At 46.8% G+C, this 138,380-nt stretch overlaps 15 protein-coding genes across 31 annotated transcripts in view; 9 read left to right on the forward strand and 6 right to left on the reverse strand.

Moving 5' to 3' along the window:
- Positions 1–231: 231 nt before the first annotated feature.
- On the forward strand, positions 232–1,384 carry LOC117187046. The gene is made up of 2 exons (XM_033388758.1): positions 232–936; positions 996–1,384. Exons 1-2 carry the CDS (start codon positions 864–866, stop codon positions 1,382–1,384), a joined length of 462 nt encoding a protein of 153 aa, XP_033244649.1. The 5' UTR covers positions 232–863.
- Positions 1,385–2,952: 1,568 nt separating this feature from the next.
- On the reverse strand, positions 2,953–4,205 carry LOC117187047 (intrastrand cross-link recognition protein-like). Its single transcript, XM_033388762.1, has 3 exons — positions 4,133–4,205; positions 3,689–3,999; positions 2,953–3,568 (listed from the first exon to the last, which is right to left on the reverse strand). The coding sequence occupies exons 1-3, from the start codon at positions 4,203–4,205 to the stop codon at positions 2,963–2,965; spliced, it is 990 nt and encodes a 329-aa protein (XP_033244653.1). The 3' UTR covers positions 2,953–2,962.
- Positions 4,206–26,715: 22,510 nt separating this feature from the next.
- LOC117187446 (RCC1 domain-containing protein 1-like) lies at positions 26,716–31,295 on the reverse strand. 4 transcript variants are annotated; one of them, XM_033390145.1, is made up of 4 exons: positions 31,080–31,295; positions 27,221–27,293; positions 26,896–27,161; positions 26,716–26,835 (listed from the first exon to the last, which is right to left on the reverse strand). In XM_033390145.1, the coding sequence occupies exons 2-4, from the start codon at positions 27,291–27,293 to the stop codon at positions 26,764–26,766; spliced, it is 411 nt and encodes a 136-aa protein (XP_033246036.1). In that variant the 5' UTR covers positions 31,080–31,295; the 3' UTR covers positions 26,716–26,763. The 4 variants fall into 4 exon arrangements, with proteins under 4 accessions (XP_033246036.1, XP_033246032.1, XP_033246045.1 ...); XM_033390141.1 differs by lacking the exon at positions 31,080–31,295 and having other exon boundaries at positions 27,221–27,985; XM_033390154.1 differs by lacking the exons at positions 26,896–27,161; positions 27,221–27,293; positions 31,080–31,295 and adding an exon at positions 28,445–28,989 and having other exon boundaries at positions 26,752–26,835.
- LOC117187428 (homeotic protein female sterile-like) lies at positions 29,092–30,469 on the reverse strand. Its single transcript, XM_033390087.1, has 3 exons — positions 30,288–30,469; positions 29,843–30,228; positions 29,092–29,722 (listed from the first exon to the last, which is right to left on the reverse strand). Exons 2-3 carry the CDS (start codon positions 30,110–30,112, stop codon positions 29,102–29,104), a joined length of 891 nt encoding a protein of 296 aa, XP_033245978.1. The 5' UTR covers positions 30,113–30,228; positions 30,288–30,469; the 3' UTR covers positions 29,092–29,101.
- Positions 31,296–31,322: 27 nt separating the features above from the next.
- LOC117187675 (RCC1 domain-containing protein 1-like) lies at positions 31,323–32,187 on the reverse strand. The gene is made up of 2 exons (XM_033390345.1): positions 31,511–32,187; positions 31,323–31,450 (listed from the first exon to the last, which is right to left on the reverse strand). The coding sequence occupies exons 1-2, from the start codon at positions 31,726–31,728 to the stop codon at positions 31,438–31,440; spliced, it is 231 nt and encodes a 76-aa protein (XP_033246236.1). The 5' UTR covers positions 31,729–32,187; the 3' UTR covers positions 31,323–31,437.
- A 384-nt stretch (positions 32,188–32,571) lies between these two features.
- LOC117187049 lies at positions 32,572–36,092 on the forward strand. Its single transcript, XM_033388775.1, has 6 exons — positions 32,572–32,622; positions 34,852–35,037; positions 35,101–35,335; positions 35,409–35,529; positions 35,597–35,713; positions 35,778–36,092. The coding sequence occupies exons 1-6, from the start codon at positions 32,572–32,574 to the stop codon at positions 36,070–36,072; spliced, it is 1,005 nt and encodes a 334-aa protein (XP_033244666.1). The 3' UTR covers positions 36,073–36,092.
- Positions 36,093–36,514: 422 nt separating this feature from the next.
- Positions 36,515–37,423, reverse strand: LOC117187454. 3 transcript variants are annotated; one of them, XM_033390164.1, is made up of 3 exons: positions 37,367–37,423; positions 37,148–37,291; positions 36,515–37,092 (listed from the first exon to the last, which is right to left on the reverse strand). In XM_033390164.1, exon 3 carries the CDS (start codon positions 37,089–37,091, stop codon positions 36,690–36,692), a length of 402 nt encoding a protein of 133 aa, XP_033246055.1. In that variant the 5' UTR covers position 37,092; positions 37,148–37,291; positions 37,367–37,423; the 3' UTR covers positions 36,515–36,689. The 3 variants fall into 3 exon arrangements, with proteins under 3 accessions (XP_033246055.1, XP_033246057.1, XP_033246053.1); XM_033390166.1 differs by having other exon boundaries at positions 37,148–37,288; positions 37,367–37,382; XM_033390162.1 differs by lacking the exon at positions 37,367–37,423 and having other exon boundaries at positions 37,148–37,348.
- Positions 37,424–38,608: 1,185 nt separating this feature from the next.
- On the forward strand, positions 38,609–55,864 carry LOC117187660 (RCC1 domain-containing protein 1-like). 4 transcript variants are annotated; one of them, XM_033390315.1, is made up of 3 exons: positions 38,609–39,354; positions 39,415–39,454; positions 54,642–54,682. In XM_033390315.1, exons 1-2 carry the CDS (start codon positions 39,137–39,139, stop codon positions 39,425–39,427), a joined length of 231 nt encoding a protein of 76 aa, XP_033246206.1. In that variant the 5' UTR covers positions 38,609–39,136; the 3' UTR covers positions 39,428–39,454; positions 54,642–54,682. The 4 variants fall into 4 exon arrangements, 3 of the variants coding, with proteins under 3 accessions (XP_033246206.1, XP_033246202.1, XP_033246196.1); XM_033390311.1 differs by lacking the exon at positions 54,642–54,682 and adding an exon at positions 47,773–47,807; XR_004472304.1 differs by lacking the exon at positions 54,642–54,682 and adding an exon at positions 55,820–55,864 and having other exon boundaries at positions 38,610–39,354; positions 39,415–39,497.
- On the reverse strand, positions 48,891–49,367 carry LOC117187479. The gene is made up of 2 exons (XM_033390257.1): positions 49,202–49,367; positions 48,891–49,114 (listed from the first exon to the last, which is right to left on the reverse strand). The coding sequence occupies exons 1-2, from the start codon at positions 49,343–49,345 to the stop codon at positions 48,914–48,916; spliced, it is 345 nt and encodes a 114-aa protein (XP_033246148.1). The 5' UTR covers positions 49,346–49,367; the 3' UTR covers positions 48,891–48,913.
- Positions 55,865–55,902: 38 nt separating the features above from the next.
- LOC117187415 (myb-like protein Q) lies at positions 55,903–80,943 on the forward strand. Of its 6 annotated transcripts, none has more exons than XM_033390058.1 (7): positions 55,903–56,108; positions 56,828–56,900; positions 56,960–57,024; positions 60,132–60,167; positions 78,016–78,300; positions 78,421–79,678; positions 79,739–80,106. In XM_033390058.1, exons 2-6 carry the CDS (start codon positions 56,828–56,830, stop codon positions 79,027–79,029), a joined length of 1,068 nt encoding a protein of 355 aa, XP_033245949.1. In that variant the 5' UTR covers positions 55,903–56,108; the 3' UTR covers positions 79,030–79,678; positions 79,739–80,106. The 6 variants fall into 6 exon arrangements, with proteins under 6 accessions (XP_033245949.1, XP_033245952.1, XP_033245946.1 ...); XM_033390061.1 differs by lacking the exons at positions 55,903–56,108; positions 78,016–78,300 and adding exons at positions 60,573–61,175; positions 80,829–80,943 and having other exon boundaries at positions 56,134–56,900; positions 60,132–60,452; positions 79,027–79,678; positions 79,739–80,110; XM_033390055.1 differs by lacking the exon at positions 55,903–56,108 and having other exon boundaries at positions 56,134–56,900.
- Positions 57,925–58,973, forward strand: LOC117187656 (RCC1 domain-containing protein 1-like). The gene is made up of 2 exons (XM_033390295.1): positions 57,925–58,785; positions 58,846–58,973. Exons 1-2 carry the CDS (start codon positions 58,568–58,570, stop codon positions 58,856–58,858), a joined length of 231 nt encoding a protein of 76 aa, XP_033246186.1. The 5' UTR covers positions 57,925–58,567; the 3' UTR covers positions 58,859–58,973.
- LOC117187050 lies at positions 80,829–81,443 on the forward strand. The gene is made up of 3 exons (XM_033388778.1): positions 80,829–80,901; positions 80,961–81,352; positions 81,435–81,443. Exons 1-3 carry the CDS (start codon positions 80,829–80,831, stop codon positions 81,441–81,443), a joined length of 474 nt encoding a protein of 157 aa, XP_033244669.1.
- Positions 81,444–97,587: 16,144 nt separating this feature from the next.
- Positions 97,588–99,712, forward strand: LOC117187670 (RCC1 domain-containing protein 1-like). The gene is made up of 3 exons (XM_033390321.1): positions 97,588–98,448; positions 98,509–98,880; positions 99,598–99,712. Exons 1-2 carry the CDS (start codon positions 98,231–98,233, stop codon positions 98,519–98,521), a joined length of 231 nt encoding a protein of 76 aa, XP_033246212.1. The 5' UTR covers positions 97,588–98,230; the 3' UTR covers positions 98,522–98,880; positions 99,598–99,712.
- A 926-nt stretch (positions 99,713–100,638) lies between these two features.
- LOC117187476 (ultraviolet-B receptor UVR8-like) lies at positions 100,639–102,748 on the forward strand. The gene is made up of 3 exons (XM_033390252.1): positions 100,639–101,483; positions 101,544–101,915; positions 102,634–102,748. The coding sequence occupies exons 1-2, from the start codon at positions 101,134–101,136 to the stop codon at positions 101,554–101,556; spliced, it is 363 nt and encodes a 120-aa protein (XP_033246143.1). The 5' UTR covers positions 100,639–101,133; the 3' UTR covers positions 101,557–101,915; positions 102,634–102,748.
- Positions 102,749–111,157: 8,409 nt separating this feature from the next.
- Positions 111,158–138,380, forward strand: part of LOC108157354 (partitioning defective 3 homolog) — a 42,360-nt gene continuing 15,137 nt past the window's right edge. For 2 of the 4 annotated variants that reach the window (XM_017289379.2, XM_033389943.1), the window contains exon 1: positions 132,282–132,381. Coding sequence is in view for 2 of the 4 variants with exons in the window: in XM_033389940.1 (XP_033245831.1) it covers positions 112,374–112,493 (120 nt within the window). In the remaining 2 variants the exon portion in view is untranslated. Of the gene's footprint in view, positions 112,494–132,281; positions 132,382–138,380 lie in introns of those variants that run through there. The other 2 variants (XM_033389940.1, XM_033389944.1) reach the window with 2 other exon arrangements.

A 138,380-nucleotide genomic window follows, 5' to 3' on the forward strand; every position in this document is an offset into this window, starting at 1 on the left:
ATAGTAACAATGAAGTTTTTCAACCTTCAGCAGCTTTACTTGAACTCCGCGGAATTTTCGTTGCAAATACTATTTGCCATTTTTACAGTGAAAATAAAGTGCTTTGTTTTTCAAAAACTTAATCTTTTCCACAGAAAAAAGAAGGTAAATATGGTAAATGGTAGATTTTTATATATTTTATTCGAAATGTGCGGCTTGCCAGGCAATTAGTGGAGGAATTTGAGGGCGCTTATGGTTTTTGAAGCCAACAAGTGCAAATGGCGATGGAGAATCATCAAAGTGCAATGAAATATTCGAAATATTTGCGGCACCGGCCTCTACACACTCGTGTTCCATGATAGATGCCTCAGAGCAGAGAACTATCTCCCTTAAATATTTGGCAGCACAGAAAAAGTCGCCCAAAGTGAGACATCGCTTCTTCTGCGCAAAATGCAATGGATTGGATTGATATTTCTTCGATCCGCAGAAGTCTCACTTTAAGACTTCTGTGGGCATGTGTATGCCGGCATTTTTCGTTCACCAATACACAAAAAGATTAACCAGTGCTGCCAATAGTTCATCCACTGATACACACACGCACACACAGCACTCAAGCCTCCACGACCTCTGACTGGGCAGCACTGTCGTGGTAGGCGTCTGTGTCGGGCAGTAATTCCGAGAAACTTCAGCGTGTATTAGTAGACCACTCCGCATAAATAAAATAAATTTCCCATAAATCAATTTTTTTTGTGCAACCGATCGCCATAAACAAACGAAAAGACGACTGGGAGCCGATTACTTCCATTTCGCTCGAAGCAGTGAAGGTTCTCGTTCAGCGGTGTTTCTTTCCAATAAACATTTTCATTTCTTTCTCGCACAAAAAGATGTCGGAGAATAGCTTCAACTCAAAGTATTTGGACGATGACGATGAGGACGATGCGATTGCTGCCTCTGAGGGTGTGTACCAATGAATCCTCTAAACTAAATATAATCCACGCGTTTGTCTCGCGCTTTAGGCAAAGTTTCGAGCCAGGTGGCCAAGCGCATCTGGCAGCCAACCATCGATGATACTACCCCTGGGGTCTGGGAGCCGCCCGAGAAGCCCCTGCCCCACGTGGAGGAGGATGCTCCGATGAGTGCCGAGGCCCTGGCGGAGGCTCTAGCGGTGAGCGAGACCGCCTCGGACTTTATACACGAAGTGGAGCGCTCTCTCTACGGCGACAACAGCAAGGAGAACGGCTCCGCCCAGTACTTCAAGGCGGCCGAGAATTATTCGCTGTTTGGCGCCAACTACATGGGCTTGGAGGAGGACAAGAACAAAAAACCGCCGCCGGGCTTCGACCAAAGCTCCAGTCAGATTGCGGCTGGATCGGCCGGAGTATCCGGCCAAAGCTACTCGGGGTAAGTGGTGCTCTAGGCTTTCAATGAATTAGGAATCGATGATTCGTTGGCTAGAATATGCCCAATATGCCCTCCTTCTTAGCTGTTCTGAGGAAAACCCCAACTCTATCCGTATTTCAGGGACCCTCTTCATCCGGAATGGGCGGCATGGCAATGTCCCAGCAGCCGCAGCACAAGGCCGCGAATCAGCCAGGACCTGCAGCGCTGCTTCCACAGCAGCAGCAGCATCCGCGTCATCCTTCGCCAGCGACAGTGCCCAGGGTCATAGCCGAGGCAGCAGCTCTGGCTGGAGCTGGGGCTGGCATCGACATTGGCCTGCACGCCCATGGACATCTGCCCAGTGCCACGGAAATGACCATCGGACACATTTACCAGGAGCTCATGGGCATGAATTTCAATCAGGCCAATATACAGCAGCAGCAGCAGCAACACCACCACCACCAGCAGCAGCAGCACCACCACCAGCAGCAGCAGCAGCAGCACCACCACCAGCAGCAGCAGCAGGCGGCTCTGAAGCAGCAGCAGCAGGCGGCTCTGAAGCAGCAGGCGGCTCTCCTCTCCTACGGCCAAAAGGCCGTAACAGCAACTGGCATAGTCCCTGACCCACGCGACGTATGTTCTCAAAGCGGTGTTTCTTGCGTATCGTGCCCGTTTGCGTCGCCAGGTCCACTTCTGGGACAACTAGAGTACGGCCAGGACATTACACTCCACACCCACAGATTAGATGACTAGTTTTAAAATATTTTGTTTGTTTGTTTTGTCGAGTTTGTTGTCGTCTCCTCTGGGCTGATGACCGACAGCATAGCAAGGCGTACTCTTAAACAGTCTTCAAAGTTATTTAGTTCTACGACACACACATTGCGGTCCGCCACAGCAGATGGATCCCTGTGCCTGTGCCCAGAATGTCGCGGCTCCGCGCGTACTGGAGTCCGATTCCACACGAGGGCGAGGCATGAGTTCAATATCTTCTTGTTGCTGCAGAGCGCCTCCCGGCTGCTGCGTTTTTGCAATGATTAAAATGACCTTCATTCCCTGATGACAGACAGTCACTGGAAAACGGTCAAACTGGTCAAAAGACCAGTCCAACGCCTTCCTCTTCGAGGAGGACGTGCCCAGCTGTCCGTAGCACTTGCGGCCCCACATGAGGATCTCGTTGTTGCGGAGCAGCGCCGCATTGTGGGTCCAGCCGACGGCCAGCTGCCGTACGTCCTCCTCGAAGAGGAAGGCGTTGGACTGGTCTTTTGACCAGTTTGACCGTTTTCCAGTGACTGTCTGTCATCAGGGAATGAAGGTCATTTTAATCATTGCAAAAACCCAGCAGCCGGGAGGCGCTCTGCAGCAACAAGAAGATATTGAACTCATGCCTCGCCCTCCTGTGGAATCGGACTCCAGTACGCGCGGAGCCGCGACATTCTGGGCACAGGCACAGGGATCCATCTGCTGAGGCGGACCGCAATGTGTGTGTCGTAGAACTAAATAACTTTGAAGACTGTTTAAGAGTACGCCTTGCTATGCTGTCGGTCATCAGCCCAGAGGAGACGACAACAAACTCGACAAAACAAACAAACAAAATATTTTAAAACTAGTCATCTAATCTGTGGGTGTGGAGTGTAATGTCCTGGCCGTACTCTAGTTGTCCCAGAAGTGGACCTGGCGACGCAAACGGGCACGATACGCAAGAAACACCGCTTTGAGAACATACGTCGCGTGGGTCAGGGACTATGCCAGTTGCTGTTACGGCCTTTTGGCCGTAGGAGAGGAGAGCCGCCTGCTGCTTCAGAGCCGCCTGCTGCTGCTGCTTCAGAGCCGCCTGCTGCTGCTGCTGGTGGTGGTGGTGCTGCTGCTGCTGGTGGTGCTGCTGCTGCTGCTGGTTGTGGTGTTGCTGCTGCTGCTGCTGTATATTGGCCTGATTGAAATTCATGCCCATGAGCTCCTGGTAAATGTGTCCGATGGTCATTTCCGTGGCACTGGGCAGATGTCCATGGGCGTGCAGGCCAATGTCGATGCCAGCCCCAGCTCCAGCCAGAGCTGCTGCCTCGGCTATGACCCTGGGCACTGTCGCTGGCGAAGGATGACGCGGATGCTGCTGCTGCTGTGGAAGCAGCGCTGCAGGTCCTGGCTGATTCGCGGCCTTGTGCTGCGGCTGCTGGGACATTGCCATGCCGCCCATTCCGGATGAAGAGGGTCCCTGAATTACGGATAGAGTTGGGGTTTTCCTCAGAACAGCTAAGAAGGAGGGCATATTGGGCATATTCTAGCCAACGAATCATCGATTCCTAATTCATTGAAAGCCTAGAGCACCACTTACCCCCGAGTAGCTTTGGCCGGATACTCCGGCCGATCCAGCCGCAATCTGACTGGAGCTTTGGTCGAAGCCCGGCGGCGGTTTTTTGTTCTTGTCCTCCTCCAAGCCCATGTAGTTGGCGCCAAACAGCGAATAATTCTCGGCCGCCTTGAAGTACTGGGCGGAGCCGTACTCCTTGCTGTTGTCGCCGTAGAGAGAGCGCTCCACTTCGTGTATAAAGTCCGAGGCGGTCTCGCTCACCGCTAGAGCCTCCGCCAGGGCCTCGGCACTCATCGGAGCATCCTCCTCCACGTGGGGCAGGGGCTTCTCGGCGGCTCCCAGACCCCAGGGGTAGTATCATCGATGGTTGGCTGCCAGATGCGCTTGGCCACCTGGCTCGAAACTTTGCCTAAAGCGCGAGACAAACGCGTGGATTATATTTAGTTTAGAGGATTCATTGGTACACACCCTCAGAGGCAGCAATCGCATCGTCCTCATCGTCATCGTCCAAATACTTTGAGTTGAAGCTATTCTCCGACATCTTTTTGTGCGAGAAAGAAATGAAAATGTTTATTGGAAAGAAACACCGCTGAACGAGAACCTTCACTGCTTCGAGCGAAATGGAAGTAATCGGCTCCCAGTCGTCTGTTCGTTTGTTTATGGCGATCGGTTGCACAAAAAAAATTGATTTATGGGAAATTTATTTTATTTATGCGGAGTGGTCTACTAATACACGCTGAAGTTTCTCGGAATTACTGCCCGACACAGACGCCTACCACGACAGTGCTGCCCAGTCAGAGGTCGTGGAGGCTTGAGTGCTGTGTGTGCGTGTGTGTATCAGTGGATGAACTATTGACAGCACTGGTTAATCTTTTTGTGTATTGGTGAACGAAAAATGCCGGCATACACATGCCCACAGAAGTCTTAAAGTGAGACTTCTGCGGATCGAAGAAATATCAATCCAATCCATTGCATTTTGCGCAGAAGAAGCGATGTCTCACTTTGGGCGACTTTTTCTGTGCTGCCAAATATTTAAGGGAGATAGTTCTCTGCTCTGAGGCATCTATCATGGAACACGAGTGTGTAGAGGCCGGTGCCGCAAATATTTCGAATATTTCATTGCACTTTGATGATTCTCCATCGCCATTTGCACTTGTTGGCTTCAAAAACCATAAGCGCCCTCAAATTCATCCACTAATTGCCTGGCAAGCCGCACATTTCGAATAAAATATATAAAAATCTACCATTTACCATATTTACCTTCTTTTTTCTGTGGAAAAGATTAAGTTTTTGAAAAACAAAGCACTTTATTTTCACTGTAAAAATGGCAAATAGTATTTGCAACGAAAATTCCGCGGAGTTCAAGTAAAGCTGCTGAAGGTTGAAAAACTTCATTGTTACTATCGATACATCGATGTTTCTTCAACTATCGATGGAAGAAAGAGCGCCAACTGCTTGGGTTTGATTATTCGTACAATTTTGCTCATGATCCGACATCAAATACCTTAATTTCGATATTCCGTTTAGTATTTTTAAGCATTTTTAACATTTATTATAAAATTAATTAACAGACGACTCGGAAATGGCGTAACAGATGTTATGATCCGCCTCTTTGCCACCCTGGCCTATCGTTCCCAGCTAGCTCACGGGGAAGTCAGGGGTGTTTCCGACCCGATAAGCCAGGGGACGGATTGAACAAAACAAAAAAACATACAAAAAAACAAATCTAATTTATAGGACAGACTTGTCCTCGTTGGCACTTTCGTCAGCGGGGATAGTTGGTTTCGTTATCCCTAGCAGGGTCCCACCCTTCCATGAGCGCCACCTTTTGAATTCGCTCCCTTTTCATATTCAGGGTCCCGCTCTTCTTCTCGCTCTCGTCCCACCCAACTACCGTTTTCTATTCACTCATGACTCTTTTCAAATATTCCTTTTATATCCATTATATTTTCTTATTTATCTTGTACATTATTAATTAATAATAATTAATAATCTAGGTTTATATAAAGGAAACAAATACTAACACAAAAATACTAACAACAAAAAATAAACCCTATTTCGGCCGAGTTGGCAGCCCCCTTTGATAGAGGTTGTTGCTTCCTGATGCTTGCTGATGTTTACGTTTAATCGAGGTGTTTTTTGTATGATCGTGATATTTTGTTTAATTGTGGGTCGGACGGGTGTAGATGTGTGAAATGTGGTGATGTTATGTGATGTGTTATGAATGAGGGTATACATGCGTGGGTTGTGTGTGATGTGGGTGGATGAAGGTGGGTGTGTGTGAATCGTGTGTGTGTATTGCTGCTTTGAAGTCCGGATTCTTTCTCCGGGGGGGCTGGTGTGTGGGGACAGAAACGTGTCTCCAGTCGGTGCTCCGCTGACGGTCCCTTGGTGCCGGTGCTCCGCTGACGGTTCTCGCATCAGTTTCCCGGCCTGGCCAGTACCGGGATGCTGCTGCCGATGTCCGCCGCTTCTGCTGATGTTGATGCCTGCCGCTGATGTCTTGGTGGGATCGTCGTCTCCACGATCACCAATTTTGTTTCCTTTTTTTCTTTTAGGGCACGTGCGGCCTCCACTATTCTCCACCGGAAACTCTCCCTTTTCTTCCTCCTCGCCCCGTTTCCTTTTCTCCTACGCAACTCTGCCACTGCTTCCCAGGATCCACTATAGATGCCGCTGTCTCTTTCTTCTCCAGCCCTGATACCTATCGGCTCTGTCCAAAACCGCCCATAACACCACACTACCGTTTCCAGGATTACTCCGCCGAAACGGGAGTGCCAAGCTGGCGGGCTTTTTCAATTAAGGGGCCCCAAACGTAGGCCATCGCCCACACCCTGAGATTGAGAGTCTCTGGCTCCATCGACTGAGATGCCTGGGCTACTGCTTCAGATCCTTTGCGTGAAACACCCCAATACGTGAGCCTTGCAACGTCTCCAGCTCGTACAGACTGTTGCCCATACTCCGGATCACTCGGCACTTGACGTATTTTGGGCTGAACTTCGCGTTGATGTTGTTTTTAAATTTGCTCAACACGAAATTCCGCTTATATATCTCCTGACCCGGTGAGTACCTAATTTCTCGAGCTTTTCGATTATACCTGTTCTTCGCTCTGTTGTAGGCTTCATGAGAGTTTCCTCGGACCTCATCTCGGACTATCTCCATCTTGTCACTCCTCGCCAAGGGTGACATTTGTGCATCATTTAGGGCGCCCAGTCTGCGTGCCAATTTATAATCTCGGCCGCTAGTAAACATGTGCTGCCCAAACAACACAAAGTATGGCGACGTCCCGATACCCGTGTGTATAGCGCTCCTAGCCACACACTGGATCTCCGTCAGCTTCTCGTCCCAGCGCGTGTGATCCTCACTAGCGTATGTCCTTATTGCTGCCAGTACAGTCTGGTTCACTCGTTCGGCCGCGTTCGCCTGCGGTGCATAGTTCCCCGACTTCAGGTGCGTTATGCTTCTCCTATCCAGGAATTGAGAGAATTCAGCTGACACAAATTGCTTTCCATTATCGGTATGCACTATTTCAGGCACGCCAAACTGCGCGAAGACCTCGGCGTGCAAGAATCGGATCACGGCCGAAGACGTCGCCTTAGGCAAAGCCTTCAACCAGACATATCTGGACATGTGATCGAGGACTATTAGTATGACCACATTGCCACTTCGAGTCCTCGGATATGGACCCAGGAAATCCAGGTACAGTTTTTGAATCGGCCTCTCGGTTCTGGTTTCGGCCCCCATGAGTGGACGGTGAACCTGTGTTGAATGTTTTGTTTCTTTGCAGGTGTTACAATCAGCCACATATGCCTTCACCTGCACGGTCATCCGGGGCCAATAATAGAACTGTCGCAGCCGTCCCAGTGTCCTCGCGATCCCAGACGACTGGGAGCCGATTACTTCCATTTCGCTCGAAGCAGTGAAGGTTCTCGTTCAGCGGTGTTTCTTTCCAATAAACATTTTCATTTCTTTCTCGCACAAAAAGATGTCGGAGAATAGCTTCAACTCAAAGTATTTGGACGATGACGATGAGGACGATGCGATTGCTGCCTCTGAGGGTGTGTACCAATGAATCCTCTAAACTAAATATAATCCACGCGTTTGTCTCGCGCTTTAGGCAAAGTTTCGAGCCAGGTGGCCAAGCGCATCTGGCAGCCAACCATCGATGATACTACCCCTGGGGTCTGGGAGCCGCCCGAGAAGCCCCTGCCCCACGTGGAGGAGGATGCTCCGATGAGTGCCGAGGCCCTGGCGGAGGCTCTAGCGGTGAGCGAGACCGCCTCGGACTTTATACACGAAGTGGAGCACTCTCTCTACGGCGACAACAGCAAGGAGAACGGCTCCGCCCAGTACTTCAAGGCGGCCGAGAATTATTCGCTGTTTGGCGCCAACTACATGGGCTTGGAGGAGGACAAGAACAAAAAACCGCCGCCGGGCTTCGACCAAAGCTCCAGTCAGATTGCGGCTGGATCGGCCGGAGTATCCGGCCAAAGCTACTCGGGGGTAAGTGGTGCTCTAGGCTTTCAATGAATTAGGAATCGATGATTCGTTGGCTAGAATATGCCCAATATGCCCTCCTTCTTAGCTGTTCTGAGGAAAACCCCAACTCTATCCGTATTTCAGGGACCCTCTTCATCCGGAATGGGCGGCATGGCAATGTCCCAGCAGCCGCAGCACAAGGCCGCGAATCAGCCAGGACCTGCAGCGCTGCTTCCACAGCAGCAGCAGCATCCGCGTCATCCTTCGCCAGCGACAGTGCCCAGGGTCATAGCCGAGGCAGCAGCTCTGGCTGGAGCTGGGGCTGGCATCGACATTGGCCTGCACGCCCATGGACATCTGCCCAGTGCCACGGAAATGACCATCGGACACATTTACCAGGAGCTCATGGGCATGAATTTCAATCAGGCCAATATACAGCAGCAGCAGCAGCAACACCACCACCAGCAGCAGCAGCAGCACCACCAGCAGCAGCAGCAGCAGCACCACCACCAGCAGCAGCAGCAGGCGGCTCTGAAGCAGCAGCAGCAGGCGGCTCTGAAGCAGCAGGCGGCTCTGAAGCAGCAGGCGGCTCTGAAGCAGCAGGCGGCTCTCCTCTCCTACGGCCAAAAGGCCGTAACAGCAACTGGCATAGTCCCTGACCCACGCGACGTATGTTCTCAAAGCGGTGTTTCTTGCGTATCGTGCCCGTTTGCGTCGCCAGGTCCACTTCTGGGACAACTAGAGTACGGCCAGGACATTACACTCCACACCCACAGATTAGATGACTAGTTTTAAAATATTTTGTTTGTTTGTTTTGTCGAGTTTGTTGTCGTCTCCTCTGGGCTGATGACCGACAGCATAGCAAGGCGTACTCTTAAACAGTCTTCAAAGTTATTTAGTTCTACGACACACACATTGCGGTCCGCCTCAGCAGATGGATCCCTGTGCCTGTGCCCAGAATGTCGCGGCTCCGCGCGTACTGGAGTCCGATTCCACACGAGGGCGAGGCATGAGTTCAATATCTTCTTGTTGCTGCAGAGCGCCTCCCGGCTGCTGGGTTTTTGCAATGATTAAAATGACCTTCATTCCCTGATGACAGACAGTCACTGGATAACGGTCAAACTGGTCAAAAGACCAGTCCAACGCCTTCCTCTTCGAGGAGGACGTGCCCAGCTGTCCGTAGCAATTGCGGCCCCACATGAGGATCTCGTTGTTGCGGAGCAGCGCCGCATTGTGGGTCCAGCCGACGGCCAGCTGCCGCACGTCCTCCTCGAAGAGGAAGGCGTTGGACTGGTCTTTTGACCAGTTTGACCGTTTTCCAGTGACTGTCTGTCATCAGGGAATGAAGGTCATTTTAATCATTGCAAAAACCCAGCAGCCGGGAGGCGCTCTGCAGCAACAAGAAGATATTGAACTCATGCCTCGCCCTCGTGTGGAATCGGACTCCAGTACGCGCGGAGCCGTGACATTCTGGGTACAGGCACAGGGATCCATCTGCTGAGGCGGACCGCAATGTGTGTGTCGTAGAACTAAATAACTTTGAAGACTGTTTAAGAGTACGCCTTGCTATGCTGTCGGTCATCAGCCCAGAGGAGACGACAACAAACTCGACAAAACAAACAAACAAAATATTTTAAAACTAGTCATCTAATCTGTGGGTGTGGAGTGTAATGTCCTGGCCGTACTCTAGTTGTCCCAGAAGTGGACCTGGCGACGCAAACGGGCACGATACGCAAGAAACACCGCTTTGAGAACATACGTCGCGTGGGTCAGGGACTATGCCAGTTGCTGTTACGGCCTTTTGGCCGTAGGAGAGGAGAGCCGCCTGCTGCTTCAGAGCCGCCTGCTGCTTCAGAGCCGCCTGCTGCTGCTGCTGGTGGTGGTGCTGCTGCTGCTGCTGCTGGTGGTGCTGCTGCTGCTGCTGGTGGTGGTGTTGCTGCTGCTGCTGTATATTGGCCTGATTGAAATTCATGCCCATGAGCTCCTGGTAAATGTGTCCGATGGTCATTTCCGTGGCACTGGGCAGATGTCCATGGGCGTGCAGGCCAATGTCGATGCCAGCCCCAGCTCCAGCCAGAGCTGCTGCCTCGGCTATGACCCTGGGCACTGTCGCTGGCGAAGGATGACGCGGATGCTGCTGCTGCTGTGGAAGCAGCGCTGCAGGTCCTGGCTGATTCGCGGCCTTGTGCTGCGGCTGCTGGGACATTGCCATGCCGCCCATTCCGGATGAAGAGGGTCCCTGAAATACGGATAGAGTTGGGGTTTTCCTCAGAACAGCTAAGAAGGAGGGCATATTGGGCATATTCTAGCCAACGAATCATCGATTCCTAATTCATTGAAAGCCTAGAGCACCACTTACCCCCGAGTAGCTTTGGCCGGATACTCCGGCCGATCCAGCCGCAATCTGACTGGAGCTTTGGTCGAAGCCCGGCGGCGGTTTTTTGTTCTTGTCCTCCTCCAAGCCCATGTAGTTGGCGCCAAACAGCGAATAATTCTCGGCCGCCTTGAAGTACTGGGCGGAGCCGTACTCCTTGCTGTTGTCGCCGTAGAGAGAGTGCTCCACTTCGTGTATAAAGTCCGAGGCGGTCTCGCTCACCGCTAGAGCCTCCGCCAGGGCCTCGGCACTCATCGGAGCATCCTCCTCCACGTGGGGCAGGGGCTTCTCGGGCGGCTCCCAGACCCCAGGGGTAGTATCATCGATGGTTGGCTGCCAGATGCGCTTGGCCACCTGGCTCGAAACTTTGCCTAAAGCGCGAGACAAACGCGTGGATTATATTTAGTTTAGAGGATTCATTGGTACACACCCTCAGAGGCAGCAATCGCATCGTCCTCATCGTCATCGTCCAAATACTTTGAGTTGAAGCTATTCTCCGACATCTTTTTGTGCGAGAAAGAAATGAAAATGTTTATTGGAAAGAAACACCGCTGAACGAGAACCTTCACTGCTTCGAGCGAAATGGAAGTAATCGGCTCCCAGTCGTCTTTTCGTTTGTTTATGGCGATCGGTTGCACAAAAAAAATTGATTTATGGGAAATTTATTTTATTTATGCGGAGTGGTCTACTAATACACGCTGAAGTTTCTCGGAATTACTGCCCGACACAGACGCCTACCACGACAGTGCTGCCCAGTCAGAGGTCGTGGAGGCTTGAGTGCTGTGTGTGCGTGTGTGTATCAGTGGATGAACTATTGGCAGCACTGGTTAATCTTTTTGTGTATTGGTGAACGAAAAATGCCGGCATACACATGCCCACAGAAGTCTTAAAGTGAGACTTCTGCGGATCGAAGAAATATCAATCCAATCCATTGCATTTTGCGCAGAAGAAGCGATGTCTCACTTTGGGCGACTTTTTCTGTGCTGCCAAATATTTAAGGGAGATAGTTCTCTGCTCTGAGGCATCTATCATGGAACACGAGTGTGTAGAGGCCGGTGCCGCAAATATTTCGAATATTTCATTGCACTTTGATGATTCTCCATCGCCATTTGCACTTGTTGGCTTCAAAAACCATAAGCGCCCTCAAATTCATCCACTAATTGCCTGGCAAGCCGCACATTTCGAATAAAATATATAAAAATCTACCATTTACCATATTTACCTTCTTTTTTCTGTGGAAAAGATTAAGTTTTTGAAAAACAAAGCACTTTATTTTCACTGTAAAAATGGCAAATAGTATTTGCAACGAAAATTCCGCGGAGTTCAAGTAAAGCTACTGAAGGTTGAAAAACTTCATTGTTACTATCGATACATCGATGTTTCTTCAACTATCGATGGAAGAAAGAGCGCCAACTGCTTGGGTTTGATTATTCGTACAATTTTGCTCATGATCCGACATCAAATACCTTAATTTCGATATTCCGTTTAGTATTTTTAAGCATTTTTAACATTTATTATAAAATTAATTAACAGACGACTCGGAAATGGCGTAACAGATGTTATGATCCGCCTCTTTGCCACCCTGGCCTATCGTTCCCAGCTAGCTCACGGGGAAGTCAGGGGTGTTTCCGACCCGATAAGCCAGGGGACGGATTGAACAAAACAAAAAAACATACAAAAAAAACAAATCTAATTTATAGGACAGACTTGTCCTCGTTGGCACTTTCGTCAGCGGGGATAGTTGGTTTCGTTATCCCTAGCAGGATCCCACCCTTCCTTGAGCGCCACCTTTTGAATCCGCTCCCTTTTCATATTCAGGGTCCCGCTCTTCTTCTCGCTCTCGTCCCACCCAACTACCGTTTTCTATTCACTCATGACTCTTTTCAAATATTCCTTTTATATCCATTATATTTTCTTATTTATCTTGTACATTATTAATTAATAATCTAGGTTTATATAAAGGAAACAAATACTAACACAAAAATACTAACAAAAAAAAATAAACCCTATTTCGGCCGAGTTGGCAGCCCCCTTTGATAGAGGTTGTTGCTTCCTGATGCTTGCTGATGTTTACGTTTAATCGTGGTGTTTTTTGTATGATCGTGATATTTTGTTTAATTGTGGGTCGGACGGGTGTAGATGTGTGAAATGTGGTGATGTTATGTGATGTGTTATGAATGAGGGTATACATGCGTGGGTTGTGTGTGATGTGGGTGGATGAAGGTGGGTGTGTGTGAATCGTGTGTGTGTATTGCTGCTTTGAAGTCCGGATTCTTTCCCCGGGGGGGCTGGTGTGTGGGGACAGAAACGTGTCTCCAGTCGGTGCTCCGCTGACGGTCCCTTGGTGCCGGTGCTCCGCTGACGGTTCTCGCATCAGTTTCCCGGCCTGGCCAGTACCGGGATGCTGCTGCCGATGTCCGCCGCTTCTGCTGATGTTGATGCCTGCCGCTGATGTCTTGGTGGGATCGTCGTCTCCACGATCACCAATTTTGTTTCCTTTTTTTCTTTTAGGGCACGTGCGGCCTCCACTATTCTCCACCGGAAACTCTCCCTTTTCTTCCTCCTCGCCCCGTTTCCTTTTCTCCTACGCAACTCTGCCACTGCTTCCCAGGATCCACTATAGATGCCGCTGTCTCTTTCTTCTCCAGCCCTGATACCTATCGGCTCTGTCCAAAACCGCCCATAACACCACACTACCGTTTCCAGGATTACTCCGCCGAAACGGGAGTGCCAAGCTGGCGGGCTTTTTCAATTAAGGGGCCCCAAACGTAGGCCATCGCCCACACCCTGAGATTGAGAGTCTCTGAGATGCCTGGGCTACTGCTTCAGATCCTTTGCGTGAAACACCCCAATACGTGAGCCTTGCAACGTCTCCAGCTCGTACAGACTGTTGCCCATACTCCGGATCACTCGGCACTTGACGTATTTTGGGCTGAACTTCGCGTTGATGTTGTTTTTAAATTTGCTCAACACGAAATTCCGCTTATATATCTCCTGACCCGGTGAGTACCTAATTTCTCGAGCTTTTCGATTATACCTGTTCTTCGCTCTGTTGTAGGCTTCATGAGAGTTTCCTCGGACCTCATCTCGGACTATCTCCATCTTGTCACTCCTCGCCAAGGGTGACATTTGTGCATCATTTAGGGCGCCCAGTCTGCGTGCCAATTTATAATCTCGGCCGCTAGTAAACATGTGCTGCCCAAACAACACAAAGTATGGCGACGTCCCGATACCCGTGTGTATAGCGCTCCTAGCCACACACTGGATCTCCGTCAGCTTCTCGTCCCAGCGCGTGTGATCCTCACTAGCGTATGTCCTTATTGCTGCCAGTACAGTCTGGTTCACTCGTTCGGCCGCGTTCGCCTGCGGTGCATAGTTTCCCGACTTCAGGTGCGTTATGCTTCTCCTATCCAGGAATTGAGAAAATTCAGCTGACACAAATTGCTTTCCATTATCGGTATGCACTATTTCAGGCACGCCAAACTGCGCGAAGACCTCGGCGTGCAAGAATCGGATCACGGCCGAAGACGTCTCCTTAGGCAAAGCCTTCAACCAGACATATCTGGACATGTGATCGAGGACTATTAGTATGACCACATTGCCACTTCGAGTCCTCGGATATGGACCCAGGAAATCCAGGTACAGTTTTTGAATCGGCCTCTCGGTTCTGGTTTCGGCCCCCATGAGTGGACGGTGAACCTGTGTTGAATGTTTTGTTTCTTTGCAGGTGTTACAATCAGCCACATATGCCTTCACCTGCACGGTCATCCGGGGCCAATAATAGAACTGTCGCAGCCGTCCCAGTGTCCTCGCGATTCCTCCATGCATTGCCACATCGCTGTCGTGAGCCTGTTGGATCAGTGTGCTCGTCAGGGCTTCCGGGATCCATAGCTTCCACGAAAACTCCTCTAATTCCGGCCGGCCAAATTGTGTGCGCTTAAACAGCAGTCCTTCCTCCACCTTCAGGTCTGGGAATTCATCCTCATCGCTCTGGGCCGACTCAATTTTTCTTCGGTATTCTTCATCCTCGAAGGCTGTGGTGTCGAACTCCAGGAAGTCGATAGCGTCCACGTCAAAGGGACGTGACAGCATATCGGCGACGATATTTTCCTTTCCTTTGCGGTGCTCGATTTCGAAGTCATAAGCCTGGAGAGCCAACGACCGCCTGGCTAGCCTCCCATCCAGTGCTTTGAATCGCATGAGCCACTGCAAACTCGCGTGATCTGTTATCACCGTGAATGGCATCAGTTCTACGTATGCACGGAACTTATCTATGGCTCTTACCGCCGCCAGACACTCCTTCTCTGGCACGCTATAGTTGAGCTGTGCCCCTCTTAGCTTCGCCGAAAAGAATGCGATCGGGTGCTCTGCTCCTTCATCATCCCTCTGGAAGAGAACTGCTCCAATCCCCACGTGGCTCGCATCACACTGGATGAAGAAGTGCTACTTAAAGTCTGGATGATGTAGCACGGGGGCACTGGTAAGTGCTTTTTTGAGCTCCTCGAACGATTTTCCTGCCTCCTCCGTCAGCTTAAATTGCCCTTTTCCTTTCAGACAGTCTGTCAGAGGAGCCGAGAGTGCCGAGAAATTTCGGATAAACCGCCGATACCAGCCAGCTGTCCCCAAAAATCTCCGGATTTGTCTCACGTTCCTTGGCATTGGTATTTGGGTGATCGCCTGTACTTTCTCCGGATCTGTCCTAAGTGCGCCGTCGCCTACGATGTACCCTAAATACTTTAAATATTTATAGCCGAATTTCGATTTTTTTCTTCCAATTGTCAGGTTTGCCTCCTTGAGACACTTGGCCACTTCCTCTAACAGGTGTATATGCTCCTCAAACGTCCGGGAAATAACTAGTAGATCGTCTAAGTATACAAAGACATGGCTTCGGAGTCGTTGTGGAATTACTCGATCCATCAACCGACACAGCCGTTGGGCTGCATTGCACAACCCGAAGGGCATCGATTTAAATTGATAGAGTGGTCTGCCCGGCACCGTGAACGCTGTGTACGTCCGACTTTCAGGCTCCAGCTCTATCTGCCAAAATGCGTGCCTTAAATCGATGCTGCTGATGTACACCGTATCCTCTACGCGGCTCAGAATTGACTCGATGCTCTGCAGCGGGTAAGCATCCTTCACGGTTAATTTGTTTAGTTTCCGCGCATCCAGACACAATCGGTTTTTTCCCGGCTTACGTACCAGCGTCACGCGGTTGCTCCACGGGCTCTCGCTGGTTTCGATGACTCCGAGGCGCAACATTTCGTCCACCTCGGCAAACAACAGCTCTTGCACCGCGGGAGACACCGGGTAGAATCGCTCCTTTACGGGTACGGCTCCCTCGATTAATTGAATTTCGTGCCTTTCGAGCGTCGTTCTTCCCAAACCATGTGTGTCGAATGCCCTGAAGTTCACCTGGTCCAGACGTGTCTACTGCGTGTGCGTCAATTCGTGCGGTTCCGTTGGTCTACTCCTAGTCAGCACCTCAGCATCAATTTCGGCTAATTCCTTGTGTCGTTCTAGGCCTACTATATGCGGAGCCAGACCAAACTTCCGCCAGAAATCGACCCCTAGGTACAGCGGTTGTTTCAGCGAGGGACACAGGAACAACTCCATAGTCTGCTTCTGGCCTCCATACGTCATTACTGTCGACACATGTCCCAGTATTTTATGAGGAGTGCCGCCCGCTGTTTGTACTGAGAATTTCTTTATGCCTTGAAGTTTCAGCTCCAATTCTCCTATCAGTTCCAGGCCACCTTTCCCCAGAAGGCTCACCGATGCCCCTGTATCCAGTAGTCCCATCAGCGTCCTCGGGCCCAACTTCACTCGTGCGAATGGCCTGTCATCCTGACGAATTGCCGAGTGGACTGCAGCACACACCTGGAGCCGCCTTCTCTTTCGCCCCTGAAACCTGTCCCGAGCCCGCTGTGCTCTGACTGCTCCCGTTCGGATACTCTCATCGAGTTCGTCCCCCATTATCCGATTCCTGGCCTGTTCGTACTGCCGCTGTCTTTCCTTTATCGGCTTGCGCTCGGACCATCTAGCTTCGGGTAATACCGCTTGGTTAACCTTATATATGGTAGTGTAAATATTCTTATTGCTACTTCTTTCCTTAGGGGTATCTAATTTAACGTTGGAGGGCCTATCTATTGGCTGCTTCGCGGCGACGTGGAACTCGACTCCTCCAATTGCGTCGTGCTCCTTTTCGCGTTTCCCGGCCGACATTTAGGACATTTAGGGAGAATGACCCCGGCCAGCCCGCACTTGTAGCAGAACAGGTTACGTACGGCCGACTCACACTCAAAATAGGTGTGACCCGGCTGAGCGCAATTCCAGCACTTCAGCTGGGTGCGGTCGCCTCCGGATTCCCTCGTCCTATGGACAGCATCCAATGCCTCGGTTTGTTCCTCCGGGTCGTGAGTGTTCGCATCCAATTCATGTACTTTGTGATCTTCCCTGCGCCTACTACCCCCATGGTCTGGACCGCTCCTTGTCCATCGCGTCGCCAGCAGTTTCTCGGCGTCCGCACACTCTTCTCGCAGCTTCTGGAGATTTGGTATCTGCATTGGATAAATCACCCTCGAAATTGCATCCCTAATATTGATCTTTATGATCTTTATTAGATCATAATCCGAGAACGGATTCAGCAATCTCGTCCTCAACACCAACATCTCCTGGATGTACTGGTCCGCCGACTCCCCGTGGCGTTGTCGGCGTTCCCTGAGCTCTTGCTCTCGCTCGAACTCTGTCCGACGAACTTGAAACTGCTGCTGGAGACCATATCTCAGATTCGGCCAGTCTGGCATTCCTACCGTCCGCACATGCATCCAGTACCAATCCCTTGCGTGGCCACTGACCAATGTGTGAAAGGCTTTCAAAACCTCCGCCCACGGTACCTGGTACGACGTCTGTAGATGCTCCACCCGGAATATGAATTCCGCCACGGGCATCCCCTTTGGATCGCCGTCGAAGCTAAGTCCCCATCTTCGTATCTGCACTTGCTCCTGCCTAGCCTCTCCGAAACTCGGTCGATTCCTGTTAGGGTTTGCTCCTGCGCCCATCCCGTTGAACAGCCACTCCTCCACGGGTCTCTGATCGGCTTGGGTCCTCTGATCGGCCTCCAATGTTCGGTTGTCCACGAACAAGTGCGTTGGATGTGCTTGCTGGTTCCCGGGTGCTTCCTGTTGACCTCCTCCCAGACTGGTTGCATTTGATCCCCGATTCCTTCCATTCGCATCACTCGCCGTTCGCTCCGCTTTTAACGAACCCACCACAGCGTTGATCTCTCGCATGAACTCTAGCATGTCTGCTTGCATTGACGATCTCAGCGCTTCCATTTGCTGCCCGAGCGACGCTCGGTAGGTCTCCTGTGCTTGGGCTAAGGCTGCGTTCACGGCTGAGCTTAACTCGGACGGTAACACCAGGTCCTTACGGGCTCGCTGTTGACCTCCTACCGCTCCGGCCTCTGGGTCCTCCTGGTGCAACCCCGCATGTACGTTTTCCGCCACTTGCGACGGCCCTTCCGGCCTACTGCCGGCTTTACCGTCCTGGGACCGAGTCGTCGGCATGTTGTACGGCTGGTACCTGCGCTGTGCCTCTGGGCTACGCCTTGTCTTTCCCGACCCTTTAAAAATCTCCGGGTCACTCATCAACCAATTTTCCTAACGTACTCCTTTCCTTCGTCTATTCCCTATTTACTTAACTATCTTGGTGATAAATAAATTGGATTGTTTATTATCTGTTTATTATTATTAGTTCCAGGCTAATTAATCCTCAATACCTTCAATCGTAACGAGAAAACAAATAAATAAATAGTGCAATAAATAAATAAGCGAATAATTAATTCAATGTTTAGATAACCAAATAAATAAATTTAAATACATAAATCGGTTAATTTAAATCAATAAATTGATAAATCTAAATATCCAAACTGATTCAATCAAATAAATAAACACCTACATCTACAATTAATCGCCTAATTAAATGCAACACTAAATAACTAAATACTTCCTCTCCCAAACAAAAACTCTTTTTCCGATGACTTGCCTAATGCCTACTTCTAAAATTGCTTCCAAACAATGCTAGCGAGGATCGTCAGTCCTCAAAAAAAAATGATTTCCCTTTGGGTTTTCTTGCTTCGGCTTTCCAATAGTCTGCTAAATCACTAACAAAAAAACATATAATTCCCAAACTGCTTCAGACAAAAATGCACCTTTAATTTGTTTGGTGGGACGAGAGACAACTGCATTAATTGTTTTGCAGGTGAGCGGACCCCCTTCTTTTCCCCTTGCTATTTACCTTCGCTTACTTTTTCTGAGTGCCAACTCCCTTTGCTGTTTCCTCCCTCAGATCACCGTGGATCCCCCAGAATCGGACAACGACGTTAATGCCTCTGGACATAACCCGGACCACGACTCGACAGATCCTCCGGCACCTCTTCCTCTTTTCAGATCCAGACAGCGAGCTCCACGAGTCGGACAACGAGGCTACTACCACCTGGTAATACCTGGACCACAACTCGGGACACACACTTCCTTCCCTTCTACCTCCGATACATAACTACCATGTCCCTTTTCCTCTCTTCTACTCCTCTCAGCGGCTACGACGGCTAGGATTTATTCCCGGCTCGCGGACCGGCTGAGTTTCGTTCTACCAGGGTTACATTTTACACCGGGTCTTTAAGACTCGCGTTTAAAATCGATCCCTTCTATTACCGTTGGGCGCCATTTGTTATGATCCGCCTCTTTGCCACCCTGGCCTATCGTTCCCAGCTAGCTCACGGGGAAGTCAGGGGTGTTTCCGACCCGATAAGCCAGGGGACGGATTGAACAAAACAAAAAAACATACAAAAAAAACAAATCTAATTTATAGGACAGACTTGTCCTCGTTGGCACTTTCGTCAGCGGGGATAGTTGGTTTCGTTATCCCTAGCAGGGTCCCACCCTTCCATGAGCGCCACCTTTTGAATTCGCTCCCTTTTCATATTCAGGGTCCCGCTCTTCTTCTCGCTCTCGTCCCACCCAACTACCGTTTTCTATTCACTCATGACTCTTTTCAAATATTCCTTTTATATCCATTATATTTTCTTATTTATCTTGTACATTATTAATTAATAATAATTAATAATCTAGGTTTATATAAAGGAAACAAATACTAACACAAAAATACTAACAAAAAAAAATAAACCCTATGGGTGTGTGTGAATCGTGTGTGTGTATTGCTGCTTTGAAGTCCGGATTCTTTCCCCGGGGGGGCTGGTGTGTGGGGACAGAAACGTGTCTCCAGTCGGTGCTCCGCTGACGGTCCCTTGGTGCCGGTGCTCCGCTGACGGTTCTCGCATCAGTTTCCCGGCCTGGCCAGTACCGGGATGCTGCTGCCGATGTCCGCCGCTTCTGCTGATGTTGATGCCTGCCGCTGATGTCTTGGTGGGATCGTCGTCTCCACGATCACCAATTTTGTTTCCTTTTTTTCTTTTAGGGCACGTGCGGCCTCCACTATTCTCCACCGGAAACTCTCCCTTTTCTTCCTCCTCGCCCCGTTTCCTTTTCTCCTACGCAACTCTGCCACTGCTTCCCAGGATCCACTATAGATGCCGCTGTCTCTTTCTTCTCCAGCCCTGATACCTATCGGCTCTGTCCAAAACCGCCCATAACACCACACTACCGTTTCCAGGATTACTCCGCCGAAACGGGAGTGCCAAGCAGGCGGGCTTTTTCAATTAAGGGGCCCCAAACGTAGGCCATCGCCCACACCCTGAGATTGAGAGTCTCTGGCTCCATCGACTGAGATGCCTGGGCTACTGCTTCAGATCCTTTGCGTGAAACACCCCAATACGTGAGCCTTGCAACGTCTCCAGCTCGTACAGACTGTTGCCCATACTCCGGATCACTCGGCACTTGACGTATTTTGGGCTGAACTTCGCGTTGATGTTGTTTTTAAATTTGCTCAACACGAAATTCCGCTTATATATCTCCTGACCCGGTGAGTACCTAATTTCTCGAGCTTTTCGATTATACCTGTTCTTCGCTCTGTTGTAGGCTTCATGAGAGTTTCCTCGGACCTCATCTCGGACTATCTCCATCTTGTCACTCCTCGCCAAGGGTGACATTTGTGCATCATTTAGGGCGCCCAGTCTGCGTGCCAATTTATAATCTCGGCCGCTAGTAAACATGTGCTGCCCAAACAACACAAAGTATGGCGACGTCCCGATACCCGTGTGTATAGCGCTCCTAGCCACACACTGGATCTCCGTCAGCTTCTCGTCCCAGCGCGTGTGATCCTCACTAGCGTATGTCCTTATTGCTGCCAGTACAGTCTGGTTCACTCGTTCGGCCGCGTTCGCCTGCGGTGCATAGTTCCCCGACTTCAGGTGCGTTATGCTTCTCCTATCCAGGAATTGAGAAAATTCAGCTGACACAAATTGCTTTCCATTATCGGTATGCACTATTTCAGGCACGCCAAACTGCGCGAAGACCTCGGCGTGCAAGAATCGGATCACGGCCGAAGACGTCGCCTTAGGCAAAGCCTTCAACCAGACATATCTGGACATGTGATCGAGGACTATTAGTATGACCACATTGCCACTTCGAGTCCTCGGATATGGACCCAGGAAATCCAGGTACAGTTTTTGAATCGGCCTCTCGGTTCTGGTTTCGGCCCCCATGAGTGGACGGTGAACCTGTGTTGAATGTTTTGTTTCTTTGCAGGTGTTACAATCAGCCACATATGCCTTCACCTGCACGGTCATCCGGGGCCAATAATAGAACTGTCGCAGCCGTCCCAGTGTCCTCGCGATTCCTCCATGCATTGCCACATCGCTGTCGTGAGCCTGTTGGATCAGTGTGCTCGTCAGGGCTTCCGGGATCCATAGCTTCCACGAAAACTCCTCTAATTCCGGCCGGCCAAATTGTGTGCGCTTAAACAGCAGTCCTTCCTCCACCTTCAGGTCTGGGAATTCATCCTCATCGCTCTGGGCCGACTCAATTTTTCTTCGGTATTCTTCATCCTCGAAGGCTGTGGTGTCGAACTCCAGGAAGTCGATAGCGTCCACGTCAAAGGGACGTGACAGCATATCGGCGACGATATTTTCCTTTCCTTTGCGGTGCTCGATTTCGAAGTCATAAGCCTGGAGAGCCAACGACCGCCTGGCTAGCCTCCCATCCAGTGCTTTGAATCGCATGAGCCACTGCAAACTCGCGTGATCTGTTATCACCGTGAATGGCATCAGTTCTACGTATGCACGGAACTTATCTATGGCTCTTACCGCCGCCAGACACTCCTTCTCTGGCACGCTATAGTTGAGCTGTGCCCCTCTTAGCTTCGCCGAAAAGAATGCGATCGGGTGCTCTGCTCCTTCATCATCCCTCTGGAAGAGAACTGCTCCAATCCCCACGTGGCTCGCATCACACTGGATGAAGAAGTGCTACTTAAAGTCTGGATGATGTAGCACGGGGGCACTGGTAAGTGCTTTTTTGAGCTCCTCGAACGATTTTCCTGCCTCCTCCGTCAGCTTAAATTGCCCTTTTCCTTTCAGACAGTCTGTCAGAGGAGCCGAGAGTGCCGAGAAATTTCGGATAAACCGCCGATACCAGCCAGCTGTCCCCAAAAATCTCCGGATTTGTCTCACGTTCCTTGGCATTGGTATTTGGGTGATCGCCTGTACTTTCTCCGGATCTGTCCTAAGTGCGCCGTCGCCTACGATGTACCCTAAATACTTTAAATATTTATAGCCGAATTTCGATTTTTTTCTTCCAATTGTCAGGTTTGCCTCCTTGAGACACTTGGCCACTTCCTCTAACAGGTGTATATGCTCCTCAAACGTCCGGGAAATAACTAGTAGATCGTCTAAGTATACAAAGACATGGCTTCGGAGTCGTTGTGGAATTACTCGATCCATCAACCGACACAGCCGTTGGGCTGCATTGCACAACCCGAAGGGCATCGATTTAAATTGATAGAGTGGTCTGCCCGGCACCGTGAACGCTGTGTACGTCCGACTTTCAGGCTCCAGCTCTATCTGCCAAAATGCGTGCCTTAAATCGATGCTGCTGATGTACACCGTATCCTCTACGTGGCTCAGAACTGACTCGATGCTCTGCAGCGGGTAAGCATCCTTCACGGTTAATTTGTTTAGTTTCCGCGCATCCAGACACAATCGGTTTTTTCCCGGCTTACGTACCAGCGTCACGCGGTTGCTCCACGGGCTCTCGCTGGTTTCGATGACTCCGAGGCGCAACATTTCGTCCACCTCGGCAAACAACAGCTCTTGCACCGCGGGAGACACCGGGTAGAATCGCTCCTTTACGGGTACGGCTCCCTCGATTAATTGAATTTCGTGCCTTTCGAGCGTCGTTCTTCCCAAACCATGTGTGTCGAATGCCCACCTTTCCCCAGAAGGCTCACCGATGCCCCTGTATCCAGTAGTCCCATCAGCGTCCTCGGGCCCAACTTCACTCGTGCGAATGGCCTGTCATCCTGACGAATTGCCGAGTGGACTGCAGCACACACCTGGAGCCGCCTTCTCTTTCGCCCCTGAAACCTGTCCCGAGCCCGCTGTGCTCTGACTGCTCCCGTTCGGATACTCTCATCGAGTTCGTCCCCCATTATCCGATTCCTGGCCTGTTCGTACTGCCGCTGTCTTTCCTTTATCGGCTTGCGCTCGGACCATCTAGCTTCGGGTAATACCGCTTGGTTAACCTTATATATGGTAGTGTAAATATTCTTATTGCTACTTCTTTCCTTAGGGGTATCTAATTTAACGTTGGAGGGCCTATCTATTGGCTGCTTCGCGGCGACGTGGAACTCGACTCCTCCAATTGCGTCGTGCTCCTTTTCGCGTTTCCCGGCCGACATTTAGGACATTTAGGGAGAATGACCCCGGCCAGCCCGCACTTGTAGCAGAACAGGTTACGTACGGCCGACTCACACTCAAAATAGGTGTGACCCGGCTGAGCGCAATTCCAGCACTTCAGCTGGGTGCGGTCGCCTCCGGATTCCCTCGTCCTATGGACAGCATCCAATGCCTCGGTCTGTTCCTCCGGGTCGTGAGTGTTCGCATCCAATTCATGTACTTTGTGATCTTCCCTGCGCCTACTACCCCCATGGTCTGGACCGCTCCTTGTCCATCGCGTCGCCAGCAGTTTCTCGGCGTCCGCACACTCTTCTCGCAGCTTCTGGAGATTTGGTATCTGCATTGGATAAATCACCCTCGAAATTGCATCCCTAATATTGATCTTTATGATCTTTATTAGATCATAATCCGAGAACGGATTCAGCAATCTCGTCCTCAACACCAACATCTCCTGGATGTACTGGTCCGCCGACTCCCCGTGGCGTTGTCGGCGTTCCCTGAGCTCTTGCTCTCGCTCGAACTCTGTCCGACGAACTTGAAACTGCTGCTGGAGACCATATCTCAGATTCGGCCAGTCCGGCATTCCTACCGTCCGCACATGCATCCAGTACCAATCCCTTGCGTGGCCACTGACCAATGTGTGAAAGGCTTTCAAAACCTCCGCCCACGGTACCTGGTACGACGTCTGTAGATGCTCCACCCGGAATATGAATTCCGCCACGGGCATCCCCTTTGGATCGCCGTCGAAGCTAAGTCCCCATCTTCGTATCTGCACTTGCTCCTGCCTAGCCTCTCCGAAACTCGGTCGATTCCTGTTAGGGTTTGCTCCTGCGCCCATCCCGTTGAACAGCCACTCCTCCACGGGTCTCTGATCGGCTTGGGTCCTCTGATCGGCCTCCAATGTTCGGTTGTCCACGAACAAGTGCGTTGGATGTGCTTGCTGGTTCCCGGGTGCTTCCTGTTGACCTCCTCCCAGACTGGTTGCATTTGATCCCCGATTCCTTCCATTCGCATCACTCGCCGTTCGCTCCGCTTTTAACGAACCCACCACAGCGTTGATCTCTCGCATGAACTCTAGCATGTCTGCTTGCATTGACGATCTCAGCGCTTCCATTTGCTGCCCGAGCGACGCTCGGTAGGTCTCCTGTGCTTGGGCTAAGGCTGCGTTCACGGCTGAGCTTAACTCGGACGGTAACACCAGGTCCTTACGGGCTCGCTGTTGACCTCCTACCGCTCCGGCCTCTGGGTCCTCCTGGTGCAACCCCGCATGTACGTTTTCCGCCACTTGCGACGGCCCTTCCGGCCTACTGCCGGCTTTACCGTCCTGGGACCGAGTCGTCGGCATGTTGTACGGCTGGTACCTGCGCTGTGCCTCTGGGCTACGCCTTGTCTTTCCCGACCCTTTAAAAATCTCCGGGTCACTCATCAACCAATTTTCCTAACGTACTCCTTTCCTTCGTCTATTCCCTATTTACTTAACTATCTTGGTGATAAATAAATTGGATTGTTTATTATCTGTTTATTATTATTAGTTCCAGGCTAATTAATCCTCAATACCTTCAATCGTAACGAGAAAACAAATAAATAAATAGTGCAATAAATAAATAAGCGAATAATTAATTCAATGTTTAGATAACCAAATAAATAAATTTAAATACATAAATCGGTTAATTTAAATCAATAAATTGATAAATCTAAATATCCAAACTGATTCAATCAAATAAATAAACACCTACATCTACAATTAATCGCCTAATTAAATGCAACACTAAATAACTAAATACTTCCTCTCCCAAACAAAAACTCTTTTTCCGATGACTTGCCTAATGCCTACTTCTAAAATTGCTTCCAAACAATGCTAGCGAGGATCGTCAGTCCTCAAAAAAAAATGATTTCCCTTTGGGTTTTCTTGCTTCGGCTTTCCAATAGTCTGCTAAATCACTAACAAAAAAACATATAATTCCCAAACTGCTTCAGACAAAAATGCACCTTTAATTTGTTTGGTGGGACGAGAGACAACTGCATTAATTGTTTTGCAGGTGAGCGGACCCCCTTCTTTTCCCCTTGCTATTTACCTTCGCTTACTTTTTCTGAGTGCCAACTCCCTTTGCTGTTTCCTCCCTCAGATCACCGTGGATCCCCCAGAATCGGACAACGACGTTAATGCCTCTGGACATAACCCGGACCACGACTCGACAGATCCTCCGGCACCTCTTCCTCTTTTCAGATCCAGACAGCGAGCTCCACGAGTCGGACAACGAGGCTACTACCACCTGGTAATACCTGGACCACAACTCGGGACACACACTTCCTTCCCTTCTACCTCCGATACATAACTACCATGTCCCTTTTCCTCTCTTCTACTCCTCTCAGCGGCTACGACGGCTAGGATTTATTCCCGGCTCGCGGACCGGCTGAGTTTCGTTCTACCAGGGTTACATTTTACACCGGGTCTTTAAGACTCGCGTTTAAAATCGATCCCTTCTATTACCGTTGGGCGCCATTTGTTATGATCCGCCTCTTTGCCACCCTGGCCTATCGTTCCCAGCTAGCTCACGGGGAAGTCAGGGGTGTTTCCGACCCGATAAGCCAGGGGACGGATTGAACAAAACAAAAAAACATACAAAAAAAACAAATCTAATTTATAGGACAGACTTGTCCTCGTTGGCACTTTCGTCAGCGGGGATAGTTGGTTTCGTTATCCCTAGCAGGGTCCCACCCTTCCATGAGCGCCACCTTTTGAATTCGCTCCCTTTTCATATTCAGGGTCCCGCTCTTCTTCTCGCTCTCGTCCCACCCAACTACCGTTTTCTATTCACTCATGACTCTTTTCAAATATTCCTTTTATATCCATTATATTTTCTTATTTATCTTGTACATTATTAATTAATAATAATTAATAATCTAGGTTTATATAAAGGAAACAAATACTAACACAAAAATACTAACAAAAAAAAATAAACCCTATGGGTGTGTGTGAATCGTGTGTGTGTATTGCTGCTTTGAAGTCCGGATTCTTTCCCCGGGGGGCTGGTGTGTGGGGACAGAAACGTGTCTCCAGTCGGTGCTCCGCTGACGGTCCCTTGGTGCCGGTGCTCCGCTGACGGTTCTCGCATCAGTTTCCCGGCCTGGCCAGTACAGGGATGCTGCTGCCGATGTCCGCCGCTTCTGCTGATGTTGATGCCTGCCGCTGATGTCTTGGTGGGATCGTCGTCTCCACGATCACCAATTTTGTTTCCTTTTTTTCTTTTAGGGCACGTGCGGCCTCCACTATTCTCCACCGGAAACTCTCCCTTTTCTTCCTCCTCGCCCCGTTTCCTTTTCTCCTACGCAACTCTGCCACTGCTTCCCAGGATCCACTATAGATGCCGCTGTCTCTTTCTTCTCCAGCCCTGATACCTATCGGCTCTGTCCAAAACCGCCCATAACACAGAAGCCCGAGCCAGCTCCGGCCAACTTCACGCGCTGCATCTGGAAATTGATCGAAAATTGAATTTAAAGCCAATCCACTGGCAGAAGGGAGATTCTTACAAACAGCGAATAATTCTCGGCCGCCTTGAAGTACTGGGCGGAGCCGTTCTCCTTGCTGTTGTCGCCGTAGAGAGAGCGCTCCACTTCGTGTATAAAGTCCGAGGCGGTCTCGCTCACCGCTAGAGCCTCCGCCAGGGCCTCGGCACTCATCGGAGCATCCTCCTCCACGTGGGGCAGGGGCTTCTCGGGCGGCTCCCAGACCCCAGGGGTAGTATCATCGATGGTTGGCTGCCAGATGCGCTTGGCCACCTGGCTCGAAACTTTGCCTAAAGCGCGAGACAAACGCGTGGATTATATTTAGTTTAGAGGATTCATTGGTACACACCCTCAGAGGCAGCAATCGCATCGTCCTCATCGTCATCGTCCAAATACTTTGAGTTGAAGCTATTCTCCGACATCTTTTTGTGCGAGAAAGAAATGAAAATGTTTATTGGAAAGAAACACCGCTGAACGAGAACCTTCACTGCTTCGAGCGAAATGGAAGTAATCGGCTCCCAGTCGTCTGTTCGTTTGTTTATGGCGATCGGTTGCACAAAAAAAATTGATTTATGGGAAATTTATTTTATTTATGCGGAGTGGTCTACTAATACACGCTGAAGTTTCTCGGAATTACTGCCCGACACAGACGCCTACCACGACAGTGCTGCCCAGTCAGAGGTCGTGGAGGCTTGAGTGCTGTGTGTGCGTGTGTGTATCAGTGGATGAACCAGTGGCAGCACTGGTTAATCTTTTTGTGTATTGGTGAACGAAAAATGCCGGCATACACATGCCCACAGAAGTCTTAAAGTGAGACTTCTGCGGATCGAAGAAATATCAATCCAATCCATTGCATTTTGCGCAGAAGAAGCGATGTCTCACTTTGGGCGACTTTTTCTGTGCTGCCAATTATTTAAGGGAGATAGTTCTCTGCTCTGAGGCATCTATCATGGAACACGAGTGTGTAGAGGCCGGTGCCGCAAATATTTCGAATATTTCATTGCACTTTGATGATTCTCCATCGCCATTTGCACTTGTTGGCTTCAAAAACCATAAGCGCCCTCAAATTCATCCACTAATTGCCTGGCAAGCCGCACATTTCGAATAAAATATATAAAAATCTACCATTTACCATATTTACCTTCTTTTTTCTGTAGAAAAGATTAAGTTTTTGAAAAACAAAGCACTTTGTTTTCACTGTAAAAATGGCAAATAGTATTTGCAACGAAAATTCCGCGGAGTTCAAGTAAAGCTGCTGAAGGTTGAAAAACTTCATTGTTACTATCGATACATCGATGTTTCTTCAACTATCGATGGAAGAAAGAGCGCCAACTGCTTGGGTTTGATTATTCGTACAATTTTGCTCATGATCCGACATCAAATACCTTAATTTCGATATTCCGTTTAGTATTTTTAAGCATTTTTAACATTTATTATAAAATTAATTAACAGACGACTCGGAAATGGCGTAACAGAAGCCCGAGCCAGCTCCGGCCAACTTCACGCGCTGCATCTGGAAATTGATCGAAAATTTAATTTAAAGCCAATCCACTGGCAGAAGGGAGATTCTTACACATTCTCTGTACTGTTGTTGCCACAGTTTCCGTGCTCGTTCCAGCCCCAGGTGTAGATCTCGCCGGCTGTAGTCCGCAGCAGGCCGTGCTCTGCCCCCATGTGCACGCGAGCAGGCGTCTGGCCGTCGGGCAGTCGGAGGCTCAGTGGCTGGGGCACCGCCTGCTGCTCGCTGATCGAGCCCGTGCCCAGCTGTCCGTAGCACTTGCGGCCCCACATGAGGATCTCGTTGTTGCGGAGCAGCGCCGCATTGTGGGTCCAGCCGACGGCCAGCTGCCGTACGTCCTCCTCGAAGAGGAAGGCGTTGGACTGGTCTTTTGACCAGTTTGACCGTTTTCCAGTGACTGTCTGTCATCAGGGAATGAAGGTCATTTTAATCATTGCAAAAACCCAGCAGCCGGGAGGCGCTCTGCAGCAACAAGAAGATATTGAACTCATGCCTCGCCCTCCTGTGGAATCGGACTCCAGTACGCGCGGAGCCGCGCCATTCTGGGCACAGGCACAGGGATCCATCTGCTGAGGCGGACCGCAATGTGTGTGTCGTAGAACTAAATAACTTTGAAGACTGTTTAAGAGTACGCCTTTCTATGCTGTCGGTCATCAGCCCAGAGGAGACGACAACAAACTCGACAAAACAAACAAACAAAATATTTTAAAACTAGTCATCTAATCTGTGGGTGTGGAGTGTAATGTCCTGGCCGTACTCTAGTTGTCCCAGAAGTGGACCTGGCGACGCAAACGGGCACGATACGCAAGAAACACCGCTTTGAGAACATACGTCGCGTGGGTCAGGGACTATGCCAGTTGCTGTTACGGCCTTTTGGCCGTAGGAGAGGAGAGCGGCCTGCTGCTTCAGAGCCGCCTGCTGCTTCAGAGCCGCCTGCTGCTTCAGAGCCGCCTGCTGCTGCTGCTGGTGGTGGTGCTGCTGCTGCTGCTGCTGGTGGTGCTGCTGCTGCTGCTGGTGGTGGTGTTGCTGCTGCTGCTGCTGTTTATTGGCCTGATTGAAATTCATGCCCATGAGCTCCTGGTAAATGTGTCCGATGGCCATTTCCGTGGCACTGGGCAGATGTCCATGGGCGTGCAGGCCAATGTCGATGCCAGCTCCAGCTCCAGCCAGAGCTGCTGCCTCGGCTATGACCCTGGGCACTGTCGCTGGCGAAGGATGACGCGGATGCTGCTGCTGCTGTGGAAGCAGCGCTGCAGGTCCTGGCTGATTCGCGGCCTTGTGCTGCGGCTGCTGGGACATTGCCATGCCGCCCATTCCGGATGAAGAGGGTCCCTGAAATACGGATAGAGTTGGGGTTTTCCTCAGAACAGCTAAGAAGGAGGGCATATTGGGCATATTCTAGCCAACGAATCATCGATTCCTAATTCATTGAAAGCCTAGAGCACCACTTACCCCCGAGTAGCTTTGGCCGGATACTCCGGCCGATCCAGCCGCAATCTGACTGGAGCTTTGGTCGAAGCCCGGCGGCGGTTTTTTGTTTTTGTCCTCCTCCAAGCCCATGTAGTTGGCGCCAAACAGCGAATAATTCTCGGCCGCCTTGAAGTACTGGGCGGAGCCGTTCTCCTTGCTGTTGTCGCCGTAGAGAGAGCGCTCCACTTCGTGTATAAAGTCCGAGGCGGTCTCGCTCACCGCTAGAGCCTCCGCCAGGGCCTCGGCACTCATCGGAGCATCCTCCTCCACGTGGGGCAGGGGCTTCTCGGGCGGCTCCCAGACCCCAGGGGTAGTATCATCGATGGTTGGCTGCCAGATGCGCTTGGCCACCTGGCTCGAAACTTTGCCTAAAGCGCGAGACAAACGCGTGGATTATATTTAGTTTAGAGGATTCATTGGTACACACCCTCAGAGGCAGCAATCGCATCGTCCTCATCGTCATCGTCCAAATACTTTGAGTTGAAGCTATTCTCCGACACCTTTTTGTGCGAGAAAGAAATGAAAATGTTTATTGGAAAGAAACACCGCTGAACGAGAACCTTCACTGCTTCGAGCGAAATGGAAGTAATCGGCTCCCAGTCGTCTGTTCGTTTGCTTATGGCGATCGGTTGCACAAAAAAAATTGATTTATGGGAAATTTATTTTATTTATGCGGAGTGGTCTACTAATACACGCTGAAGTTTCTCGGAATTACTGCCCGACACAGACGCCTACCACGACAGTGCTGCCCAGTCAGAGGTCGTGGAGGCTTGAGTGCTGTGTGTGCGTGTGTGTATCAGTGGATGAACTATTGGCAGCACTGGTTAATCTTTTTGTGTATTGGTGAACGAAAAATGCCGGCATACACATGCCCACAGAAGTCTTAAAGTGAGACTTCTGCGGATCGAAGAAATATCAATCCAATCCATTGCATTTTGCGCAGAAGAAGCGATGTCTCACTTTGGGCGACTTTTTCTGTGCTGCCAAATATTTAAGGGAGATAGTTCTCTGCTCTGAGGCATCTATCATGGAACACGAGTGTGTAGAGGCCGGTGCCGCAAATATTTCGAATATTTCATTGCACTTTGATGATTCTCCATCGCCATTTGCACTTGTTGGCTTCAAAAACCATAAGCGCCCTCAAATTCATCCACTAATTGCCTGGCAAGCCGCACATTTCGAATAAAATATATAAAAATCTACCATTTACCATATTTACCTTCTTTTTTCTGTGGAAAAGATTAAGTTTTTGAAAACAAAGCACTTTATTTTCACTGTAAAAATGGCAAATAGTATTTGCAACAAAAATTCCGCGGAGTTCAAGTAAAGCTGCTGAAGGTTGAAAAACTTCATTGTTACTATCGATACATCGATGTTTCTTCAACTATCGATGGAAGAAAGAGCGCCAACTGCTTGGGTTTGATTATTCGTACAATTTTGCCCATGATCCGACATCAAATACCTTAATTTCGATATTCCGTTTAGTATTTTTAAGCATTTTTAACATTTATTATAAAATTAATTAACAGACGACTCGGAAATGGCGTAACAGAAGCCCGAGCCAGCTCCGGCCAACTTCACGCGCTGCATCTGGAAATTGATCGAAAATTGAATTTAAAGCCAATCCACTGGCAGAAGGGAGATTCTTACACATTCTCTGTACTGTTGTTGCCACAGTTTCCGTGCTCGTTCCAGCCCCAGGTGTAGATCTCGCCGGCTGTAGTCCGCAGCAGGCCGTGCTCTGCCCCCATGTGCACGCGAGCAGGCGTCTGGCCGTCGGGCAGTCGGAGGCTCAGTGGCTGGGGCACCGCCTGCTGCTCGCTGATCGAGCCCGTGCCCAGCTGTCCGTAGCAGTTGCGGCCCCACATGAGGATCTCGTTGTTGCGGAGCAGCGCCGCATTGTGGGTCCTGCCGACGGCCAGCTGCCGCACGTCCTCCTCGAAGAGGAAGGCGTTGGACTGGTCTTTTGACCAGTTTGACCGTTTTCCAGTGACTGTCTGTCATCAGGGAATGAAGGTCATTTTAATCATTGCAAAAACCCAGCAGCCGGGAGGCGCTCTGCAGCAACAAGAAGATATTGAACTCATGCCTCGCCCTCCTGTGGAATCGGACTCCAGTACGCGCGGAGCCGCGACATTCTGGGCACAGGCACAGGGATCCATCTGCTGAGGCGGACCGCAATGTGTGTGTCGTAGAACTAAATAACTTTGAAGACTGTTTAAGAGTACGCCTTGCTATGCTGTCGGTCATCAGCCCAGAGGAGACGACAACAAACTCGACAAAACAAACAAACAAAATATTTTAAAACTAGTTCAAATACTCGATCGCTCCATGTCATCTAATCTGTGGGTGTGGAGTGTAATGTCCTGGCCGTCCTCTAGTTGTCCCAGAAGTGGACCTGGCGACGCAAACGGGCACGATACGCAAGAAACACCGCTTTGAGAACATACGTCGCGTGGGTCAGGGACTATGCCAGTTGCTGTTACGGCCTTTCGGCCGTAGGAGAGGAGAGCCGCCTGCTGCTTCAGAGCCGCCTGCTGCTGCTGCTGGAGAGCCGCCTGCTGCTGCTGCTGCTGGTGGTGGTGCTGCTGCTGCTGCTGGTGGTGGTGTTGCTGCTGCTGCTGCTGCTGCTGTATATTGGCCTGATTGAAATTCATGCCCATGAGCTCCTGGTAAATGTGTCCGATGGCCATTTCCGTGGCACTGGGCAGATGTCCATGGGCGTGCAGGCCAATGTCGATGCCAGCCCCAGCTCCAGCTACGTAAAAATTATTACGCAACCACTTACGTTTTCTTACGTGTTATGTTGCTGGCAGCATTCAATTTGTATGAGGCAGACTCATGTGCCGTGAAATCAAGCAGCATTGTTCCCCAACATTGCGCGGATTGAGCAACATTTTGCATACCCTGGGAAATGGATTTTATGGAACTGAGAAAATTTTTGTCATCTAATGCACCAATATAGGCCAAAACTATTCAGTCTCTGTTCAAAAGGTATTTCAACGATATTTTGAAGATTTTGGTCTTCTTACAGAAACCAAGAATGGGTATCGGGATCGAGATATATTTACAAGACCCTAATCATTAGCATTAATATGTCTAAAACATAACAATCTGAGATAGTTTTTTAACTAATTACGTTTTAAAACAGTTTCTTCATATATTAACCAAATAGGGTATACCTATGCCCAAACTCCGATTGACGTGACATTCCATACTCACGTTACCATTGTTTTTTGTTGATTTTTTTTGTTTAAACCTTGTTTTCAACACTATACAATAAAAGGGAGTACTTAAAAGTAGTCAATCAGGTAAAAAATGTATTCATTAATGGCCTAAAATTATGTTGGTAGAGCTAAAGGTTTTAGTTAGTCAGAATTATTCCACGGAATAAAGAAATTGAGCAATGGGAACGATTTTTCTCTTACGTTTTATTACGTTTCATTTGTTTGACCATTCTCGCTAAAACCTTTTTTTACGCAAAATCCAACAAAAGCAAGTATTAAAAATAAGCCAGTTAAGTAGAAAATTGATTCATTAATCGTATTAAATTATGTGGGGATAGATAAAGGCCCGGTTGACAACATTTAAATCCTTGTCGCTCACATTCAAAAAAGTTCGATTTGGCGCGCACCACTCGGTATATTTTTCAAATGAGACCATATATTTCGGTGCTGTTCTGAGGGTCATACTGTAGAAATACTGGTTTTCGCCGCGCTCCCATGTGGTGTTTTTTAGTGCTAAATGGTATTTTTGTCATTTATTAATTTCATTTTCAATGCTATATAGAAATCCAATAAATGCAAGTATTTCGAATACGCCAATCATGTATAGAATGGATTCATCAATCGTACAAAATTGAGTGGGCATGGGTAAATGTTCTATATAGATATTATTATTCAACGGAACAAAGAATTGGTCGTTTTTTGAATCGAATTTGAGTTCGCCGCAGTTCGCTTTAGCAACAATGAGTCCCATTCCATACACAATGTTGCGGCATTATTTCCTTGAAAACCGTATTTTAGTCAAAATAAAATACATAAAGGTAATTAAAAAGAGCAATCTTGTAAAAAATGTATTTATCTATGCGATAAAGCTAAGTGGGAAAATCTATATAGCTTGGCAATACCCGATTCGCCGCAGTTTCGCTTTAGCAACAATGAGTCCCATTCCATACACAAACATGTTGCTAATTCCATGCACACATACCCTGGGGGAAATGAATGTTATAGAATTGTGAATACGTTTGTCTTCCAAGGCTCAGTAGGTATCAGGATCGACATAAATATATGCAAGATACTAATAAGGTACTTGAATATGTCTAAAGAATAAATAAATTACGTTTGATCTTCATACAAAATTAGCGAAATAGGGTGTACAAAGGCTATACACGCATCACGTCTTCAAATACCAGCAACATTGCGACTCTTTTTTTTGTTGAACTTTTTCGTTTAACCCTGTTTTTACAATAAATACAATAAAAGCAAGGATTAAAAACTATCCAATCTTGTAGAAAATTTATTCATCAATGGGATAAAACTATGTGGGCATTGCTGAGAGATTTAGTTAGTCAGCATTATTCAATGGAATATCAAAATTGAGCAATTTCCTTTTTCGTTTGTTTTGATTGACCTATTTCGCTACTTGTTTTTTGTTCGACTTATTTCGCTAAAACCTCTTTTTACGCAAAATTCAATAAAAGCAAGTGTTTAAAATAAACCAGTCAAGTTGAGAATAGTTTAATTAATCGGATAAAATGATTCGGGCATAGATAAATGTGCTGTATAGCTAGTAATATTCCACGGAATTTTAAAAACGAGGAATATGTAAAATAGAACATGAATTCGTCAGTACATTTACGGTATATTTTTCAAATGAGACGGTATATTTTGGTATATTTCTGAGGGTCGGACGGTATATTTTATCGAAAAGTCCAGTAAAGAACGGTACTGCTGTTTGAAAAATTTCAGCTGTATATCTTATAAATAAAGAGATTAGCAGACGTACATGGTTATATTTTAATATATATATTTAATTTTGTTTTTAAAACGTTTATCATATTTCAGCTCTTTCTGCTGCACCTTGACGACATCCTGCCGCAGGCGTTGAAGCTACAGCCGCGCAACACTAACCAGCCGACTGGCTGCTACACAATCATTGTCAACCAAAAGAATTGCGTAGGTAAAGCCTAGAGGAGCCCCAGAAGATTGCTTTAATACAGTGCAACGTCTCGTTTATAGCGACTGTTGGGTCACACCGAGGATGCCCTGACGGAATCCCTCAATCATTACTATTTTGTTGACGCGCACATCATCAGCGACAAGCCGCAGGGCAAATACAATGTCAAGGAGGAGCACTTTATGTCCCTGTGCTATGCCGGACACTTGCCCGGCTACACCATGAATCAGAATTATCATGGCCTGGTCTTCAGCATCAATACGATCAGTGCGGAGCTGTTGCGCAGTGGCAAGACACGTGAGTGTACTTCCCATTTCCCTTTCGATGGGATAAGAGACCTTTAATGAGGGTTGGCTTTAATGCTTTTTAGCGAGACACTTCTTGACACGAGCCCTGCTGGCCACCAGCAATGTGGACGATGCTTTTAGGGTGCTCAAGGACGCAGGTGTGGGAGCAGCCGATGCCTGCTCCATTAACTTTACCTTCTTGGCGTGAGTATCAAAGGGACTTTGGTCAACGGTCAACAGTCTGCAGTTTTCTTGTTCCTTGATTTCACAGCGATCCCCGCCAGATGTTCTATAATGTGGAGATGGCGCCTTCGCCAGACCGTAAGAATGAGTCGCTTTTGAACATCAAGGAGATACCCTTGGGCAATCATAACTACCATGTGAATCAGTGAGTACCAGAGATCTACCAGTAGTCATTAGCGCAGCTTGAGTAATTCTCGATTCGATCCTAGATTCGATCGCATACGCCAGGATCAGGCCAACGCTCTGATGGTCGACTCCAGCGTATCGCGAATGCAGGCGTTCGGCACCTACAAGCCGCCATCGAGCGAGCAGGATGTGCGCCATATGCTGGGCGATGTCTCTGGGGGAATGTATTGCGTGTGGCGCGAGAATGGCAGCTGTGATGAGGTGGTCAAAACCATTGCCGTTGGCATTTTCGATCTCACCGCTAGGACCATGTCGCTCTATTCGGACAATCCCAGTCAGACGGAGCCTCACTGCAGGTTGCCTCTGCTCTTCAAGTAGCTTTAATGCACACCCCCGCCTCCCCCTTTGTTGGACGCAGATTTTACTCGTATGTTTAATAAACATAATCAAATGGCAGTTTGAGCTTGATCCAAAATTTTGTTGGGTCGTTAGCCAATCTAAAACCTCTCACTCTTCAAAATAAAACTGTGAAATTTGAGTGAGCCAAGATGTTAGTACAGAGGGGCATGTGCATGTGGATAATTTCCCCACACATCCTTTGTGTGGTGTGATTCCAGGTGCCCATCTACCTGGGGGCCATGGAGCCCCTGGTTAGCTGCAGCGAAGATGACAAAATGGGAATGTGCGGATCGTCGAGCTGGTCGACGCTGAGTTCTTCAAACGGATTGTCGAGTGGGTTGCGGGGCTGGATGGTGGGGAATTTCTGTTGAATAAATAATAATACGAGTAGTACCTAAAACAAATCCTTAAAGTGCACCAATATCGTTGCCTAGATTCTTCGTTTATTTGGCTCGTGTGTTAGGCTCGTGTGTTAATGTCGTGTTATTGAATATGCTATGTTTTGTTTACCGAGAGTTTGATATGTATTACGTATCGTGTCCGAACAGGGGCAGTGCAGTGATCAAACTGCATAGCCAGGGCCCTTCTATGCTATGTCACTTGCATAGCTCGGCGAAGAAGCTCTCCAGGCCGCGCGCCTTCTCCCACTTGCCATCGATGAGTGCCTTCTGGTGGACCACCATCAGGGCGCGGATGCAGTCGACCATCAGGAGATCAAAGTCGTTGCAGAGGAGACTCACAATTTGGGCGTAGCTAGCTGTGGCCGGGCTGGGGGGCCGGGTCACACAGCCTATGAGAATGCGTAGCAGCTGCTCCTTGTGGTCGGGCAGGCAGTCGGTGATCAGCAGTTTCAGTCGACGGATGTGGAAAAAGTCGGCGACGAAATTGACTCCGTCTAGTTTAGCCATCAACTCGGCAATTAACTCACTACGGTCGTCGGGGGTGAGATCCTCACCGCGCCCAGCTTGCCACTTTCTCTTGCGATGATGACCGTTCATTCTGATAGAACATTGGGATTCTCACTGATTCTGATTTTCAGACAATAAATACGTACGTATGTGCACTAATTGAAGAAAGTAATTCGAATTACTGTGCTATTTGTTCACTTTTCACTTCTTTTTGGATTGGTCTTCGGCAGAATCCACGCACGCGTTGCTTTTTTCAGGGAGGCTGCGAACCATGCAGTTCGAAATTACTACTGAAAATACAGGTGAACTTAGGCGTTTTATTGTAACTTATTTCTAGCTTCACAATTTTTACACAGAACACTCACTGAACTGACTATTAATTGCCAGATTTGTTGACAATATCTGAACAAATGTTTGGCCTATTCCGATTGACAAAGCCGGCGAAAACGATACATTTTCTGTCCCCGCATTGGCAGCACTGGCTTTGTAAAGGTAACCTTTGCGGCTTCCTAGCTTCATTTTTTAGCACCAGGAGTTTCGTTACTTTTGTCGCTTCCTGTGTAGTTGGAATCAAACACATGTTCTTCAGGGAAAAAGAAAAGATCGCTGATGATGAACAGTGGTTAAGTTGAGTGGTTACTATTTGAATAAATACAATTTTATGGGCGGCTTGTTATTTTCAAAATAAAGGCATGTAACCGCCGGATTTTATCAGACTATCGCACAAAAGTACCGATGTTCGCAGCTTCCTGTACATCGATAAGTAGAATCAAAAGTCGCGGATATATTTGATCTTACGTCCTGAGCCAACAGAAAAATAGTATCGACTCGGCCAAATCTGAGAAAAATATTCATGTTAATATGTTCGCCCAGCCAAAAAATATCAGACATATAAGTCGATATATATCAAAAAATGTATATATCAATACATATTTAACAACCATCCCTAGAATACTGAACTCTACCTGCGGTGACCGCTCTCAAATCATTTATTCCAATGGATTGGATCTAAATCCTTTTCGCTCATTCACTTTCAAACAATTTCTATTTGGCGCACACCACTTGCATCCATTCGATAGTATTGATGGTCGAATTGCTTTCTTCGAAACGGTTGTTGGCTCTTTTTGCGCTCTCATTAAATCAGTTAAGGTTCTCTTTTTCGCTCTATTTGAATCGAGTATGAATCGGTAGCAACCGGTCCCAACCATTGAAAATTCAAATTCAAGAGCTGAAGCTGCTTTAAAATGAACCAGTCTTGTGGGAAAATGATTCGTCAATCGGATTAAAGTTTCTGGGCAAGGCTGAGGGTTCTAGTTAGCTAGTAACATTACCCGAAATATCAAAAACGAGAAATATTTATGAGGGACCTATCGATAAGTCCACGTTCCGCCATTTTGACGCGTCCATCGCTACTGCGCAGCTGCAGCGCCGACTGCAGGCTGCTTTTCCTATAAAAAGGCCGACAAGAGCTGTTTTCTCATACATATATGTATGTATATATTTTTTTCCTAATACTGGCACTGTTTCTATTGACTAAACTGAATCTTCTTCAGATGTCTTTCAATTAAAAATTTATTAAATTTACATGGGAAAAAAAAAACATGAATTGCAAATGGCATGTTTTTTCGATGAAAAAAAAAAATGTTCTACCGATTTTTCGTTCAACATATTTTCACAAAAAGTTGCGGAGGTGCTGCGGAGGAGTTGCCTCCGTCGCAGATACGGTCGTGGCGGACGTCTATAATCAGGACGTCTTTGTTTTTATATTGAGAAAATGCATGTGTAATCCTTAAGCTAGAAAGTTGTACATTGCGAATCTCGTGGATGAAACAAACGGTTTATTCTTCTGCGTACATATTCATAATTTGTTTGTTTTTCCTGATTTCTGGAGGATTCGACTCATTCAACTTTAACAGTTGAGGCACGTCCACCGCGCCTTCATATAGATTTTAAAAAATGTATTTACGTTTTTTTTTTACTTTAACTTATTCAACTTTGACAGCTCTTTGAGTTTGGTGGGGCAGCATTTCTGGTCAAAAGACCAGTCCAACGCCTTCCTCTTCGAGGAGGACGTGCGGCAGCTGGCCGTCGGCTGGACCCACAATGCGGCGCTGCTCCGCAACAACGAGATCCTCATGTGGGGCCGCAACTGCTACGGACAGCTGGGCACGGGCTCGATCAGCGAGCAGCAGGCGGTGCCCCAGCCACTGAGCCTCCGACTGCCCGACGGCCAGACGCCTGCTCACGTGCACATGGGGGCAGAGCACGGCCTGCTGCGGACTACAGCCGGCGAGATCTACACCTGGGGCTGGAACGAGCACGGAAACTGTGGCAACAACAGTACAGAGAATGTGTAAGAATCTCCCTTCTGCCAGTGGATTGGCTTTAAATTCAATTTTCGATCAATTTCCAGATGCAGCGCGTGAAGTTGGCCGGAGCTGGCTCGGGCTTCTGTTACGCCATTTCCGAGTCGTCTGTTAATTAATTTTATAATAAATGTTAAAAATGCTTAAAAATACTAAACGGAATATCGAAATTAAGGTATTTGATGTCGGATCATGGGCAAAATTGTACGAATAATCAAACCCAAGCAGTTGGCGCTCTTTCTTCCATCGATAGTTGAAGAAACATCGATGTATCGATAGTAACAATGAAGTTTTTCAACCTTCAGCAGCTTTACTTGAACTCCGCGGAATTTTTGTTGCAAATACTATTTGCCATTTTTACAGTGAAAATAAAGTGCTTTGTTTTCAAAAACTTAATCTTTTCCACAGAAAAAAGAAGGTAAATATGGTAAATGGTAGATTTTTATATATTTTATTCGAAATGTGCGGCTTGCCAGGCAATTAGTGGATGAATTTGAGGGCGCTTATGGTTTTTGAAGCCAACAAGTGCAAATGGCGATGGAGAATCATCAAAGTGCAATGAAATATTCGAAATATTTGCGGCACCGGCCTCTACACACTCGTGTTCCATGATAGATGCCTCAGAGCAGAGAACTATCTCCCTTAAATATTTGGCAGCACAGAAAAAGTCGCCCAAAGTGAGACATCGCTTCTTCTGCGCAAAATGCAATGGATTGGATTGATATTTCTTCGATCCGCAGAAGTCTCACTTTAAGACTTCTGTGGGCATGTGTATGCCGGCATTTTTCGTTCACCAATACACAAAAAGATTAACCAGTGCTGCCAATAGTTCATCCACTGATACACACACGCACACACAGCACTCAAGCCTCCACGACCTCTGACTGGGCAGCACTGTCGTGGTAGGCGTCTGTGTCGGGCAGTAATTCCGAGAAACTTCAGCGTGTATTAGTAGACCACTCCGCATAAATAAAATAAATTTCCCATAAATCAATTTTTTTTGTGCAACCGATCGCCATAAACAAACGAACAGACGACTGGGAGCCGATTACTTCCATTTCGCTCGAAGCAGTGAAGGTTCTCGTTCAGCGGTGTTTCTTTCCAATAAACATTTTCATTTCTTTCTCGCACAAAAAGATGTCGGAGAATAGCTTCAACTCAAAGTATTTGGACGATGACGATGAGGACGATGCGACTGCTGCCTCTGAGGGTGTGTACCAATGAATCCTCTAAACTAAATATAATCCACGCGTTTGTCTCGCGCTTTAGGCAAAGTTTCGAGCCAGGTGGCCAAGCGCATCTGGCAGCCAACCATCGATGATACTACCCCTGGGGTCTGGGAGCCGCCCGAGAAGCCCCTGCCCCACGTGGAGGAGGATGCTCCGATGAGTGCCGAGGCCCTGGCGGAGGCTCTAGCGGTGAGCGAGACCGCCTCGGACTTTATACACGAAGTGGAGCGCTCTCTCTACGGCGACAACAGCAAGGAGAACGGCTCCGCCCAGTACTTCAAGGCGGCCGAGAATTATTCGCTGTTTGGCGCCAACTACATGGGCTTGGAGGAGGACAAGAACAAAAAACCGCCGCCGGGCTTCGACCAAAGCTCCAGTCAGATTGCGGCTGGATCGGCCGGAGTATCCGGCCAAAGCTACTCGGGGGTAAGTGGTGCTCTAGGCTTTCAATCAGGCCAATATACAGCAGCAGCAGCAGCAGCAACACCACCACCAGCAGCAGCAGCAGCAGCAACACCACCACCAGCAGCAGCAGCAGCAGCACCACCAGCAGCAGCACCACCACCAGCAGCAGCAGCAGCACCACCACCAGCAGCAGCAGCAGCAGGCGGCTCTCCAGCAGCAGCAGCAGGCGGCTCTCCTCTCCTACGGCCAAAAGGCCGTAACAGCAACTGGCATAGTCCCTGACCCACGCGACGTATGTTCTAGAAGCGGTGTTTCTTGCGTATCGTGCCCGTTTGCGTCGCCAGGTCCACTTCTGGGACAACTAGAGGACGGCCAGGACATTACACTCCACACCCACAGATTAGATGACATGGAGCGATCGAGTATTTGAACTAGTTTTAAAATATTTTGTTTGTTTGTTTTGTCGAGTTTGTTGTCGTCTCCTCTGGGCTGATGACCGACAGCATAGAAAGGCGTACTCTTAAACAGTCTTCAAAGTTATTTAGTTCTACGACACACACATTGCGGTCCGCCTCAGCAGATGGATCCCTGTGCCTGTGCCCAGAATGTCGCGGCTCCGCGCGTACTGGAGTCCGATTCCACACGAGGGCGAGGCATGAGTTCAATATCTTCTTGTTGCTGCAGAGCGCCTCCCGGCTGCTGGGTTTTTGCAATGATTAAAATGACCTTCATTCCCTGATGACAGACAGTCACTGGAAAACGTTTCTCCAGCATCACTGCCGTGGTCTGTTGTACCTCAACCGTCGACATCTTCTGTTGAAGTGTTCTCCGCTTCTGAATTTTAGTGTATAGTTTCTGAAGGGCTGGGCTGGACTGGAACACCTATATCATGTTCGGCCTTGTCAGCCGATCCGTGCCAACGTCTTTGAAATCGTTGAGCGGTGAGAGCGGTGCTGTGTTGCAGATCCGCTTCGGACAGCCCCCCCACATCCACACCACCCACATCATGCTGTGTGGAGTGCCCTGAGGCCTGCGTTTCATTGACAAGAAGCGACCAGAGTGTGGGACACGCCCGCAGATTCTGCAAGTGAAGATCAACTACAAAGGATTACTTACTTTGTCATTGCCATGAGAGGCGGAGGGAACAGCCACCGTTGTGTTGATGTGATGTTCCACCAGTTCCACGGGTTGTTTTATGGGCAACGAGCCCAAGCAGATTGTGCGCTACAAGCGAGGATACCCTTTGGATAAAAAACACAGCCGCAACTGTGGCGGATCAGCTGAAATCGCTGCCAAGCTGCAGCCAATGCGGTGGGATTCGTCAATTCGAGTATGTGGGAACGGGAGTTTAAAGTGTGACGGTGGTACTGTCCACCCGAAGTCGCTCCAGTCGTTTTCCGTACAAGTCCATGTTAAAAAATGTTATGATCCGCCTCTTTGCCACCCTGGCCTATCGTTCCCAGCTAGCTCACGGGGAAGTCAGGGGTGTTTCCGACCCGATAAGCCAGGGGACGGATTGAACAAAACAAAAAAACATACAAAAAAAACAAATCTAATTTATAGGATAGACTTGTCGTCGTTGGCACTTTCGTCAGCGGGGATAGTTGGTTTCGTTATCCCTAGCAGGGTCCCACCCTTCCTTGAGCGCCACCTTTTGAATTCGCTCCCTTTTCATATTCAGGGTCCCGCTCTTCTTCTCGCTCTCGCCCCACCCAACTACCGTTTTCTATTCACTCATGACTCTTTTCAAATATTCCTTTTATATCCATTATATTTTCTTATTTATCTTGTACATTATTAATTAATAATAATTAATAATCTAGGTTTATATAAAGGAAACAAATACTAACACAAAAATACTAACAAAAAAAAATAAACCCTATGGGTGTGTGTGAATCGTGTGTGTGTATTGCTGCTTTGAAGTCCGGATTCTTTCCCCGGGGGGGCTGGTGTGTGGGGACAGAAACGTGTCTCCAGTCGGTGCTCCGCTGACGGTCCCTTGGTGCCGGTGCTCCGCTGACGGTTCTCGCATCAGTTTCCCGGCCTGGCCAGTACCGGGATGCTGCTGCCGATGTCCGCCGCTTCTGCTGATGTTGATGCCTGCCGCTGATGTCTTGGTGGGATCGTCGTCTCAACGATCACCAATTTTGTTTCCTTTTTTTCTTTTAGGGCACGTGCGGCCTCTACTATTCTCCACCGGAAACTCTCTTTTTTTTCTTCCTCGCCCCGTTTCCTTTTCTCCCACGCAACTCTGCCACTGCTTCCCAGGATCCACTATAGATGCCGCTGTCTCTTTCTTCTCCAGCCCTGATACCTATCGGCTCTGTCCAAAACCGCCCATAACACCACCGATCAGAGACCCGTGGAGGAGTGGCTATTCAACGGGATGGGCGCAGGAGCAAACCCTAACAGGAATCGACCGAGTTTCGGAGAGGCTAGGCAGGAGCAAGTGCAGATACGAAGATGGGGACTTAGCTTCGACGGCGATCCAAAGGGGATGCCCGTGGCGGAATTCATATTCCGGGTGGAGCATCTACAGACGTCGTACCAGGTACCGTGGGCGGAGGTGTTGAAAGCCTTTCACACATTGGTCAGTGGCCACGCAAGGGATTGGTACTGGATGCATGTGCGCACGGTAGGAATGCCGGACTGGCCGAATCTGAGATATGGTCTCCAGCAGCAGTTTCAAGTTCGTCGGACAGAGTTCGAGCGAGAGCAAGAGCTCAAGGAACGCCGACAACGCCACGGGGAGTCGGCGGACCAGTACATCCAGGAGATGTTGGTGTTGAGGTCGAGATTGCTGAATCCGTTCTCGGATTATGATCTAATAAAGATCATAAAGATCAATATTAGGGATGCAATTTCGAGGGTGATTTATCCAATGCAGATACCAAATCTCCAGAAGCTGCGAGAAGAGTGTGCGGACGCCGAGAAACTGCTGGCGACGCGATGGACAAGGAGCGGTCCAGACCATGGGGGTAGTAGGCGCAGGGAAGATCACAAAGTACATGAATTGGATGCGAACACTCACGACCCGGAGGAACAGACCGAGGCATTGGATGCTGTCCATAGGACGAGGGAATCCGGAGGCGACCGCACCCAGCTGAAGTGCTGGAATTGCGCTCAGCCGGGTCACACCTATTTTGAGTGTGAGTCGGCCGTACGTAACCTGTTCTGCTACAAGTGCGGGCTGGCCGGGGTCATCCTCCCTAAATGTCCTAAATGTCGGCCGGGAAACGCGAAAAGGAGCACGACGCAATTGGAGGAGTCGAGTTCCACGTCGCCGCGAAGCAGCCAATAGATAGGCCCTCCAACGTTAAATTAGATACCCCTAAGGAAAGAAGTAGCAATAAGAATATTTACACTACCATATATAAGGTTAACCAAGCGGTATTACCCGAAGCTAGATGGTCCGAGCGCAAGCCGATAAAGGAAAGACAGCGGCAGTACGAACAGGCCAGGAATCGGATAATGGGGGACGAACTCGATGAGAGTATCCGAACGGGAGCAGTCAGAGCACAGCGGGCTCGGGACAGGTTTCAGGGGCGAAAGAGAAGGCGGCTCCAGGTGTGTGCTGCAGTCCACTCGGCAATTCGTCAGGATGACAGGCCATTCGCACGAGTGAAGTTGGGCCCGAGGACGCTGATGGGACTACTGGATACAGGGGCATCGGTGAGCCTTCGGGGAAAGGTGGCCTGGAACTGATAGGAGAATTGGAGCTGAAACTTCAAGACATAAAGAAATTCTCAGTACAAACAGCGGGCGGCACTCCTCATAAAATACTGGGACATGTGTCGACAGTAATGACGTATGGAGGCCAGAAGCAGACTATGGAGTTGTTCCTGTTTCCCTCGCTGAAACAACCGCTGTACCTAGGGGTCGATTTCTGGCGGAAGTTTGGTCTGGCTCCGCATATAGTAGGCCTAGAACGACACAAGGAATTAGCCGAAATTGATGCTGAGGTGCTGACTAGGAGTAGACCAACGGAACCGCACGAATTGACGCACACGCAGCAGACACGTCTGGACCAGGTGAAGAACAACTTCAGGGCATTCGACACACATGGTTTGGGAAGAACGACGCTCGAAAGGCACGAAATTCAATTAATCGAGGGAGCCGTACCCGTAAAGGAGCGATTCTACCCGGTGTCTCCCGCGGTGCAAGAGCTGTTGTTTGCCGAGGTGGACGAAATGTTGCGCCTCGGAGTCATCGAAACCAGCGAGAGCCCGTGGAGCAACCGCGTGACGCTGGTACGTAAGCCGGGAAAAAACCGATTGTGTCTGGATGCGCGGAAACTAAACAAATTAACCGTGAAGGATGCTTACCCGCTGCAGAGCATCGAGTCAATTCTGAGCCGCGTAGAGGATACGGTGTACATCAGCAGCATCGATTTAAGGCACGCATTTTGGCAGATAGAGCTGGAGCCTGAAAGTCGGACGTACACAGCGTTCACGGTGCCGGGCAGACCACTCTATCAATTTAAATCGATGCCCTTCGGGTTGTGCAATGCAGCCCAACGGCTGTGTCGGTTGATGGATCGAGTAATTCCACAACGACTCCGAAGCCATGTCTTTGTATACTTAGACGATCTACTAGTTATTTCCCGGACGTTTGAGGAGCATATACACCTGTTAGAGGAAGTGGCCAAGTGTCTCAAGGAGGAAAACCTGACAATTGGAAGAAAAAAATCGAAATTCGGCTATAAATATTTAAAGTATTTAGGGTACATCGTAGGCGACGGCGCACTTAGGACAGATCCGGAGAAAGTACAGGCGATCACCCAAATACCAATGCCAAGGAACGTGAGACAAATCCGGAGATTTTTGGGGACAGCTGGCTGGTATCGGCGGTTTATCCGAAATTTCTCGGCACTCTCGGCTCCTCTGACAGACTGTCTGAAAGGAAAAGGGCAATTTAAGCTGACGGAGGAGGCAGGAAAATCGTTCGAGGAGCTCAAAAAAGCACTTACCAGTGCCCCCGTGCTACATCATCCAGACTTTAAGAAGCACTTCTTCATCCAGTGTGATGCGAGCCACGTGGGGATTGGAGCAGTTCTCTTCCAGAGGGATGATGAAGGAGCAGAGCACCCGATCGCATTCTTTTCGGCGAAGCTAAGAGGGGCACAGCTCAACTATAGCGTGCCAGAGAAGGAGTGTCTGGCGGCGGTAAGAGCCATAGAGAAGTTCCGTGCATACGTAGAACTGATGCCATTCACGGTGATAACAGATCACGCGAGTTTGCAGTGGCTCATGCGATTCAAAGCACTGGATGGGAGGCTAGCCAGGCGGTCGTTGGCTCTCCAGGCTTATGACTTCGAAATCGAGCACCGCAAAGGAAAGGAAAATATCGTCGCCGATATGCTGTCACGTCCCTTTGACGTGGACGCTATCGACTTCCTGGAGTTCGACACCACAGCCTTCGAGGATGAAGAATACCGAAGAAAAATTGAGTCGGTCCAGAGCGATGAGGATGAATTCCCAGACCTGAAGGTGGAGGAAGGACTGCTGTTTAAGCGCACACAATTTGGCCGGCCGGAATTAGAGGAGTTTACGTGGAAGCTATGGATCCCGGAAGCCCTGACGAGCACACTGATCCAACAGGCTCACGACAGCGATGTGGCAATGCATGGAGGAATCGCGAGGACACTGGGACAGCTGCGACAGTTCTATTATTGGCCCCGGATGACCGTGCAGGTGAAGGCATATGTGGCTGATTGTAACACCTGCAAAGAAACAAAACATTCAACACAGGTTCACCGTCCACTCATGGGGGCCGAAACCAGAACCGAGAGGCCGATTCAAAAACTGTACCTGGATTTCCTGGGTCCATATCCGAGGACTCGAAGTGGCAATGTGGTCATACTAATAGTCCTCGATCACATGTCCAGATATGTCTGGTTGAAGGCTTTGCCTAAGGCGACGTCTTCGGCCGTGATCCGATTCTTGCACGCCGAGGTCTTCGCGCAGTTTGGCGTGCCTGAAATAGTGCATACCGATAATGGAAAGCAATTTGTGTCAGCTGAATTTTCTCAATTCCTGGATAGGAGAAGCATAACGCACCTGAAGTCGGGGAACTATGCACCGCAGGCGAACGCGGCCGAACGAGTGAACCAGACTGTACTGGCAGCAATAAGGACATACGCTAGTGAGGATCACACGCGCTGGGACGAGAAGCTGACGGAGATCCAGTGTGTGGCTAGGAGCGCTATACACACGGGTATCGGGACGTCGCCATACTTTGTGTTGTTTGGGCAGCACATGTTTACTAGCGGCCGAGATTATAAATTGGCACGCAGACTGGGCGCCCTAAATGATGCACAAATGTCACCCTTGGCGAGGAGTGACAAGATGGAGATAGTCCGAGATGAGGTCCGAGGAAACTCTCATGAAGCCTACAACAGAGCGAAGAACAGGTATAATCGAAAAGCTCGAGAAATTAGGTACTCACCGGGTCAGGAGATATATAAGCGGAATTTCGTGTTGAGCAAATTTAAAAACAACATCAACGCGAAGTTCAGCTCAAAATACGTCAAGTGCCGAGTGATCCGGAGTATGGGCAACAGTCTGTACGAGCTGGAGACGTTGCAAGGCTCACGTATTGGGGTGTTTCACGCAGCTTCTGAAGCAGTAGCCCAGGCATCTCAGTCGATGGAGCCAGAGACTCTCAATCTCAGGGTGTGGGCGATGGCCTACGTTTGGGGCCCCTTAATTGAAAAAGCCCGCTAGCTTGGCACTCCCGTTTCGGCGGAGTAATCCTGGAAACGGTAGTGTGGTGTTATGGGCGGTTTTGGAGAGAGCCGATAGGTATCAGGGCTGGAGAAGAAAGAGACAGCGGCATCTATAGTGGATCCTGGGAAGCAGTGGCAGAGTTGCGTAGGAGAAAAGGAAACGGGGCGAGGAGGAAGAAAAGGGAGAGTTTCCGGTGGAGAATAGTGGAGGCCGCACGTGCCCTAAAAGAAAAAAAGGAAACAAAATTGGTGATCGTGGAGACGACGATCCCACCAAGACATCAGCGGCAGGCATCAACCTCAGCAGAAGCGGCGGACATCGGCAGCAGCATCCCGGTACTGGCCAGGCCGGGAAACTGATGCGAGAACCGTCAGCGGAGCACCGGCACCAAGGGACCGTCAGCGGAGCACCGACTGGAGACACGTTTCTGTCCCCACACACCAGCCCCCCCGGGGAAAGAATCCGGACTTCAAAGCAGCAATACACACACACGATTCACACACACCCACCTTCATCCACCCACATCACACACAACCCACGCATGTATACCCTCATTCATAACACATCACATAACATCACCACATTTCACACATCTACACCCGTCCGACCCACAATTAAACAAAATATCACGATCATACAAAAAACACCACGATTAAACGTAAACATCAGCAAGCATCAGGAAGCAACAACCTCTATCAAAGGGGGCTGCCAACTCGGCCGAAATAGGGTTTATTTTTTTTGTTAGTATTTTTGTGTTAGTATTTGTTTCCTTTATATAAACCTAGATTATTAATTATTATTAATTAATAATGTTCAAGATAAATAAGAAAATATAATGGATATAAAAGGAATATTTGAAAAGAGTCATGAGTGAATAGAAAACGGTAGTTGGGTGGGACGAGAGCGAGAAGAAGAGCGGGACCCTGAATATGAAAAGGGAGCGGATTCAAAAGGTGGCGCTCAAGGAAGGGTGGGATCCTGCTGGGATAACGAAACCAACTATCCCCGCTGACGAAAGTGCCAACGAGGACAAGTCTGTCCTATAAATTAGATTTGTTTTTTTTGTATGTTTTTTTTTGTTTTTTGTTTTGTTCAATCCGTCCCCTGGCTTATCGGGTCGGAAACACCCCTGACTTCCCCGTGAGCTAGCTGGGAACGATAGGCCAGGGTGGCAAAGAGGCGGATCATAACAAAGGGAAGGAAGTGTGTGTCCCGAGTTGTGGTCCAGGTATTACCAGGTGGTAGTAGCCTCGTTGTCCGACTCGTGGAGCTCGCTGTCTGGATCTGAAAAGAGGAAGAGGTGCCGGAGGATCTGTCGAGTCGTGGTCCGGGTTATGTCCAGAGGCATTAACGTCGTTGTCCGATTCTGGGGGATCCACGGTGATCTGAGGGAGGAAACAGCAAAGGGAGTTGGCACTTAGAAAAAGTAAGCGAAGGTAAATAGCAAAGGGAAAAGAAGGGAGTCCGCTCACCTGCAAAACAATTAATGCCAGCATCGGCCATATGCTGGGCGATGTCTCTGGGGGAATGTATTGCGTGTGGCGCGAGAATGGCAGCTGTGATGAGGTGGTCAAAACCATTGCCGTTGGCATTTTCGATCTCACCGCTAGGACCATGTCGCTCTATTCGGACAATCCCAGTCAGACGGAGCCTCACTGCAGGTTGCCTCTGCTCTTCAAGTAGCTTTAATGCACATTTAATGGATATTTAGATTTATCAATTTATTGATTTAAATTAACCGATTTATGTATTTAAATTTATTTATTTGGCTATCTAAACATTGAATTAATTATTCGCTTATTTATTTATTGCACTATTTATTTATTTGTTTTCTCGTTACGATTGAAGGTATTGAGGATTAATTAGCCTGGAACTAATAATAATAAACAGATAATAAACAATCCAATTTATTTATCACCAAGATAGTTAAGTAAATAGGGAATAGACGAAGGAAAGGAGTACGTTAGGAAAATTGGTTGATGAGTGACCCGGAGATTTTTAAAGGGTCGGGAAAGACAAGGCGTAGCCCAGAGGCACAGCGCAGGTACCAGCCGTACAACATGCCGACGACTCGGTCCCAGGACGGTAAAGCCGGCAGTAGGCCGGAAGGGCCGTCGCAAGTGGCGGAAAACGTACATGCGGGGCTGCACCTGGAGGACCCAGAGGCCGGAGCGGTAGGAGGTCAACAGCGAACCCGTAAGGACCTGGTGTTACCGTCCGAGTTAAGCTCAGCCGTGAACGCAGCCTTAGCCCAAGCACAGGAGACCTACCGAGCGTCGCTCGGGCAGCAAATGGAAGCGCTGAGATCGTCAATGCAAGCAGACATGCTAGAGTTCATGCGAGAGATCAACGCTGTGGTGGGTTCGTTAAAAGCGGAGCGAACGGCGAGTGATGCGAATGGAAGGAATCGGGGATCAAATGCAACCAGTCTGGGAGGAGGTCAACAGGAAGCACCCGGGAACCAGCAAGCACATCCAACGCACTTGTTCGTGGACAACCGAACATTGGAGGCCGATCAGAGGACCCAAGCCGATCAGAGACCCGTGGAGGAGTGGCTGTTCAACGGGATGGGCGCAGGAACAAACCCTAACAGGAATCGACCGAGTTTCGGAGAGGCTAGGCAGGAGCAAGTGCAGATACGAAGATGGGGACTTAGCTTCGACGGCGATCCAAAGGGGATGCCCGTGGCCGAATTCATATTCCGGGTGGAGCATCTACAGACGTCGTACCAGGTACCGTGGGCGGAGGTGTTGAAAGCCTTTCACACATTGGTCAGTGGCCACGCAAGGGATTGGTACTGGATGCATGTGCGGACGGTAGGAATGCCGGACTGGCCGAATCTGAGATATGGTCTCCAGCAGCAGTTTCAAGTTCGTCGGACAGAGTTCGAGCGAGAGCAAGAGCTCAGGGAACGCCGACAACGCCACGGGGAGTCGGCGGACCAGTACATCCAGGAGATGTTGGTGTTGAGGACGAGATTGCTGAATCCGTTCTCGGATTATGATCTAATAAAGATCATAAAGATCAATATTAGGGATGCAATTTCGAGGGTGATTTATACAATGCAGATACCAAATCTCCAGAAGCTGCGAGAAGAGTGTGCGGACGCCGAGAAACTGCTGGCGACGCGATGGACAAGGAGCGGTCCAGACCATGGGGGTAGTAGGCGCAGGGAAGATCACAAAGTACATGAATTGGATGCGAACACTCACGACCCGGAGGAACAGACCGAGGCATTGGATGCTGTCCATAGGACGAGGGAATCCGGGGGCGACCGCACCCAGCTGAAGTGCTGGAATTGCGCTCAGCCGGGTCACACCTATTTTGAGTGTGAGTCGGCCGTACGTAACCTGTTCTGCTACAAGTGCGGGCTGGCCGGGGTCATCCTCCCTAAATGTCCTAAATGTCGGCCGGGAAACGCGAAAAGGAGCACGACGCAATTGGAGGAGTCGAGTTCCACGTCGCCGCGAAGCAGCCAATAGATAGGCCCTCCAACGTTAAATTAGATACCCCTAAGGAAAGAAGTAGCAATAAGAATATTTACACTACCATATATAAGGTTAACCAAGCGGTATTACCCGAAGCTAGATGGTCCGAGCGCAAGCCGATAAAGGAAAGACAGCGGCAGTACGAACAGGCCAGGAATCGGATAATGGGGGACGAACTCGATGAGAGTATCCGAACGGGAGCAGTCAGAGCACAGCGGGCTCGGGACAGGTTTCAGGGGCGAAAGAGAAGGCGGCTCCAGGTGTGTGCTGCAGTCCACTCGGCAATTCGTCAGGATGACAGGCCATTCGCACGAGTGAAGTTGGGCCCGAGGACGCTGATGGGACTACTGGATACAGGGGCATCGGTGAGCCTTCTGGGATAGGAGAATTGGAGCTGAAACTTCAAGGCATAAAGAAATTCTCAGTACAAACAGCGGGCGGCACTCCTCATAAAATACTGGGACATGTGTCGACAGTAATGACGTATGGAGGCCAGAAGCAGACTATGGAGTTGTTCCTGTGTCCCTCGCTGAAACAACCGCTGTACCTAGGGGTCGATTTCTGGCGGAAGTTTGGTCTGGCTCCGCATATAGTAGGCCTAGAACGACACAAGGAATTAGCCGAAATTGATGCTGAGGTGCTGACTAGGAGTAGACCAACGGAACCGCACGAATTGACGCACACGCAGCAGACACGTCTGGACCAGGTGAAGAACAACTTCAGGGCATTCGACACACATGGTTTGGGAAGAACGACGCTCGAAAGGCACGAAATTCAATTAATCGAGGGAGCCGTACCCGTAAAGGAGCGATTCTACCCGGTGTCTCCCGCGGTGCAAGAGCTGTTGTTTGCCGAGGTGGACGAAATGTTGCGCCTCGGAGTCATCGAAACCAGCGAGAGCCCGTGGAGCAACCGCGTGACGCTGGTACGTAAGCCGGGAAAAAACCGATTGTGTCTGGATGCGCGGAAACTAAACAAATTAACCGTGAAGGATCTTACCCGCTGCAGAGCATCGAGTCAATTCTGAGCCGCGTAGAGGATACGGTGTACATCAGCAGCATCGATTTAAGGCACGCATTTTGGCAGATAGAGCTGGAGCCTGAAAGTCGGACGTACACAGCGTTCACGGTGCCGGGCAGACCACGCTATCAATTTAAATCGATGCCCTTCGGGTTGTGCAATGCAGCCCAACGGCTGTGTCGGTTGATGGATCGAGTAATTCCACAACGACTCCGAAGCCATGTCTTTGTATACTTAGACGATCTACTAGTTATTTCCCGGACGTTTGAGGAGCATATACACCTGTTAGAGGAAGTGGCCAAGTGTCTCAAGGAGGCAAACCTGACAATTGGAAGAAAAAAATCGAAATTCGGCTATAAATATTTAAAGTATTTAGGGTACATCGTAGGCGACGGCGCACTTAGGACAGATCCGGAGAAAGTACAGGCGATCACCCAAATACCAATGCCAAGGAACGTGAGACAAATCCGGAGATTTTTGGGGACAGCTGGCTGGTATCGGCGGTTTATCCGAAATTTCTCGGCACTCTCGGCTCCTCTGACAGACTGTCTGAAAGGAAAAGGGCAATTTAAGCTGACGGAGGAGGCAGGAAAATCGTTCGAGGAGCTCAAAAAAGCACTTACCAGTGCCCCCGTGCTACATCATCCAGACTTTAAGAAGCACTTCTTCATCCAGTGTGATGCGAGCCACGTGGGGATTGGAGCAGTTCTCTTCCAGAGGGATGATGAAGGAGCAGAGCACCCGATCGCATTCTTTTCGGCGAAGCTAAGAGGGGCACAGCTCAACTATAGCGTGCCAGAGAAGGAGTGTCTGGCGGCGGTAAGAGCCATAGAGAAGTTCCGTGCATACGTAGAACTGATGCCATTCACGGTGATAACAGATCACGCGAGTTTGCAGTGGCTCATGCGATTCAAAGCACTGGATGGGAGGCTAGCCAGGCGGTCGTTGGCTCTCCAGGCTTATGACTTCGAAATCGAGCACCGCAAAGGAAAGGAAAATATCGTCGCCGATATGCTGTCACGACTTCCTGGAGTTCGACACCACAGCCTTCGAGGATGAAGAATACCGAAGAAAAATTGAGTCGGTCCAGAGCGATGAGGATGAATTCCCAGACCTGAAGGTGGAGGAAGGACTGCTGTTTAAGCGCACACAATTTGGCCGGCCGGAATTAGAGGAGTTTTCGTGGAAGCTATGGATCCCGGAAGCCCTGACGAGCACACTGATCCAACAGGCTCACGACAGCGATGTGGCAATGCATGGAGGAATCGCGAGGACACTGGGACGGCTGCGACAGTTCTATTATTGGCCCCGGATGACCGTGCAGGTGAAGGCATATGTGGCTGATTGTAACACCTGCAAAGAAACAAAACATTCAACACAGGTTCACCGTCCACTCATGGGGGCCGAAACCAGAACCGAGAGGCCGATTCAAAAACTGTACCTGGATTTCCTGGGTCCATATCCGAGGACTCGAAGTGGCAATGTGGTCATACTAATAGTCCTCGATCACATGTCCAGATATGTCTGGTTGAAGGCTTTGCCTAAGGCGACGTCTTCGGCCGTGATCCGATTCTTGCACGCCGAGGTCTTCGCGCAGTTTGGCGTGCCTGAAATAGTGCATACCGATAATGGAAAGCAATTTGTGTCAGCTGAATTTTCTCAATTCCTGGATAGGAGAAGCATAACGCACCTGAAGTCGGGGAACTATGCACCGCAGGCGAACGCGGCCGAACGAGTGAACCAGACTGTACTGGCAGCAATAAGGACATACGCTAGTGAGGATCACACGCGCTGGGACGAGAAGCTGACGGAGATCCAGTGTGTGGCTAGGAGCGCTATACACACGGGTATCGGGACGTCGCCATACTTTGTGTTGTTTGGGCAGCACATGTTTACTAGCGGCCGAGATTATAAATTGGCACGCAGACTGGGCGCCCTAAATGATGCACAAATGTCACCCTTGGCGAGGAGTGACAAGATGGAGATAGTCCGAGATGAGGTCCGAGGAAACTCTCATGAAGCCTACAACAGAGCGAAGAACAGGTATAATCGAAAAGCTCGAGAAATTAGGTACTCACCGGGTCAGGAGATATATAAGCGGAATTTCGTGTTGAGCAAATTTAAAAACAACATCAACGCGAAGTTCAGCCCAAAATACGTCAAGTGCCGAGTGATCCGGAGTATGGGCAACAGTCTGTACGAGCTGGAGACGTTGCAAGGCTCACGTATTGGGGTGTTTCACGCAAAGGATCTGAAGCAGTAGCCCAGGCATCTCAGTCGATGGAGCCAGAGACTCTCAATCTCAGGGTGTGGGCGATGGCCTACGTTTGGGGCCCCTTAATTGAAAAAGCCCGCCAGCTTGGCACTCCCGTTTCGGCGGAGTAATCCTGGAAACGGTAGTGTGGTGTTATGGGCGGTTTTGGACAGAGCCAATAGGTATCAGGGCTGGAGAAGAAAGAGACAGCGGCATCTATAGTGGATCCTGGGAAGCAGTGGCAGAGTTGCGTAGGAGAAAAGGAAACGGGGCGAGGAGGAAGAAAAGGGAGAGTTTCCGGTGGAGAATAGTGGAGGCCGCACGTGCCCTAAAAGAAAAAAAGGAAACAAAATTGGTGATCGTGGAGACGACGATCCCACCAAGACATCAGCGGCAGGCATCAACATCAGCAGAAGCGGCGGACATCGGCAGCAGCATCCCGGTACTGGCCAGGCCGGGAAACTGATGCGAGAACCGTCAGCGGAGCACCGGCACCAAGGGACCGTCAGCGGAGCACCGACTGGAGACACGTTTCTGTCCCCACACACCAGCCCCCCGGGGAAAGAATCCGGACTTCAAAGCAGCAATACACACACACGATTCACACACACCCACCTTCATCCACCCACATCACACACAACCCACGCATGTATACCCTCATTCATAACACATCACATAACATCACCACATTTCACACATCTACACCCGTCCGACCCACAATTAAACAAAATATCACGATCATACAAAAAACACCACGATTAAACGTAAACATCAGCAAGCATCAGGAAGCAACAACCTCTATCAAAGGGGGCTGCCAACTCGGCCGAAATAGGGTTTATTTTTTTTTGTTAGTATTTTTGTGTTAGTATTTGTTTCCTTTATATAAACCTAGATTATTAATTAATAATGTACAAGATAAATAAGAAAATATAATGGATATAAAAGGAATATTTGAAAAGAGTCATGAGTGAATAGAAAACGGTAGTTGGGTGGGACGAGAGCGAGAAGAAGAGCGGGACCCTGAATATGAAAAGGGAGCGAATTCAAAAGGTGGCGCTCATGGAAGGGTGGGACCCTGCTAGGGATAACGAAACCAACTATCCCCGCTGACGAAAGTGCCAACGAGGACAAGTCTGTCCTATAAATTAGATTTGTTTTTTTTTGTATGTTTTTTTGTTTTGTTCAATCCGTCCCCTGGCTTATCGGGTCGGAAACACCCCTGACTTCCCCGTGAGCTAGCTGGGAACGATAGGCCAGGGTGGCAAAGAGGCGGATCATAACATCTGTTACGCCATTTCCGAGTCGTCTGTTAATTAATTTTATAATAAATGTTAAAAATGCTTAAAAATACTAAACGGAATATCGAAATTAAGGTATTTGATGTCGGATCATGAGCAAAATTGTTCGAATAATCAAACCCAAGCAGTTGGCGCTCTTTCTTCCATCGATAGTTGAAGAAACATCGATGTATCGATAGTAACAATGAAGTTTTTCAACCTTCAGCAGCTTTACTTGAACTCCGCGGAATTTTCGTTGCAAATACTATTTGCCATTTTTACAGTGAAAATAAAGTGCTTTGTTTTTTAAAAACTTAATCTTTTCCACAGAAAAAAGAAGGTAAATATGGTAAATGGTAGATTTTTATATATTTTATTCGAAATGTGCGGCTTGCCAGGCAATTAGTGGATGAATTTGAGGGCGCTTATGGTTTTTGAAGCCAACAAGTGCAAATGGCGATGGAGAATCATCAAAGTGCAATGAAATATTCGAAATATTTGCGGCACCGGCCTCTACACACTCGTGTTCCATGATAGATGCCTCAGAGCATAGAACTATCTCCCTTAAATATTTGGCAGCACAGAAAAAGTCGCCCAAAGTGAGACATCGCTTCTTCTGCGCAAAATGCAATGGATTGGATTGATATTTCTTCGATCCGCAGAAGTCTCACTTTAAGACTTCTGTGGGCATGTGTATGCCGGCATTTTTCGTTCACCAATACACAAAAAGATTAACCAGTGCTGCCAATAGTTCATCCACTGATACACACACGCACACACAGCACTCAAGCCTCCACGACCTCTGACTGGGCAGCACTGTCGTGGTAGGCGTCTGTGTCGGGCAGTAATTCCGAGAAACTTCAGCGTGTATTAGTAGACCACTCCGCATAAATAAAATAAATTTCCCATAAATCAATTTTTTTTGTGCAACCGATCGCCATAAACAAACGAACAGACGACTGGGAGCCGATTACTTCCATTTCGCTCGAAGCAGTGAAGGTTCTCGTTCAGCGGTGTTTCTTTCCAATAAACATTTTCATTTCTTTCTCGCACAAAAAGATGTCGGAGAATAGCTTCAACTCAAAGTATTTGGACGATGACGATGAGGACGATGCGATTGCTGCCTCTGAGGGTGTGTACCAATGAATCCTCTAAACTAAATATAATCCACGCGTTTGTCTCGCGCTTTAGGCAAAGTTTCGAGCCAGGTGGCCAAGCGCATCTGGCAGCCAACCATCGATGATACTACCCCTGGGGTCTGGGAGCCGCCCGCTCTAGCGGTGAGCGGGACCGCCTCGGACTTTATACACGAAGTGATGCGCTCTCTCTACGGCGACAACAGCAAGGATCCGGAGAACGGCTCCGCCCAGTACTTCAAGGCGGCCGAGAATTATGCGCTGTTTGGCGCCAACTACATGGGCTTGGAGGAGGACAAGAACAAAAAACCGCCGCCGGGCTTCGACCAAAGCTCCAGTCAGATTGCGGCTGGATCGGCCGGAGTATCCGGCCAAAGCTACTCGGGGGTAAGTGGTGCTCTAGGCTTTCAATGAATTAGGAATCGATGATTCGTTGGCTAGAATATGCCCAATATGCCCTCCTTCTTAGCTGTTCTGAGGAAAACCCCAACTCTATCCGTATTTCAGGGACCCTCTTCATCCGGAATGGGCGGCATGGCAATGTCCCAGCAGCCGCAGCACAAGGCCGCGAATCAGCCAGGACCTGCAGCGCTGCTTCCACAGCAGCAGCAGCATCCGCGTCATCCTTCGCCAGCGACAGTGCCCAGGGTCATAGCCGAGGCAGCAGCTCTGGCTGGAGCTGGGGCTGGCATCGACATTGGCCTGCACGCCCATGGACATCTGCCCAGTGCCACGGAAATGGCCATCGGACACATTTACCAGGAGCTCATGGGCATGAATTTCAATCAGGCCAATATACAGCAGCAGCAGCAGCAACACCACCACCAGCAGCAGCAGCAGCACCACCACCAGCAGCAGCAGCAGCACCACCACCAGCAGCAGCAGCACCACCAGCAGCAGCAGCAGCACCACCACCAGCACCAGCAGCAGCAGCACCACCAGCAGCAGCAGCAGCACCACCACCAGCACCAGCAGCAGCACCACCACCAGCAGCAGCAGCAGGCGGCTCTGAAGCAGCAGGCGGCTCTGAAGCAGCAGGCGGCTCTCCTCTCCTACGGCCAAAAGGCCGTAACAGCAACTGGCATAGTCCCTGACCCACGCGACGTATGTTCTCAAAGCGGTGTTTCTTGCGTATCGTGCCCGTTTGCGTCGCCAGGTCCACTTCTGGGACAACTAGAGTACGGCCAGGACATTACACTCCACACCCACAGATTAGATGACTAGTTTTCAAATATTTTGTTTGTTTGTTTTGTCGAGTTTGTTGTCGTCTCCTCTGGGCTGATGACCGACAGCATAGCAAGGCGTACTCTTAAACAGTCTTCAAAGTTATTTAGTTCTACGACACACACATTGCGGTCCGCCTCAGCAGATGGATCCCTGTGCCTGTGCCCAGAATGTTGCGGCTCCGCGCGTACTGGAGTCCGATTCCACAGGAGGGCGAGGCATGAGTTCAATATCTTCTTGTTGCTGCAGAGCGCCTCCCGGCTGCTGGGTTTTTGCAATGATTAAAATGACCTTCATTCCCTGATGACAGACAGTCACTGGAAAACGGTCAAACTGGTCAAAAGACCAGTCCAACGCCTTCCTCTTCGAGGAGGACGTGCGGCAGCTGGCCGTCGGCTGGACCCACAATGCGGCGCTGCTCCGCAACAACGAGATCCTCATGTGGGGCCGCAAGTGCTACGGACAGCTGGGCACGGGCTCGATCAGCGAGCAGCAGGCGGTGCCCCAGCCACTGAGCCTCCGACTGCCCGACGGCCAGACGCCTGCTCGCGTGCACATGGGGGCAGAGCACGGCCTGCTGCGGACTACAGCCGGCGAGATCTACACCTGGGGCTGGAACGAGCACGGAAACTGTGGCAACAACAGTACAGAGAATGTGTAAGAATCTCCCTTCTGCCAGTGGATTGGCTTTAAATTCAATTTTCGATCAATTTCCAGATGCAGCGCGTGAAGTTGGCCGGAGCTGGCTCGGGCTTCTGTTACGCCATTTCCGAGTCGTCTGTTAATTAATTTTATAATAAATGTTAAAAATGCTTAAAAATACTAAACGGAATATCGAAATTAAGGTATTTGATGTCGGATCATGAGCAAAATTGTACGAATAATCAAACCCAAGCAGTTGGCGCTCTTTCTTCCATCGATAGTTGAAGAAACATCGATGTATCGATAGTAACAATGAAGTTTTTCAACCTTCAGCAGCTTTACTTGAACTCCGCGGAATTTTTGTTGCAAATACTATTTGCCATTTTTACAGTGAAAATAAAGTGCTTTGTTTTCAAAAACTTAATCTTTTCCACAGAAAAAAGAAGGTAAATATGGTAAATGGTAGATTTTTATATATTTTATTCGAAATGTGCGGCTTGCCAGGCAATTAGTGGATGAATTTGAGGGCGCTTATGGTTTTTGAAGCCAACAAGTGCAAATGGCGATGGAGAATCATCAAAGTGCAATGAAATATTCGAAATATTTGCGGCACCGGCCTCTACACACTCGTGTTCCATGATAGATGCCTCAGAGCAGAGAACTATCTCCCTTAAATAATTGGCAGCACAGAAAAAGTCGCCCAAAGTGAGACATCGCTTCTTCTGCGCAAAATGCAATGGATTGGATTGATATTTCTTCGATCCGCAGAAGTCTCACTTTAAGACTTCTGTGGGCATGTGTATGCCGGCATTTTTCGTTCACCAATACACAAAAAGATTAACCAGTGCTGCCAATAGTTCATCCACTGATACACACACGAACACACAGCACTCAAGCCTCCACGACCTCTGACTGGGCAGCACTGTCGTGGTAGGCGTCTGTGTCGGGCAGTAATTCCGAGAAACTTCAGCGTGTATTAGTAGACCACTCCGCATAAATAAAATAAATTTCCCATAAATCAATTTTTTTGTGCAACCGATCGCCATAAACAAACGAACAGACGACTGGGAGCCGATTACTTCCATTTCGCTCGAAGCAGTGAAGGTTCTCGTTCAGCGGTGTTTCTTTCCAATAAACATTTTCATTTCTTTCTCGCACAAAAAGATGTCGGAGAATAACTTCAACTCAAAGTATTTGGACGATGACGATGAGGACGATGCGATTGCTGCCTCTGAGGGTGTGTACCAATGAATCCTCTAAACTAAATATAATCCACGCGTTTGTCTCGCGCTTTAGGCAAAGTTTCGAGCCAGGTGGCCAAGCGCATCTGGCAGCCAACCATCGATGATACTACCCCTGGGGTCTGGGAGCCGCCCGAGAAGCCCCTGCCCCACGTGGAGGAGGATGCTCCGATGAGTGCCGAGGCCCTGGCGGAGGCTCTAGCGGTGAGCGAGACCGCCTCGGACTTTATACACGAAGTGGAGCGCTCTCTCTACGGCGACAACAGCAAGGAGAACGGCTCCGCCCAGTACTTCAAGGCGGCCGAGAATTATTCGCTGTTTGGCGCCAACTACATGGGCTTGGAGGAGGACAAGAACAAAAAACCGCCGCCGGGCTTCGACCAAAGCTCCAGTCAGATTGCGGCTGGATCGGCCGGAGTATCCGGCCAAAGCTACTCGGGGGTAAGTGGTGCTCTAGGCTTTCAATGAATTAGGAATCGATGATTCGTTGGCTAGAATATGCCCAATATGCCCTCGTTCTTAGCTGTTCTGAGGAAAACCCCAACTCTATCCGTATTTCAGGGACCCTCTTCATCCGGAATGGGCGGCATGGCAATGTCCCAGCAGCCGCAGCACAAGGCCGCGAATCAGCCAGGACCTGCAGCGCTGCTTCCACAGCAGCAGCAGCATCCGCGTCATCCTTCGCCAGCGACAGTGCCCAGGGTCATAGCCGAGGCAGCAGCTCTGGCTGGAGCTGGGGCTGGCATCGACATTGGCCTGCACGCCCATGGACATCTGCCCAGTGCCACGGAAATGGCCTTCGGACACATTTACCAGGAGCTCATGGGCATGAATTTCAATCAGGCCAATATACAGCAGCAGCAACACCACCACCAGCAGCAGCAGCAGCACCACCACCAGCAGCAGCAGCAGCAGGCGGCTCTCCAGCAGCAGCAGCAGGCGGCTCTGAAGCAGCAGCAGCAGGCGGCTCTGAAGCAGCAGGCGGCTCTCCTCTCCTACGGCCAAAAGGCCGTAACAGCAACTGGCATAGTCCCTGACCCACGCGACGTATGTTCTCAAAGCGGTGTTTCTTGCGTATCGTGCCCGTTTGCGTCGCCAGGTCCACTTCTGGGACAACTAGAGGACGGCCAGGACATTACACTCCACACCCACAGATTAGATGACATGGAGCGATCGAGTATTTGAACTAGTTTTAAAATATTTTGTTTGTTTGTTTTGTTGAGTTTGTTGTCTCCTCTGGGCTGATGACCGACAGCATAGCAAGGCGTACTCTTAAACAGTCTTCAAAGTTATTTAGTTCTACGACACACACATTGCGGTCCGCCTCAGCAGATGGATCCCTGTGCCTGTGCCCAGAATGTCGCGGCTCCGCGCGTACTGGAGTCCGATTCCACAGGAGGGCGAGGCATGAGTTCAATATCTTCTTGTTGCTGCAGAGCGCCTCCCGGCTGCTGGGTTTTTGCAATGATTAAAATGACCTTCATTCCCTGATGACAGACAGTCACTGGAAAACGTTTCTCCAGCATCACTGCCGTGGTCTGTTGTACCTCAACCGTCGACATCTTCTGTTGAAGTGTTCTCCGCTTCTGAATTTTAGTGTATAGTTTCTGAAGGGCTGGGCTGGACTGGAACACCTATATCATGTTCGGCCTTGTCAGCCGATCCGTGCCAACGTCTTTGAAATCGTTGAGCGGTGAGAGCGGTGCTGTGTTGCAGATCCGCTTCGGACAGCCCCCCACATCCACACCACCCACATCATGCTGTGTGGAGTGCCCTGAGGCCTGCGTTTCATTGACAAGAAGCGACCAGAGTGTGGGACACGCCCGCAGATTCTGCAAGTGAAGATCAACTACAAAGGATTACTTACTTTGTCATTGCCATGAGAGGCGGAGGGAACAGCCACCGTTGTGTTGATGTGATGTTCCACCAGTTCCACGGGTTGTTTTATGGGCAACGAGCCCAAGCAGATTGTGCGCTACAAGCGAGGATACCCTTTGGATAAAAAACACAGCCGCAACTGTGGCGGATCAGCTGAAATCGCTGCCAAGCTGCAGCCAATGCGGTGGGATTCGTCAATTCGAGTATGTGGGAACGGGAGTTTAAAGTGTGACGGTGGTACTGTCCACCCGAAGTCGCTCCAGTCGTTTTCCGTACAAGTCCATGTTAAAAAAAAAAATAAAAACTGTTTTTTTTTTATAATAAATGAGCTTATATCATTTCTTTTCTTTTGTTCTTCATTCAAACGTAAGAAAATGCCGCCTTATTTCGTTTATTTTCAATGTACGCTCAACCCATATGTGCATGCATAAGTGAGCGAGTAGGTACGAACAAAGTAGAAAACAAAACTTAAAAAGTACAAGAAATTTAAAATTTTTTTGTCGATTAATTTTTTACGATTTCAGCAGAGCAAATCAGTTATTTTTTTTGCCTGTTATCGATTTCAGCTGAGAAAATCAGAAATATACCAAAATACCACTGTCGATAAATCCGATAGCAACTGCCTAGCATAATCAATCAGGGTGACCGGTTTACTATTTTCAACGGTATATAAAATCCAAAAAAAGCAAGTATTTAGAATAGGCCAGTTAAGTAGAAAATTGATTCATCGATCGTTTAAAACTTGGTGGGCATGGCTAAATGTTCTATATAGCTAGTAATATTCCACGGAATATCAAAAACAAGGAATATGCAAAACAGAACTTGAATTCGTCTGTATATTTACGGTATATTTTTGAAATGAGACGGTATCTTTCGGTATATTTCTGACGGTCGGACGGCATATTTTATCGATAAGGCCGCGGTCACACTCTTGCTGCGCGCGTCGAATAAAACAATGAAAATAGTGACGAATTTTTTTCCGTTGATGTATTGTTGAAGAAAAGCTCGCGGCGCGATGTTTAACTGGCAGCTCGTGTATTTTTGTTAATTTTTTTAAGTTTAAAAAATACGTTAAGAAGGCAATAAGTGTGAGTGAGCAGGGAGAAATAACCCACTACGAAACACGACGACAGCGACGCTGACAACGAAAAATGATCAAGCCGAATCTATGCGCCAAATCTTGGTTGTAGTTTTAGCCCAAACAACGACTAAAAACCACGGCTTAAAACGCACAAAGGAGAACTGCAGCTCTGGCTGGCGCTGCGGCGGCGGCAATCGACTACAAAAGCAGATTATTGCAGATATATACGTATATTTGTGTATATAGTTTTTTTTTTTTGCTGGTGTGACGCTCGTTTTGTTACGACGTTTCCGATGATCTTGGCCCGTTGTTGTTTGCCTTTCGTGTTGTTGTAACTCGTTTTGTGCGCGCGTGTGATGTGTGATTCATGCAACCCAACAGCACCAGCAACAACAACGAAAACGACAAAAAGAGTGAAATATGCTAAGTAAATAAGTGGCAGGCCAAAGAGAGTAGTAGAAGCCACAAAATACTTCTTTGACGCGTGCATCCTCGATTGAGAGCGCAAGATAAAAAGCCATACACAAAAACACACCACGATCGCGCTCAGTGAGAGTGAGCAAGAAAGAGAGAGATACAGACAGACAGACAGAGAGAGAGAGAGAGAGAGAGAGAGAGAACAGAGGTGTGTTGTAGTTGTACAGCTGTCAAGTGCGCCGAAGCAGCGGCAGCGACAGCGACTGCGACGTCCAAGTCCTTTTTCGTTCGACTAGCAGGCCATCTCGCTCGCACGCTAGATCACTATTCTCCTCCACTGCAGCTGCCTCTCTAACAACTGAAAACCGAAAAACCACGAACAAGAAGAAGAGAGAGGATGCCAACAACAAACTGCAGCAGCAGCAGCAGCGGCAGCGGGCAGACAAGCATAAAGAAGAGCATTCCATTGGAAAAAACGTGTGCATTATTATTAATATAATTAATAATTACTAAAACAACAACGAAATACATGTGCGTGCGTGTGAGTGAAATAGAAAGTGCATTAACAGCAACAAAAACAACAACAACAAACAGTAAAGTGTAAAAATACCAATACAACAAGAGCAATACAAACGAAATGAAGGTTACCGTTTGCTTCGGCGATGTGCGCATTCTGGTGCCCTGCGGCTCCGGAGAACTTCTCGTCAGCGAATTGGTCAAGGAGGCAACGCGGCGCTACATCAAGGCAGCCGGAAAGGTAAGAAGCAGCCCCCTATTCCCCCCCCCCCCCCCCATTCTATTCGACAGCGGAAATGCTGCACTTGAGAAAGAGAGTAATTACATAAGAATAAAATAGCTGAAGTGAAGCCCAAAACGAAAGACCCGACCCGAAAAACACACAAAAAAAGGTTCTTCTTGGGAGGAAGGGGAGCCGCCAGCCCCTCGGCGCTCTGCGGCAAGACAGAGACAAGAAACAATGAACAGTAACAGTGACAGTGACAGAAGAAGAGTGCATAAGTGTGTGTGTGTGTAGGTAAAATATTTGAATAATGATAAGACAGTGATGGAAAGAGAGGGTGAGGGAGCAGAGGCAGAGGCAGAGTGAGTGAGCCATAAAAACAAACACCGAAAAAAACGAGGAATTTCGTAGAGATGATAACAACAACAAACAAATCGAAAAGAAAGAAGAAAGAAAGAGCCAAAATAAGCATGAGAATTATAATAATGTAAGAGAAAAAGGCAAGCTGGCAATCAAAAGAACATTTTTGATATCTCTCTGAACCCATTTGAACCCATCCCGGGTTACAACCACAGTAACCAGCGGTGTGTGTGTGCGAGGCAGCGACAGGTAAACAAAAAAAACGCCACAGTGAGAGTGGGAGACGAGATGCACCGCGCTACCCTATGGGGATCCAGATCTGGAGATGTGGAACCCTAATTAATGGGAAATTTGTGTGTGTTTTGGGATTCGGTTGGGTTGGGATCCTACGAGTAGTATAATTAATCAAAAAAGGTCTGGCTTTTCCACTGAAATCAATTTTCGAATAGTGGGGAGTGGAGCTGTAGCTTTTCCATTTTCATTAAGTCATTATATGAATTATTTGGATATGTGCTCCAGTAGGGGGCCGCGGGCCGCGGGCCTGGCTCCATTTCCGGTGCAACCTGTGTGAATTTTTCCGTTCATTTCGGTTCGGTTCGGTTCGGTTTGCTTCCATTGTCTGGCCGCAAAAGATGTGAAAACTGTGTCAGCTGTGCAGCGAAGAACGAGATGAGACTGTGAGACCTGGAGACGCTCTCCATTTCGCGATCACGTGTGCAGCCGATTCCAGACCAAACCAAATCAAAAAAAAAGAAAAAACTCCCCACAAAATCTACAACTTGCTAATTATGCAATTAAATTATACCACACCCCGTAACCGTACCCCGTGCCCCGTGCCCCCGCTCTGAATAACTTTTTCTGCAAACTCGACAAAAATCAAATGTCTTCCCAGCTTTGCATTTTGGAATTCTTTACGGCAGTCGGTGGGTCTCCTCTCCCGATATATTCGTACTGCTTGGAAATATTTTCACTCCGATTCCGATTCCATTTTGTGCTTTGCAGCTGCTTTGGCTCTATTTTGTGTTTTCTTTTTATTATTTATCTCTCCATTCGTCATGGTTTTTTTGTGTGGATTTTCGCTATTCTTTCTTTTGTTTCGAGCATGTGTCAGAGACAGAGCCAGAAACAGAAACAGATTGAAACCAATTGCAGTTGCATATTCTAGCCACAAGATACAAGATAAGTCTCATTATGGCATTTAAATATGTTTTATTCGGCATGTGGGTGGCATTTGTGGACTTTATTCCACTACTAGTATCTGTGGAATGCAACCCCCGGGGGGCTATGGAGCAATGGATAAACGATACATGTTCCCTTGTTGTTTGGTTTGTTTTTTAAAGAATTATTAACTGAATCCCGGAAATGTTTCGATTGCATTTGATATTTTAATTTGTTCATTCTGAGAGAGAAAAATAATATAGTACCACAACAACATATTTTCCAGTATTGTTTAAATCATTAATTAATCAATTAAAATTTTAATGTAAGATATACATAATATATAATATATATTTCATTTAATATGTTTCATATTTCAATTAAATATATTTCCTTATTTTTATTTTCTTTTTTAATTCAAAAAATTTAAATTTTTTAATATTGAATTGCCTAAAACGTATGTTCATGAAAAATCCTTATTTTTCTCTTTCTATATTTATATTTATTTTTCTCAGAGATATGTAAATATTTAAATGAAATATTCGATTTTTCAAAGTTATTATTCAAATTTAAATATAAAATATATATAGATAATTTAATATATTTCATATTTGAATAAAATATATCCTACAAATGTAATACATATATTTTTTTTTACTTTAAAGAGTTTTTTATATTTTTATATATATTTCATATATTAAATATTAGTAATTAAATAATAAAAAATAGTTAATTAATTCAACAAATATATTTATTTTAAATTAATTAATTATTTTACATATTGAATTGTCGAAAACGTACATAAAACAATCCTTCTTTTACAATTTCCACTGGCATAATATTTATATATTTATTTTTCTCAGAGAAAAAAAATATTTAAATGGAATATTCGATTTTCCATATTTGAATTAAATATACATATTTCCTACAAATGTTATATATTTGTATATATGTATATTTTATATATTAAATTTTAATAATTAAAAATAATTAATTAATTAAAAAAATATATTTATTTTATATTTTTTTAATTAATAATTTTTAATATTGAATTGTCGAAAATGTATGTGAAACAATCCTTCTTTATTTATTTTTTATTATTTTTATTTTTAAGATTTTTTAAAAAATATTTTTAATCCGTTCCCTTGATTCCACGATCTCCCCCTTAGAGCTCCTTTGTTCGAGCGCCGCTTTAGTGGGCGTTTCGACGTTTCTTATCAAAAAAAAAATAAAAGCCCGCTCTGTTTTGGGGGCAAGGGGCAAGGGGGAAGGGGTAGGGACTGTCCTCCCCGTGCCATCTCGTCGTGCAATTTGCAATTTGCCGACTAGCAGATACCCTTTTTCCACGGGTGAGGAGGAGGGGGGACATCAAACGCAAAGCTTAGCAACAAAAAAAAAATTCATTGAGCATTTTTCGCTTGTCTCTGTCGCTGTCGCTGTCTCTTTCTCTGTCTCTTTCGCTGTTTCTGTGTGGGGCTGCTGCTGCCGCTGCTGCTGAAATTCTTGGCATTAAGTGGCAACAGCAGCAGACGGCAGCAGAAAACCAGTTTTTGAACAATTTGTACATTTTTTTTTGTTCAGTCATAACGAGAAATATCCAACGCTCTCTCTCTCTCTCTTTCTCTCTGTCTCTGTCTCTGTCTCTTTCATAGATGTATTTTTTGCACTAAAAATTTGTAGATTTTTCTACAACCGCTCCCCCCTCCCCCCCCACTAATTGTTAGTGTATTTTGAGTGCGCTCTAATTGGTTTAAGACCCCCCCCCCCTCCAATAATTAGAATGAAAATATGGTAGCAGCCAGCACCTCCCATATGGAGAATGAAGGCGTTGCGCGGAGGGAGGGGTGGGGGGGACTGGGCACTGTGTGGAATGTGGAACGACAATGAGTACAGGCGGAGCGGAGCGGGGTGGGGGGGGGGGGGGGGTGGGGGGGGGAGTGGGGGCAACGAAACAATCAATAAAACCAAGCAGCAAACACCTTGAGAAGTTTTCATGGAATTTCGCATGGAATTCCTTTTCGAGGGGGGCTCGGAGGGGGGGTTGGATCGGATCTGAATGGATTCTACACCCAAACTGGGGGATAGATTACGGCATATATAGGGAAGCAGGTTCCCATTGCCTTCCTTTGCCTCCCTTTTGCTCTCCTTCATTCTTTTTCTTTGATTCTCTAACGAGGCAAAAATATTTAAAGTATTTAAAAAGCAAAAGCAAAAACCATGGACAAATGAAAGCCAATTATGAGGCTCAAAAGGGGGGGAGACACCGGAACCAAAAACAAAAACAAAACCAAAACCAAAACCAAAACCATGGCAGATGTTTTACGACCTGCCTCAAACTACCTCTAATTCTAGTTCTATTCCATTCTATTATATTTTCCTGCCTGCTAGGTATATCTATTTTTTTTGTTATCTAATCTCTTTTCCTTCCCCTCCCCCTCTTCCCTCTCTGTTTCTTCTTCCTTTCCTTCTAGAAGAAAATCAATTTTTTTGCTTTACAGTGCAGGGCATTGCTATAAAGCCAAAAAAGGTCTAGCGGAAAATAAATAAATATATATAATAAAAAAATGAATAATAATAATAAAATTAAAATAATAATAAAATAAATATAATATATAAAATATTATATTATATATATTATTATTATAATATTATATAATAAAATATATAATAAATAATTAAATAAATAAATAAACAAAAAATAATATTTATTTTGTATTTAAATACTTTTTTTTTAACTATAAAAATGAGACAAAAATTAGGCTGGATGAGTGGAGAGTACTTTGAATTGTTCATATTTTTTTAAATTTTCAATTCAATTTCAAATTTTTAAATTTAAAAGTGGCATTTTATCGTTTTCCATGGGCTCTAAAGATAAATATATATTTGAATTATTTATTATTTTTATTATTATTAATTGTTATTATTTATTTATTATTATTATTATTTATTATCATTATTTATTATTATTATTATTTATTATCATTATTTATTATTAATATTATTTATTTTTATTATTATTTATTTTTATTATTTATTATTATAATTTATTATCATTATTTAATATTATTTTATTATTTTTATTATGGGTATACATCTTTAAAATATAGAGTAAATCACCCTCCACCCTTGTGGCTTCCAATAATAATATTCTCAGTCTCTAAAAAATTCCACAAATATTCTTTGATGGCAAAACGAGCCTTGCCTGCAGGTCATAGGTCAGGCAAGAACCGTTCTAGAAGAAATGTAAACAAAACCAGAAAAGTGTTATAAGAAAATGAGTCTATTTTTCAAGTGGCAGACACGCAGCGTCAGGGGACATTCCTCCTCCTCCAGCCATCAGCCATCAACCGTCAGGTAGCACTGTACTACAGAACAGGGCAACCCCCAGCGATTGCAGTGGCCTATACTCGTAATAATAATCGTTTTTGTTTCTGTTTCTGTTTTGTCGGTTGTCATGACAGCCACCTGAAGGTATACACATATAAATATACATATATGTATATACCATTCCACGTACAAATATATGTATGTCTGTACATGCATGTAATGACTGGCCCGAACGTACTTATAGCGTCACTTTTTTTCTTTCTACTAGTAGATACATATCTGTAGATACTATTATTATTATTATTATTGGCAGTGCATTGTGGGCCTTGCTGATTCACTGTCTGGCTCTCTCGTCTCTCTCTGTCTGTGGCAATCCAGATACCAAATTAGGAGCGAAAAATTCAATTGAATTACGGTTTTGATGTGTGTTTTTGTTTTTGTTTTTGTCTCTCTTTATATCTTCTGGTAATTGAAAATAATTTCCACAGCGACACCCACTCGCCACAGAAAAGAAATATTCATTGGGGCTATCGCCCACATTCGCTCTATCGATCGATTAGAACTCAACAAAATATATACAATATCCATCGATTGGCAGACAAAAACCTCAATTGAATTGTGAAATTCTAAGAAATGGAAGAGGAAAAATCGTCCAAAATAAGAGTAATTTACGTGCAGTGCCACTCGGTCTAGGTCTCGGTTCTGACTGGAAACCTAATGGAAATCCTCCTCTTTCAAACTGTGGAAAACTCTTTTCTCAATGGCCGCTGGGGGTGGGCAAGGGGAGGGGTGGGGACAAAAGAAGGAGGAGGTGAAAAAGTCAAGGGATAAAGATGGAATTGAGGTATGTTTCTATTTGACTTCCATTTGGCTGCCGCCTCGCACGATTGCACGATTTTTTTTTTTTTGTGGATGCCTGCAGGAGGGGCGTTTGGAGGGGGGCGGGGGATATACGTTCCATTCTAGAATTACAAAACGTTTTATTGCCACACTAATTGAGTATCTATTTTCGGACACGCGCACGCACGTGTGTGGGTGTCTGTCCCGTTCCCCTTTCCATGCCCTATTCCCGGCCCTGCAGGGTATGCCGTGTCTCATCTGGGATTTGTGGGCTCTCGACTGGTATTATCAGCATTTTCTGCTTCGATCTGAGGAGATCTAAGACCTGCTACGACCGAAGGGCGCTGTCGTATGACGCGTGACGCGTGTAGCATTAAGGATTCGATAAATCTAAGCATATAAAAAGGTATTTTTAAAAAGAATAAGCGAAGGAGTAGTATATTTTTCGTATAATCCTAGTTCCTGGCGGGATCTCTAATGGGAATATTTCCTGACAGTCCCCCTCGCATCCGTTTAGATCGGAATACCTCTGACGGGGTATATTCTAGTCGTAAGAGTAGGTCGTATAGCATATTCCTGTGGCGTGGTGTTTGGGTGCGGTGCGGTGCGGTGCGGTGGTGTGTGTGCTCCAGATGGCTTTTGGTTGCGTTTTATGCTTCCGCTTTTGGGATGCAGTCGTTGACTACCTTTCGGTAGCGCCTAAGGATCCCCGGATACCCGGGCGCCTGCGATTGAAATTAGGGTGGGATTAGAGGGAGGGGTTTGTTGGTGGTGGGACAGCTGCTGTTTTTGTGGCATGCAACTGCTTGGCAACAGCAATGCAAACAGCAAATTAATTTGTTCAACTATTGACGTTACGTTTGCCCAAAAAGCGGAAGCATGGAACCCGGAAACACGCACACTCCCCCGCCCCCTCGTTGCAGCCATAATTCGAGAGGGCTTTCCAGGGGGGCAATGGAGCGAGCTCCATTGAAGTGGAACCACGGGTCAAGTGCACGAGGGTTTCTTCACCTTCAACCTTCATTTATTTCTTGAGCTTATCATCGGATGAATGGAGGCGGAATGGAGGCGGTACCTTGACCTTTACCTCTTTTACGGTATATGATTATCATTATCTGAAATGTTTTTGTTTTATAACAAATTTTTACTATAAATTCACTTTACTTTTGAAAGATTTTCATTAATTTTCCTCAATTATCGACTAGATTTTTCGTGTTTCCAAAAAAAAATGTCTTGGAAATTGAGACTTTAAAAACTTTAAAATTAAATTGTATTCTTGTTGTTGTTTCGTTTCGCCTGTTGACTAGTTTTATTAGTATATATATTAATTTGTTTTTTTTTTTGTTTGTTTGGGGCTTTGAACAAACGGAATTAACAACAAAACAAACAAAGGCCCAACAATGCAGCGATCTGTGGCGGTCCGTTGTCCAAAGTGGGCGTGGTCCTGATCTCCCAGTCCCAGAGTCCCACAGTCCACAGTCCCAGTTGCATCTCACGCCCCACTTGGCTCCACATTCTGGTGTGCAACAACGTGACGTTTTTGGGAAATGAGTAAGCGCAAAATAGGCACGGTTTGCAGCATATAAACAGAGAAGCTTTGGGCCATTACGGGTAGTACATATATGCATGGGGCATGGGGCATGTGGCATGTTGTGTAAACCCCATAAAAGCGTTCAACCGATCGCACATGAATGATATATGCCCTCTCGTATGTCCAGTGTTTGCCAAAAGGGTTGGCTCTTGGGTCAACATACCATATAGCCATATAGCCCAGCCCCATGGCCAGTCATCGTCATAAAGCACGCACTCTCTCTCTCTCTCTCCGCATTCGATTCTTTCGTTGAAAGAAAACCTCTGCTAAAAAAGATTTTTATTTCTTTTCTCGTAACAAAAATCGCAAAAATCTCAAACCCAGAACGTCGCTCACGTTTCGGTGATAAAAAATAATGACAAATATATTTTGTTCTGCCTGTTATGCCCTCTAATGAGCTGGCTTCAGTATCGAGTGCATTGAATTAACGGTTATTAAAGCAGAGCTTTCCAAGCAGTACAGGCAGCGGCAGAGAGAGAGAGAGCGCTCGAGAGAGCTTTGTGTAAGGTCAGGCACCCAGACACACAGGAGCAAAATCTAGGAGCAAAATCGTGTACAGTAATTCTTGAAATCAAGGGGAACAATCGGCTGTCATTAATATTAACAAATTATGTACACAAACAATTTGTGGGGCCGCATGCGAGAGTCGTATGTGCGTTGACTCACATTAGCACCTAAAAAATGAGTCGGATCGTATGTATTTCCTATGTATTTATCCAGGTGTTTCCCTCTAACAAAAACTCAGGCGAAACTTTAATAACAAAAAAAAAAAATGAATCATCCGAAAGAGAGTTAGGAGCACGGCAAGACAGGAGAGAGAGAGCGAGGGAGAGGGAGAGCGAGCGCAAGAATGCTGATGAAGGCCATCGGCAAAGGTTGCCCGATTCCGAAGAGTGCCGAAGATGCCGCTCAGGGAGGGAGGGAGGCGGTGGCGCGGCTTTGGCGGCTTTGGTTTTGTTTTTGCTTTTTTTACATTCTTGTTGCTTGTGCTTTATACCGTGTAATTGTGGCTTGTAAGAGAGTATATCTGTGCCATGGCTTGTGTTCGATTATAAATGCAAGAACTCGATGAATGGGTATCCCTTGAGACGTATTCTCGGACTGTGAACGATTTTCGTAGGCGCTGCACGTGCAAGCAAAAAGGCAAAGCGAGAACCGCAACGTTAATCCCCTCTCTCGCTCTGTCGCACCCGCATGGGATAGGTGTGCCACGCCTAAGAAAAAAAAATTGCGCATTTTGCCGTGTGGCCGCCCCCCTCCCCCATACCCCTGCTGCGCGCTTAATTAATTAAATAATTTGCGGCGGGGGCGATGATCTCGCCATCTCTCTCTCTCTCTCTCTCTCTCTCTCTCTCTTTGCATTCCATGTTGTCGCTCTCTTGTCGCGCTGTCTCTCTTTTGTGCTTACAAAAGACTGAGGCGACAAACTCGGCAAATGGCGGACAGCGACGACGACGCGGCGGTGTTCCAATTGAGCGCGTGTTCGACTTGTGGGCACCCACATGCCGCAACAACAACAAAAAGAGCTTTGGCCTTGAAATTTCATAGCAAAAAAAAAACTACAAATAAATGCCCTTTTCCAAGGGGACATTTCTTGGGAAATTTCTTTGAATCTTGAATCCGCCATGCAATTGGCGAGAGCGAGCAAGGAACGGGTACATCTGTGGTTAAACGGTAAACGGAAACCAGAGAGAGAGACGCGCTTTCGGTTCGGTTCCGTTCGGTTTCTGATTAGTCAACAAATACATATGGTCGGTACACCCGGACAAACAATTTCCATAGTCCACTTTTCTTCTATCTCTTTTGATGTCTCTTTGCGTGCAACAATTATTTATTGTTTAAAAGTCACCAAAGACTTTCCATTTATTTCATTTCCTTTACTCGGCTTCTCTGTTGTAACCATTTTTGGGCTTTTAATTTCACTTCCATGAACAAAAAGCTACAACAACAACAACAAAAAATACAAAACAATTTATTTCTATAAAGAAAACAGTTTGAGAAAAAAAGGTTTGTCATAGTTGAGGCTTTTTTTTTTGTATTATATGTACATATATATTTTTATTTATTTTTATTGGGGCTTGAGGTGTTCAGAGCCTTTTCAGGGCCTTTTTAGAAAATATTCTTAGGCGATTTCCTGCTTCCTGACTTTGCGGTTCTCAGGCGGGCCGTAATCCACCTCATAGACGGCGTAGACCACCGACAGGCACTCATTTCTCCCTGCCGCTGCCATAAACTGCGTGTAATCTCTTTTTAATGTGCCTGTCGCCTGTCGCCTAGATCATTGATGGAATTTCCTAGAACTGGAATAGAGGGCCTGCGTCAGCGTTTGGGCTTTCAAAGGGAAGATGATATGGTGGTATAGATGGCATAGAAAGGCTTGTTTGTTGTGTGATTGTTTTTGGCCCGGGAGTACTGTACTCCTCAGCATCAAGTGTCGTTTAGCATGAAATCGCGATCCCTTTGTTTGTTGCCCCCGTGCCGGGGCCGGGGCCCGTCTCAACGTTTTGTGCGGATGAAAGGAGGCTTTCATTTAACGCTTTCTACCGAACTACAGTGGGACAAACATTTGCGATGCTCTCTCCCCCTACCTTTCTTTATCAGTGTTCACTGTACCCCCTCCTCCCTTCTCTGTGTGTGTGTGTGTCATGCGACATCCCCCCACCCTGCGCGCTCGCGTTCTGGATGTCGTTTCGCCCTTTCAATTCCGCAAACAATAAATTATATTGTTTTGGATACCTGTGGCTGTCACACACACACACACGCACACGCAGGCAGGCAGGCACGCCCATATGCCCGTCTTCGTCTTCTGCTTCTTCATCTCATTCTTGGATCTGTGCTTTTGTTCTCTCCCACCAACAGCAGCAGCAGCAAAAAAAAAAAGGGATCAGCGAGAGAGCGAGAGCGCGCGAGAGAGGAATTCCCAATGCACCGTTTATTGTTCGGGTTTTATCTCTTTGTTTGCTTGACGGGTGCTGGAGCGAGAGCGAGTGGGAGAGCACAGCACACTTACTCGCTTGATTGATTGATTGATTGATTGAGTGATGCTGCGACTCCAGCCTCAGCTTCCGTCTCAGCTGTGGCCTGTTCGCCTTGAAAAGCACTTCGCAATGCGTTTCCGTCGTATTGTCATCTCTCTCTCTCTCTCTCTCTCGCTCTCGAGCGATGCTTTTGCATAACTCAATAATTGGACAGAGGAAAACGAAGACGAAGCTTTTGTAATGAACTTTTGTTGACCTGCCGCGGCCTGACCCGCACTCTAACCCCTCTAGCCCCCCACCCCCCTGGGGACACGGCATTGCGGAAATTCACACACATTAAAACAAAACACAAAAAAGAAATAAAAAAAGAAACAAGAAAATGGCGCTTGCGCAATATCCGATACGATTTTCGTTTATCGTTTGTCTTTTTATTCGTGATTTTGGGACACCCTAGGAGGAAGGGGTAGATGGGGCAGGCAGTCGTCTGCGTTCCTTCCCCAAAAAGAGTAAAAAATAGTGTATTTGCTGTTCAACAGTGCCCCCGTCTTTTAGATTCAATACCAAAGCGTTTCTCCACTGTTCTTAAGCAGAAAGGTCATACCACTCAATATTAAAGTAAATTTATTAAAAATACAAGGAATACTGGGCAAATTTTAGCTTTTTAAACCAGCTTTCATAACTTTTTTATTGTTGTATTAAAACACTAACATATAGAACTAATTTGAAACAAAAAAATTGGAGCTGTAAAATAAAAACTTTTCTTGATTTTCCTTTAAATTCGTGGTGTAGTTTCTGTTGGCTTAAGTCTATGGGCACCACTGTACTAGTCGATTCCACTTAGTGGAAGATGGGAATCAGCAGAGGGGAGTAGAGGGGAGGGGAATGGAGTGCCGGGGAGTCGAGTGTGGCACGAGAGCTGTCTCTGGGTCACCTTTTGGTCGGATTTGTTACGTTGGCGCTAAATGACTTGCCCAAAAAACAACGAAAAGCGAATGACGAATGACGAATGAATGAATGAATGAATGAATGAATGGACCAAATAGTGCCGAATCATTAGACCAGGACATGATCTAACGTTTTTTTATGTTTTTTTGTTTTCCACTTTATGTGACACCCTTTAAGATTATAAGTATTCGAGAACCACCCATGAAATTGTTAGGCCAACCATAGACATGCTATGAGGCGATGCAATCGAGGGGCACTGCTGCATGACGCGCCGAACCGAACGCAAACGTTTATTTATTAATTATTGTGACTATTCTATAAGCCGCTATGAAACAGTATCTGTGATAATATTTTATATTCAATTAAAAAATAAAAAAATTAAAAATCCCTAATTATTTGTTTTTAATAAAGCTTAAACCCTTATAAAAGAAGGGAGATCCTTTTCTACTTCAGAGTCAATGTCAGGCACACTTCAAGTTTTGCATTCCAATTAATTTGAACTCCACTTAATTAATTAATTAATTAATTTTTTATTTTTTTTTATATATATGTATTCCTAACGCGAAAGTATTTCTACTTTGTGTTAAGGCGCTAGTCACATGGAGTTCACATAGTTAGGCTTTTAAATATAATGATTTTCCTACCCTAACCATAACAAAAAATTCCTTTTTAACAGCTTAAATATTTTATTTTTTTTTTTTAAAGCTAAATTAGTAATTTCTAGCTATTATACAGTGTAACCACCTCTATTTCTGGTCACATATAAAATTCTTTTTGGCTTTTAATACTTTTAATAGGCGTCTGGCAGGTTTCTATAGGTGTCTCAATATTTGAAAAATGTTCCCTTAATTTTTGCTTAACCAATTTCGTTTCTTGAATCTTCCCACAAGTTTTCGATTGGATCTAAGATTGGGAGATTGTAATTATTTCTTTTATGAAAAGTTCTGATAACTCATGTGCCCTCGATATAGAGGGTTACCGAACAGTCGAAGGAGGTGCTGAATCCCTTTGGGTACTCGAAAGTAGCATGTTTTGGAATATCGTCATACCCCCGACCGATCTGTAACAGATTTCTAGCATGAAGCGCGCTTGGGGCACCAGGATCTAAGCTAATCTTCTCCCCCCACCCGCACCGCTCCACGATATTAATATTCAGAGCAAGTCGATCCATAAATAAAGCCAGACGGCAGACGACAGACGTTCCCTAAAAAATGTCTAGGGAGGGGTTTGGCTTTGGCTTTGGGTTGGGCTCTCCGCCTCCTCCACCCTTAACCTCCCTCTAAACCAGATCCTCCCTCTGCCGCTTTCCCGCCCTCTCCTCCCACGCTGACACTGGCGATTCCTCTCACGTTTCCTGCGCGGACTGCGTGTCAAATCAGAGTGCCGTGCAGCAACGGGAGGGAGTTGCAACTCCCATCATTACTGGGGAGCGGGGGGGAGGGAGGAGCCCCACCCGCAACACACGACAGCAACAAAAGCAACAGCAAAAACGAGTCACGAGCCACCGACTTAAGCCGCTTGTAATTGATCGTGTCTTTGACATTAGAAAAACATTTTTTTTCTCTCTCTCTGTGTCGCACACGACCCCCCCCCCCCTCTCTCTCTCTCTTTCTCTCTCTTTTTGCTGCTGCCACAAAAGACGAGACCCCAGACAAGACGCCAACTGGTGCACGGCGGCTAATAAAGCGCACGCAGTGGCAGTGGCAGCAACAGCAAATCCACTTAAGAGGGGGGGTGGGGGGGGGGGGGGGAGTGGAGGGGTGAGAGAGTGGGGGGGAAGCCACACAAGGGGAGAGATTCAGCGAGTGTCAAATGAAATGAGACGTGGAAGAAGTCAGATTGTGTGGCATGTGGCGGGGGGGAGGGAGGGAGGGAGGAAGAGAATTAAGGGGCAAAAGCAGCAGGGTAGAGGCAGGGAGGCAGGGAGGAAGGTAGGGTAATGCAACAAGTTGGTGGCAGCGGAGGGCGAGGGGTGTCGTGTGGTGCGGTGTGGTGTGGTGTGGGGCAATGCTCTCAATGCATGCTCTTCCCCCCTTCTGCGTGGCTTTCATTTGAAGTCACAGAAATGTTTTCCAACCAATGGGGGACAGGGGAGGAGTGGGCTGAGGGGGAGGGGGAGGGTAGAGGAGGAGTGGGGGAGGGGGAAAATATTTCAGGGCCCAAGACCCTTCGATTACCAAGGGGAATATATTTTTTATTATTTGTATGCCTAAATAAATATATAATAAATTTGTATATATAGTATAGGCATAAATATGTATTTATATATAATTTATTTGCTATATTTATTTACAGGAATGTACTTCTATTATTAAATTAAGGGATCTAAGGGGTCGAGCACCTGAAATGAAGGGTATAAAGACTCTAATACTATTTACAGGGTGACCCATACAAAATTAGCAAAAGATAGACAGATAGATAGAGAGAGAGAGAATAAATTGTATGTGTCACAGGGAAAAAATAAAGTTGATAAGATGTCCGGCGGCGAACGCCAATAATCCATCCATGTTGTCCATCAAAAGAAAGCGATAGAGAAACAGATAGAAATAAAGAGAGGGAGAGACAGAGTTGGGGATAAAGATAAAGACAAAGAGTTTCCTTTCTGAAAAACAGGATGTAATATAGCCTAAAACAGTTGGCAAAAGGCGGGGAGATGCCTTTCAACCCAGCCACAGAAAAAGATACACGAGGAGGAGGATGCTCCGATGAGTGCCGAGGCCCTGGCGGAGGCTCTAGCGGTGAGCGAGACCGCCTCGGACTTTATACACGAAGTGGAGCGCTCTCTCTACGGCGACAACAGCAAGGAGAACGGCTCCGCCCAGTACTTCAAGGCGGCCGAGAATTATTCGCTGTTTGGCGCCAACTACATGGGCTTGGAGGAGGACAAGAACAAAAAACCGCCGCCGGGCTTCGACCAAAGCTCCAGTCAGATTGCGGCTGGATCGGCCGGAGTATCCGGCCAAAGCTACTCGGGGGTAAGTGGTGCTCTAGGCTTTCAATGAATTAGGAATCGATGATTCGTTGGCTAGAATATGCCCAATATGCCCTCGTTCTTAGCTGTTCTGAGGAAAACCCCAACTCTATCCGTATTTCAGGGACCCTCTTCATCCGGAATGGGCGGCATGGCAATGTCCCAGCAGCCGCAGCACAAGGCCGCGAATCAGCCAGGACCTGCAGCGCTGCTTCCACAGCAGCAGCAGCATCCGCGTCATCCTTCGCCAGCGACAGTGCCCAGGGTCATAGCCGAGGCAGCAGCTCTGGCTGGAGCTGGGGCTGGCATCGACATTGGCCTGCACGCCCATGGACATCTGCCCAGTGCCACGGAAATGGCCATCGGACACATTTACCAGGAGCTCATGGGCATGAATTTCAATCAGGCCAATATACAGCAGCAGCAGCAGCAACACCACCACCAGCAGCAGCAGCACCACCACCAGCAGCAGCAGCAGCACCACCAGCAGCAGCAGCAGCAGCAGGCGGCTCTCCAGCAGCAGCAGCAGGCGGCTCTGAAGCAGCAGGCGGCTCTCCTCTCCTACGGCCAAAAGGCCGTAACAGCAACTGGCATAGTCCCTGACCCACGCGACGTATGTTCTCAAAGCGGTGTTTCTTGCGTATCGTGCCCGTTTGCGTCGCCAGGTCCACTTCTGGGACAACTAGAGTACGGCCAGGACATTACACTCCACACCCACAGATTAGATGACTAGTTTTAAAATATTTTGTTTGTTTGTTTTGTCGAGTTTGTCGTCGTCTCCTCTGGGCTGATGACCGACAGCATAGCAAGGCGTACTCTTAAACAGTCTTCAAAGTTATTTAGTTCTACGACACACACATTGCGGTCCGCCTCAGCAGATGGATCCCTGTGCCTGTGCCCAGAATGTCGCGGCTCCGCGCGTACTGGAGTCCGATTCCACACGAGGGCGAGGCATGAGTTCAATATCTTCTTGTTGCTGCAGAGCGCCTCCCGGCTGCTGGGTTTTTGCAATGATTAAAATGACCTTCATTCCCTGATGACAGACAGTCACTGGAAAACGGTCAAACTGGTCAAAAGACCAGTCCAACGCCTTCCTCTTCGAGGAGGACGTGCGGCAGCTGGCCGTCGGCTGGACCCACAATGCGGCGCTGCTCCGCAACAACGAGATCCTCATGTGGGGCCGCAAGTGCTACGGACAGCTGGGCACGGGCTCGATCAGCGAGCAGCAGGCGGTGCCCCAGCCACTGAGGCTCCGACGGCCAGACGCCTGCTCGCGTGCACATGGGGGCAGAGCACGGCCTGCTGCGGACTACAGCCGGCGAGATCTACACCTGGGGCTGGAACGAGCACGGAAACTGTGGCAACAACAGTACAGAGAATGTGTAAGAATCTCCCTTCTGCCAGTGGATTGGCTTTAAATTCAATTTTCGATCAATTTCCAGATGCAGCGCGTGAAGTTGGCCGGAGCTGGCTCGGGCTTCTGTTACGCCATTTCCGAGTCGTCTGTTAATTAATTTTATAATAAATGTTAAAAATGCTTAAAAATACTAAACGGAATATCGAAATTAAGGTATTTGATGTCGGATCATGAGCAAAATTGTACGAATAATCAAACCCAAGCAGTTGGCGCTCTTTCTTCCATCGATAGTTGAAGAAACATCGATGTATCGATAGTAACAATGAAGTTTTTCAACCTTCAGCAGCTTTACTTGAACTCCGCGGAATTTTCGTTGCAAATACTATTTGCCATTTTTACAGTGAAAATAAAGTGCTTTGTTTTTCAAAAACTTAATCTTTTCCACAGAAAAAAGAAGGTAAATATGGTAAATGGTAGATTTTTATATATTTTATTCGAAATGTGCGGCTTGCCAGGCAATTAGTGGATGAATTTGAGGGCGCTTATGGTTTTTGAAGCCAACAAGTGCAAATGGCGATGGAGAATCATCAAAGTGCAATGAAATATTCGAAATATTTGCGGCACCGGCCTCTACACGCTCGTGTTCCATGATAGATGCCTCAGAGCAGAGAACTATCTCCCTTAAATAATTGGCAGCACAGAAAAAGTCGCCCAAAGTGAGACATCGCTTCTTCTGCGCAAAATGCAATGGATTGGATTGATATTTCTTCGATCCGCAGAAGTCTCACTTTAAGACTTCTGTGGGCATGTGTATGCCGGCATTTTCGTTCACCAATACACAAAAAGATTAACCAGTGCTGCCAATAGTTCATCCACTGATACACACACGCACACACAGCACTCAAGCCTCCACGACCTCTGACTGGGCAGCACTGTCGTGGTAGGCGTCTGTGTCGGGCAGTAATTCCGAGAAACTTCAGCGTGTATTAGTAGACCACTCCGCATAAATAAAATAAATTTCCCATAAATCAATTTTTTTTGTGCAACCGATCGCCATAAACAAACGAACAGACGACTGGGAGCCGATTACTTCCATTTCGCTCGAAGCAGTGAAGGTTCTCGTTCAGCGGTGTTTCTTTCCACTAAACATTTTCATTTCTTTCTCGCACAAAAAGATGTCGGAGAATAGCTTCAACTCAAAGTATTTGGACGATGACGATGAGGACGATGTGATTGCTGCCTCTGAGGGTGTGTACCAATGAATCCTCTAAACTAAATATAATCCACGCGTTTGTCTCGCGCTTTAGGCAAAGTTTCGAGCCAGGTGGCCAAGCGCATCTGGCAGCCAACCATCGATGATACTACCCCTGGGGTCTGGGAGCCGCCCGAGAAGCCCCTGCCCCACGTGGAGGAGAATGCTCCGATGAGTGCCGAGGCCCTGGCGGAGGCTCTACCGGTGAGCGGGACCGCCTCGGACTTTATACACGAAGTGATGCGCTCTCTCTACGGCGACAGCAGCAAGGATCCGGAGAACGGCTCCGCCCAGTACTTCAAGGCGGCCGAGAATTATTCGCTGTTTGGCGCCAACTACATGGGCTTGGAGAAGGACAAGAACAAAAAACCGCCGCCGGGCTTCGACCAAAGCTCCAGTCAGATTGCGGCTGGATCGGCCGGAGTATCCGGCCAAAGCTACTCGGGGGTAAGTGGTGCTCTAGGCTTTCAATGAATTAGGAATCGATGATTCGTTGGCTAGAATATGCCCAATATGCCCTCCTTCTTAGCTGTTCTGAGGAAAACCCCAACTCAATCCGTATTTCAGGGACCCTCTTCATCCGGAATGGGCGGCAAGGCAATGTCCCAGCAGCCGCAGCACAAGGCCGCGAATCAGCCAGGACCTGCAGCGCTGCTTCCACAGCAGCAGCAGCATCCGCGTCATCCTTCGCCAGCGACAGTGCCCAGGGTCATAGCCGAGGCAGCAGCTCTGGCTGGAGCTGGGGCTGGCATCGACATTGGCCTGCACGCCCATGGACATCTGCCCAGTGCCACGGAAATGGCCATCGGACACATTTACCAGGAGCTCATGGGCATGAATTTCAATCAGGCCAATATACAGCAGCAGCAGCAGCAACACCACCACCAGCAGCAGCAGCAGCACCACCACCAGCAGCAGCAGCAGCACCACCACCACCAGCAGCAGCAGCACCACCACCACCAGCACCAGCAGCAGGCGGCTCTGAAGCAGCAGGCGGCTCTCCTCTCCTACGGCCAAAAGGCCGTAACAGCAACTGGCATAGTCCCTGACCCACGCGACGTATGTTCTCAAAGCGGTGTTTCTTGCGTATCGTGCCCGTTTGCGTCGCCAGGTCCACTTCTGGGACAACTAGAGTACGGCCAGGACATTACACTCCACACCCACAGATTAGATGACTAGTTTTAAAATATTTTGTTTGTTTGTTTTGTCGAGTTTGTTGTCGTCTCCTCTGGGCTGATGACCGACAGCATAGCAAGGCACTCTTAAACAGTCTTCAAAGTTATTTAGTTCTACGACACACACATTGCGGTCCGCCTCAGCAGATGGATCCCTGTGCCTGTGCCCAGAATGTCGCGGCTCCGCGCGTACTGGAGTCCGATTCCACACGAGGGCGAGGCATGAGTTCAATATCTTCTTGTTGCTGCAGAGCGCCTCCCGGCTGCTGGGTTTTTGCAATGATTAAAATGACCTTCATTCCCTGATGACAGACAGTCACTGGAAAACGGTCAAACTGGTCAAAAGACCAGTCCAACGCCTTCCTCTTCGAGGAGGACGTGCGGCAGCTGGCCGTCGGCTGGACCCACAATGCGGCGCTGCTCCGCAACAACGAGATCCTCATGTGGGGCCGCAAGTGCTACGGACAGCTGGGCACGGGCTCGATCAGCGAGCAGCAGGCGGTGCCCCAGCCACTGAGGCTCCGACGGCCAGACGCCTGCTCGCGTGCACATGGGGGCAGAGCACGGCCTGCTGCGGACTACAGCCGGCGAGATCTACACCTGGGGCTGGAACGAGCACGGAAACTGTGGCAACAACAGTACAGAGAATGTGTAAGAATCTCCTTTCTGCCAGTGGATTGGCTTTAAATTCAATTTTCGATCAATTTCCAGATGCAGCGCGTGAAGTTGGCCGGAGCTGGCTCGGGCTTCTGTGTTATGGGCGGTTTTGGACAGAGCCGATAGGTATCAGGGCTGGAGAAGAAAGAGACAGCGGCATCTATAGTGGATCCTGGGAAGCAGTGGCAGAGTTGCGTAGGAGAAAAGGAAACGGGGCGAGGAGGAAGAAAAGGGAGAGTTTCCGGTGGAGAATAGTGGAGGCCGCACGTGCACTAAAAGAAAAAAAGGAAACAAAATTGGTGATCGTGGAGACTACGATCCCACCAAGACATCAGCGGCAGGCATCAACATCAGCAGAAGCGGCGGACATCGGCAGCAGCATCCCGGTACTGGCCAGGCCGGGAAACTGATGCGAGAACCGTCAGCGGAGCACCGGCACCAAGGGACCGTCAGCGGAGCACCGACTGGAGACACGTTTCTGTCCCCACACACCAGCCCCCCCGGGGAAAGAATCCGGACTTCAAAGCAGCAATACACACACACGATTCACACACACCCATAGGGTTTATTTTTTTTTGTTAGTATTTGTGTGTTAGTATTTGTTTCCTTTATATAAACCTAGATTATTAATTATTATTAATTAATAATGTACAAGATAAATAAGAAAATATAATGGATATAAAAGGAATATTTGAAAAGAGTCATGAGTGAATAGAAAACGGTAGTTGGGTGGGACGAGAGCGAGAAGAAGAGCGGGACCCTGAATATGAAAAGGGAGCAAATTCAAAAGGTGGCGCTCATGGAAGGGTGGGACCCTGCTAGGGATAACGAAACCAACTATCCCCGCTGACGAAAGTGCCAACGAGGACAAGTCTGTCCTATAAATAAGATTTGTTTTTTTTGTATGTTTTTTTGTTTTGTTCAATCCGTCCCCTGGCTTATCGGGTCGGAAACACCCCTGACTTCTCCGTGAGCTAGCTGGGAACGATAGGCCAGGGTGGCAAAGAGGCGGATCATAACAAATGGCGCCCAAAGGTAATAGAAGGGATCGATTTTAAACGCGAGTCTTAAAGACCCGGTGTAAAATGGAACCCGGGTAGAACGAAACTCAGCCGGTCCGCGAGCCGGGAATAAATCCTAGCCGTCGTAGCCGCTGAGATGAGTAGAAGAGAGGAAAATGGACATGGTAGTTTTGTATCGGAGGTAGAAGGGAAGGAAGTGTGTGTCCCGAGTTGTGGTCCAGGTATTACCAGGTGGTAGTAGCCTCGTTGTCCGACTCGTGGAGCTCGCTGTCTGGATCTGAAAAGAGGAAGAGGTGCCGGAGGATCTGTCGAGTCGTGGTCCGGGTTATGTCCAGAGGCATTAACGTCGTTGTCCGATTCTGGGGGATCCACGGTGATCTGAGGGAGGAAACAGCGAAGGGAGTTGGCACTTAGAAAAAGTAAGCGAAGGTAAATAGCAAGGGGAAAAGAAGGGAGTCCGCTCACCTGCAAAACAATTAATGCAGTTGTCTCTCGTCCCACCAAACAAATTAAAGGTGAATTTTTGTCTGAAGCAGTTTGGGAATTATATGTTTTTTTTTGTTAGTGATTTAGCAGACTATTGGAAAGCCGAAGCAAGAAAACCCAAAGGGAAATCATTTTTTTTTGAGGACTGACGATTCTCGCTAGCATTGTTTAAAAGCAATTTTAGAAGTAGGCATTAGGCAAGTCATCGGAAAAAGAGTTTTTGTTTGGGAGAGGAAGTATTTAGTTATTTAGTGTTGCATTTAATTAGGCGATTAATTGTAGATGTAGGTGTTTATTTATTTGATTGAATCAGTTTGGATATTTAGATTTATCAATTTATTGATTTAAATTAACCGATTTATGTATTTAAATTTATTTATTTGGTTATCTAAACATTGAATTAATTATTCGCTTATTTATTTATTGCACTATTTATTTATTTGTTTTCTCGTTACGATTGAAGGTATTGAGGATTAATTAGCCTGGAACTAATAATAATAAACAGATAATTGTGGACGTTGACATGCAATGACTGCATCTTTCAAGAGGCGATGCAGTTACTGCACCGTCAAGTGGCCCGTGTGACACCAGCAGAAGGCTGTTACGCGCGGATCCCAGGCAAAACGCAGCCCTCCTCCCGCCCAACCGACCGAGGGGCGCTGCCGCATGACGCGCGGTGCGTAGCCGAACCAAACGCGAACATGCAAGAAAGATAGCTATTAGACTAACATTCGAGGAAAATTAGTACTAAACTTACTAAGAAACTAAGCATGCAATCAAAGTACAAATACCACTACAGTTACTAATTAATAGAAAGGTGTGTAAGGATTAATAATTTAATAAGAGGAAGAGAATTAGTGGTGGATATAATATGGTAGAGGGAATTATAATCCGAGCATAAGACCCTAAACGGTTCATGCAAGGAATAACTCGATCTACAAAGTGGAAGGAACAACGGTATAAAATTTCTAGTCAGTCTAATAGGAATCGTGAAGTTTATGCGGCTCAACAGATCAGGGCTGTCTATGTCACCCCTGATCAAGTTGTGCATAAATATCACACCAAGCATTTTTCTACGGTTAACCAAGGATGGGAGGTTTACTAATAGTAGTCTACTAGAGTAAGATGGGAGTCTTACACCCGCATCCCAGTTAAGGCCCCGCAGAGCAAAGAGTAACAAGTTTTTCTGTACTGATTCTATACGGTCCTGGTGTACTTTGTACTGAGGGCACCATACACAGGAGCCGTATTCTAAGATCGGACGAACAAGCGAGGTATAGAGAGTCTTTGTTATATAGGGGTCGTCAAATTCCTTTGACCACCTCTTTATAAACCCAAGCACGCTCATGGCCTTATTTACCATGGTAGAAATGTGTTCGGAAAACTTTAACTTGGGGTCTAACATAACACCCAGATCATCCACCAGGGTAATTCTCTCAAGAGAACCACCAAATAGGGTGTAAGGAGCCAACAAAGGGCTAGAACGATGAAATGTCATAACTTTGCATTTCGAGGCATTAAGGTGTAACAAGTTTGCACAACACCATGACTGAAAGTTATTGAGATCGGATTGCAAGCGAGAATGAAATGAAATGTCCTTGTACTGGACACAGAGTTTAACATCATCCGCATACATAAGTACTCGAGAGTATGTTAATACTGAAGGTAAGTCATTAATAAAGAGTGTGAAGAGTAAGGGGCCTAGATGGCTGCCTTGTGGTACTCCCGAAGAAACCTTTACTGGGAAAGAGAGGGAGTTTTTGAAGAGGACTCTTTGAGACCTAGAACAAAGATAGCTAGAAATCCATCTCAGGAGGTTGGGCGGAAACCCTAAAAGGTCAAGTTTATGCGCTAAAAGGGAATGGTTTACAGAGTCGAATGCTTTACTAAAGTCGGTGTAAATAACATCCGTCTGTAAGTTACCTTGAAAGCCTTTAATAATGAAAGAGGTAAACTCTAACAAGTTCGTGGTGGTTGATCGCCGCCTTATAAATCCATGCTGAGTTGGAGATATAAGTGACTTGCAGAGATGTTGCAAGTGCGGAGTTAAAACCTTCTCAAACATTTTAGGAATAGCGGATAACTTTGCTATACCTCTATAATTTTTTGCATCAGACTTGCTACCTTTTTTATGGAGAGGAATTATAAACGATTCCTTCCAGATCGGGGGGAAGCAAGAAGAATCAATGGATAGGGTGAATAGTTTAAGCAAAGGTCCACACAGAGCCTCGGCGCAGTACCTGAGTACACAACCTGGAACCCCGTCTGGACCCGGTGAAAACACCGGCTTAACTAGTCGAAGATCATGAAGTAGGGAACATTCATTTAACAAGGGACTGAAAATGCCGTTCGACCTCGGTAAACCGTATGGGTACGGATGACCAGAGTAGCTTTCCTCAGAATAGGTGGTTTGGAAGAATTGGGCAAAAAGATCGGCAATTGCCTGATCATTATTTGCCGACGTATTACAAAATGATAGCGAGGATGGGTGTGCGGACGTTCTACGCTTACTGTTTACGAAGCTGTAAAACTGTTTAGGGTCCTGAGAAAAACGTATCCTGCATCGAGATAGGTAGTTCTTATAGCATTGAGCATTAAGAACTGAAAAGTTTGACCGAGCTAATACATAGCGAGAGTGAGAAGTAGGAGAACCCACTTCTTGAAATTTTTTATAAAGTCTTGATTTTAAGTTTTTTAGACTGGATAACTCTTTGGTAAACCAAGGGGGTTTTCCAGATCTAGTCGGACAAGAAAGCGGGACACAAGAATCGAAAAATGTGCCAAGAGCATTGTAAAAAATGTTTGTGCCTTTTATGATATCAGTGCACAAGTACAAAGCGGACCAATCAAAATCCCTAATGAGGTTATTAAGCTTCGCAAACTCGGCTTTACGAAAGCAGCGGACACGTTCGGGCAGCCTACTCGACCGATCCAATACAGTTGGTCCTATATCTAGCGACACCTCGAAAGTAGGGTGGTAGGCGTCTTCAGGTATAGTGAGCGGAAGGGCTCGGGTTAACAACACTATGGTCGGATCCGATACAAAGCACAGATCAAGCAATCGACCCAAGGAATTATTCACATGGTTGACTTGAGACAGGGATAGGTCAAGCAAGCCGTCAACAAAGTCATGTCGTGACATGGGCACTAGGTTACTAGACTCGTTTACCGAAGACCAAACAGTTCCTGGCAAGTTGAAGTCACCAAGAACTATCATACGATCTTTATCAGATAGCGAGGAAGAAACAGCGGTTAAAGCGGACAAGTGCAGCTCATAAATTGAAATATCCGAAGAAGGTGGGATATACGAGCAAGTAATGAATATAGCGAAAGCGGGAAGAATCAGTTTTACACACAGGAATTCCAGTTCCTGTTGAACTTGGACTGTGAAGTGTTCCGACGTGAAGTAAGAGTCCACTGCAATTAGAACCCCCCCTGCCCGTCGAGACGAACGGTCCTTTCTAAAAGTTGTGTACCGACCTGCCAAAACCTCGGAACTAAGAATGTCCGGCTTTAACCAGGTTTCAGTAAACACAATAACGTGGGAAGCAAATGCAACACTATCCCGGAAAAGAATGCTGAGCTTACTACGCAAGCCTCTTACATTCTGATAGGTTACTAAAAGAGAAGTTAGTTTTTTGGAAAGGTGGAAGCAAGACGGGAAGTTGAGGAAGAGGAAGTTGAGGTTGAGGTTGAGGGTGGCACACTGGAAAGGTTTGGAAGGAATATGGGGGGCCTATTCTTCTTCTTAGCCTTAAACTCCTTCACCACCAAATGCTCCGGCCAAAATTTGGCGGAGCAAATGGTGTCAAATTGAGTTGGGGAGATGCTTATCTTAAACGAGGCTATCTCCCTGGCATAAGAGAAGTTAAATTTCTCCACCTTTAAACCCACGGCTTTTATTTTGCTTTGAATAAAAGCAATTACATCATTAGATGTGAGGTCAGGGGCCAGCCGTGAAACAAAAAACTGTCGTTTTGGTGGGACTCCCACCAGTGGTTTAGTCACCACAGGCCTAGTACCTGTGGTGGCAATATCCGGAGGTCCGGAACGTCTATTTACTGGTGGGATCGGTATAGACGGGACAACTAGCGAACTTGCGGACACCACGGACACGGACGCTGCAGACGTACTTGGCTGCACATTCTCCGAGGCGATGAATTCGGCTACCGAATCTGCGTCGCCAGCAGCTGTCGTTGCCCTTGGAGTGGCAAACGAGATCAACTGCTGCACACTTGGAGTGGTCGGAGTCAGTTTTTCGGCGGCGCACGGCTGAGTGACGGTTGGCAATTGCAGATCCCGCGGAGTGACCTTTTTGCGCCTCGGAGACTCATTCAGCAGTTTTAAACCGCTAAACTGAGCCTCCATGGCTAGGAGCCGATCGTATTGGTTTTTAAAACCAACGGTCAGCTCCTTAAAGCCACTCCGCGTCTGCCTCATGAAAGCCACCATGTCTTTCTCCACCGCACGGCATGCCTCGCAACTGTAATGCAAGCCATTACGTTTGGCTATAGCATCACTCACGAGGCCAGAAAATCCAGCGCATTTTGCGTGCACTACGCTGTCGCAGAGCCAGCAGGGGACATTCGGCTGATCGTGGGTGATCTGCTTCTTACAGCTTTTTTTGGCACAGACCACAGCGTATTCCATTTTATTTTATTATTTATTTATATATATACTTTTATTTGCAAAACAAATTGGTATCAGACCAATGTGCCAGACAACGCTCAAAGCGGAATTGGTAAAAAAAAAGAGAGCAGAGTGGAGAGCGGTTATAGCGAGAGCTACTAAGCAGAGAGCGCTATTGCTCAGAAAGTTTAAAGAGCGAGAGAGAAAGAACAGTTATTGAAGTTGAGGTGATAGCGAGAGAGTGATAAAACAACAAAAGCTACCAGACGAGAGCGGACTGCAATGCAATGTAATGCGTACTCACTCACTGCAACAACACAAACACAAGCACAAGCACAAGCCGACGCCGAAAAATAAAAAGTTAAATAATGTTTTAACACAAATCAAAAGGCATGCACTCGCGTAATAGAATAGGTTTCCAGATTGTTGTCTGGTTAGGAAGTAAATTTAGAATTTAGTTAGGATAATAAACAATCCAATTTATTTATCACCAAGATAGTTAAGTAAATAGGGAATAGACGAAGGAAAGGAGTACGTTAGGAAAATTGGTTGATGAGTGACCCGGAGATTTTTAAAGGGTCGGGAAAGACAAAGCGTAGCCCAGAGGCACAGCGCAGGTACCAGCCGTACAACATGCCGACGACTCGGTCCCAGGACGGTAAAGCCGGCAGTAGGCCGGAAGGGCCGTCGCAAGTGGCGGAAAACGTACATGCGGGGTTGCACCAGGAGGACCCAGAGGCCGGAGCGGTAGGAGGTCAACAGCGAACCCGTAAGGACCTGGTTTTACCGTCCGAGTTAAGCTCAGCCGTGAACGCAGCCTTAGCCCAAGCACAGGAGACCTACCGAGCGTCGCTCGGGCAGCAAATGGAAGCGCTGAGATCGTCAATGCAAGCAGACATGCTAGAGTTCATGCGAGAGATCAACGCTGTGGTGGGTTCGTTAAAAGCGGAGCGAACGGCGAGTGATGCGAATGGAAGGAATCGGGGATCAAATGCAACCAGTCTGGGAGGAGGTCAACAGGAAGCACCCGGGAACCAGCAAGCACATCCAACGCACTTGTTCGTGGACAACCGAACATTGGAGGCCGATCAGAGGACCCAAGCCGATCAGAGACCCGTGGAGGAGTGGCTGTTTAACGGGATGGGCGCAGGAGCAAACCCTAACAGGAATCGACCGAGTTTCGGAGAGGCTAGGCAGGAGCAAGTGCAGATACGAAGATGGGGACTTAGCTTCGACGGCGATCCAAAGGGGATGCCCGTGGCGGAATTCATATTCCGGGTGGAGCATCTACAGACGTCGTACCAGGTACCGTGGGCGGAGGTGTTGAAAGCCTTTCACACATTGGTCAGTGGCCACGCAAGGGATTGGTACTGGATGCATGTGCGGACGGTAGGAATGCCGGACTGGCCGAATCTGAGATATGGTCTCCAGCAGCAGTTTCAAGTTCGTCGGACAGAGTTCGAGCGAGAGCAAGAGCTCAGGGAACGCCGACAACGCCACGGGGAGTCGGCGGACCAGTACATCCAGGAGATGTTGGTGTTGAGGACGAGATTGCTGAATCCGTTCTCGGATTATGATCTAATAAAGATCATAAAGATCAATATTAGGGATGCAATTTCGAGGGTGATTTATCCAATGCAGATACCAAATCTCCAGAAGCTGCGAGAAGAGTGTGCGGACGCCGAGAAACTGCTGGCGACGCGATGGACAAGGAGCGGTCCAGACCATGGGGGTAGTAGGCGCAGGGAAGATCACAAAGTACATGAATTGGATGCGAACACTCACGACCCGGAGGAACAGACCGAGGCATTGGATGCTGTCCATAGGACGAGGGAATCCGGAGGCGACCGCACCCAGCTGAAGTGCTGGAATTGCGCTCAGCCGGGTCACACCTATTTTGAGTGTGAGTCGGCCGTACGTAACCTGTTCTGCTACAAGTGCGGGCTGGCCGGGGTCATCCTCCCTAAATGTCCTAAATGTCGGCCGGGAAACGCGAAAAGGAGCACGACGCAATTGGAGGAGTCGAGTTCCACGTCGCCGCGAAGCAGCCAATAGATAGGCCCTCCAACGTTAAATTAGATACCCCTAAGGAAAGAAGTAGCAATAAGAATATTTACACTACCATATATAAGGTTAACCAAGCGGTATTACCCGAAGCTAGATGGTCCGAGCGCAAGCCGATAAAGGAAAGACAGCGGCAGTACGAACAGGCCAGGAATCGGATAATGGGGGACGAACTCGATGAGAGTATCCGAACGGGAGCAGTCAGAGCACAGCGGGCTCGGGACAGGTTTCAGGGGCGAAAGAGAAGGCGGCTCCAGGTGTGTGCTGCAGTCCACTCGGCAATTCGTCAGGATGACAGGCCATTCGCACGAGTGAAGTTGGGCCCGAGGACGCTGATGGGACTACTGGATACAGGGGCATCGGTGAGCCTTCTGGGATAGGAGAATTGGAGCTGAAACTTCAAGGCATAAAGAAATTCTCAGTACAAACAGCGGGCGGCACTCCTCATAAAATACTGGGACATGTGTCGACAGTAATGACGTATGGAGGCCAGAAGCAGACTATGGAGTTGTTCCTGTGTCCCTCGCTGAAACAACCGCTGTACCTAGGGGTCGATTTCTGGCGGAAGTTTGGTCTGGCTCCGCATATAGTAGGCCTAGAACGACACAAGGAATTAGCCGAAATTGATGCTGAGGTGCTGACTAGGAGTAGACCAACGGAACCGCACGAATTGACGCACACGCAGCAGACACGTCTGGACCAGGTGAAGAACAACTTCAGGGCATTCGACACACATGGTTTGGGAAGAACGACGCTCGAAAGGCACGAAATTCAATTAATCGAGGGAGCCGTACCCGTAAAGGAGCGATTCTACCCGGTGTCTCCCGCGGTGCAAGAGCTGTTGTTTGCCGAGGTGGACGAAATGTTGCGCCTCGGAGTCATCGAAACCAGCGAGAGCCCGTGGAGCAACCGCGTGACGCTGGTACGTAAGCCGGGAAAAAACCGATTGTGTCTGGATGCGCGGAAACTAAACAAATTAACCGTGAAGGATGCTTACCCGCTGCAGAGCATCGAGTCAATTCTGAGCCGCGTAGATGATACGGTGTACATCAGCAGCATCGATTTAAAGCACGCATTTTGGCAGATAGAGCTGGAGCCTGAAAGTCGGATGTACACAGCATTCACGGTGCCGGGCAGACCACTCTATCAATTTAAATCGATGCCCTTCGGGTTGTGCAATGCAGCCCAACGGCTGTGTCGGTTGATGGATCGAGTAATTCCACAACGACTCCGAAGCCATGTCTTTGTATACTTAGACGATCTACTAGTTATTTCCCGGACGTTTGAGGAGCATATACACCTGTTAGAGGAAGTGGCCAAGTGTCTCAAGGAGGCAAACCTGACAATTGGAAGAAAAAAATCGAAATTCGGCTATAAATATTTAAAGTATTTAGGGTACATCGTAGGCGACGGCGCACTTAGGACAGATCCGGAGAAAGTACAGGCGATCACCCAAATACCAATGCCAAGGAACGTGAGACAAATCCGGAGATTTTTGGGGACAGCTGGCTGGTATCGGCGGTTTATCCGAAATTTCTCGGCACTCTCGGCTCCTCTGACAGACTGTCTGAAAGGAAAAGGGCAATTTAAGCTGACGGAGGAGGCAGGAAAATCGTTCGAGGAGCTCAAAAAAGCACTTACCAGTGCCCTCGTGCTACATCATCCAGACTTTAAGAAGCACTTCTTCATCCAGTGTGATGCGAGCCACGTGGGGATCGGAGCAGTTCTCTTCCAGAGGGATGATGAAGGAGCAGAGCACCCGATCGCATTCTTTTCGGCGAAGCTAAGAGGGGCACAGCTCAACTATAGCGTGCCAGAGAAGGAGTGTCTGGCGGCGGTAAGAGCCATAGAGAAGTTCCGTGCATACGTAGAACTGATGCCATTCACGGTGATAACAGATCACGCGAGTTTGCAGTGGCTCATGCGATTCAAAGCACTGGATGGGAGGCTAGCCAGGCGGTCGTTGGCTCTCCAGGCTTATGACTTCGAAATCGAGCACCGCAAAGGAAAGGAAAATATCGTCGCCGATATGCTGTCACGTCCCTTTGACGTGGACGCTATCGACTTCCTGGAGTTCGACACCACAGCCTTCGAGGATGAAGAATACCGAAGAAAAATTGAGTCGGTCCAGAGCGATGAGGATGAATTCCCAGACCTGAAGGTGGAGGAAGGACTGCTGTTTAAGCGCACACAATTTGGCCGGCCGGAATTAGAGGAGTTTACGTGGAAGCTATGGATCCCGGAAGCCCTGACGAGCACACTGATCCAACAGGCTCACGACAGCGATGTGGCAATGCATGGAGGAATCGCGAGGACACTGGGACAGCTGCGACAGTTCTATTATTGGCCCCGGATGACCGTGCAGGTGAAGGCATATGTGGCTGATTGTAACACCTGCAAAGAAACAAAACATTCAACACAGGTTCACCGTCCACTCATGGGGGCCGAAACCAGAACCGAGAGGCCGATTCAAAAACTGTACCTGGATTTCCTGGGTCCATATCCGAGGACTCGAAGTGGCAATGTGGTCATACTAATAGTCCTCGATCACATGTCCAGATATGTCTGGTTGAAGGCTTTGCCTAAGGCGACGTCTTCGGCCGTGATCCGATTCTTGCACGCCGAGGTCTTCGCGCAGTTTGGCGTGCCTGAAATAGTGCATACCGATAATGGAAAGCAATTTGTGTCAGCTGAATTCTCTCAATTCCTGGATAGAAGCATAACGCACCTGAAGTCGGGGAACTATGCACCGCAGGCGAACGCGGCCGAACGAGTGAACCAGACTGTACTGGCAGCAATAAGGACATACGCTAGTGAGGATCACACGCGCTGGGACGAGAAGCTGACGGAGATCCAGTGTGTGGCTAGGAGCGCTATACACACGGGTATCGGGACGTCGCCATACTTTGTGTTGTTTGGGCAGCACATGTTTACTAGCGGCCGAGATTATAAATTGGCACGCAGACTGGGCGCCCTAACTGATGCACAAATGTCACCCTTGGCGAGGAGTGACAAGATGGAGATAGTCCGAGATGAGGTCCGAGGAAACTCTCATGAAGCCTACAACAGAGCGAAGAACAGGTATAATCGAAAAGCTCGAGAAATTAGGTACTCACCGGGTCAGGAGATATATAAGCGGAATTTCGTGTTGAGCAAATTTAAAAACAACATCAACGCGAAGTTCAGCCCAAAATACGTCAAGTGCCGAGTGATCCGGAGTATGGGCAACAGTCTGTACGAGCTGGAGACGTTGCAAGGCTCACGTATTGGGGTGTTTCACGCAAAGGATCTGAAGCAGTAGCCCAGGCATCTCAGAGACTCTCAATCTCAGGGTGTGGGCGATGGCCTACGTTTGGGGCCCCTTAATTGAAAAAGCCCGCCAGCTTGGCACTCCCGTTTCGGCGGAGTAATCCTGGAAACGGTAGTGTGGTGTTATGGGCGGTTTTGGACAGAGCCGATAGGTATCAGGGCTGGAGAAGAAAGAGACAGCGGCATCTATAGTGGATCCTGGGAAGCAGTGGCAGAGTTGCGTAGGAGAAAAGGAAACGGGGCGAGGAGGAAGAAAAGGGAGAGTTTCCGGTGGAGAATAGTGGAGGCCGCACGTGCCCTAAAAGAAAAAAAGGAAACAAAATTGGTGATCGTGGAGACGACGATCCCACCAAGACATCAGCGGCAGGCATCAACATCAGCAGAAGCGGCGGACATCGGCAGCAGCATCCCGGTACTGGCCAGGCCGGGAAACTGATGCGAGAACCGTCAGCGGAGCACCGGCACCAAGGGACCGTCAGCGGAGCACCGACTGGAGACACGTTTCTGTCCCCACACACCAGCCCCCCCGGGGAAAGAATCCGGACTTCAAAGCAGCAATACACACACACGATTCACACACACCCACCTTCATCCACCCACATCACACACAACCCACGCATGTATACCCTCATTCATAACACATCACATAACATCACCACATTTCACACATCTACACCCGTCCGACCCACAATTAAACAAAATATCACGATCATACAAAAAACACCACGATTAAACGTAAACATCAGCAAGCATCAGGAAGCAACAACCTCTATCAAAGGGGGCTGCCAACTCGGCCGAAATAGGGTTTATTTTTTTTTGTTAGTATTTTTGTGTTAGTATTTGTTTCCTTTATATAAACCTAGATTATTAATTAATAATGTACAAGATAAATAAGAAAATATAATGGATATAAAAGGAATATTTGAAAAGAGTCATGAGTGAATAGAAAACGGTAGTTGGGTGGGACGAGAGCGAGAAGAAGAGCGGGACCCTGAATATGAAAAGGGAGCGAATTCAAAAGGTGGCGCTCATGGAAGGGTGGGACCCTGCTAGGGATAACGAAACCAACTATCCCCGCTGACGAAAGTGCCAACGAGGACAAGTCTGTCCTATAAATTAGATTTGTTTTTTTTTGTATGTTTTTTTGTTTTGTTCAATCCGTCCCCTGGCTTATCGGGTCGGAAACACCCCTGACTTCCCCGTGAGCTAGCTGGGAACGATAGGCCAGGGTGGCAAAGAGGCGGATCATAACATCTGTTACGCCATTTCCGAGTCGTCTGTTAATTAATTTTATAATAAATGTTAAAAATGCTTAAAAATACTAAACGGAATATCGAAATTAAGGTATTTGATGTCGGATCATGAGCAAAATTGTTCGAATAATCAAACCCAAGCAGTTGGCGCTCTTTCTTCCATCGATAGTTGAAGAAACATCGATGTATCGATAGTAACAATGAAGTTTTTCAACCTTCAGCAGCTTTACTTGAACTCCGCGGAATTTTCGTTGCAAATACTATTTGCCATTTTTACAGTGAAAATAAAGTGCTTTGTTTTTTAAAAACTTAATCTTTTCCACAGAAAAAAGAAGGTAAATATGGTAAATGGTAGATTTTTATATATTTTATTCGAAATGTGCGGCTTGCCAGGCAATTAGTGGATGAATTTGAGGGCGCTTATGGTTTTTGAAGCCAACAAGTGCAAATGGCGATGGAGAATCATCAAAGTGCAATGAAATATTCGAAATATTTGCGGCACCGGCCTCTACACACTCGTGTTCCATGATAGATGCCTCAGAGCATAGAACTATCTCCCTTAAATATTTGGCAGCACAGAAAAAGTCGCCCAAAGTGAGACATCGCTTCTTCTGCGCAAAATGCAATGGATTGGATTGATATTTCTTCGATCCGCAGAAGTCTCACTTTAAGACTTCTGTGGGCATGTGTATGCCGGCATTTTTCGTTCACCAATACACAAAAAGATTAACCAGTGCTGCCAATAGTTCATCCACTGATACACACACGCACACACAGCACTCAAGCCTCCACGACCTCTGACTGGGCAGCACTGTCGTGGTAGGCGTCTGTGTCGGGCAGTAATTCCGAGAAACTTCAGCGTGTATTAGTAGACCACTCCGCATAAATAAAATAAATTTCCCATAAATCAATTTTTTTGTGCAACCGATCGCCATAAACAAACGAACAGACGACTGGGAGCCGATTACTTCCATTTCGCTCGAAGCAGTGAAGGTTCTCGTTCAGCGGTGTTTCTTTCCAATAAACATTTTCATTTCTTTCTCGCACAAAAAGGTGTCGGAGAATAGCTTCAACTCAAAGTATTTGGACGATGACGATGAGGACGATGCGATTGCTGCCTCTGAGGGTGTGTACCAATGAATCCTCTAAACTAAATATAATCCACGCGTTTGTCTCGCGCTTTAGGCAAAGTTTCGAGCCAGGTGGCCAAGCGCATCTGGCAGCCAACCATCGATGATACTACCCCTGGGGTCTGGGAGCCGCCCGAGAAGCCCCTGCCCCACGTGGAGGAGGATGCTCCGATGAGTGCCGAGGCCCTGGCGGAGGCTCTAGCGGTGAGCGAGACCGCCTCGGACTTTATACACGAAGTGGAGCGCTCTCTCTACGGCGACAACAGCAAGGAGAACGGCTCCGCCCAGTACTTCAAGGCGGCCGAGAATTATTCGCTGTTTGGCGCCAACTACATGGGCTTGGAGGAGGACAAGAACAAAAAACCGCCGCCGGGCTTCGACCAAAGCTCCAGTCAGATTGCGGCTGGATCGGCCGGAGTATCCGGCCAAAGCTACTCGGGGGTAAGTGGTGCTCTAGGCTTTCAATGAATTAGGAATCGATGATTCGTTGGCTAGAATATGCCCAATATGCCCTCCTTCTTAGCTGTTCTGAGGAAAACCCCAACTCTATCCGTATTTCAGGGACCCTCTTCATCCGGAATGGGCGGCATGGCAATGTCCCAGCAGCCGCAGCACAAGGCCGCGAATCAGCCAGGACCTGCAGCGCTGCTTCCACAGCAGCAGCAGCATCCGCGTCATCCTTTGCCAGCGACAGTGCCCAGGGTCATAGCCGAGGCAGCAGCTCTGGCTGGAGCTGGGGCTGGCATCGACATTGGCCTGCACGCCCATGGACATCTGCCCAGTGCCACGGAAATGACCATCGGACACATTTACCAGGAGCTCATGGGCATGAATTTCAATCAGGCCAATATACAGCAGCAGCAGCAACACCACCACCAGCAGCAGCAGCAGCACCACCAGCAGCAGCAGCAGCAGCACCACCACCAGCAGCAGCAGCAGGCGGCTCTGAAGCAGCAGGCGGCTCTGAAGCAGCAGGCGGCTCTCCTCTCCTACGGCCAAAAGGCCGTAACAGCAACTGGCATAGTCCCTGACCCACGCGACGTATGTTCTCAAAGCGGTGTTTCTTGCGTATCGTGCCCGTTTGCGTCGCCAGGTCCACTTCTGGGACAACTAGAGTACGGCCAGGACATTACACTCCACACCCACAGATTAGATGACTAGTTTTAAAATATTTTGTTTGTTTGTTTTGTCGAGTTTGTTGTCGTCTCCTCTGGGCTGATGACCGACAGCATAGCAAGGCGTACTCTTAAACAGTCTTCAAAGTTATTTAGTTCTACGACACACACATTGCGGTCCGCCTCAGCAGATGGATCCCTGTGCCTGTACCCAGAATGTCACGGCTCCGCGCGTACTGGAGTCCGATTCCACACGAGGGCGAGGCATGAGTTCAATATCTTCTTGTTGCTGCAGAGCGCCTCCCGGCTGCTGGGTTTTTGCAATGATTAAAATGACCTTCATTCCCTGATGACAGACAGTCACTGGAAAACGGTCAAACTGGTCAAAAGACCAGTCCAACGCCTTCCTCTTCGAGGAGGACGTACGGCAGCTGGCCGTCGGCTGGACCCACAATGCGGCGCTGCTCCGCAACAACGAGATCCTCATGTGGGGCCGCAAGTGCTACGGACAGCTGGGCACGGGCTCGATCAGCGAGCAGCAGGCGGTGCCCCAGCCACTGAGCCTCCGACTGCCCGACGGCCAGACGCCTGCTCGCGTGCACATGGGGGCAGAGCACGGCCTGCTGCGGACTACAGCCGGCGAGATCTACACCTGGGGCTGGAACGAGCACGGAAACTGTGGCAACAACAGTACAGAGAATGTGTAAGAATCTCCCTTCTGCCAGTGGATTGGCTTTAAATTCAATTTTCGATCAATTTCCAGATGCAGCGCGTGAAGTTGGCCGGAGCTGGCTCGGGCTTCTGTTACGCCATTTCCGAGTCGTCTGTTAATTAATTTTATAATAAATGTTAAAAATGCTTAAAAATACTAAACGGAATATCGAAATTAAGGTATTTGATGTCGGATCATGAGCAAAATTGTACGAATAATCAAACCCAAGCAGTTGGCGCTCTTTCTTCCATCGATAGTTGAAGAAACATCGATGTATCGATAGTAACAATGAAGTTTTTCAACCTTCAGCAGCTTTACTTGAACTCCGCGGAATTTTCGTTGCAAATACTATTTGCCATTTTTACAGTGAAAATAAAGTGCTTTGTTTTTCAAAAACTTAATCTTTTCCACAGAAAAAAGAAGGTAAATATGGTAAATGGTAGATTTTTATATATTTTATTCGAAATGTGCGGCTTGCCAGGCAATTAGTGGATGAATTTGAGGGCGCTTATGGTTTTTGAAGCCAACAAGTGCAAATGGCGATGGAGAATCATCAAAGTGCAATGAAATATTCGAAATATTTGCGGCACCGGCCTCTACACGCTCGTGTTCCATGATAGATGCCTCAGAGCAGAGAACTATCTCCCTTAAATAATTGGCAGCACAGAAAAAGTCGCCCAAAGTGAGACATCGCTTCTTCTGCGCAAAATGCAATGGATTGGATTGATATTTCTTCGATCCGCAGAAGTCTCACTTTAAGACTTCTGTGGGCATGTGTATGCCGGCATTTTCGTTCACCAATACACAAAAAGATTAACCAGTGCTGCCAATAGTTCATCCACTGATACACACACGCACACACAGCACTCAAGCCTCCACGACCTCAGACTGGGCAGCACTGTCGTGGTAGGCGTCTGTGTCGGGCAGTAATTCCGAGAAACTTCAGCGTGTATTAGTAGACCACTCCGCATAAATAAAATAAATTTCCCATAAATCAATTTTTTTGTGCAACCGATCGCCATAAACAAACGAACAGACGACTGGGAGCCGATTACTTCCATTTCGCTCGAAGCAGTGAAGGTTCTCGTTCAGCGGTGTTTCTTTCCAATAAACATTTTCATTTCTTTCTCGCACAAAAAGATGTCGGAGAATAGCTTCAACTCAAAGTATTTGGACGATGACGATGAGGACGATGCGATTGCTGCCTCTGAGGGTGTGTACCAATGAATCCTCTAAACTAAATATAATCCACGCGTTTGTCTCGCGCTTTAGGCAAAGTTTCGAGCCAGGTGGCCAAGCGCATCTGGCAGCCAACCATCGATGATACTACCCCTGGGGTCTGGGAGCCGCCCGCTCTAGCGGTGAGCGGGACCGCCTCGGACTTTATACACGAAGTGATGCGCTCTCTCTACGGCGACAACAGCAAGGATCCGGAGAACGGCTCCGCCCAGTACTTCAAGGCGGCCGAGAATTATGCGCTGTTTGGCGCCAACTACATGGGCTTGGAGGAGGACAAGAACAAAAAACCGCCGCCGGGCTTCGACCAAAGCTCCAGTCAGATTGCGGCTGGATCGGCCGGAGTATCCGGCCAAAGCTACTCGGGGGTAAGTGGTGCTCTAGGCTTTCAATGAATTAGGAATCGATGATTCGTTGGCTAGAATATGCCCAATATGCCCTCCTTCTTAGCTGTTCTGAGGAAAACCCCAACTCTATCCGTATTTCAGGGACCCTCTTCATCCGGAATGGGCGGCATGGCAATGTCCCAGCAGCCGCAGCACAAGGCCGCGAATCAGCCAGGACCTGCAGCGCTGCTTCCACAGCAGCAGCAGCATCCGCGTCATCCTTCGCCAGCGACAGTGCCCAGGGTCATAGCCGAGGCAGCAGCTCTGGCTGGAGCTGGGGCTGGCATCGACATTGGCCTGCACGCCCATGGACATCTGCCCAGTGCCACGGAAATGGCCATCGGACACATTTACCAGGAGCTCATGGGCATGAATTTCAATCAGGCCAATATACAGCAGCAGCAGCAGCAACACCACCACCAGCAGCAGCAGCAGCAGCACCACCACCAGCAGCAGCAGCACCACCACCACCAGCAGCAGCAGCAGCACCACCACCAGCAGCAGCAGGCGGCTCTGAAGCAGCAGCAGCAGGCGGCTCTGAAGCAGCAGGCGGCTCTGAAGCAGCAGGCGGCTCTCCTCTCCTATGGCCAAAAGGCCGTAACAGCAACTGGCATAGTCCCTGACCCACGCGACGTATGTTCTCAAAGCGGTGTTTCTTGCGTATCGTGCCCGTTTGCGTCGCCAGGTCCACTTCTGGGACAACTAGAGTACGGCCAGGACATTACACTCCACACCCACAGATTAGATGACTAGTTTTAAAATATTTTGTTTGTTTGTTTTGTCGAGTTTGTTGTCGTCTCCTCTGGGCTGATGACCGACAGCATAGCAAGGCACTCTTAAACAGTCTTCAAAGTTATTTAGTTCTACGACACACACATTGCGGTCCGCCTCAGCAGATGGATCCCTGTGCCTGTACCCAGAATGTCGCGGCTCCGCGCGTACTGGAGTCCGATTCCACAGGAGGGCGAGGCATGAGTTCAATATCTTCTTGTTGCTGCAGAGCGCCTCCCGGCTGCTGGGTTTTTGCAATGATTAAAATGACCTTCATTCCCTGATGACAGTCACTGGAAAACGGTCAAACTGGTCAAAAGACCAGTCCAACGCCTTCCTCTTCGAGGAGGACGTGCGGCAGCTGGCCGTCGGCTGGACCCACAATGCGGCGCTGCTCCGCAACAACGAGATCCTCATGTGGGGCCGCAAGTGCTACGGACAGCTGGGCACGGGCTCGATCAGCGAACAGCAGGCGGTGCCCCAGCCACTGAGCCTCCGACTGCCCGACGGCCAGACGCCTGCTCGCGTGCACATGGGGGCAGAGCACGGCCTGCTGCGGACTACAGCCGGCGAGATCTACACCTGGGGCTGGAACGAGCACGGAAACTGTGGCAACAACAGTACAGAGAATGTGTAAGAATCTCCCTTCTGCCAGTGGATTGGCTTTAAATTCAATTTTCGATCAATTTCCAGATGCAGCGCGTGATGTTGGCCGGAGCTGGCTCGGGCTTCTGTTACGCCATTTCCGAGTCGTCTGTTAATTAATTTTATAATAAATGTTAAAAATGCTTAAAAATACTAAACGGAATATCGAAATTAAGGTATTTGATGTCGGATCATGAGCAAAATTGTACGAATAATCAAACCCAAGCAGTTGGCGCTCTTTCTTCCATCGATAGTTGAAGAAACATCGATGTATCGATAGTAACAATGAAGTTTTTCAACCTTCAGCAGCTTTACTTGAACTCCGCGGAATTTTTGTTGCAAATACTATTTGCAATTTTTACAGTGAAAATAAAGTGCTTTGTTTTTCAAAAACTTAATCTTTTCCACAGAAAAAAGAAGGTAAATATGGTAAATGATAGATTTTTATATATTTTATTCGAAATGTGCGGCTTGCCAGGCAATTAGTGGATGAATTTGAGGGCGCTCATGGTTTTTGAAGCCAACAAGTGCAAATGGCGATGGAGAATCATCAAAGTGCAATGAAATATTCGAAATATTTGCGGCACCGGCCTCTACACACTCGTGTTCCATGATAGATGCCTCAGAGCAGAGAACTATCTCCCTTAAATAATTGGCAGCACAGAAAAAGTCGCCCAAAGTGAGACATCGCTTCTTCTGCGCAAAATGCAATGGATTGGATTGATATTTCTTCGATCCGCAGAAGTCTCACTTTAAGACTTCTGTGGGCATGTGTATGCCGGCATTTTTCGTTCACCAATACACAAAAAGATTAACCAGTGCTGCCAATAGTTCATCCACTGATACACACACGCACACACAGCACTCAAGCCTCCACGACCTCTGACTGGGCAGCACTGTCGTGGTAGGCGTCTGTGTCGGGCAGTAATTCCGAGAAACTTCAGCGTGTATTAGTAGACCACTCCGCATAAATAAAATAAATTTCCCATAAATCAATTTTTTTGTGCAACCGATCGCCATAAACAAACGAACAGACGACTGGGAGCCGATTACTTCCATTTCGCTCGAAGCAGTGAAGGTTCTCGTTCAGCGGTGTTTCTTTCCAATAAACATTTTCATTTCTTTCTCGCACAAAAAGATGTCGGAGAATAGCTTCAACTCAAAGTATTTGGACGATGACGATGAGGACGATGCGATTGCTGCCTCTGAGGGTGTGTACCAATGAATCCTCTAAACTAAATATAATCCACGCGTTTGTCTCGCGCTTTAGGCAAAGTTTCGAGCCAGGTGGCCAAGCGCATCTGGCAGCCAACCATCGATGATACTACCCCTGGGGTCTGGGAGCCGCCCGAGAAGCCCCTGCCCCACGTGGAGGAGGATGCTCCGATGAGTGCCGAGGCCCTGGCGGAGGCTCTAGCGGTGAGCGAGACCGCCTCGGACTTTATACACGAAGTGGAGCGCTCTCTCTACGGCGACAACAGCAAGGAGAACGGCTCCGCCCAGTACTTCAAGGCGGCCGAGAATTATTCGCTGTTTGGCGCCAACTACATGGGCTTGGAGGAGGACAAGAACAAAAAACCGCCGCCGGGCTTCGACCAAAGCTCCAGTCAGATTGCGGCTGGATCGGCCGGAGTATCCGGCCAAAGCTACTCGGGGGTAAGTGGTGCTCTAGGCTTTCAATGAATTAGGAATCGATGATTCGTTGGCTAGAATATGCCCAATATGCCCTCCTTCTTAGCTGTTCTGAGGAAAACCCCAACTCTATCCGTATTTCAGGGACCCTCTTCATCCGGAATGGGCGGCATGGCAATGTCCCAGCAGCCGCAGCACAAGGCCGCGAATCAGCCAGGACCTGCAGCGCTGCTTCCACAGCAGCAGCAGCATCCGCGTCATCCTTCGCCAGCGACAGTGCCCAGGGTCATAGCCGAGGCAGCAGCTCTGGCTGGAGCTGGGGCTGGCATCGACATTGGCCTGCACGCCCATGGACATCTGCCCAGTGCCACGGAAATGGCCATCGGACACATTTACCAGGAGCTCATGGGCATGAATTTCAATCAGGCCAATATACAGCAGCAGCAGCAGCAGCAACACCACCACCAGCAGCAGCAGCAGCAGCACCACCAGCAGCAGCAGCAGCAAGCGGCTCTCCAGCAGCAGCAGCAGGCGGCTCTGAAGCAGCAGCAGCAGGCGGCTCTGAAGCAGCAGGCGGCTCTCCTCTCCTACGGCCAAAAGGCCGTAACAGCAACTGGCATAGTCCCTGACCCACGCGACGTATGTTCTCAAAGCGGTGTTTCTTGCGTATCGTGCCCGTTTGCGTCGCCAGGTCCACTTCTGGGACAACTAGAGGACGGCCAGGACATTACACTCCACACCCACAGATTAGATGACATGGAGCGATCGAGTATTTGAACTAGTTTTAAAATATTTTGTTTGTTTGTTTTGTCGAGTTTGTTGTCGTCTCCTCTGGGCTGATGACCGACAGCATAGCAAGGCGTACTCTTAAACAGTCTTCAAAGTTATTTAGTTCTACGACACACACATTGCGGTCCGCCTCAGCAGATGGATCCCTGTGCCTGTGCCCAGAATGTCGCGGCTCCGCGCGTACTGGAGTCCGATTCCACAGGAGGGCGAGGCATGAGTTCAATATCTTCTTGTTGCTGCAGAGCGCCTCCCGGCTGCTGGGTTTTTGCAATGATTAGGTTAGGTTAGGTTAAGGCGGTAGCCGGGAGGGGGGGATAAGAGCCTCCCGCCCCCAAGCTCACTTGGACCTATAAAAGGTCCGTTGTGTTGCCGCATGGGCATGTGCCCCTTCGCGTTGCCCGAACCGTGAGAGCATACTACTGCAGGTTAAGGGCAGTCCCATCCGGTGGCTTGGATGTATTTGGACAAGGTCCCTGGTTTGATTACGGACAGGTCCGAAATGTCCGTGAGGAAAGCGGCCCCGAGAATTCGAAGACGACGATTTCCAAGGGCTGGGCAGTGGCAGAAGAAGTGGGGGACCGATTCCTCCTCCTCCTCGTCGCGACAACTCCTGCAGAAGTCGTTATGAGGGATTGACAGTCTAGAGGCGTGAGTGCCGATCTGCCAGTGTCCCGTGATGGCTCTAGTAACTGCAGAGCACTGTGCTCTGCTGAGTTTATACAGCTCTGCTGAGCGCTTCTTCGATCGATATGGCCATATCAATCTTGAGACTTTACAGGAAACGGTTTGCTGCCATCTCCTATTGGCATTTTGCTCGAACAATTCGTGCGTTAGGAGCCTGCACGTAGCCAAGGGCATCGCTACTTGCTCCCTCTCCGGTAGGAGAGGAATCGTAGTACCCTGCCTGGCTAGCTCGTCGGCGGCGTCATTCCCCTCGATGTCCCTGTGGCCGGGGACCCATATAAGGAAGAGATCTAACTGCTCTGCGATCTCGTGCAGAGACCTGCGGCAGTCATTTACAGTCGCTGAGTTCGACGATATTGAGCCTAGAGCTTTGATAGCTGCTTGGCTGTCCGAGAAGACGCACACTAAGTGCGTATCTAGAAGTAATTTGGAGACGATCGAAATGGCCTCCTTGATGGCTTCAACCTCCGCTTGGAACACACTACAGTGATCCGGGAGCCTGAAGCAATGACTGATGTTCAGCTCGCTGCAGTAGACTCCGCCTCCCACGCGGCCGTCTAGCTTTGAGCCATCAGTGTAGAAGTGGACCGCATTTGCAGGTCCTGGTTCGCCCATCTCCCAGTCCTCCCTAGATGGGATTGATACCTGGAAGGGCGTCGAGAGGTGATCACTGGGGATACAGTAATCTGTCCTCTCTGGTAATTGCGGGAGTCTCATCAGGATTTCCGAGTGCCCAACCGCGGATGCTTTCCACAGTCTGGCTTCTCTCATTCTGAGGGCGGAAAGTGTTGCCACCTTCTTTCCCATGAGATCCACAGGGAGGAGATCCAGCACAGTATCCAGGGCTTCCCCTGGAGTAGTGCGTAGCCCGCCAGTTATGCATAGCTCTGCCATGCGTTGAACTCTGCTGAGTTTATTGAGGCATGTCCTTCTGTCCAAGGCTGGCCACCATACCACCACTCCATAGAGCATGATTGGTCGTATGATGGCGGTGTAGAGCCACCGAACTATATAGGGGGTCATTCCCCATTTTAGTCCGATGGCTTTCCTGCAAGTATAGAGGGCCACTGTGGCCTTCTTTACTCTATCCTCTATGCTCAATTTCAAATCGAGCTTTCTATCGAGGATTAGGCCAAGATACTTGGCGTTGTTGCTGAAGACTAGCGTTTCCCCACATAGTCTTGGGGGAATCAGTACCGGAACTTTGTACTTCCTAGTGAAAAGCACCAGTTCCGTTTTAGACGGGTTGACGCCTAACCCGCATTTGTCTGCCCATTTCGACATTTTCGTGAGAGTACTTGTCATGCACTCACACAATGTCTGCGGAAATTTTCCGGAGAATGCTATGGCAACATCGTCCGCGTACGCCACCACACGGCAGCCACCCCCCTCTATCTCCCGCAGCAGTGTGTTCACTGCCACGTTCCATAGGAGGGGCGAGAGGACTCCGCCCTGCGGTGTGCCTCTGCTGACAAATCTGGTACACGTTGACGTCCCCAGTGATGCCTCAACCGTCCTGCATTGTAGCATCTGATCGATCAGGCTCACCGTCCTGGAGTCAACGCCCAGATCCGTCAGTGCGCCCGTGATGGCGGTCGGAAGGATGTTGTTAAAGGCGCCTTCTATGTCGAGGAAGGCTACTAGGGTGTACTCCTTAAAATTAAGGGATGCTTCGATGATCGATGTGATCGAGTGTAGGGCCGTTTCGGTGGATCTTCCCTTCCGATAGGCATGCTGGGAGTCTGAGATCAGACTGGACGGAATGCACGCCGTTAGATGCAGCCCCAGGAGCCGCTCCATCGCCTTTAGAAGAAAAGACGATAGACTTATGGGTCTGAAATCTTTTGGGGCAGTGTGCGAGGGCTTGCCTGTCTTGGGTATGAATACGACTTTGGTCTGAAGCCAGGTGTCAGGAATGCACCCGTGGGAGAAGATTCCCTCGTAAATTATTTTGAGCCAGTTAATGGCTTTATGTCCCGCGTGAATCAGTTGGGCAGGGAAAATGCCGTCTGGCCCCGCGGACTTGTAGGGTTTAAAGCTTCTGATCGCCCAGGAAATGTTCTCCTGGCTTAGCAGTCCCAAGATGGCATTTGAGGCGACAAAAGGAGGCGCGAGGTAGTTGGGTCTGTTTTCATCGCAGCCAGGGAAGTGGGTATTTAGGAGAAGATTTAGCGACTCCTCGCTGGACGTAGTCCACGACTGGTCGGTGTTCTTCAAGTAGCCCAGGGTGGGTGTTGTCTTCGAGAGAACTCTGCGCAAGCGTGAGGCTTCTGAGTTACTCTCGATTTCGCTGCAGAACTTACGCCAGGAGGCGCGTTTGGCTTTTCTAAGTTCTTTGTTGTAGGTTGACAGACTGGCCTTGTATTCGGCCCAGTTTTGCTCAACGTTTTCAGCCTTAGCTTTATTGAAGAGTCTCCGGGAGGCTTTCCGGAGTTCACCCAGTTTCGGATTCCACCATTCAGGTTTCTTCCGGCCTCTGTTCTTGCCAGAGGGGCATGCTTTGTCGAGCGCCTTATTGCAGGCGTCGGTAAAGATCTTAAGAAGACGAGTCGTGGCCTCCGTGGAGAACTCCTCCTCAAATGGGGGCTCAGGGAGAACACGACAGAGGTAATCAGAGTACCGAGTCCAGTTTTTCCGCCTGATGTTTCGGAATCGGACTGGCTTCGGTACTGAGAAGGAGAAGACAGTTTCCACGTACCTGTGGTCCGAGAAGGAGTGCTCTTCCAGGACCCTCCAGGATACAATGTTACGCTGTATCTCATGAGAGGCAAGCGTGAGGTCCAGGACCTCCTTGCGGTTTTTAATGATAAAGGTGGGATCACTACCCCGGTTTAGTAAGACCATCTGAGTGGTCAGTAAGTAACTGAAAAGGTACTCACCCCTTTCGTTTGTGTCAGTGCTTCCCCACTGACAGTGATGTGCATTGGCATCGCACCCCACAATTAGGCCGATGTCCTTGGCCGAGCAGTCTGCGATTAGAGCCCGGAGAGGCGCGTGTGGAGGGGGGTCTGGTTGTTCATGCCCCATGTATGCGGAGCAGATCCTCAGTGAGCGCTGCTGGCCTTCGAGGCTCACTGCGGTGTGGTCTTCATTGCTGAAATTTGGGAGCAAAAATAGGTGCAACTCTCTTTTTGCAAGAATGCAGGTACGAATTTTACCTGCGGTTTCAGCTACATATAGCTTGTAGTCAGAAGTCCTCAGACCGGAGACCCTGTTTCCGAGGATCCAGGGCTCCTGAATGAGGACTATGTCGGCTCCACCCTTGGCCAGGTGGAGCAGTAGAGCAGCGCATGCTGCCTTACAATGGTGGAGGTTTATCTGCAGGAGCGTCAACGACATTCCTGAGGCTCGCCTCCACCATTGTTACTTCTAGATCGCTGTCAGGGGACTCCGGCTCCTCCCCGACAACGATGTGGCTGAGACCTCTGGCTAGGTCGCTCTCGTCGAACGCGTAGTCGTCCAAGATATCGTCCGACATCATGGACGCCGCATCCGACGCCGGGTTGTCTTCCTCGCACGAGGCCCCCTCTTTTGGGATCTCCGGCAGCTCCGGGTCTGGCTCGACCTCCGCTTGCCTGCCCTTGCGATCGGACTTGTAAGTGGATATGGTGACCTTCTTGTAGCCATAATCCACTACACCGTCCGACTTTGCGAGGAGATCAATGGATTCCTCATTTAGGACGAGGATAATCTGGCGCCTCTGCCCTTGGATATCCTCCACCTTTGCCACCTTCCAATCGGCTGTAGGAATGTGGGGGTTGCAGACCTGCAGTAACCTGAGGATCTTCTCAGGCTCTGCAGGCTTAGCCGAGACCCACGCTCTGGCTCTCGGGCGACTAGGGACATCTTCCCACTTCACGGCCTCCAGTTTCGCCCCTGGATAGACCTCTTTTAGGGCCGCCACCGCCTTCATGTAGAGAGCCGCAGAGCGAGCGTCTTGGCAGGCGATGGCTTTCACCTTGCCTTGATGCCACCCTGCGTCCTCACACTTTGGCGGTGGTCCGCCGTTCTCCTCCAGTTCCAGTAGGAACCGGTCCTGGAGCTCGTTCTCCACCAGGTGCCACTTATCGCGAGGGACATGGCCGTCCTCGGCGCCCCTGTCCAGGACACCGATCAGGGTCCTGCCCCTCGCCACCTCAGCGAACGACCGGTTCGTGAGGTGGGTCTTCACCCGCTTGGCTTGCTGGGCTTGGCCTGGCTGATTTGCGGGGTCCTCCGCTGAGCGTTGCCGCTTGTTGGCGGCCTTGGCTGCGCCCTTTCCGGCTTTGGCTGGCTGGAACAGTGGAAGGATTGAGCAGGCCCACAGCCTCTGCTCCTTTCCTTCGGCTGACGCCTTGAAGTTCGGGTCTTCGTTGGACAGGATGAAAGCCGCTCGTCTCCTGTCCTGGTACGACGGCTTTCCACCCCGTGGTGCAGAGACGCTGCCCGCCGGGGCTTCCATGGGTTCTTCGGTCCCGGTGCGCTTACCAGCCGCGATTACGCTCTGCTTGGCAGCCACCCCGGTATCCGCTTCGCCCTTGGAGCCACCCGACTTGGAAGGACCCGATTGGCTTTTCGGGCCCCCCCTCGCTGCGGCTGCTGCCTGAAGACGGTGGACCGACTCAGTCTCCTTCCCCGTCTTCTTTGGACCCGGTTTCCCAGGCGCTGGTGCAGAGGGATTGGCTTGTCCCTCCGGTACTTTAAGAGGAGTACCGAGCTCCTTTGCGGGGTTTTTATTTGGTATTTTTGATATGTTTGGCATTTTTGTTCCCACGAGTAGGCGGGAAGGGGTTGGTCACCCGAGGCATAGCCCGCTTGCCCCGGGAAGCCTGATTTAAACTGGAGGTCGGCAGGTATCCAGAGTCCGCATATTAGCGACCGGGCACCCCCCCGGCCATGCATCCCTCGGCATATAACAGTGTCACCTTGGATTGGGGTAATTTCACTGAGAGTTTTCTTCTCTCCGCCCGACTACCATTCGCCAGCATCCTAGCAGAGACATGACCGTGCTAGGACCTGTTTCCAGCCGCCCTCACGGGGAGAGTATAGTCGCACTTCCACCGGTGTGCACAGTTACGGCGGGTGACGGTTCGCTCGCAACCCTCTGTGTCCTAGGGGGGGTGTGAGACGCAGACCGCACCGGGTATTACTAACCGGAGCGGCTGCGCCTGCGCCGAGTTCACAGTTGTGCGAGCCGACCCGTCATCCGTTTGTCCCCCTGTAGCACCCAATGGCTGACGGCCTTTTGCAATGATTAAAATGACCTTCATTCCCTGATGACAGACAGTCACTGGAAAACGTTTCTCCAGCATCACTGCCGTGGTCTGTTGTACCTCAACCGTCGACATCTTCTGTTGAAGTGTTCTCCGCTTCTGATTTTTAGTGTATAGTTTCTGAAGGGCTGGGCTGGACTGGAACACCTATATCATGTTCGGCCTTGTCAGCCGATCCGTGCCAACGTCTTTGAAATCGTTGAGCGGTGAGTGCTGTGTTGCAGATCCGCTTCGGACAGCCCCCCCACATCCACACCACCCACATCATGCTGTGTGGAGTGCCCTGAGGCCTGCGTTTCATGGACAAGAAGCGACCAGAGTGTGGGACACGCCCGCAGATTCTGCAAGTGAAGATCAACTACAAAGGATTACTTACTTTGTCATTGCCATGAGAGGCGGAGGGAACAGCCACCGTTGTGTTGATGTGATGTTCCACCAGTTCCACGGGTTGTTTTATGGGCAACGAGCCCAAGCAGATTGTGCGCTACAAGCGAGGATACCCTTTGGATAAAAAACACAGCCGCAACTGTGGCGGATCAGCTGAAATCGCTGCCAAGCTGCAGCCAATGCGGTGGGATTCGTCAATTCGAGTATGTGGGAACGGGAGTTTAAAGTGTGACGGTGGTACTGTCCACCCGAAGTCGCTCCAGTCGTTTTCCGTACAAGTCCATGTTAAAAAAAAAAATAAAAACTGTTTTTTTTTTTTATAATAAATGAGCTTATATCATTTCTTTTCTTTTGTTCTTCATTCAAACGTAAGAAAATGCCGCCTTATTTCGTTTATTTTCAATGTACGCTCAACCCATATGTGCATGCATAAGTGAGCGAGTAGGTACGAACAAAGTAGAAAACAAAACGTGAAAAGTACAAGAAATTTAAAATTTTTTTTGTCGATTAATTTTTTACGATTTCAGCAGAGAAAATCAGTTATTTTTTTTGCCTTTTATCGATTTCAGCTGAGAAAATCAGAAATATACCAAAATACCACTGTCGATAAATCCGATAGCAACTGCCTAGCATAATCAATCAGGGTGACCGGTTTACCATTTTCAACGGTATATAAAAATCAAAAAAAAGCAAGTATTTAGAATAGGCCAGTTAAGTAGAAAATTGATTCATCGATCGTTTAAAACTATGTGGGCATGGCTAAATGTTCTATATAGCTAGTAATATTCCACGGAATATCAAAAACAAGGAATATGCAAAACAGAACTTGAATTCGTCAGTATATTTACGGTATATTTTTGAAATGAGACGGTATCTTTCGGTATATTTCTGACGGTCGGACGGCATATTTTATCGATAAGGCCGCGGTCACACTCTTGCTGCGCGCGTCGAATAAAACAATGAAAATAGTGACGAATTTTTTTCCGTTGATGTATTGTTGAAGAAAAGCTCGCGGCGCGATGTTTAACTGGCAGCTCGTGTATTTTTGTTAATTTTTTTAAGTTTAAAAAATACGTTAAGGCAATAAATGTGAGTGAGCAGGGAGAAATAACCCACTACGAAACACGACGACAGCGACGCTGACAACGAAAAATGATCAAGCCGAATCTATGCGCCAAATCTTGGTTGTAGTTTTAGGCCAAACAACGACTAAAAACCACGGCTTAAAACGCACAAAGGAGAACTGCAGCTCTGGCTGGCGCTGCGGCGGCGGCAATCGACTACAAAAGCAGATTATTGCAGATATATACGTATATTTGTGTATATAGTTTTTTTTTTTTGCTGGTGTGACGCTCGTTTTGTTACGACGTTTCCGATGATCTTGGCCCGTTGTTGTTTGCCTTTCGTGTTGTTGTAACTCGTTTTGTGCGCGCGTGTGATGTGTGATTCATGCAACCCAACAGCACCAGCAACAACAACGAAAACGACAAAAAGAGTGAAATATGCTAAGTAAATAAGTGGCAGGCCAAAGAGAGTAGTAGAAGCCACAAAATACTTCTTTGACGCGTGCATCCTCGATTGAGAGCGCAAGATAAAAAGCCATACACAAAAACACACCACGATCGCGCTCAGTGAGAGTGAGCAAGAAAGAGAGAGATACAGACAGACAGACAGAGAGAGAGAGAGAGAGAGAACAGAGGTGTGTTGTAGTTGTACAGCTGTCAAGTGCGCCGAAGCAGCGGCAGCGACAGCGACTGCGACGTCCAAGTCCTTTTTCGTTCGACTAGCAGGCCATCTCGCTCGCACGCTAGATCACTATTCTCCTCCACTGCAGCTGCCTCTCTAACAACTGAAAACCGAAAAACCACGAACAAGAAGAAGAGAGAGGATGCCAACAACAAACTGCAGCAGCAGCAGCAGCAGCAGCGGCAGCGGGCAGACAAGCATAAAGAAGAGCATTCCATTGGAAAAAACGTGTGCATTATTATTAATATAATTAATAATTACTAAAACAACAACGAAATACATGTGCGTGCGTGTGAGTGAAATAGAAAGTGCATTAACAGCAACAGAAACAACAACAACAAACAGTAAAGTGTAAAAATACCAATACAACAAGAGCAATACAAACGAAATGAAGGTTACCGTTTGCTTCGGCGATGTGCGCATTCTGGTGCCCTGCGGCTCCGGAGAACTTCTCGTCAGCGAATTGGTCAAGGAGGCAACGCGCCGCTACATCAAGGCAGCCGGAAAGGTAAGAAGCAGCCCCCTATTCCCCCCCCCCCATTCTATTCGACAGCGGAAATGCTGCACTTGAGAAAGAGAGTAATTACATAAGAATAAAATAGCTGAAGTGAAGCCCAAAACGAAAGACCCGACCCGAAAAACACACAAAAAAAGGTTCTTCTTGGGAGGAAGGGGAGCCGCCAGCCCCTCGGCGCTCTGCGGCAAGACAGAGACAAGAAACAATGAACAGTAACAGTGACAGTGACAGAAGAAGAGTGCATAAGTGTGTGTGTGTGTAGGTAAAATATTTGAATAATGATAAGACAGTGATGGAAAGAGAGGGTGAGGGAGCAGAGGCAGAGGCAGAGTGAGTGAGCCATAAAAACAAACACCGAAAAAAACGAGGAATTTCGTAGAGATGATAACAACAACAAACAAATCGAAAAGAAAGAAGAAAGAAAGAGCCAAAATAAGCATGAGAATTATAATAATGTAAGAGAAAAAGGCAAGCCGGCAATCAAAAGAACATTTTTGATATCTCTCTGAACCCATTTGAACCCATCCCGGGTTACAACCACAGTAACCAGCGGTGTGTGTGTGCGAGGCAGCGACAGGTAAACAAAAAAAACGCCACAGTGAGAGTGGGAGACGAGATGCACCGCGCTACCCTATGGGGATCCAGATCTGGAGATGTGGAACCCTAATTAATGGGAAATTTGTGTGTGTTTTGGGATTCGGTTGGGTTGGGATCCTACGAGTAGTATAATTAATCAAAAAAGGTCTGGCTTTTCCACTGAAATCAATTTTCGAATAGTGGGGAGTGGAGCTGTAGCTTTTCCATTTTCATTAAGTCATTATATGAATTATTTGGATATGTGCTCCAGTAGGGGGCCGCGGGCCGCGGGCCTGGCTCCATTTCCGGTGCAACCTGTGTGAATTTTTCCGTTCATTTCGGTTCGGTTCGGTTCGGTTTGCTTCCATTGTCTGGCCGCAAAAGATGTGAAAACTGTGTCAGCTGTGCAGCGAAGAACGAGATGAGACTGTGAGACCTGGAGACGCTCTCCATTTCGCGATCACGTGTGCAGCCGATTCCAGACCAAACCAAATCAAAAAAAAAGAAAAAACTCCCCACAAAATCTACAACTTGCTAATTATGCAATTAAATTATACCACACCCCGTAACCGTACCCCGTGCCCCGTGCCCCCGCTCTGAATAACTTTTTCTGCAAACTCGACAAAAATCAAATGTCTTCCCAGCTTTGCATTTTGGAATTCTTTACGGCAGTCGGTGGGTCTCCTCTCCCGATATATTCGTACTGCTTGGAAATATTTTCACTCCGATTCCGATTCCATTTTGTGCTTTGCAGCTGCTTTGGCTCTATTTTGTGTTTTCTTTTTATTATTTATCTCTCCATTCGTCATGGTTTTTTTGTGTGGATTTTCGCTATTCTTTCTTTTGTTTCGAGCATGTGTCAGAGACAGAGCCAGAAACAGAAACAGATTGAAACCAATTGCAGTTGCATATTCTAGCCACAAGATACAAGATAAGTCTCATTATGGCATTTAAATATGTTTTATTCGGCATGTGGGTGGCATTTGTGGACTTTATTCCACTACTAGTATCTGTGGAATGCAACCCCCGGGGGCTATGGAGCAATGGATAAACGATACATGTTCCCTTGTTGTTTGGTTTGTTTTTTAAAGAATTATTAACTGAATCCCGGAAATGTTTCGATTGCATTTGATATTTTAATTTGTTCATTCTGAGAGAGAAAAATAATATAGTACCACAACAACATATTTTCCAGTATTGTTTAAATCATTAATTAATCAATTAAAATTTTAATGTAAGATATACATAATATATAATATATATTTCATTTAATATGTTTCATATTTCAATTAAATATATTTCCTTATTTTTATTTTCTTTTTTAATTCAAAAAATTTAAATTTTTTAATATTGAATTGCCTAAAACGTATGTTCATGAAAAATCCTTATTTTTCTTTTTCTATATTTATATTTATTTTTCTCAGAGATATGTAAATATTTAAATGAAATATTCGATTTTTCAAAGTTATTATTCAAATTTAAATATAAAATATATATAGATAATTTAATATATTTCATATTTGAATAAAATATATCCTACAAATGTAATACATATATTTTTTTTTACTTTAAAGAGTTTTTTATATTTTTATATATATTTCATATATTAAATATTAGTAATTAAAAAATAAAAAATAGGTAATTAATTCAACAAATATATTTATTTTAAATTTTTTGAATTAATTATTTTACATATTGAATTGTCGAAAACGTACATAAAACAATCCTTCTTTTACAATTTCCACTGGCATAATATTTATATATTTATTTTTCTCAGAGAGAAATATTTAAATGGAATATTCGATTTTCCATATTTGAATTAAATATACATATTTCCTACAAATGTTATATATTTGTATATATGTATATTTTAAATATTAAATTTTAATAATTAAAAATAATTAATTAAAAAAATATATTTATTTTATATTTTTTTAATTAATAATTTTTAATATTGAATTGTCGAAAATGTAAATGAAACAATCCTTCTTTATTTATTTTTTATTATTTTTATTTTTAAGATTTTTTTAAAAAATATTTTTAATCCGTTCCCTTGATTCCACGATCTCCCCCTTAGAGCTCCTTTGTTCGAGCGCCGCTTTAGTGGGCGTTTCGACGTTTCTTATCAAAAAAAAAATAAAAGCCCGCTCTGTTTTGGGGGCAAGGGGCAAGGGGGAAGGGGTAGGGACTGTCCTCCCCGTGCCATCTCGTCGTGCAATTTGCAATTTGCCGACTAGCAGATACCCTTTTTCCACGGGTGAGGCGGAGGGGGGACATCAAACGCAAAGCTTAGCAACAACAAAAAAATTCATTGAGCATTTTTCGCTTGTCTCTGTCGCTGTCTCTTTCTCTGTCTCTTTCTCTGTTTCTGTGTGGGGCTGCTGCTGCCGCTGCTGCTGAAATTCTTGGCATTAAGTGGCAACAGCAGCAGACGGCAGCAGAAAACCAGTTTTTGAAGAATTTGTACATTTTTTTTTGTTCAGTCATAACGAGAAATATCCAACGCTCTCTCTCTCTCTCTTTCTCTCTGTCTCTGTCTCTTTCATAGATGTATTTTTTGCACTAAAAATTTGTAGATTTTTCTACAACCGCTCCCCCCTCCCCCCCCCCACTAATTGTTAGTGTATTTTGAGTGCGCTCTAATTGGTTTAAGACCCCCCCCCCCCCCTCCAATAATTAGAATGAAAATATGGTAGCAGCCAGCACCTCCCATATGGAGAATGAAGGCGTTGCGCGGAGGGAGGGGTGGGGGGGACTGGGCACTGTGTGGAATGTGGAACGACAATGAGTACAGGCGGAGCGGAGCGGGGTGGGGGGGGGGGGGGGAGTGGGGGCAACGAAACAATCAATAAAACCAAGCAGCAAACACCTTGAGAAGTTTTCATGGAATTTCGCATGGAATTCCTTTTCGAGGGGGGCTCGGAGGGGGGTTGGATCGGATCTGAATGGATTCTACACCCAAACTGGGGGATAGATTACGGCATATATAGGGAAGCAGGTTCCCATTGCCTTTCTTTGCCTCCCTTTTGCTCTCCTTCATTCTTTTTCTTTGATTCTCTAACGAGGCAAAAATATTTAAAGTATTTAAAAAGCAAAAGCAAAAACCATGGACAAATGAAAGCCAATTATGAGGCTCAAAAGGGGGGGAGACACCGGAACCAAAAACAAAAACAAAACCAAAACCAAAACCAAAACCATGGCAGATGTTTTACGACCTGCCTCAAACTACCTCTAATTCTAGTTCTATTCCATTATATTATATTTTCCTGCCTGCTAGGTATATCTATTTTTTTGTTATCTAATCTCTTTTCCTTCCCCTCCCCCTCTTCCCTCTCTGTTTCTTCTTCCTTTCCTTCTAGAAGAAAATCAATTTTTTTGCTTTACCAAAATAAAAGTACAGTGCAGGGCATTGCTATAAAGCCAAAAAAGGTCTAGCGGAAAATAAATAAATAAATATAATATATAAATATATATAATAAAAAGATGAATAATAATAATAAAAACAAAATAATAATAAAATAAATATAATATATAAAATATTATATTATATATATTATTATTATAATATTATATAATAAAATATATAATAAATAATTAAATAAATAAATAAACAAAAAATAATATTTATTTTGTATTTAAATACTTATTTTTTAACTATAAAAATGAGACAAAAATTAGGCTGGATGAGTGGAGAGTACTTTGAATTGTTCATATTTTTTTAAATTTTCAATTCAATTTCAAATTTTTAAATTTAAAAGTGGCATTTTATCGTTTTCCATGGGCTCTAAAGATAAATATATATTTGAATTATTTATTATTTTTATTATTATTAATTGTTATTATTTATTTATTATTATTATTTATTATTATTATTATTTATTATCATTATTTATTATTATTATTATTTATTATCATTATTTATTATTAATATTATTTATTTTTATTATTATTTATTTTTATTATTTATTATTATAATTTATTATCATTATTTATTATTATTTTATTATTTTTATTATGGGTATACATTTTTAAAATATAGAGTAAATCACCCTCCACCCTTGTGGCTTCCAATAATAATATTCTCACATACTAAAGTCTCTAAAAAATTCCACAAATATTCTTTGATGGCAAAACGAGCCTTGCCTGCAGGTCATAGGTCAGGCAAGAACCGTTCTAGAAGAAATGTAAACAAAACCAGAAAAGTGTTATAAGAAAATGAGTCTATTTTTCAAGTGGCAGACACGCAGCGTCAGGGGACATTCCTCCTCCTCCAGCCATCAGCCATCAACCGTCAGGTAGCACTGTACTACAGAACAGGGCAACCCCCAGCGATTGCAGTGGCCTATACTCGTAATAATAATCGTTTTTGTTTCTGTTTCTGTTTTGTCGGTTGTCATGACAGCCACCTGAAGGTATACACATATAAATATACATATATGTATATACCATTCCACGTACAAATATATGTATGTCTGTACATGCATGTAATGACTGGCCCGAACGTACTTATAGCGTCACTTTTTTTCTTTCTACTAGTAGATACATATCTGTAGATACTATTATTATTATTATTATTGGCAGTGCATTGTGGGCTTTGCTGATTCACTGTCTGGCTCTCTCGTCTCTCTCTGTCTGTGGCAATCCAGATACCAAATTAGGAGCGAAAAATTCAATTGAATTACGGTTTTGATGTGTGTTTTTGTTTTTGTTTTTGTCTCTCTTTATATCTTCTGGTAATTGAAAATAATTTCCACAGCGACACCCACTCGCCACAGAAAAGAAATATTCATTGGGGCTATCGCCCACATTCGCTCTATCGATCGATTAGAACTCAACAAAATATATACAATATCCATCGATTGGCAGACAAAAACCTCAATTGAATTGTGAAATTCTAAGAAATGGAAGAGGAAAAATCCTCCAAAATAAGAGTAATTTACGTGCGGCAGTGCCACTCGGTCTAGGTCTCGGTTCTGACTGGAAACCTAATGGAAATCCTCCTCTTTCAAACTGTGGAAAACTCTTTTCTCAATGGCCGCTGGGGGTGGGCAAGGGGAGGGGTGGGGACAAAAGAAGGAGGAGGTGAAAAAGTCAAGGGATAAAGATGGAATTGAGGTATGTTTCTATTTGACTTCCATTTGGCTGCCGCCTCGCACGATTGCACGATTTTTTTTTTTTGTGGATGCCTGCAGGAGGGGCATTTGGAGGGGGGCGGGGGATATACGTTCCATTCTAGAATTACAAAACGTTTTATTGCCACACTAATTGAGTATCTATTTTCGGACACGCGCACGCACGTGTGTGGGTGTCTGTCCCGTTCCCCTTCCCGTTCCCCTTTCCATGCCCTATTCCCGGCCCTGCAGGGTATGCCGTGTCTCATCTGGGATTTGTGGGCTCTCGACTGGTATTATCAGCATTTTCTGCTTCGATCTGAGGAGATCTAAGACCTGCTACGACCGAAGGGCGCTGTCGTATGACGCGTGACGCGTGTAGCATTAAAGATTCGATAAATCTAAGCATATAAAAAGGTATTTTTAAAAAGAATAAGCGAAGGAGTAGTATATTTTTCGTATAATCCTAGTTCCTGGCGGGATCTCTAATGGGAATATTTCCTGACGGTCCCCCTCGCATCCGTTTAGATCGGAATACCTCTGACGGGGTATATTCTAGTCGTAAGAGTAGGTCGTATAGCATATTCCTGTGGCGTGGTGTTTGGGTGCGGTGCGGTGCGGTGCGGTGGTGTGTGTGCTCCAGATGGCTTTTGGTTGCGTTTTATGCTTCCGCTTTTGGGATGCAGTCGATGTCTACCTTTCGGTAGCGCCTAAGGATCCCCGGATACCCGGGCGCCTGCCATTGAAATTAGGGTGGGATTAGGGGGAGGGGTTTGTTGGTGGTGGGACAGCTGCTGTTTTTGTGGCATGCAACTGCTTGGCAACAGCAATGCAAACAGCAAATTAATTTGTTCAACTATTGACGTTACGTTTGCCCAAAAAGCGGAAGCATGGAACCCGGAAACACGCTCCCCCGCCCCCTCGTTGCAGCCATAATTCGAGAGGGCTTTCCAGGGGGGCAATGGAGCGAGCTCCATTGAAGTGGAACCACGGGTCAAGTGCACGAGGGTTTCTTCACCTTCAACCTTCATTTATTTCTTGAGCTTATCATCGGATGAATGGAGGCGGAATGGAGGCGGTACCTTGACCTTTACCTCTTTTACGGTATATGATTATCATTATCTGAAATGTTTTTGTTTTATAACAAATTTTTACTATAAATTCACTTTACTTTTGAAAGATTTTCATTAATTTTCCTCAATTATCGACTAGATTTTTCGTGTTTCCAAAAAAAATTTCTTGGAAATTGAGACTTTAAAAACTTTAAAATTAAATTGTATTCTTGTTGTTGTTTCGTTTCGCCTGTTGACTAGTTTTATTAGTATATATATTAATTTGTTTTTTTTTTTTTGTTTGTTTGGGGCTTTGAACAAACGGAATTAACAACAAAACAAACAAAGGCCCAACAATGCAGCGATCTGTGGCGGTCCGTTGTCCAAAGTGGGCGTGGTCCTGATCTCCCAGTCCCAGAGTCCCACAGTCCACAGTCCCAGTTGCATCTCACGCCCCACTTGGCTCCACATTCTGGTGTGCAACAACGTGACGTTTTTGGGAAATGAGTAAGCGCAAAATAGGCACGGTTTGCAGCATATAAACAGAGAAGCTTTGGGCCATTACGGGTAGTACATATATGCATGGGGCATGGGGCATGTGGCATGTTGTGTAAACCCCATAAAAGCGTTCAACCGATCGCACATGTCTGATATATGCCCTCTCGTATGTCCAGTGTTTGCCAAAAGGGTTGGCTCTTGGGTCAACATACCATATAGCCATATAGCCCAGCCCCATGACCAGTCATCGTCATAAAGCACGCACTCTCTCTCCCTCTCTCCGCATTCGATTCTTTCGTTGAAAGAAAACCTCTGCTAAAAAAGATTTTTATTTCTTTTTTTGTAACAAAAATCGCAAAAATCTCAAACCCAGAACGTCGCTCACGTTTCGGTGATAAAAAATAATGACAAATATATTTCGTTCTGCCTGTTATGCCCTCTAATGAGCTGGCTTCAGTATCGAGTGCATTGAATTAACGGTTATTAAAGCAGAGCTTTCCAAGCAGTACAGGCAGCGGCAGAGAGAGAGAGAGCGCTCGAGAGAGCTTTGTGTAAGGTCAGGCACCCAGACACACAGGAGCAAAATCTAGGAGCAAAATCGTGTACAGTAATTCTTGAAATCAAGGGGAACAATCGGCTGTCATTAATATTAACAAATTATGTACACAAACAATTTGTGGGGCCGCATGCGAGAGTCGTATGTGCGTTGACTCACATTAGCACCTAAAAAATGAGTCGGATCGTATGTATTTCCTATGTATTTATCCAGGTGTTTCCCTCTAACAAAAACTCAGGCGAAACTTTAATAACAAAAAAAAAAAATGAATCATCCGAAAGAGAGTTAGGAGCACGGCAAGACAGGAGAGAGAGAGCGAGGGAGAGGGAGAGCGAGCGCAAGAATGCTGATGAAGGCCATCGGCAAAGGTTGCCCGATTCCGAAGAGTGCCGAAGATGCCGCTCAGGGAGGGAGGGAGGCGGTGGCGCGGCTTTGGCGGCTTTGGTTTTGTTTTTGCTTTTTTTACATTCTTGTTGCTTGTGGTTTATACCGTGTAATTGTGGCTTGTAAGAGAGTATATCTGTGCCATGGCTTGTGTTCGATTATAAATGCAAGAACTCGAGACGTATTCTCGGACTGTGAACGATTTTCGTAGGCGCTGCACGTGCAAGCAAAAAGGCAAAGCGAGAACCGCAACGTTAAACCCCCTCTCTCTCTCTTTCGCACCCGCATGGGATAGGTGTGCCACGCCTAAGAAAAAAAAATTGCGCATTTTGCCGTGTGGCCGCCCCCCTCCCCCATACCCCTGCTGCGCGCTTAATTAATTAAATAATTTGCGGCGGGGGCGATGATCTCGCCATCTCTCTCTCTCTCTCTCTCTCTCTCTCTTTCTCTCTCTTTGCATTCCATGTTGTCGCTCTCTTGTCGCGCTGTCTCTCTTTTGTGCTTACAAAAGACTGAGGCGACAAACTCGGCAAATGGCGGACAGCGACGACGACGCGGCGGTGTTCCAATTGAGCGCGTGTTCGACTTGTGGGCACCCACATGCCGCAACAACAACAACAAGAGCTTTGGCCTTGAAATTTCATAGCAAAAAAAAAAAACTACAAATAAATGCCCTTTTCCAAGGGGAAATTTCTTTGAATCTTGAATCCGCCATGCAATTGGCGAGAGCGAGCAAGGAACGGGTACATCTGTGGTTAAACGGTAAACGGAAACCAGAGAGAGAGACGCGCTTTCGGTTCGGTTCCGTTCGGTTTCTGATTAGTCAACAAATACATATGGTCGGTACACCCGGACAAACAATTTCCATAGTCCACTTTTCTTCTATCTCTTTTGGTGTCTCTTTGCGTGCAACAATTATTTATTGTTTAAAAGTCACCAAAGACTTTCCATTTATTTCATTTCCTTTGCTCGGCTTCTCTGTTGTAACCATTTTTGGGCTTTTAATTTCACTTCCATGAACAAAAAGCCACAACAACAACAACAAAAAATACAAAACAATTTATTTCTATAAAGAAAACAGTTTGAGAAAAAAAGGTTTGTCATAGTTGAGGCTTTTTTTTTTGTATTATATGTACATATATATTTTTATTTATTTTTATTGGGGCTTGAGGGGTTCAGAGCCTTTTCAGGGCCTTTTTAGAAAATATTCTTAGGCGATTTCCTGCTTCCTGACTTTGCGGTTCTCTGGCGGGCCGTAATCCACCTCATAGACGTCGCACACCACCGACAGGCACTCATTTCTCCCTGCCGCTGCCATAAACTGCGTGTAATCTCTTTTTAATGTGCCTGTCGCCTGTCGCCTGGATCATTGATGGAATTTCCTAGAACTGGAATAGAGGGCCTGCGTCAGCGTTTGGGCTTTCAAAGGGAAGATGATATGGTGGTATAGATGGCATAGAAAGGCTTGTTTGTTGTGTGATTGTTCTTTGGCCCGGGAGTACTGTACTCCTCAGCATCAAGTGTCGTTTAGCATGAAATCGCGATCCCTTTGTTTGTTGCCCCCGTGCCGGGGCCGGGGCCCGTCTCAACGTTTTGTGCGGATGAAAGGAGGCTTTCATTTAACGCTTTCTACCGAACTACAGTGGGACAAACATTTGCGATGCTCTCTCCCCCTACCTTTCTTTATCAGTGTTCACTGCACCCCCTCCTCCCTTCTCTGTGTGTGTGTGTGTCATGCGACATCCCCCCACCCTGCGCGCTCGCGTTCTGGATGTCGTTTCGCCCTTTCAATTCCGCAAACAATAAATTATATTGTTTTGGATACCTGTGGCTGTCACACACACACACACGCACACGCAGGCAGGCAGGCACGCCCATATGCCCGTCTTCGTCTTCTGCTTCTTCATCTCATTCTTGGATCTGTGCTTTTGTTCTCTCCCACCAACAGCAGCAGCAGCAAAAAAAAAAGGGATCAGCGAGAGAGCGAGAGCGCGCGAGAGAGGAATTCCCAATGCACCGTTTATTGTTTGGGTTTTATCTCTTTGTTTGCTTGACGGGTGCTGGAGCGAGAGCGAGAGGGAGAGCACAGCACACTTACTCGCTTGATTGATTGATTGATTGATTGAGTGATGCTGCGACTCCAGCCTCAGCCTCCGCCTCAGCTGTGGCCTGTTCGCCTTGAAAAGCACATCGCAATGCGTTTCCGTCGTATTGTCTTCTCTCTCTCTCTCGCTCTCTCTTCGCTCTCGAGCGATGCTTTTGCATAACTCAATAATTGGACAGAGGAAAACGAAAACGAAGACGAAGCTTTTGTAATGAACTTTTGTTGACCTGCCGCGGCCTGACCCGCACTCTAACCCCTCTAGCCCCCCACCCCCCTGGGGACATGGCATTGCGGAAATTCACACACATTAAAACAAAACACAAAAAAGAAATAAAAAAAGAAACAAGAAAATGGCGCTTGCGCAATATCCGATACGATTTTCGTTTATCGTTTGTCTTTTTATTCGTGATTTTGGGACACCCTAGGAGGAAGGGGTAGATGGGGCAGGCAGTCGTCTGCGTTCCTTCCCCAAAAAGAGTAAAAAATAGTGTATTTGCTGTACAACAGTGCCCCCGTCTTTTAGATTCAATACCAAAGCGTTTCTCCACTGTTCTTAAGCAGAAAGGTCATACCACTCAATATTAAAGTAAATTTATTAAAAATACAAGGAATACTGGGCAAATTTTAGCTTTTTAAACCAGCTTTCATAACTTTTTTATTGTTGTATTAAAACACTAACATATAGAACTAATTTGAAACAAAAAAATTGGAGCTGTAAAATAAAAACTTTTCTTGATTTTCCTTTAAATTCGTGGTGTAGTTTCTGTTGGCTTAAGTCTATGGGCACCACTGTACTAGTCGATTCCACTTAGTGGAAGATGGGAATCAGCAGAGGGGAGTAGAGGGGAGGGGAATGGAGTGCCGGGGAGTCGAGTGTGGCACGAGAGCTGTCTCTGGGTCACCTTTTGGTCGGATTTGTTACGTTGGCGCTAAATGACTTGCCCAAAAAACATCGAAAAGCGAATGACGAATGACGAATGAATGAATGAATGAATGGACCAAATAGTGCCGAATCATTAGACCAGGACATGATCTAACGTTTTTTTATGTTCTTTTGTTTTCCACTTTATGTGACACCCTTTAAGATTATAAGTATTCGAGAACCACCCATGAAATTGTTAGACGTTGACTGCTTCTTTCAAGAGGCGATGCAATAAACGCAGCCTCCCGATCGAGGGGCACTGCTGCATGACGCGCCGAACCGAACGCAAACTTTTATTCCCTAATTATTGTGACTGTTGTTTAAGCCGCTATTAAACAGTATCTGTGATAATATTTTATATTCAAATAAAAAATAAAAAAATTAAAAATCCTTAACTATTTGTTTTTAATAAAACTTAAACCCTTATAAAAGAAGGTAGATCCTTTTGTACTTCAGAGTCAATGTCAGGCACACTTCAAGTTTTGCATTCCAATTAATTTGAACTCCACTTAATTAATTAATTAACTAATTATTTTTTTTTTATATATGTATTCCTAACGCGAAAGTATTTCTACTTTCTGTTAAGGCGCTAGTCACATGGAGTTCACATAGTTAGGCTTTTAAATATAATGATTTTCCTACCCTACAATTTTTAGTAGTTTTGTTATGAAAAAAAAAAAAATACTTTTTAACAGCTTAAATATTTTATTTTATTTTTTTTTGGTAAATTAGTCATTTCTAGTATTATTTCTGGGCACCTTTATAATTCTTTTTGGCTTTTAATACTTTTAATAAGTATCTGGCAGGTTTCTTTAGGTGTCTCAATATTTGTATTATTTTCCCTTAATTTTTGGCTTATCCAATTTCGTTTCTTGAATCTTCCCACAAGTTTTCGATCTAAGATAGGGAGATTGTATTTATTTCTTTTATGGAAAGTTCTGATAACTCATGTGCCCTCGAGGGGGTGTAATGCCAATAAAGAGGGTTACCGAACAGTCGAAGGAGGTGCTGAATCCCTTTGGGGACTCAAAAGTCGCATGTTTTGGAATATCGTCATACCCCCGACCGATCTGTAACAGATTTCTAGCATGAAACGCGCTTGGGGCACCAGGATCTAAGCTAATCTTCTCCCCCCACCCGCACCGCTCCTCGATATTAATATTCAGAGCAAGTCGATCCATAAATAAAGCCAGACGGCAGACGACAGACGTTCCCTAAAAAATGTCTAGGGAGGGGTTTGGCTTTGGCTTTGGGTTGGGCTCTCCGCCTCCTCCACCCTTAACCTCCCTCTAAACCAGATCCTCCCTCTGCCGCTTTCCCGCCCTCTCCTCCCACGCTGACACTGGCGATTCCTCTCACGTTTCCTGCGCGGACTGCGTGTCAAATCAGAGTGCCGTGCAGCAACGGGAGGGAGTTGCAACTCCCATCATTACTGGGGAGCGGGGGGGAGGGAGGAGCCCCACCCGCAACACACGACAGCAACAAAAGCAACAGCAAAAACGAGTCACGAGCCACCGACTTAAGCCGCTTGTAATTGATCGTGTCTTTGACATTAGAAAAACATTTTTTTTCTCTCTCTCTGTGTCGCACACGACCCCCCCACCCCTCTCTCTCTCTCTTTCTCTCTCTTTTTGCTGCTGCCACAAAAGACGAGACCCCAGACAAGACGCCAACTGGTGCACGGCGGCTAATAAAGCGCACGCAGTGGCAGTGGCAGCAACAGCAAATCCACTTAAGAGGGGGGGAGGAGTGGAGGGGTGAGAGAGTGGGGGGGAAGCCACACAAGGGGAGAGATTCAGCGAGTGTCAAATGAAATGAGACGTGGAAGAAGTCAGATTGTGTGGCATGTGGCGGGAGGGAGGGAGGGAGGGAGGAAGAGAATTAAGGGGCAAAAGCAGCAGGGTAGAGGCAGGGAGGCAGGGAGGCAGGTAGGGTAATGCAACAAGTTGGTGGCAGCGGAGGGCGAGGGGTGTCGTGTGGTGCGGTGTGGTGTGGTGTGGGGCAATGCTCTCAATGCATGCCCTTCCCCCCTTCTGCGTGGCTTTCATTTGAAGTCACAGAAATGTTTTCCAACCAATGGGGGACAGGGGAGGAGTGGGCTGAGGGGGAGGGGGAGGGTAGAGGAGGAGTGGGGGAGGGGGAAAATATTTCAGGGCCCAAGACACTTCGATTACCAAGGGGAATATATTTTTTATTATTTGTATGCCTAAATAAATATATAATAAATTTGTATATATAGTATAGGCATAAATATGTATTTATATATAATTTATTTGCTATATTTATTTACAGGAATGTACTTCTATTATCAAATTAAGGGATCTAAGGGGTCGAGCACCTGAAATGAAGGGTAGAAAGACTCTAATACTATTTACAGGGTGACCCATACAAAATTAGCAAAAGATAGACAGATAGATAGATAGATAGAGAGAGAGAGAATAAATTGTATGTGTCACAGGGAAAAAATAAAGTTGATAAGATGTCCGGCGGCGAACGCCAATAATCCATCCATGTTGTCCATCAAAAGAAAGCGATAGAGAAACAGATAGAAATAAAGAGAGGGAGAGACAGAGTTGGGGATAAAGATAAAGACAAAGAGTTTCCTTTCTGAAAAACAGGATGTAATATAGCCTAAAACAGTTGGCAAAAGGCGGGGAGATGCCTTTCAACCCAGCCACAGAAAAAGATACACGAGGAGGAGGAGGAGGCGCAGGAGGCGCAGGAGGCGCAGGGGGATCTTTAATATTTATCTAAAACTTAAACACGAGTATTTCTACAAATATAAGTATGTTTTTGTGTATAAAGATTAAATGAATTGGTTTATTTAATGAAATCAATGGGAATTGGCCAAAACTTCATTAAAATCAACAACAAAAAATTAATAAAAAACATACAAAATAAATAATAAATAGTAATAATAATAAATAAAAATAATAAATAAAAATAATATATAAAAATAATAAATAAAAATAATAAATAATAATAATAATAATAAATAATAATTATAATAAATAAAAATAATAATACAACATAAATATAAAAATATTAAATGAACAAATTTAATACAAATATTTAAATAATATATTAAATAAATTAGTTTCGGGGTAACTAATTTATTTAATATATTATTTAAAACAACTTTTTTATACGCGTGGAACTCGAAAAAAAAAGCATAATACATAAATAAATTAACAAATTTAATACAAATATTTACAAAATTTATTAAATATATTATTTAACCCGAACATAACTTTTTTATACGCGTAGCACTCGAAATAAAAATACAACAAAAATATATATTTACAAAATTAAGCAGAACAAACATTTTTGTTATCACTTAACCTGGTTATAATTATTATTATTATTTATTTGGTATCTTTTTATTGGAGAAAATTGGGTTACGCGCCGCGATATGTGTCCCACTTTGCCCCAAGCCTACCCCAAAAAACAAAAAAAAAAACCAAAAATACTAATATGCTTTGTTTTTGTTTCGTTTTTATTTACTTTTAGGTAAGAGCGAAAAAAAACCCCAGAACAGCGCGCCAGAGATAAGAGCTAATTGAATGGAATGAAGGAAAAGAGAGTGAGAGAAGCGATACTAGAGCAAGTGGAGAGGGAGAGGCAGGAACGGCAGGAGAATTGGTGGTAAGGTAAGGCATGCCGCAGATGACCCAGTTGAACGGCCAGGAGAGGGGACATCGGCAACGACAACCGACAAGCGACAACCGACAACAATTGACAAATGAAATGCAAGCCCATGGCCGACACATGCCATGGGTGCAGTGGATCGTGATGTGGCACTGTGGCAAGCTGCTCAGAATGCAGAGATTCCAGTTTGAACCTCCCATAGAAAGGGGGTGGCAGAGGCAGTGGGTGAGGGCGAGGGAGAGGCGGCATATCTTATCAATCGATGTTGCAAGCCACAAAAATAGGGCGACCGTAGGGCCCCAAATGCTACCAACTAATCAATTATTTATGTCGAGCGATGGGGCGGCCCCGCCCCTCGCACGCCGCCACCAAAAACCAAAACGCAAACAAAACAAAAGATAAGCCGGGAAATTGTGTCTAAACAATGTATCTCAACAAGTGCCGCCATCTAGACAGATCCGAAGTCGTACATTGGCGGCAGATGGCGCACTCGAAGTTTAGTGACTAGGCTGTGTAGGTGGCGCCAGCAGCTGGTTGGAGGAGAATCTCAGTTCGAGCTTGAAACAAATTCAAAAATATGAATTTTTGTTTCACAAATTAATTTTTTATTTCATAATTTCTGTTATAAAAATTAAAAGTAAGAGTTTTTTGTTGTTTCCAATCAAAACTATGAATTTTAATAATAATCAAATAAATAACTCTTATTTTTAGTTTTTATAATACAAATTAATTTCGAAATTAATTTTTTGATTAATATTTAGAACAGGTTCCAGGACTTGAGAAATCCTCCAATTACAGTTTTAGATTGACTGGAAAACAAATCATAGTAGTTGCTTGTATTGCCAACAGAAGGCTCTACTGTGTGATTGCACGCTTACACGCTAGGTGGCGCCAGATAAATTGTGGTTTTTAAAAGGAGATAAAAAGGTTGAACTCAATTATAGAGAAAAAGAGACAAAGAGAGTTTTCTAGTTATTGCCGGGAAGAGAAAGAGTGAGCTGGGGAGGGAGTGTGTTGTGACCTTGAGGTCAACGGAGCGGAAACGAGCGTGGCCCACGTGGTGGGTAATGCCAATCGAAGCGGAGCAAGTGCATCCTCCACCTGGCACGCCCCTTCTGTTGAATCAAACAAAGAAAATTGTTTCAATCGAGATAAAGAGAGTGAGAGAGAGAGAGAGAGAGAGAGCAGCAGAGAGCAGACAGATCACAAAATGGAACCGAACACACAAATCAAAACAAAAACCCATCGAAAATTAGGTGAAATGGTGAACGAACTTCACACCGATTTGTGTACACACATACATATGTACATATGTGTGCAAAGGTGTATCTATGTGTGTCTTCTATTGTTTTAAGCACAGTCGAAACATGAAGAGGGAGAGCGAGAGAGAGAGAAGCGGAAACAATGGACCAGTCAAGCAGCTCTTGGACTTGAACACGCAAGACTCTCGAAACGAGCCAAACAGAATGAATGGCATTCGAATGCAATAGAAGATACAGATACACCCTACTCCAGAGATTTTAGGCTCCCATCCTGCCCCCCCATACGCCATCCAGAATATCGTGTCACATATGCCCGCACGAATGGGACATTGAAGGGTATTCAAAACGAGACCAGCTGAAGATCGTTCGGGAGAGCACAAGATATGTACTTTAGATAATGAAGCGACGACGAGAGACGAGAGGAATCCAGGGGGGGGGGAACGGGTAATGGGTAATGGGTGATGGTTGATGGGAATCGGTGGCTCTGTCTGTCCACCCCATCCCATCCCATCCCATCATGCATGCCTCCCATGAGCGGAGCTGCTGCTGCTGCCAATTGCTCATTAGTGGCGTGCTCTCCTTTCGGCCGATGACAAAGCGATTTTCGGCTTTTGTTGCTAATGCCCCTACAGTTGGAGAGCCATAGAACGAAACGCACGAGTGAACGAATGAACGGAGAGAGAGAATGAATAGAGAGAAGAGAAGGTGGAGATTTAATTACGAATGGAAAATGGAAGCCATTGATGGCTCAATTCAGTTAAGCTTTTGATTGATGTAAGGTGCGATTGAGTGATTGATTAAATGCAATTAGAGCTCCCCAAGAAGCCCCAACACGAGACTTATAAACAGACAATAAACAAACAAACCCAAAAAGCAATCGAAACGCAACGCTGCACAGGAAATCGAGTAACGTTTGCCCACCGATACCTACACATACATACATATATATATGTGTGTGTGTGTGTGTAAGCACGAGTATGATCATTTCCATGGAAAGAAGCACCGAAACCAAAAAATTCAAAAATCAATAAAAACACACACATTTCCGTATTATCGATTTATTATCGATATTACCATTTCGATATGATTTTCGGAATTTATTGAAACTTAACTATAATATTGTTATAATATATAATTGTTTTTATTTTTTTTTGGTATTTTTTTTTTATTTGATTTTATTCTATTTTTTAATTTTTTAGTTCTATTTTTTTCTATTTTATTTATTTTTATTCTATGTATATTTTTTTGTGTTCTATTTTTTACATTCTATTTTGTTTTATTTGATTTGATTCTATTTTTAAAATTTTTTTTATTCCATTTTTTTCTATTCTATTTTTGTTTACTCTAAATTATTTGTATTATATTTTTTTCATTCTATATTTATATATTCTATTTTTTGTATTCTATTTTTTTTTGTGTTCTATTGTTGATTCTTTTTGATTCTATTTTGTTCTATATTTTTTTATATATTTATATATTCTATATTTTTAATTTAATTTTTCATATTCTATTTTTTTTTTATTATATTTTCTTTTTTTTTCTATTTTTGTTACTATTTATTTTTAAGAAATATAATTCATGATACAATTTTTCCCTTGCTAAAATATGGACTTGTCCTAAAAAAACCCAAATAATGGTCAAAAATCGTTAAAAAAAAGGAAAGGTTTTTACATTCATTAATTTGGAAAATGAATAGGTACTCCATATATCATATATTAGTAGAAAAAATGTTTTACAGATAGTCTTGACTAATAAGCAAGTCAAAAATGGACATTTTTTTAAATTTATTAATTTAATATTTTTTTAATGTAACTTTTTTTAATACCAGATAAATACCAGGTACTCCTGGTATCCTGAAGTATCTCCCTATAAATCCCATGCAAAATCCAGAAACAAAACATTTACGAGACTCTAGAGACTGCTGTGTGCTCACTCTCTCTCTCTCTCCTTCTCTCTGTTGCTCTCTCTCTCCCCTTCTATGAGCAATCAGCAATACAATAAATAGTGTGCCACAACTACAGCCCACAAATAGTTCCATACTCTATTGCCGAGGCTTTTGTTGTTGCTGTTGGTTTTCTCTCATTAATTATGCTGCCAGCATTGTGGAGTAGTTTTTTGTTGTTATTTTTTTATTTTTTGCTTTGCTGCTGGAAAAGGAAGCGCTTTCCAGTTCGTTTAATTTCATTGCGGAGAGAATTTTTCAGCGAGCAGAAAAAAAAGGTGACCAATAAGCAGGAAAAGCAACAACAACAACAAAAACAATTGCAGAATACATACAGAAGAAGGCCAATCCAATCCCATTGTTGGGGAAAAGGAAACTGTTAATGATGATGATTACCATTCATCATTATCATTATCAGGCGCGGTCTCCGCTTTGCGCTGTCGTCAATCGTTCTTGGCATTTTCTTCTTTTTTACTCCCCTCCACCCTAGAAAAACCAACAACAAAAGAAATACTTGCAACAATGGCAGGCGACGTCCTGTCGTCGATTTTGCCATGTATTCTTCTTCCTTCTTCAGCTCCACCTCCACCTCCTTCTCCTCTTCCACTCAATGCAAAATTTGCATTCCACGGTATATTAGCGGAATGTGCAGGGCATGCACAGTCTTTGGAAGGGGTTTGTGGACAGAGTTTCATTTAAAAATATAAGACTTATCTCTAGTTTTATTTTGGCTAAATATTTTCAATTATATAGAGATAAAGTTTGGTACAAAAAATACTTTTATTCTGAATGAAAACTTTTTGGGAAAATCACAGGAAAATTGATCGAATCGATGCCAAATAGGTTTAAAATGGTTAAAATATTAATTTTTAGTTTAAAAGTCAATTAAAAACAAAACAAAACAAATAAGTTGTGAGGCGATAGGCAGTATTTTTGTTGTTAACTCTTAAAACTGTGCTAAAAAAATATTTAAAAATCCATGAGTTTTTCTTAGATTAAGGTTAAACATATGTCTATCATTACACATTTGATTTTTAGTGGTAGCCTAGATGGTTTAGAAGTTATACAACTTTAAAGTCTGGAAAGGTGCTCTGAAAATACACAAAAAAAAAAAATGGGAAATATTAAACCTCGGGGGAAACAGCAGATTTCATGGGTATTAAAAAGGAGAATATGGATTGCAAATGTAATCGGAGTTTTTTCTGTTTTCCTTCGCATACACATTCCATTCCATAAACATTTCATGAAATGTGTAGAAAGGTTTCAATTGCAGTCTCAAAAAATATATTTCTATAAACACAGCTGTGGCAGAAAAAGTGGCAGTCGCAAAACGTGGTTTTCTTTTTAAAGGGGATTTTATGCGCTTAATCGGAATATTTGACGTATTTTAATAAATATGCATTTGAGGATCTGGGTGGGGTAGAGGGTATCAGTGTAGCGTGGCTCTTCATCGCTGTCAGCTGTTGTTATTTGCCATTGCTTTTGCATTGCTTGCAGCCCCTTTTCCTGCTTCTGCTGCTGCTTTGCGTTCCGCTTGAAAAAGTTCTGCTGCTGCGCTGCGCTGCCTGGGCCTGCCTGTTGGGCCAGTTTGAGAGGCACTTGTCAGAGCCAGTCAGAGAGTATATGCTTCTCTGCGACTCTCTGCTGCTTGCTGGCTGTCTCTCTCTCTCTTTCACCCACCTGTCGACTGCGATCGGCGCTCTCTGCCTGTGTGGGATTTACAGTTCATTTCTGAAGCGCCATGCGACGTCGTCGGTCGGCCGCAGCGTCGCTTGTCCGTGTTCGTGGCCCGTTGCACGTTTATGCAATTCTTTGGTTTTAACGGTTGGATTTTTTTTTTAAATACGAAACGAACAAGAAAATATGTGCACAAATTGTATCAAAACTTAATGGTTAAGCCAAGAAAAGTGCGCGTTTGTTGTTGTCATTGTTTTGCGATACTCGTTGTTGTTGCTTTAGTTTTAGTGCCAAGAATTTGAGTTTTTTTTTTGTGTTGCTGTTTTTGGCTGTCAAGGCTGCTGCTGGTGCCGCAGTCAAGGAAATGCAACTCTTAGACAGTTTTATGGTCACTCTTCGAGAGTGAGAGAGAGAGAGGTGTGCTTGTGTTCTATGCAGATTAAATTGCAGATAACGCCAGGGCCACTCTGTTTGTTTGTGTGTGTGTGTGTGCATGTGAGAGGTAAACACTTGTTGCTATTCTTTCGCTGTCTCTGTCTCTGTCTGGCTTTTTCATTGTTTTTGTTAGGGGTGATTCTTTGCTCTGTTGTTGTTGCCTTTTGGTTTTGCTGCGTTTGCTGCTTAGTTTCCCATGACGACGCCGATGCCGACGCGGACCTGCTGCTGCTGCAGGAAATGTCTTGACAGCCAGACAGGGAGTGAGGGAGAGTCACCGACTTATTCCCACAGTTCACGCAAACAGCCGACGCCGAAGGCGAAGCCGAAGAAGGAGTACCGAAATGGAAGAAGATTAGAATTGACTTCTTTTTGGGCCCCTGTCCCTTCTAATTAAGAGACAGAGACGCGCCCCGCCCTGCGGCTAATAAATCCATTTGGGTTTCCTGTTACAATGCCTCGTAGGGAGGGCGGGGGGACCCCTAGATAAGGGGGATTGTGTAATTGAGGGATCTTCACCGGTATTTCGTAGAGATCTTTGTACCTGTATTCCATTCCCATACATGGGACCCAATTCTTAGGCCTTGATTTCGCTGTCAACATCTGCGACTTTCACTTGAAAGGAATGCCACATGCAACACGCACCCCCTGAACCAGAAACCGAAACAGAACCAGAAACAGAACCACAACCAGAACCACAACCAGAACCAGGGGCTGTTCTACCAGTTGCTGCTGCAGCTTTAACTGAAGTTGCAGTCGCAGTCGCAGCCTCTCGCTCTCTCGCTCTCTCCGTTGCTCTCTGTGGAGTTCTTGCTCTGCCGACTGCTCACTTTTTCGTTCTCTGTGGCTTGGCCTTCGCTCGCACTCGGATCTGTTCGGCTCTCTCTCTCTGTGTGACCCAGTGGCTGGGATTTCTCTGTTTATTTTCGGGTTGTTGTCGCCCGTCCCATCCCGTCCCGTTCCGTCGTTGGCTTTAATCTTATCGTCCTTTGCAGATAAAATAGCTTTCTGGTTACGGTTATGGTTACGGTTTGTTTGCGTCTAAATTTTGATAAAATATTTGCGCAAGCAGTCAGCCAGCCAGGCAGGAGAGTGTTTTTGTTAGTTATGGTTTTTGTTTGTGGGTGGGGCCGTGCGTTTTGTGGTTTTCCCTGGGGCCCACTATCTGAAGGCCGCCATCGAAAGGCCTAAAGAGGCGGCTAAAGCTGTTGGCGATTCAAAACGAAAGCGAAAACATCCAGAAAACAAAAACAGTAAAATGGATTCCTTGATATTTCCCATTTTCCAATCGATTCAAAAGCCGCTATAAATACCAATAAATCGAATAACAAAACAAAGCAAACACAAGAAAAACGAGGTGGAACGTTGTGAGTTGCTGCGGACACCGCAACTCTACAGTTATACCCGATACTAAGTCAGTATAACTCTCCTCCGGCAGACGCCGCTAATATTAAACGACACGACAAAGAGTGCGTGCGAGAGAGACAGAAAATCAGTCTGAGCGTGACGTCGGGCGCTGCGTAGCCACTGCAAATTGATTTGTTCCTATTGGCTATAAAAATGATCTGATCTGATCCAGATTCAGCAATCTGATAGATATGGTCGTTATCTATGATTCTGCGTTTTTAGTTTTCTCGAATCTGCAATATTGTGGATGCAACAGATTTTCGTCTTTTGTGGGGGCGGAAGGGGGTGGGGCGAAATTCTGAGATATACGTTTTATAGTGAGATCTAACAGAAGTGCGGATACCAAATTTGGTTACTCTAGCCTTAATAGTCTCTGAGATTTGTGGATGCCCCAGATTTTCGTCCTTTGCGGGGGCGGAAGGGGGTGTGGCGAAATTTGGACACGAAACGGTCAAGGTCCGATATCACAGGAGTGTGGATACCAAATTTGGTTGCTCTGGCTCTTATAGGTTCTGAGATCCTTGAACTCATATTTTCCAATTGACAAAACCGACCATGAAACCTGTGTGTTAGAGAGAGACAGAGCGAGAAAGAATGAAATTGTTTTCTTGATTCTGGCTATAATCATTATACGATCTGGTTCAGATTTTGCACTGTAGAAGATATGGTCATCCTCACCGATTCTGCGTCTTTGGTTTTATCGTATCTTTAAAAATGTGGAAGCCACAGATTTTCGTCCTTTGTGGGGGCGGAAGTGGGCGGGGCGAAGTTTTGAAATATTTTTGTAGCAGTGACATATCACAGAAGTCTGGATCCAAAACATCGTTGCTCTAGCTCTTATAGTCTTTGAGCACAAGGCGCTGAAGGGGACGGACGGACGGACGGACGGACGGACGGACGGACGGACAGACGGACAGACAGACAGGGCTCAATCGACTCGGCTATTGATGCTGATCAAGAATATATATACTTTATGGGGTCGGAAACGATTCCTTCTGGACGTTACACACATCCACTTTTACCACAAATCGAATATACCCCAATACTCATTTTGAGTATCGGGTATAAAAACAAACGAAATGAACAGTTAAATGCCGGCTTGTCGCCATCGACGATTCTTCCTCCCTTTCTGTCTCTCTCTTTGTCCCTCTCTTAAGTCTTTGGTTAAACAACCGCTATCTTGTGTACATCAAAGTGTCACCAAAGCAGTGCTCCTTCATTGCCACCCAAAGCCCTCCTCCCCCCCTCACCCACGGAGCACCTGTGGCTACTGAAAACTTGTTTTCCGCAAAGTCTGCCCGAAAGACAGAGCGGGACAGAGCGGCGGGACAACGGACAGTGAGTGAAAGTGACAGTGAACTCAATTGACCTGAAACGAATGCGAAACGAATGCGAGTGCGTTGCGCGGAGGCAGCGCGCACGTGTTGCAAGCTCTCCCCCCCTCTCTCTCTGCCGCGCTCTATCGGGATCTCTTTGCAACCAGCTTGCTTTCCCGCTTCCCCTCAAAGTACCCCTCGACCATGGAAGTACCCCTGTACTGTACCGGGTACCGCGGGGAGGGGAGGGGTGGTACTCCCCGCATAAACATTGAATAATGAGTGTTTTTTTTTCCAAAACATTAACCCACAAGCAGCCTCTGTCTCTGTCTTTGGCTTTTACTTTTCCCCCCAAAAAAAAACTTCCGCTACGCATCTCCCTCTCTCGCTCTCTCCCTCTCTCCCTCTCTCCCTCTCCCGCTCTCTCGCATTTCACGTGCAATTAAGCTGAATGGCTGTTTAAATCAATTAAAAATCTGTGTTACTCAATCGCACAACTCATTCATCGGCAAAGACCGCCACGCCGCCCCGACGCCTCCCCTACCCTCCCCTCCCATCGCGGCTTTGATTGAGGTTCAATCAACTTTTTGGCTGTCAAGAAGCAAACCGGTTCGGTTTTTTGGGCTTTCCGGCTCCCCCTTCCCTTCTCAGAAACAAGAAACGGAAACGAAAGCTCTGCCAGCAGAGATCCCTGCAGAGATCTACAAAAGGATTTGCAGAAAAATGTTTTTTTTATGTTTGTGCCGCTTTGCCTTTGGCAAGGGTATTGTATGTACATAATAATCAGCTTGTAACTACTCGAGTATTCAGAGTGTATTCATGGCTCGATTCATGTTATACATTGTATTCGTCTTGCGTGCGGCACTTCACCACTCCACCACTCCAGCGGGTCTGTAAGTGCAGTTTATGAGGCTCCACATTATATGCGATGGTCGGATGAAAGTTCCCCCCCCCCCCCCCCCCCCTCCCCCCTGTACAGTGGGGGGAACAATTAATTTTGTGGAATACGTAACAAACGCAAGAAAGAAAAGCAAAAGCCAACAAACATTAAGTAAACAATTGCAAGGAGAGAAAGAGGGGGGGCGGAAGGGGAGGGGGGCTAGACCAAATGTCAGCGAAAAGTTTTCCCCTCACCCCATTAAACGAATAATTTGTCAAGAAGCTGTCAAATTTTGTTTAGAGCTCGCCCAGACACTGAGATACAAATGTATCTCGTGTGACTGTGACTCATCAGAGGGGTGGAAGGTGGGTTGGGGGGTGGGGGGGGGGGGGGGGGGAGAGGGTGTCAGACAAGCGCGTGTTTCGTGGCGGAGGGGCTTTGTAGTGATCTCCCGGGCACGACTTCCACTATTTGCATATTACGAGTATTACAGTAAGATACAGTATCTTTCCGATACCTAAACTTGTGGAAATTGTATCTTTGTGCTCCTGAAGCCTCTGCAGTACACCTCGTGTGCCTCCAATGCTCCCCAAACTGTTCCTTCAGGAATAAAACCACTTCCCGCTTACACTCAGAGAAAAAATAGCGTATAAACATTTGTATATGCATTCAAAAAGAATTATTTAATTAAAATATCAAAAACTTCAAATAATTTAAATAAATTACATTTTTAGGAATAAAATATATTTGTGACTTGCTAAAAAAAAACACTAAAAGTCATTTACCCACAAATATTGTATTATTATTAAATAATATTTAATATGGAGGGGATTATGACATTGGTGGAAAGTATAACACGTGTGGTTTATAAGAATGTTGCAACAGAACAGAACAGAACCGACCAGAACAGATTATTAATTGTATTGTAAAAGGTCCGCATAACACAGGGTGTTCATGGCAAGTTTGGGGTATATGTGGTACATTTGCATCAGGGGTATTCCTTATTGTCATATTCAACATAATATTTATAATATTATTTTTGTATTATAATATTTTCTAAATTGAATGCAACTTAATTCATTTACCAAATTTGATCTGAAAATCTATTAAGATAAGCAAAAGCTGACTTTTGCGGTATTTTTATGGTATTTTTCGGTATTTTTTCACACAAGAGTTTACATGGATTCTTGATGAAAGTTTCTCCTCAAAGTCTCGCTTAAAAGCCAACAAAGTTTTTTGTTAGAAAAATATGAAGGGTTTTATGCGAAAATGTGAGGTGATAATATATCAAATGTACCGGCGTAGGCTGGCCAGAAATCTCAGTGATATTATTTATTAAATTTAAAAAAAAATTTACAAAAAACATGCAAAAAATTCAATTAAAAAAAAAACATGGAAAAAATGCAATTAAAAAAAAACATGGAAAAAATTCAATTAAAAAAAAACATGGAAAAAATTCAATTAAACAAAAAAAACCAACAGAGATTATTTATTACGTAAAAACTCGATAGAAACCCACATTAATTCACTTTTAAAATTTAGAAATGAGCTAAAAATTCATTAATTTTTTTATTTTTAATGAAAACTAAAACTCGTTAAACCTTATATTTTGGGCTAACGAAATGCCAGAAAAACCTTGGCAAAAGTTTGATTTTCTTTCTTTTTTCGGGAATCAAAAGCATGCGAACTTCTAGATGGAACTCGTTTTTAAATACTAAATGCAATTTAGCAAGTGTGTGGCATATGGGTATAAAAATATCTTTATATCTGTGACTTCGATTCTCAGGGCGTTTTTTCGCTGGTTGTAATTACTGGAGTGCGAGTGCTCCTCGAACAGATCCAAGTTCTCCAAAGAACAAGAAGAAAGAAGACACCTGATTGCAGGCAGAACAGAAAAAACAAAAGCAAAAGTTGATGTGCCGCAAGGTGGCAAGGTGTGTGGGTTGGGTGGCAAGTTCGTTTCATTAGCTTCTTCTGGGGTCGCTTGATGGGTTTTAAAGGTCTGGCACGAAAGCGGTGTGTTTTGTGTAATTATGGGAGGGCTTTCTTTGGCCATAAACTGGGAATGGAGCAACTGGATTATTCCCGCACCAGGCAGGGGCAGGGGC

The sequence above is a fragment of the Drosophila miranda genome, chromosome XL, assembly GCF_003369915.1.
Source record: "Drosophila miranda strain MSH22 chromosome XL, D.miranda_PacBio2.1, whole genome shotgun sequence".
Classification (NCBI taxonomy): domain Eukaryota; kingdom Metazoa; phylum Arthropoda; class Insecta; order Diptera; family Drosophilidae; genus Drosophila; species Drosophila miranda.

Bases quoted from the DNA above. Each gene is read 5' to 3' on its own strand.
- LOC117187050 (XM_033388778.1), top strand. From the start codon at position 80,829: ATGTCGGAGAATAGCTTCAACTCAAAGTATTTGGACGATGACGATGAG. The intron at 80,902-80,960 runs GTGTGTACCAAT...CTCGCGCTTTAG, and splicing joins TGTGATTGCTGCCTCTGAGG to GCAAAGTTTCGAGCCAGGTG.
- LOC117187476 (XM_033390252.1), top strand. From the start codon at position 101,134: ATGACAGTCACTGGAAAACGGTCAAACTGGTCAAAAGACCAGTCCAAC.
- LOC117187047 (XM_033388762.1), bottom strand. From the start codon at position 4,205: ATGTCGGAGAATAGCTTCAACTCAAAGTATTTGGACGATGACGATGAG. The intron at 4,000-4,132 runs GTGTGTACCAAT...GGGGTCTGGGAG, and splicing joins TGCGATTGCTGCCTCTGAGG to CCGCCGAGAAGCCCCTGCCC. The intron at 3,569-3,688 runs GTAAGTGGTGCT...TCCGTAATTCAG, and splicing joins CCGGCCAAAGCTACTCGGGG to GGACCCTCTTCATCCGGAAT.
- LOC117187428 (XM_033390087.1), bottom strand. From the start codon at position 30,112: ATGAGTGCCGAGGCCCTGGCGGAGGCTCTAGCGGTGAGCGAGACCGCC. The intron at 29,723-29,842 runs GTAAGTGGTGCT...TCCGTATTTCAG, and splicing joins CCGGCCAAAGCTACTCGGGG to GGACCCTCTTCATCCGGAAT.
- LOC117187415 (XM_033390058.1), top strand. From the start codon at position 56,828: ATGTCGGAGAATAGCTTCAACTCAAAGTATTTGGACGATGACGATGAG. The intron at 56,901-56,959 runs GTGTGTACCAAT...CTCGCGCTTTAG, and splicing joins TGCGATTGCTGCCTCTGAGG to GCAAAGTTTCGAGCCAGGTG. The intron at 57,025-60,131 runs GTCTGGGAGCCG...ACTACCCCTGGG, and splicing joins TCGATGATACTACCCCTGGG to GTCTGGGAGCCGCCCGAGAA.
- LOC117187656 (XM_033390295.1), top strand. From the start codon at position 58,568: ATGTGGGGCCGCAAGTGCTACGGACAGCTGGGCACGGGCTCGATCAGC.
- LOC117187660 (XM_033390315.1), top strand. From the start codon at position 39,137: ATGTGGGGCCGCAACTGCTACGGACAGCTGGGCACGGGCTCGATCAGC.
- LOC117187446 (XM_033390145.1), bottom strand. From the start codon at position 27,293: ATGTCGGAGAATAGCTTCAACTCAAAGTATTTGGACGATGACGATGAG. The intron at 27,162-27,220 runs GTGTGTACCAAT...CTCGCGCTTTAG, and splicing joins TGCGATTGCTGCCTCTGAGG to GCAAAGTTTCGAGCCAGGTG. The intron at 26,836-26,895 runs GTAAGAATCTCC...ATCAATTTCCAG, and splicing joins CCGAGAATTATTCGCTGTTT to ATGCAGCGCGTGAAGTTGGC.
- LOC117187675 (XM_033390345.1), bottom strand. From the start codon at position 31,728: ATGTGGGGCCGCAACTGCTACGGACAGCTGGGCACGGGCTCGATCAGC.
- LOC117187454 (XM_033390164.1), bottom strand. From the start codon at position 37,091: ATGAACGGTCATCATCGCAAGAGAAAGTGGCAAGCTGGGCGCGGTGAG.
- LOC117187046 (XM_033388758.1), top strand. From the start codon at position 864: ATGTCGGAGAATAGCTTCAACTCAAAGTATTTGGACGATGACGATGAG. The intron at 937-995 runs GTGTGTACCAAT...CTCGCGCTTTAG, and splicing joins TGCGATTGCTGCCTCTGAGG to GCAAAGTTTCGAGCCAGGTG.
- LOC117187049 (XM_033388775.1), top strand. From the start codon at position 32,572: ATGTCCATGGGCGTGCAGGCCAATGTCGATGCCAGCCCCAGCTCCAGC. The intron at 35,038-35,100 runs GTAGGTAAAGCC...TCTCGTTTATAG, and splicing joins TTGTCAACCAAAAGAATTGC to CGACTGTTGGGTCACACCGA. The intron at 35,530-35,596 runs GTGAGTATCAAA...TTGATTTCACAG, and splicing joins ATTAACTTTACCTTCTTGGC to CGATCCCCGCCAGATGTTCT.
- LOC117187670 (XM_033390321.1), top strand. From the start codon at position 98,231: ATGTGGGGCCGCAAGTGCTACGGACAGCTGGGCACGGGCTCGATCAGC.
- LOC117187479 (XM_033390257.1), bottom strand. From the start codon at position 49,345: ATGGTCCTAGCGGTGAGATCGAAAATGCCAACGGCAATGGTTTTGACC. The intron at 49,115-49,201 runs GTGAGCGGACTC...TTCCTCCCTCAG, and splicing joins TGGCATTAATTGTTTTGCAG to ATCACCGTGGATCCCCCAGA.